We start from the raw sequence: 144179 nt of genomic DNA, 5'->3' as shown, positions 1-144179 counted from the left end.
ACATAGTTGTTCTATATTGCCAATATGGAAAAACTTCGTAAGATTAGTGCCAAAATTAAATGTTACTGTAAAACAATTTATTTTTCACAATTTTAATGTTTTGAGCATATTCACTTTTTTTCATTATTTTGTTAAAGAAATGATAATTTTTATTGTTATTTTACATGTTCACGTTAATTTAGCGGATTTAACTTATCAGCGAAAATGGCGAATAATTAATGCATTTACAGTATACTACTTTTGTCGCTAAAAAGATATTTCATTCATCTTTATAAATATTTTAAATTTCATAATCACCATTAATGCTTATCAATATTTATAAAGCTGAAGGAATGCCTTTGTTAGGCAAATTAAACTTCCAGTGCATTTTCATTAAAGGATCAATCGAGAACGTGCGTCAAAAGAAACTGTAACGATGTTGATGACACAAGATGTTGAATTGTTCGAGTTGCCAACCAACCACAATTCAGCATGTCGGATGGCATCCGCAAGTTATCAACAAATAAACATTCCCTCAACATGAAGTATTCGTTGGCGAATGAAATACACGATTTATTAAAAAGTTCTTCAGAATTGTACATGTTTAGATGAAAACTTGATTTCCAGTGCTGTTTTGAAGTATCAGTCACAGTTTACTGTTTCCATTTAAAAAAATATATATGACATATGTACTTTCCAAATGGATTTTAAAGATGTTATTGGCTTATTGATTTGACATTATTGTTTTCTAATATTTTTTTCCAATGAAATTTAACGGGTTTTCTTGCATTTAACCATTTATATTTTACATTATTGGACATTTTTTTCTAGGTAAGTCTGCTTTGCCTGTTAATAGCTGGCAGTTTTGTTATCATACTTCCCCGATCACAAGTTCAGGGGCCTCAATATGTAGAATTGGGAAAAGTAAGGGGTGGGCTTATAAAATTACTTGTGATAACAGATCTGACTTGCAGACCTGCATCAGAATAAATTTCTGATATTTTTAAAGATAAGCTCAAATGTGTGTACCATATGAAGTGGGAAAACAATTGTAAGCTTAACTTTTACAGGTGTTATGAATTTGAACATTACTTAGATATAATTAAAAATAAAAATCATAAAATAGCTTATACTAAATTTTAGAACTTCCGCACAATCTCTTACCAATGAATCCGGTAGACATAAAGGCATTTTGAAGGAAAACAGGCTATGTAATCTCCATGAATGCAATGCAGTAGGGGATGAGAAACATTACATTTTATATTGTAATAATTGTCAATTCAAAATACATAGATCTAGATTCCTTGCAGCTCTATGCAGCTATGCCCAAAAATTGGAAGATTTTAGCATGGATTAATCATTTACATTCTTGATATGTTTTCGTTTTGTAAGTTTTGCTGTCCTGATTGCCGTCTGTTGTTATTATTATTATTGGACATTACTTAATATTTCTTTAGTACCATCCAAATACAATTCTATCATTCATCATCATTCATTCATACTCATCTCAAAAAAGATTTTTTTTAGTTAACACTGTAACTATCTTACAAGTTGTTAAATTAAGAGAATAAATGTGTTGACAAATATTCAATACTCTTTTTGGTGTAAACAACTTTCAATCAATTATTTTCCGCCATTACAGGTTGTTAAATTGAGAGAATAGATGTGTGAACAAATATTGGCCATGTATTTGTGACTAAATACATAAATGAAAATAATTTTCACCTCTATGAGGTGTGGAAAAATATTTGATACTTATTTATTTGTAAAGAACTGTTTGGTTAAAATAATGAAATAAATATACTGGTATCATTCGATATTTAATTTGATTGTGAAACTTTTTAACAAAATGTTAACTGCTGATTTCGAACCCTCAATCAACAATTCCACAGACAGTATAAATACCACAGACATTCATTGTGACATTCTGTTGCCTAAATTGTTTTTTGTAATACAGGGAACGCCATCTTGACACTTAATATCTAGCAACACAAAACAAAAGTTATTTTATTATTTATTCATTCTTTTTTGCATGGTGGAGTTTCGTGAAGTTTATTATATGCTCGCCACGTTCTTTTGTTTACCTGTTTCGGTTTGAGGAATTTCAGTTTATTTGATTTACGTTTTTTACGGTAGCTCTGAGCGGGACTCGAACCCACTGTCTTTTCAAGCTAATTTTGTTTTTATCTGGATGGCACGCTTGTGTACCACGCCACGACGTTGGTCGTTCAGTGGTGTTCATTTTTTTGCTTTTAGTTGAACAACGGGAAAGCCAAAACGATTGCTTCGGTTCCGGTGAGTGTGTATCTGGTAGGATTCGAAGCCTTGTCGTTTATATTGGGCGGTTTTTCATTTCCCATGTTTGCTACGCCGTAATATGCGACCACTTCCCCGTGTTATTGTGATTTCGTGAATGTTTAATGATGTCTTCCTCGCCCGTCACGCCGTGACCTAGTTTCAACCACACGGCCGTGTTGCAACGAAGTGCGTGACCCCACTGACTAAATGATCGTTCTGTTCAACTGTTAAGGTCATGTATATTGTGACGTCGCCAATTTATGTGTAGGTACGGCTTCTGGAGTTGTGCTTCTATGACTATGCAGTTACCAAAACACTCTCTACGCCTATGAAGTCGACAAACACCGACTTCTCTCTACGACTATTGAGTCACCAAACACTGAACACATCTACGACTATATGGAGTCACCGATCACTTACCTACGACCGTGAATTTTCCAAACACTGAATACTTCTCTACGACTACGAAGCTTGAAAAACACTTTCCTAGATCACAGACTCTATCACGTGATAAAGGGACTGACCCAAGATGGTCACGTGCAAGATGGTCTTCTAGTATCATCACGTGACAGTTGCATTGTAGAAGACTGAGGCTTATTCGTTTACTTATGCAAGAGTCAAGAGGTTCATTGTTTAGTGTTTTGTCAAAGCTGCCCTGGCATGGCGCCAAGATTTGCATACAGTCTCCTGTTTGTGTATAACTGGCTAAAGCTGAGTAGAACGCGAAACAAACGAGCCGGAAAGTTCAATAATATATTCGGCAACCCTGAATTTTTCCTTCGGCATAACCAGTCTATATTTCTCCGCCCACCGAATCGTGTGATATGTAAATTACGCCGATGCGTGGTGTCATTGAAATGCTCTGTAATATTAAAAGCAAGGGAACCCTTACACGGGACACAATACTCTTGTTGTTTTTTTCGCGGTAACCCGGCTTTCGCCATTTATATTGATACACTCACATATTATATTTATTTTATTTTTTGAAGAAATAAACGCATAAAAAACAAGCAAAAACAATGTGCAATACTACCCTCCACTCAACTGTATTGTTAAAACGACTAAACATATGACTTTACTGTTAAATACTCTAATTAAACCACCTTCCCGATGAATAATGGTTAATTTCCTTTTGTGTGCCTTGCCTGTTTGTAACCGTACAATGATACATCATTTTAATACATAATTTTTCGTTTTGTAGGTCACCATGCGAGCATACCGACCACATTACACGACAAACAAAGTAGACCCCAAGAACATAGAATCAGTTACTGTGATAGTCATAGTGATTATATTATAAACAAAAACATATGAAGTGAGCATTTTAGAAAGTCCTGAAATATATGAAAAATACGTTCCGGCAGTTTATTTGTGTTTTACTTAGTACTGCAGTTTCAGTAGGTCAATGACCTATAACATTCGTAAATTATACTGATACTGTCAGTATGTACTGACACATGTTATGTAAATCATTCATTATTTATCACGTGTAAATTGAGAGGTCTCCGATTATACCTCAGCCATGAATTTGTTATTCCCTAAGTGAAAATTAATGGAAATGAAGCGCATCCAGTGTTTGTAGTGTGGAGTTAATGATGTTCATAGATAGATTACAATTATTGTGAACATTCATATACACACACACATATATGATTTGGAATGTTGTCAACGTTTTGATTTTGCATCTACTCACTCGAGTAATTGCAGCTGTGTTGACTGGTCTGGTGTAAGTGATGATTCGATTACTGAATACGCACAGGTGTTTGGCTTCAATTGATATTTCTGCCGATGCTCTTGTTTGTAGGAACACTGATTGTAAGAACACCACACATTTAAATACCATTGATAATTTATACAATGATATCACAGAAATTCTATGTAAGGCGGCCAAGGACTGCATTCCCCTCAATGCAAAAAAAGACAGGAAGGCGTGTGCCTGGTTGGAATGATAACGTAAGTATCATGATATAGCACGCGATGCATTTATTTTATCCCGTGAAAATAGAAGTCCTCGTCATGGTCCGTTTTTTGAGTTGATGAAAAAAACATGAGCAAAATTTAAACATGCCTTAAGACTTTGAACTGATTATTTTGTCTCGATGTGAAACTTTTCTCACAACTAGTGATCATCAGTTTGGTTTCAAACAGAGTCACTCTACTGATATGTGTATTTTTGTATTGAAAGAGATTGGAAATTTTTATAAAACTCATAACAGTCCAGTTTTCTTCTGCTTTTTAAATGCTTCTAAAGCGTTCGATATGATTAATCAATGGACCCTGTTTCGTAAGCTCCTTGGCAGGAATATGCCTTTGAAGCTATTCGCAGAAAGGAAATGGCGAACTTTTTTTCGTATGCTGTAAACTGTCGGCGAAGAAAAAAATGGAAGAAAAACTGTCAAGGTATTTATTTATTATTTTTCAGGGAGATAATTTTTCCATCCGAAGTAGATATTTTTATGTTTAGACTTTTCCTTTAACTTGGATCATTCATTTGTTTCCCAGAGGCTGATAAACAGAAGAAGTGCTGTATGTTTGGTGCAGCTGTAGGTACTGTTTTGCAAAATCCTATGCATTCATTGAGATGTTTTTCAAAAGATTTATGTCTTTTAACAATATTTTTTTCACCAAGTGAGATTGTCATAAGAACTTTGCAATATATTTCAAAATTTCAATGACAAATCGTATAATTTCCGATAGTGCGTTGTCTTTTAGTCTAATGTTTGAATTTACAACACTTTTACTGCAAGCAAGATATAGGGAAGTAAATCACCAGACTCTACATATTGAAAATGAAGCAAAACTCTCACAAAGTGAGGAGCAGGTGTTGAGATACGTTGCTGGATTCGTACCACACAAGCTGATCAAATTTTATCAGCGATATCCTCAAAATTCATTTGCTCATTCCTGTTTAGAGGTACTCCTTTCATGGAAGAATGCTGGTAGAGATGACAGCAGCAGTTTCTTAGTTACTATAGAGAATGGATACGGAAAGGTGGCTTATTCCATGTGAATGATGAAGTTTATTTTTTTAAACGTTTAGGAAATGTTGCGCGTTTTTTACATACAAGAAATGCTTGCATGTACAGAGATCAGAGTTTAAAGGAGGTTCTGTTGACCAACTTGCAGAAATCATCTTCAGTTGTAAGTGGTTGGTAAATACTTGCCCAGTCAATTGAAAATCACTGGCATCATCTCTTTTTATGAGGTTTTTAGAATGCTAAGTAGATATACGTTGTACATCTTTCGGCAGTATATGTATTTGAAAAGGTAAAATAAAATAAAGCTGTCCAAAAAGGGGTGAGAAATTCCTAAGAAACAGTCCAGCAACTGTCCAGTTTCGTTGTTATCTGGGAACAGTTTAAAATTAAGTAATCCCATATTACCTCATATTGACCAACCACAGGACAGAATGTGGAGATAACATGTGTTATAATGTCCATTTTCTCATGGGATTATTTTTTTCTCTGAGATTCAAGGCAAATTGTAAATGTAGTATATGCATGTCTTATCAGAATAGAAATGCAAACATTCGGGAGACAAGTTTAAACAAAATATTTAATACAGCATAATTGTGAATATTATCTGAACATGTGACATCACATGGCTTGTATAGGCATTGACCTACTTAAGCACATTTTCTTTTTCTCAACCCCGGTCATATTAGGAGTTTGGAGGCCCTCGCCCTCCCATTTATTGAGAAAACCTAGAAATTCTTTTCAAGACACTGTGGACAAAATATTGTGTATCTTAGAAAGACATCATATGACGTGAAAACAGACTGCTTTCAAAATGTATTACATTGTAGTAAATTAGCTACCATGTTACCATGCAACACTAATCCATGTATACAACATTTATAATTTTGAATGCATATTGTCAATTTTACTCACTTTCAACCTCCAATCATCAGCACAACGATGAACTTCAAGTTCTGGTTATCTACTTCTAATACGTTTTCCTTTTCTAGAGACATTTAAACAGTCAACAATTTTGTCAACCATGGTCACATATTTTTCTGTTGTCATGTCTGCACTGTGCCACTAAGAACTTGAAATACAAATGAGAAAGCATTGAACATCATAATCAATCCAATTTGCATGACAGATACATGAACTCACCACATTTAGAAAACAATTCAACAAGACATAATCGCCATATATATTGATAAAACTATACAATTGTAAAATACTCGCTTGTGCTGCTAGTTTGACCTTCATCCCTAATGATGGAGAGGTGCTGGGGCTCCTGTGTGATTCTTGGCAAACCATTACTTCCATGAATATTAATGTCACCCTCTCCCAAGTTGAGTCGTTTTAAAGTGTTTTTTGTCCCTCACCGGGCCCTCTATTGTACTTATATTTTTTATCTATTTTTCTGATTTTATATATAGTTTAATTCTGGTCAAAATTGATGAAAAATAATGTTTTATTTGTGAAATATGTGACAAAGGTTTACTTTGGCACTCAAGTGTTCTATGGAACATTTTTTGTTTAATGACAAAAAGTCTTTCATAGTCTTTCACTGTCACGTGTAGCATGATCCCATGAATGATATCATATACATTGAGCTGCAGCTAAACACAATTTTCTTTTTTCTCTTTTAGGGTTTATTATGGATTTCCACGTCCACAACCCAAACAAGATATGCCGATTATATGGTCAGTGGCAGGCAGCCTACCCATAAAACAAGTTGCAGCAACAAAATATCAAGAAGGCTGAATATTGATATCATCTATTTGTCTGTCTCCCATGTGTAAAGAAGCTTGATTGATGGAAAAAGAAGCAGAACTGTAAAATATTAAAGAATCATTTAATATCAATATACCAACTTTCACAGAACATTCTGACTAGTGCAGCGTGTGTTTTCATCCAGTGCCAGAATCCATTACTCATAACGACGTGTTGCCCTCTGCATGTAGTGTCATCGAAGAGTATGGTTTTTATTCTTTGATTGAAAATGACACCGCTATGTGCATCAAGACAACACGTGGCAGGAGATATGTATTGCAGCGAGTGTCAATAAGCAGCAAAGGTACATGGACAGTGGAAGCACATTGATGCCCTGTTACATCTGGTCCAGTCATTTCAGAAATACCAACTCTCATTGACCGTCATGATCTGTCACAAAGCCATTATTTCATCAAGCAATATTTGTTCTGGAAATGAAGATTTTGAATCTCTTTGTTGCTGAAATCATCTTTAAGCCACCCTGCCGTATTTTTGAATAAGAAAGGGGATATTGAGGAGTATGACAAACGGCAGGCATCTATTCCATCAGACATACACAGTGTCATTTACTGTTAAAATCCAGAATATGACAGAAGATAGAATATGCTGTGTATACAGTATGTACCGGACAAATCTTGCTGCACCAAAAAGTAAACGACTTATTTATCCCGTGAACAAATGGATAAGAAATCAAGATGGCTAAGGCAAAAACAATAAAGAACTGAAGAGAAAAAACACGACTCTGCAGTACAAATTATTAAAGAAGGTTATTTGGGTAAAGGGACACGTTCTGGATGATGACATTTCTTTCTTTTTTTATTATCATGAAGGTGAAAGAACAAAAAATTGCTAGTCTATATGACAGTGACAGCCCACAGTATCTGTTTTAGAAGCTGCATCAGGAAGTAATTAGAGGTCCTAGAACCCTCAGACGATGGCACCCGACAATGATTAAGTAGTGCATCTCCTTCTGAATACTGGATGATAAGAGGTTCGCTGTACCTAATCTTAGCCCATGAGCAAACTTTGTCAGACAATAGACATTTCCCAACATCATCACATGGTTTCAACCCTGCTTTGATGAAAAGATCAAGAAATACATTAATAATGCAAATTGCCAGATTTCCAAACCAATGTAATCAATATTTTGATGAAATGTAAATAAAGTCTGATTTGGTTAACAGTAAATCGTCAGGAAAGTTTGTAGGATTCACCAATATCGATAAAAATAATGAATTCTATCAGTATGTGCTGAATCTGAAAATGGACGATAAAGAACCAGAGGAACCTATCATTGCCACTCATGTATTGGCGTTGATGGTTAGAGGTATTTTTTCTTCTTCGCATGAAGTATTTGCCTGGTTGCCGTGCATTGGCTTTAACAGTTACCAGTTGTTCTGGATTGTTTGGCAAGCAACCATGTTTCTTGAACACTCTGGTTTCAAAGCTTTTGTGAACAAACACTTTTACCGTCTACATCATGTCCCAGAAAATGGTAATGGAGTCACTTAAATCCCGAAGCCAAGACCAGAAGAATTTCCACGTCGTGTGAAAAAGACTCGCAACAACTGGGAGAATTCAAGCTAGCATAACAAGACCAGAAACCTACATGTAAGATTTATTATTTTTTTCTTGGTTTTATTTACATTTATTGCATCTGAATTTTTAGCCCTGAATTTGTTTTGATTTCTTTATCTCTATGTTTCAACATTAGAATGAGTATACTGAGAATTGTCATGAAAATCCTCCTTTTTTTTAATTGCAGGTAGTACCAGAAATAAGATATATCATAGAAACACCTCCTGGACTTTGTAGAGTGTGACATTAATATTCATGAAAGTAATGGTATTGCTCGTCTTAGACGTTTGCCAAGAATCACACAGAGGCACCTGTACCTCTCTTCATCATTAAGGATGAAGGTTAAACTCCCAGTATTTTACCATTGTATAGTTATATCAATATATATGGCGATTATGATTTTTTTCTAAATGTAGTGAGTTCATGTATCGGTCATACAGGGTGGATTGATTATGATCAATGCTTTCTTTTTTGTATTTCAAGTTCTTAGTGGCACAGTGGCAAAATCTGTTGCTACAGAAAACAGACATGACACCAAGTCAACAGAAACATTTGTAACCATGATTGACATATTATTTTGTTTAAATTACTCTAGAAAAGGGCAACATATTAGAAGTAGAAAACCCGAACTTGATGTTTATCGTAGTGCCGATGATTGGATGTTGAAAATGAGTATGCATATTTCTGGCATACAGTGAAATACAGCATTAAAAGGCCAAAAATGAAAGCCGCCAAAAGCAAATGTTCAAAGTGTCAGATCGACTTGGCCAGACTTGATAGCAGCGCGAATGCATGATGCCGTCCTGAGGCGACGACCGAATGAAGATTCCATGTGGAGCAGGTAAGCTTGTGAGCGCCAGTCGCCTTGCGCTTTAATTGCTTCAGGGTCTGCACCCGACTGAAATACGAAGGAGGCACCTGCGCGACGAAAGATGTGACCGAAGTAGCTGTTTGGGTCCAACCCTGTGGAGTTGAGCAATGATCGCAGATGTCGAACAAAAGACTGGTAGGTCAAAGGATGCAGTCTGCTTGTAGGTTGATACTGGGCAGAAGGCGGAGCCAGGGATAGCCAGGATGGGAATGTGCAGAACCCGTTCGCCGAACTGTATGGTTTTGGACCATGTGATACAAATGATCAAACCTGTGGTGTTGTATCCAACGCTGCCCCGCGAGAGATGAATGCGGACGTCATAAGCTGTATCTGAAGGGGGCACCAGGTTGGACTTACGCAGGAACGAAACAAATGCCATGAGGAAAGCGGACCACAGCGTAACGTGCAGCGGGCGTGTAAAGTTCAAGAGACGATGAATTCGAAGAAGGATATCCGGTGTGATAGGCAACTTGCGGCGAGGCTGGTGCGCTGTTATACGCTGTATTCCCCGGAGGACAAGGCGCAGTTCGAATGAGTCGAGTGAAGGTGGGGTCTCGGTGACGAAAAGATGCAGCAGCCGAACACTGTTGAGGTAGTTGTGGATAGATGCCGTGCTTGAAAACGAGTGGGCGAGGAACTGTGTGTAGCGAATAATCGTTCGTGTTGTGGCCGGAACTGGCTGGATGCAAAAGAAACGGCAGAAGAGGAAGAATGCACGCCATTGAGTTGTAATGTTGCGCAATGAATCAGAAGCAAAAGCTGAGTGGAGTGAGTGGGACGCCTGGTGGTCCAGATCGGCGAGCGGAGCTTGACTACCTGCAGAAGCGAAAAAGAAAATGCTACAAGTTACCAAGGATGAATAAACTGGAACGTTTCCTGAGGTACAATGACTTCTGAGATCCCAAAGTTTGACTGTAACTCTTCCACACGAGACTTGTAAATGCCGCATAAATGTGAACGGCTTGGAGCGTCCGCAACATTGCTCCGACCAGGGATGTGTACAGCCCAGAGATTGAATTCGAAATGTGCTTGGAAGTATGCGATCTCCCGCAAACAGCTGAGTTCGAAATCTGAATGGGTACGATGAGAGTATCAATGCAACCGTTGTAGTGTTGTCAGGTTATTTGCAAGCGAAGCCCGCGCCAAGTATGGGACCAGAGCTTGAGTGCAACCACGACTGCAAGCAATTCCAATGCATTAATAGACAAACCCATGTTGATGATGTGTTGTGGGAAAGGAGAGCAGAAGAACTGGGTAACTGAGACGCCGCCGCAGCCTGAAAGGCATGCGTCTGTACACAGGACAGTGTCTGGCGGGGACCAAGGTTGGGTGTGTATGATAGAAACGCCGTTATAGTCCTGTAAAAACGTCTTCCACCATAAGAGGTCTTTGCGAAACTCTGCGTCGATACGGGTGCGGGAATGTTTAGCAGTGAATGTGCGAAGCGTGGACAGCATGCGGGAAATAAACAAGCGACCCGGGCGAACGCAATTCTGTGCGGGAACAAGAGGAGCGATTGTCCCAGTTGGATAGCTCTTCATGAATTTGAGTGAGTTTCGTGGCGGGTACGGCAATGGTCATGTTGACTGTGTCAAATTCAGAACCGAGAAAAGTCATACTAGTAGCAGGAGCACATGCTTTAGCCACGGATTCTTGAAGGCCGAGCTTGTTTAGCAGATTCCCTAGACTCTCAAAAGCCGCAGTAGCATTGATTGGTGACTTGGCACCGCCAAAATTGTCGATATAATTGATCACCTCGTGCCCTTGGTTGCGTAGGATGTGACGCACTGCGTTGGTTGACCGTTGACACATTAAGGCCGCTGTGCGTAACCCGAAAGGTGGTGAAACGTCAAAGTAGTATTTCCCTTTCCAAGAATAGCCGAGAAGGTGGTAGTCTCTCGGATCCACGCGAAGTTGACGGTATGCCCTGCTGAAGTCTCGTTTGTAAAGGAGGCAACCGGAACCAAGTGTACGGATGCGATCTAACATGGAGTCAACTGTAGGATATCTGAGCTTGTAATCATCCCCGATGTAACTGGGATGCCGTCGTTGACCGAGTAGCATTCTGGAAAACTTAAGTCCACGACCAGGCGACGGGAAGATGAGCCTTTCTTAGAACCGGTCATTAATGGTGAGGTAATGAGCGGGTGTGACAATGGCGGAGTGTCGAACAGTCCAACAGATGCGCCGAGTGGTAGCTCTGATTCCAGAAAACTGTCCACGTGCTCAGCAAAATGTAAAGCCGAGGTGTGATTTGTTGCGTGCGAAGTAGGAAGAAAGTTGCGCGAGTAGTTGATGGGCCAACCAAATTCTAAGAAGTCGCAGATGTCATCGTCGTAATTGCGTAGAAGATGGCGCCAAGACTGAATGTTCAGACCGGAAGAGACCGGGATGTGACAACCTTGAAAGTTATAAAGGCCTGAAGTGGAGATTCTGAGATGTAAATCAATGTAATGTTGTGCAATACTGCCATCAATGTTAGAAATAATGTGATCTGGCGGCACAGAGTTTCTGGGGGATGGTGACGAATGATCAGCTGATGATGGAGAAGTTGTTGTTGTTGTTGTAGTTGATGATGATGTCAATGATGAGTGTGTAGCCCTCGACCTGCTTGTGTTGTGATGAGGTGTGGGGTCGAAGTTGATGTCGCTGAGGACCGCCTGCGATGTTGGCGCTTTGATCATGCTTGATGTCAGTGTGGTTGTTGACTGACCGGCGAGAGTGAGGGATTCGAACTTGTTATTATTGATGAAGACTGTGGTGCTGAGCTTGGGTAATGCCGTGTGCGTAAGTGACAATGGTGATGTAGCTGCTGGTGGCGTAGGTGTGGAGCCCCCTGACACACTTGTGATGACTGAAAGTGTTGGGTCAGATCCGGTGATGTTGTTGCTAACCGAATAGAGCGAGATAACACTATCGTCCGGAGATACGTGTATAGGCGTTGATTAAACAGGGAGGTCACAGGTCGTTGACGTGATGTCTGAGGGCTGCGCATGGAGTCACGATGAGATTGGTTTGTCGCAGTGCAGAGGTGACATGGACGTGCCTGACTTCTGTTTGCAGTCCTTTTCGCTGTGATTATTAAAACGATTGCGGGTGACATAGCAATGATTGCAAATGTGTTTAAATTTGCATGGATCAAATGAGCAAGAACCTTTCTCGTTGAAAGCTGTGCACACTGTGCGAATCGTCCAGGTTGGAGGTATTTCTGTTGCCGTTGTTTGTCGTCCGTTTCTGGGTGACTGATTTCAACTTGTCGGCTGAGAAATCGAAAAACAGTTCTTTCACGTCTGAGTAATCGCTGTCCCATGTACGTCTGTTATCATCGATTAAACGAGCCACTGCCGCGTGATAGCTCCGGACAATGGGCCATTTGTACAATGGTAGTTTAACAAACAAATCGTGCAGGAGACGTAACCGGCCCTTTTGTTCTGCTTTGGCCATGGATGGGTCCTGCAGTAAGAGCGTGTAGCCCTGTAGAAATTGTTCAAGTGATAAGTCGTTGTATTTCAGTTCATGTGAAGAAAACAATGATGGAACAAACTGTTCTGGAGATTTCAAACCAGGCAACTTTTTCCCGGCGTGGCTGTCACGAATAATGTACTCACCGGCTGGTCCTTTGTTCTCAGCCTCGTGTCCTTTGTTCGCTCCAATGGCGTCGAAGTATGGTGACAAATTGTGATCAACCTGCGTTCGGAGATTCGTCATTTTGCGAAGTTACGCTAGTGAAATGTCAGAGATTTGGTGATCAGAAGGCGATGTGCTCTGTTGGCGCATGGTTGATAGGCCTGTGGTTGGTGGATGTGCATTCAAGGAACAACTTTTGAATTCCATTTCTAGCTGGGAGATTTCTGCCTGTAATTTTTGCTTCGCGATTCTCGCCAACAAGGATTGTTTCCGGCGCTGCAAAATAGCTAACTCGGCTTGGTCGTCTTCATCCCCGTCTGAAAACTCGTCAAAATATCCATGTGGTTCCGCGTGTGGGACTGTGGGCGAGTGACGTCGCTGCTTCGAGGTGGAAGGAGACGACTTAGGGATGGCAGTTGAGCTGTTCGGTGAACGGCAATTCTCTTCCTCCGGCGGTGGACTGGTGCAGAATTTTCCGTGCATGCCCCAGGTGTGAGCTTCCACATCGAGTTTGCAGCCAAAGCATGTTGAGCGCCGCTTACTTCTTGGCATAGCGAGAAAGTAAATTGAAAATAACCCGAACAGAAATGACTGGGCACGAACAGCGTGCGATGTAAACAGTGCATGTAAACAGAACGAAGCGAATTGGCAACAAGAATCATGCGCAGTGGAGAAATTAAACAAACAAACGAAGCTATGCAAATGAAAAGTATGCAAATGAATAATTAACAATTTTCAACTGCCTACAAAATACAACCATTACATTTTCTCAGGAACACTTCCAGTGCGAAGTGATTCATTTATGATATCTGTTATAGGTGAAACCAGGATAGAAAGGATCTTTCCTCTTTTAATATATTAGGGGGTAAACAGTTCAAATCACATGAAGCCAACGACGATTTTTTTATAATTTTAATTATTTCATCCTCCGTGGCTGGTTCAAAACATTCCATTTCATCACCAGAGAACTTGTGCAGTTCGTTAAAACGGTTTCCATTCAATAAATTTAGATTTAGTCCTTGATTGATTTTCTTAATCTTATCCACGAAAAACATGCTAAAACGATTTGCTAAATTTATTTTGTTATCAGGAATCGGCAACGCATTCAAATTATTTGTCGAGCCTAGAAGACCATTTACGATGGAAAACAGTTTCTTTTGGTCACCATTACAATCCGCGATCTTATCAGCGAAATAACTCCTACGTGATACTTCAATAAGATCATTAACTTTATTTCATTTAGATTTGTAGATTTGGCGATGGAAAGTTAAACCAGTTCGCCGCCACGTCCATTCAGCTTTACGGCGTTCAGTGCGGGCGTGGTAACTATCAGCATTTATCCACGGCTCGGCCACACGAACGTGAACAGTCTTCACCTTCATGGGGGCATGTTTGTCAAGCGTTTCCGAACTAGCAATGTTGAAAATACGTAACTTAGCTGTAGAATCTACCTGTTCAACTGTTCTCGTACACCCAGATTCGTATAGATCAGATGCGAAATTATCCCTATCAAAGTTCTTGAAGCTGCGATAAGTAATTTTGGTGCGATTTGATGTATTATCATGATGATTTGACAAACTGAAGAAAATAGGATAGTGATCAGAGATTGCTGCGGCCTGGTTCACTTCCAATGATAACACAATATTCTCACGGGTAATAATTAAATCCAAAATGTTACCAGAACGATGGGTAGGTTTGTCTACTAGCTGCACTAAATCATGCATTTTTAAAAGTTCCAGAAATCTGCAGGTGTCACGATTGTCTGGCTTATTAAAATGAATGTTAAAACCTCCAAGGTAGACGATTGGTGTAGTATCCAAAACGTAAATCTCTAAAAGATCAGAGAAATCCGATAAAAATCCATTAAATGTCAGTTTATTAAAAAAACTGGGAGGCGGGCGGTACATGAGAATGTACCTAATACGTCCATGTTTTGAATCAACAGTGATCTCTAACCACTCAAACGATGAAAATGTTTGCAAGCACGATGTATTTACTTTTGCGGTAGTTTTATGAACGATGGCTATACCACCTCCAGCACCTGTAAGACGAGGAAACTGTCTACACTTAAAGCCACTTGGAGTCAACTCAACGACGACGGGTCCGTCACTGACATCACCTTTCAACCATGTTTCCGTGAGAAATAAATAATCCAAATCATGATATAAGATCATCTCATTTAATGCACACGATTTATTCCTAACTGAACGAGAATTTAATAATCCACATTTTAACTCTGACATAAACTTCAATCGGGATGTCATCTCCCCATCCAGCAACGTATCTTAACAGATACGTTTTGCGTCATTATTAATATGTATAGTCTGGTGATTCACTTCCCTACATCTTGCTTGCAGTAAAAGTGTTATGAATTCAAACATAAGACAGGGCACTATCGAAAAAAATTAAATGTTGATGGTAATCGCAGTTGGTGAAAATACAAGGAAATACAAATATTGTCATAAGACTGGGAGTAATATCCTTTACCCAAATCTTTGGAAAAAGAATGTTCATTGAAGTTCATTGCTGACCTCTTCATTTAATGAAAGCATAGGATTTTGCAAAACAGAACTCACAGCTGCACCAAATATACGGCACTTGTGCACCAGTCTCTGTGAAACTTGATTGACAAACCACTGAAAGAAATGAATGATCCAAGTTAGAGGAAAAGTCTAAACATAAAAATATATATTTTTAGGATGGAAAAATCATCTCCCTAAATAATAATACATACACTGTTTTTCTTAAATTTTTTCGCCGACAGTTTACAACATACGATTTTTCGTTTACTGTCAAAGTAACAATGTTTTAGAGTGGAATATGTATGGCGTTGAGATTTCATCAAAATTGACTTTCAGCAAGTGTGTAGCACATTATCAAATAATACCTAAAAATATTTTCGTGTTTATCGAATTCCATGCCATGTTTTTTGATAACAGTACGACCTTTGATTTTACGTTCGAGTTTTACTATTTTCGATTTTATTGTCACCCAAAATAGAAGAAACATTCGAACACGAAGACTTCTAACATTTTACAATCTTACCTTGTTTTACTTTTTTTTTTTCTTAGCGAACCTACTTTGACTATCAACACTGTCAACGTCACCGTAATTTCCATTTCCTGCTTCAAAAAATGCAAAAAACTTTTAATAAAAAATCGAAAGCAGTAAATAACAACGAGCAGTTTACATAACTTCGGGTTAGGAGGATTATACTGTCAAATTTACCTGAACAAATTCTGCATAACATTCGCATTAATGCATCTGTAATAGTACCACACAATTGTACAATTCTCGCCGTCGCGTGATATCATTTCCAGTGTTTCCTCGCCTTTGCAGTTACAATATTCATCGTCCTCTAAACTGCGCTTTCAGTGGTCACAATGCTATTAACAAAGTTGCGACGGCAGAAGTAATGGTAACAAAGGGAGTTCAGCCTTCTTTTTTTAGCTTCATTGCTCAAGCCAGTTTGTATATTAGATTTCTTCATTTGCTGGTGGGGACATAATTTCAGTAAGTATAAATGCTTTTAATGTAAAATCTTTCAATGTAAAATGGTGTACATCTATACAGTCAGTCTTTAAAGTGACCAAAATATTTTAATGCAATCGCATTCATAAAATAATGTGCACAAAGCCGATTCTGTTTTCTCCATTTTAATTAAACTATAGATTGTAACTAGAATGATTTTATATTGAAAGATAATGCCAATCTAATGCAAAGACAATATAAAAATGCAAAGACAATGCCAATCTAATGCAAAGACAACATAAAATTCTGACGACAATGCCAACCTAATACAAAGACAATACAAAATGTCAAGCCGATGCTAACCTAATGCAAATACAATATAAAAATGTCAAGACAATGTTTTTGTTCTTGTTAGCAACTTACGCGCTACTTCAGATACGCCGAACACATTATATTCATTTCAAATATGCTCAACTACTGTACATAATTGAAGAAAACATACAAATTCAAACTAGAGTTTTTTAAATTAAAGGCAGTTCTAATGCAGTTCTACATGTGCTTATTCATGAAAAGCGTATCTTGTGAGCTGTCATCTATGTGGAGCATGTCGTCCGGGTACTCCAGTGGGTGGTCTACAACAATAGATATGGCATTGTTGATGCACCGCAGCAAATATAAAGGAATTCAGAGAAAGAGTCACCATGTGGTAGTTGTACTCACTTCGCTTTGAAGTACTCCTATACATCAGTTTGAAGGAGTTCATCTAATTAATTTTGGTCACATGGATAGCTGCTTTTATGATGGTGATAATAAAGCATAAGAGGCGATTACTTGGTGGATCAGTACCAGGATAGTATTTTGTTAATGTCCAGTAATCTGTGAATGACTGTCGATTTGTCGAGCAGATCTTGTCATATGAATGATTTTCCGTTGTCAACTTTTTCGACTTCTTTTTGAAAACTACAAGTCTGATTGCTTTGATACTTGGTGTATATGCACCTCGGGTGGACCTTACTTAGATTTGTTTATTTCATGATGATATCTTTAATTCGCAAATTTTGATGGATATTTTTGGTGAACCGATCTCAGATTTGTTTATTTTGTGATGATGTAGTCAATTCTCTAATTGAAATGTGCATTTCTAACAGCGGAGCTTTCTAAGCCGAGGCTGCTTGTTTTAAAAGGGTAAGTTGGAAAATTGGTGCCAATCTTGGGCACTCTGTGAACCAGTTTATTGGTTGCATCAGTGTTACGTAATTTATTACGCAAAAACTGCTATGCCGTCTTGCTCTGTGATTGGGGCGAGGTAGCATTCCTCATTCTCATGTCTAGCTCTCCTGGTTTTACGCAGAAGTGGTTCCATTGCAATAGTTTGAAGCTGACCGGAGAGTGAGTGAACATCCTTTGCGTATACCACGTGAGAACAGTATAGGAATTGTAAGAGTAATATTTATACGTACAAGACTCTGTGTGCCAGTATCCATCAGTTATATATAGCATCAAGAGTTTTTAAAGTGATTCAATCGGTCAAAGGCTTTCTTTTGTCCTAATACGTCATTACAGAGCTGAATATTATTGTACTTAGAATACGTAATTACATAGCACTATGGTTTATGTTTTTAAAAAATTGCCTTTCAGGTATAGAGTAGGTTTAATTAACATAAATGATGCTACCAATTGCAGTGATTATTTGTTGGTGGTCAGGACCCAGAACAGACCTAAAATGTCTGTAAAATTAACCAGATAATCAATCAATGCCTGGAGATCTACACTTGGACAACATTTTATCAGCAACAGAATGCTCATCACATAGCAAGAAAGGATCACAATTTTCGTTTTCACGTTGAGAGAGATCATCTAAAATATTTTTTTTGAGACAAAAGAGAAGAGGTTGCTATAAAGTTGTTTAGTTTATAGGCGTATTTTGGTCTGAGAGCCAGTATTTTTACCGTCTGACTTTTGTAGATAATAGTCAGAAAATTTGTGATTAAGTGCAAGAGATTTAGATAAAAATATTTATTTTGATTTCTTGTTCATGTGCATTCCCCTGATGTGGTATTGAAATGTTTGAAGAGCCTGACAGTATTTGAAAGAATACATAACATGGTTTGCATTGCAGATATAATCTCCTACTATATTGACTGGATCTTGATCAAGATGGTTTAAAAAAGCAAACCAGTCCACACCATCACCTGGAGCAAAAACGTTAATTAGATGGAAAGGAGAGCTCTCCAAAGTTAGATGGATATGTAACAACCGGCTAGGAACTACAACGCTATGGCTCATGCTGATTGACTTGTGGCGATACCAGTGGAATATGTAGTCCCATGAGAGAAGAACATGGGTGGGTGCACAATGAGTAACAATGGAAGTCATTTGCATACTTCCCATGAGACTTAGCATTGGTCAGTAACATCATTGGACTCGTCTGATCATGATTCTCATGAGAAGCACTGAATCATTCAGTACAAAGTTGTTTTGCGGATATTTTAGTCCAGCTCGTTTCAACTTACTGTGTTTAACACGCTAGTACAGTTTGTGTCATTTACAAGCCAGACTGTGTTGTATTTTGCTAGATTTGGCCAACTGACAGGGTATGTATATTTTTGCTATCAAGCCAAGCAAGCAAGAAATTCGCGAGTAGAAGTAATTTTTAACTTGAATTTTAGAGCTGTGCTATTTGGCAGTGTTCTATTTTAACAGTAGTGTTTTTGACTTTAAGTATATTACACGTTGCCATTTTTAGAGATGTATTAATACATATTAAAATAAATTATGTATTTTCTATACAATTCCGTGTTATGTAGGATCCTATAAAATACTAAATGTGATTTTTTTCTTCCTTTGTATGATATTTTAAAGATGTATTTACACAAGCCCATACCTGTGTGGTTATACTGATACATTATTATGAGATCCTCAAACTTTTCCTTTGTAAATGTTCCTATTTATAAACCAAGACTGTAATATTGTACTGCGAATATTTTGCTATATAGATAATTGCATTTGTCAAATCTAGAGATTTTTCGAATTTGTTCTAGAACTTAGTACCTGTTGATATGAAACTGTTTTTGGGGTCTTTAAATTTTAAGAATTAAGTTGTGGCTGTGGTTTGCTCTTTGTTTGTTGCTGGATGCTGATTGATACAGATTGCTGAATATAAAAGCAATTGTCTAAGCAGTATCAAGAAGGAGATTTTGAGAATAGACTTCATATTATTTAATTTGGATAGGGAGTCAGTCAAAGGTTAGTCAATTTACTCAAGAATTAGAATCTAGTAATTTAGCTAGTGGTCAGGCAAGTGCAGGCTGGTCTAGTTATGAAGATCCCAGGTTACATTTATCTGGGAGAAAACGAACGGTGTACATGACTAAATACACAAAGGTAACCATATTGAATAGGAGGCCTTGTAAGGATGTATACCCTGAATTATAGAAACGGATATTGCATGGTTACTCAAATTCTCGTTCCTTGGTAGGCAGTGAAGTACATCATGGATCATATGCAGAGTTCAGCTAAAAGTGAGATAAAATAATGATCTAAGGAAGATAGGCCAGACCCACTGTTGTGTTGAACCTGATCCAGTGACACATTTGATGGAGTTGTTTTAACCATCAAAACCAACAGTATGAAGAATGCCTCCATGAATATTTATTGGCACTTATGCATATACTTGACAAGGTGGTCAGAAAGATGAGTAGCAAAGGCGTCTTAATGTTGAATTGCCTGATCACCCGTTTTGGGAATTCCTGGTTAAAGCAATCCATTGGTTGGGTGAAGGTTCTACAACTCAAGGGTAAGTTGATATGCGAGACAAGATTCAACAGTACCTGCTCCAGTGCAAGCGACTGAAGAACTTAAATTGAACTGAAAGCCACACAGGAAAACAATAACAATTCTTCTCCTCTGGGTTCTCCACACGTGACAGGGGGGAATCTCGTCTTGTCTCTATACACGTCTGCTTGAGGTACGGGATCTTGATCAAGATGGTTTAAAAAGCTTTTACAGTCAAATAGACACACACAACGAAATACGTTTCAACTCTCGTATTTAGTCAGTCAGTCGAGTACTCTATAAGACACAGCGCCCTGGGGAAAAGTCTCCAAGACCATCACAAGGCTGACCCAAGACTCTCCTAGACTCTCCCTACTCTCCAAGACTGCCTCAAGACTCTTTCCTTGTGTACTTGCCAAGACCAACTAAAACAACCTTAACCAATTACAAAGAAGTATTAAGACTCTAAGGCGTGGCCTTCACACATTCAACTAATCACACTAAGTACTGGACACGTCATATCTTTTGATTAATCGTTCACTATATTAATAACTGCGAATACCAACTGTCAGAAATAGTAGTCCGGATAGCGACGGTTATATCGTAATTAGTTCCAAATCACTGAGTCGAGTTCGTCCAGAACCTCCCATGGGCCTAAACGATGACAGACATAACACAGGCATTCGCTAGTAATCACCTAAATAAGTCGATCAACAGATACGTGCAAACAATTTCATTATACATCCCTTCACTCAAACTGAGCTTATGCCTCCCGGCATTGCACGTTCATAAATCAAAGATACCGTCATCTACTCATCGTCATATGGGTTAAATACAATACTAATAAAAAGGTATAAATCAAAAGAGTAAACACAGTGATTAAATACAATGATTATAAAGTCACAAATATCAACGGTTATAAATCTAAAAACAAGGGAAAGTCTATCAATCGACTCGCTTTTCTCAAACAGTTCGCTGAGGTAACCCTTCGCTGCACTGTCTTTCGTTACTAAGGTTACAAACTCTATATCAAAAGGTCAAAAAACTAAGGCGTGGCGGTGTAACCAAGCGAACAGCCAATCGCTGCAGTCGACATCATGATTCCGTGATTACCAGGGATGCGTCTCTCGGTTAAAGCATTGCAAGCGGTAACTAATAAACAATCTATTAATCAAACTCCTGTCATGTACGCTAATGAACTTCAACTGAACTCACAAGTCGTTAATCTAAACAAAAGTCATACGGCGTGGAAACGGAATGGAAGGACAAAGTCGTTTTTATAATACATTACTCCTCTGGCAAAAAGACGGGAAAAGGCTAAAACGATAGACACTACTAAGTTACATATAAACCTGTCAATCATAAACAAAAGCTTGCGTTATCAAACAATACGTATATGGGCGCATCACACTCTCATTTCAAAAAGACATTAAAAAACGTTACAAAAGTGCTCTCAACTCAAATCAACTCAAAAAGCATCAGAAGTATTCCGAAAACAACACGTAAACAAAAATAACTCTTAAAGCGTCGATATCTCTGTACATCGACAAATCTCAAAACTCTTAAAAACTGGTGGGGGCATCATTCCTCCCATCATATTCCGTACTCATAAACTCATTAAAACACCATAAAACTTCACAAAACTCATAACACTGTGTTGCAAATACTTGTCCACTGAAACGCGCTTAAATCGTTATAAAGGACCTCGAACGTCACTAAATATCAGTTCAAAACAAAGATCTGGACGCTCACATAACATACAATTCAATATCTGCGCTTGGCCAGAGAGATGTAACGTTTACACAGCTATATTTTCTGATTCGGATAATTTGCTTGCACACACAGCCAGTAATATTTTGATCATATGACAAATTTTCATCAAGATACATGTACATAATTTTCTGCATTCAAATTTTTGTTAACTCTCTGTTGGTGTTTTTTCTTCAATATCGAGCCTCTTATAATATAGTTGAAATAGTTCTAGAGCATTTGTGTCTACACTTAGTCTATCTGAAGTGTCACTTTAAAAGCTGTAGTTTGAATGTCAAAGAAGTTAATTTCCAGGTTGCTGTTGATAAACTTATTGTTCATTTTTATTTTTTTTTTCAATACAACACAGTAAGTTTTTCTTTATTATTGAGTTGATGTGTATGCCTTTGGCAAAGCTAACATCTACCTTATCCTCTTGCCTTTTCAAATTCAAAGGTACCTGTGACTGCAATACAGTACGAGATGTGTACATCAACACGTGCCTCCTACAAATAAAGACTTGTTGTTGTTTTTTTGATACACTGTGGTTCAATTCGTAATAACAGCTCCGTAGTCCTGTGGTTTTAGCAGCATTTTTTGTTTGGCAGGATTTTGTTTTCGCCCTCTCGCATTAGTTTTGGGGTCTTCAGAGGGTGTTCATCCATAAAATTAAATCAGTCTGGCCTAAGCAAGAAGCGGGACTAGTTAAGAGTTGGTGGGTCATTTTGTGACGAATCAATATGGTTTTCATGTAGTAGTAGTGATTTTTAATTAGCAGTTTGACAAGGACAAATAACGTAAAAGAAAACGAAATAACGTACAACGTTAAGCTTTGGGACCCTGCAAGTAGGCCAGTCTCACTGGTTCTCACCACAACGGGTTACGACCCCCCCTACCAGTCCCAAAACAGAAGTAAAACACACAACAAAGTTTAAAAACTACGTGATAATACTACCAGTTGATTTATTCGTGATGAAAAGTGGACATGATTTAAAATGACAGTAGATGGGTTCAGTGTGTGAAAAAACAATACTTTATTTGAGATTTAACAGTCACCCACACGACGTGGCGGAGCGTACTCAGGCCACCCAGCGTAGCTAACTGGAAGCTTGGTATTTATAGCACCATACCAGCAGAATGTGTGGAGAAAGAAAAAAACACTGAGAAAACTATCATTGCCACATAATGGTGTGAACTAATCACGTGGCATTAGAACAACGAAAGGAGACGACCAGCCTTAGGATATCGAGATATCCGACCATACATTCATGTTTGTCAAACAATTCACCCTTGCTTCATGTATAATTACCCTGTTACAAATGATCAGAAAGGGTTTGGTCATTTATTTGACACAATACATTATGCGTTGCCCAAGTGAGATCAAACACGTGTAGTTGATTGGTTAACCGGAAAAATTCAAATTCGGTTTTTAACCTGCAGTGTACACGATTTGTGAATATTTCTAGTGGGTCCGTGGCATACATGTTTTGTCGTTTGTTGCGACGGCTTAGATGGATTGCCAGTTTTGCAATAGAAATTATGTACAAAAACAGATTTGCAGCTTTGCGAGACAGAAAGTCTGAAGCGTTATGTGGTGGCAACACCACGAACCACCAGTGCGGAATGGGCGTTTGACTTTTAGTGAGACTGGCAGCCAATTGATTGACTCTATGAAGGAGGTTGTTGTTGTTTGGACACTCATAAAATATATGTTGGAGTGAATCCTGATTGCCACAGAGTGGGCATTTATTGTTTGTGCATTGTTTTATATTGAGCAGAAATATCCCAGTTGTGTATGCACCATGTATGATGCGCCATTGTAGGTCCCCTTCCTGTTTCGAAATAAGGGGAATATAACAGTCTTTAAAGTTCGGTTTAATTTCTTGTGGGAGGCTAAGAATATCACGCCATACGGTATCAATCGTGTCATTCCGAGCATGATTAACACCGATCATGTATTTATAGACACTGCCTTTATCAAATTTATAAAGTGGCAGGTTCAGGTCATCAGAAAAGTGTAAATCAAGAGTGTAGTGTCTAGTGACATGCGCAGTATCTCGGCTGTTAATAGTATGCGCGTTTAAAGTTTGTTTCCACTTTTCAGGTATAGCATCACAAAGCTCGTTTATATGTTGTTGTAGAACACGCACAGATCGGGTTTTAACGGAACTGTGCAAATCAGACGCAGATAACCAGACTTTGTCGTTTTCATTAAACAAATGTTTTATTTTGGTGATACCAGCAGTTACAAACTGGTTAAACGGATGTGTGTCGTGTTTAATGTAATTGAGTGTGTGTGGATTGTTGAATAACGGTTCTTCTAAAAGGTGCGCAGCATTAGTGTCATCAATTTTGCGGATCTTGTCAAGACAATTCCAGCACCGCAATAACTCAGTGTAGAATGGTGGTACATTTGAAAGTGAATAGTCAATTTTCGTAACAAAAAGTTGTTTCGTGTATGCCAGATTACCTACTTTGCATAGAAAAAAATCTGTGAATCTGAAACACGGGTGATCATTGTCGTCGTATAAATATCTCTGTATGTAATTCACTCGCATGGCTTTGGTGCTTGAAGCAATATCAACAACATTTTGACCTCCTTTATCAAGTGCGAGATGAAGTTTCTCAGCAGGAATCCAATGACGGCATTGCCACAAAAAATTCACGAGTAAACATTATATGTTACAAACGGTGTTAGTGGGTGGAGACAATGAGTTGAGCCGGTACAGCAACTGAGATGCAATAATGTGGTTTATAATAAGTGTGTGCCCCCTATACGACATTCCAAAAGCAAAGTGCGACCGTGCGACCAGAATTCAATTTTGTTTTCCACTTTTTGAACCAACTCAACCCAATTTTTGTCTGTATAGTTCCTGTCATTCCCCAAGTATACACCTAGTAATTTAAGACCAGTATTGTTCCATTTGATATTTAGTGGTGTGTCTGTGCGGCCACGCCACTCACCAACCCATAACCCTTCAGTCTTTTTCAAATGAATTTTTGCATTTGATGCGCGCCCATAAATTTGCAACCAGTAGTTCAGTCTGTTGAAATCTTGATTTCGAGTGATTAAAAGCTCTACGTCATCCGCATAAGCTGCAAATTTACAGTGTTTACCATCAGTTTCCGGTATCACAATACCCTGAATTTGACTATCATTTCTGATTTTGTTCAGAAGCGGCTCAATGGCAAGAACACACAACTGGGTAGAAAGGGGACAGCCTTGTCTAATCCCCCTTGTCAGGGATAGTGGTGAGATCAGGGAGTCATTGCAGCAAATTAATGCCTTTGCATTGTGGTATAAAAGCTGAATATATGAAATGAAAATGTTGCCAAACCCAAAAGCTTGCAGGGTGTTTATTAAGTACGACTGGTTGACTCTGTCGAAAGCTTTTTCTTGGTCTAGCGCCACAATGCCAAGAGGGATGTTAGACATGTTAGACAGATCAATGCTATCGCGCAGTACGTTAATATTGTCATGAATATGACGACCAGGGATACTACTACTAGTAGTAGTAGTAGTAGCATTAGTGTTTTTGACCGAACTCTGCCTCAATATGGAAGGACCCCATGTCATATTAATTGTTTGCGCTCACTAGAACAAAAGGGATGCAAATATTAACATAACGAGTGGTGGCGAATAAACATTCAATTTTGTGTTGAGTTAATATTTAAAACGTATAGGCACACAGATTAAACCTGTGTTGTTGATTTTGGCAAACACTACCGATGCTGCATTGCTCCTCTTCTTCAGAAAATCAACATTTTAACCAACTTACATGACATTCTATGTTATGTTGACTTTATTTAAAGTTTATAGTGCATTTCTTCAATTGATTAATAAATGTGAAAATCGTAATTTTCAACACAAATAATAGTCTTGCTACCTTAATTTGTAAAAAACACCACACACCAGATTAATGAGTAAGACAATTTATTAAAACAAGCCAGCAATAAAGAAATAAAATACATGCATTGACATAACTACTAGTGGGAAAAATACACAATAAAAATACACCCTAAAAAATTGGGCAAGGGGTCACCCTTCAAAACTCCCACTGGTGAGCATTGGGCGAAGGTGTTCATAAATTGCCATGAAAATATGCAATGTTTGATTTAGTTAGTGATATTCATTTGAGTATTTAATATTATTGATACATGAGTAGAAAGTTTTTTCGTATTGCACTGTATACTCAAGTATTCGAAGACGTATCTATACAGACTCGTAGTCATAAGTAAAAGTACTCTATTCAAGAAGAAATTATGTTTAATCAATGTAAGACTAATTAACATACTCACGTCAGAGATATAATTCCGAGTTGTTATTCACAGAGAATAATATCAGAGTTACATAATATTGATATACAAACGTCTGTTATATTACCTTGTACTGGCACTAACCTAGGGGGTCATACTAACCTATGGAATGGTACTTTACATAATCAAAAACATGCATAAATTAAATGTGTTCTTTATCGTATTTAACCTTCAGCTCATCTTCTTCTTTCTTGAAACAAATGTTACTTTTAGGTTAATAGCCATATTCACTATAGAACAGATTTAAATTCCCACTAGTAACAGTCTTCAAGTGGAATATAGTTCAATATTGGAAAATTGTAATTTTTATACATATTAAAAAAAACTTGCGTAAAATTATTTTGCTCACTGTGACGTCACTTCACTCAATACCTCCATTGTAAATATTATACCAGCCTTTCAAATTCCCGATTACGTCGTTCTGATTGGTTGAGGGCGTGTTTTTAATTATGTTAGCCGTGGTATAATGAATAGCTTTTAATGTATAAAAGTAGGCCTCAATACACAAGTGGGGTAAACCGGCTGTCAACTAAAATCGGGAAAATTCAAAGAATTTTTCTTACGCAAACGACACCAAAAAATGAATGTCGCGTTGCCAGTAGAAGATTTCATAGAACGTGGGCATAGTTTAATGCGTTTAAGTTGTTTCCATGCCTCAGAAATACATTTGAAATTAGTTTGGTATAATATAATGGCAATAAACCACCTCTGAAATCAGGTATCCTACTCGATTTTGCACAATCCATGACATGCGTTCTTTATGGATTTATTCGATACACTTATGATAGCAAATTCTGTAAAGCTGCTTGTACTATAATCGAGAATGAACTTATTCCACCGAAGTAGGGAGAACCAACAATGTCGCAAAGAATAGGGCACATTTACCCAGATGAACTCTTGATAGGACAGCATTTAAAATGTCATTCAAAAAGATAATAATGACAAGTACCTGAAATAAATGAATGAATGAATGAATGAATGAATAAATAAATAAATAAATAAATAAATAAATATGAAAAATTAAAAGTAAAGAAATAAAGAGAGAAATACGGAAAGAATGTACGTACCAGCATTTGAGTTGGAAAAGACACGCTGAAGTAATGTCTTCCGACGATATCACTCAATTTGAACCAGCGACGTTCTAGTTGTATGCTGTCTTCTCGTTGGTACTGAATCTCCACCATAGGGTCAATGTCCGTGACACTGTGAATGTAAAACAATTATTAGAAAGCCATAACATTCCACACATTCAATGCGTGCAATTGCATTTCTAAACACAGGCAGCTGAACACTTTGTTTATCTGTACTCAGTATTATTAATATCATATAATGAAGGGATTATGTGGGTAATTCACAAATCACGAACGTCTTTTCAAAATGATTGTTACCTTGGCTGATATATGTCTGTTACTTTTTGGATGTAATAGTCATAATATTTTCTGGTATCTTTCACTGTAACAATGTCACCGATGTCCAAGTGCGAGTGCTGACCAATAGGTGTCATGAAAATCAGATCACCAGTACTTACAACAGAATGCTGGCCACTAAAAATAAGAAATGAAAATAATTCTTTCTTGGATAATGAAATTAATTCAAATTTGATTTCTAGCACATTACAATACAATGTTGTATGCGAACGTTAATGTATCGATTGCACATTCGAACAGGATTATAAGCAAATTAACACTACTATTATATTTGTCTATATCAAATAATCGTATGGAAATGGTCATCTTACCTGGTGCCTACTGCATAGATGAATGGAACATAGTCCCCCCTTACTCTACATATGAACACGTATACAGCAAACAGGTAGAACACACTTGTAAACAAACGTTCGACAAACTCAACAAATTTATCTGCATAGTTCTTGATAAAACATAACATGAAAATATAAATTGTCACTTATGGTGCAACACATTGATTATACTGGGCACGCACAGGACAGCTGCATTACAAAGGTAATGTGCAATAATAGTAACTCGTATTCTGAATGATGTCGTAATTGTTTAACTACCCGTGATCTCAAATGTTTTTATGTGTCTACGATGTTAGCAACATTGCTGAATGGAATTCGGTACATTGCTGTGACGTTGATTAGTAGCCTAATTCACAGACATGATTATTTACGCATTTAATTTGGAAAGATGTAACCACGAATTCCCCGAACCAAGCATAGACTCCAGTATTTCCTAAGGTGAATCAGTCACGTAAAATAAATTCGAATTTGTTGGTGGCAGAGGCTCTCTTCTCCATCTCCCTGTGCCACTTATTACCGAATTCGCCCATGAAACAATTAATTATCCTATGTGCAATTCATGTATTTGTGGTTTGTTTAATCTATACTCACTACAGTACTGGGCGTCACCGCGATTCCATCCATGGTATTAGCTCTGAGTTTAACGTCGTCGGATACACGAGCCTGGAGATCACAGGAACGTATGTAGCTGTAGCTCGCGACTGACTGATACCCAATTTCTGCAACACCGCAATAAGAACGGGGATTTTTCTGACTCATGTTTCTAATAGTACTCAATCTTATTATGTTTTGTACAATTTGCAGGAGGACTATCGTGGCCAAATTCTATTGGTTTATTTTTGTTTACGTGCACAGTGCTATCAGTGTGATTGGTTGTACATTTAATAGACGAGGGGAATCCCCAACGAGTTCATGGAATATACATCTCACTGTGGCTATTTATATGAGCTACGAATGACGTTTATTGACGTCCTTAGAACGACCTTGGAGAATGAATTTTGAGGACCAGGATTGAGACGGTAGAGTACGTGCCTTTGCTAAAAACGTATACAAATACAATTGTAGCGTCTGAAATAATTCTCAGGAAAAACAGTCGACGGTTTAAAGCGGGGAGCGTGTCATTGTTTACAAACAAGCGTCTACCCGTGAGCCTTGGCGTTTTAGCGTGTGTTCTTACATAATGAAATGCTTTTCTTTTTGCATTTTCAAAACTCTTACAATTGTTTGCAAACTTGAGAACCAGGCAACTAGAGGTCAACACGGAGTTAATCGGGTTTCTATTGTTTATCTCATTTTAATTATGCAGACCGAGTGGGTTACTAACTGCGCAGTGTGATTGACGAATCGAATATTTGAATGTGGGGAATACCCTGGAAGTTCGTCGAATTTTGACCTCCCGCGTAACGGGAAGTGATTTTAATTGTCGCAGTTAAGAGGACCCTGGGCAAAATGTCTGGGGCTCAGGTTAAGAAGAATGTGCAGTGAGTGTTGATTCGAATCGGATTAGGGTGGTGGCAGATGAAGTATTCGATTGAGAACTACGAGGGCAAAAGTCTAGTTCAGAGGTCATTCAGACTATGGATATATAAAATAGATTTGATAGAATAATGACTAATAAAGATGTAATTAATGTAATGAATGTGCACTTACACTTCAGTTGTATTGGTTAATTAAAGAAACTTGAAAGTAAAGGCAAGAATTCCGCAGAGAAAGAGATGATGTGGCGTACTGGAGTGCTTGTCATGTTATTCCAAACCAACTCACAACCCCAAGATGTCACTCGCATGATTCTCAAGTAAAAATTATACGTGTGCATGATTTCACTTTATTGGGTTCACGTGTGGTTTATTATCAGATCAATATACCACCGCAATATAATATAATGAAGTCCAGCTCAAAGGGATACCGCCACTGACGACACCTTAGACATTATCTATACTATCACTAAATTTCAACAGCTATGTGTCGATCAGTTGACCTTGGTGTACTCCATTGTTCTTCGTAGTCGTAAATACGTTCGTGATTGACGTACTTTAAACTCGTCCATGCACCCCGGCCATGCACGATCTTAATTTTGCCCTTCTACTTCCGTGCCTCTCGATGTAAGTTTGTCAAGTAAGTAAATTTTCAAGTCGAGGCGTGTAAGTTCCACACTGTCTGCCTTCACTTAACATGGGTAAGTGTGTACAATGGTTATTGGAGCTGTGTGAACTCTAGCTGGGCGCGTCTACCGAAACAACAGCATCATCGTGCTTGTAGTCTCCTAGAATATTTGAAATTACATGGTTAGCATCTTGTTGTCATAATGTTAATAATGATGTCATAGGAACAGAGTGAGTCATTAAAATGTGATTGACTAATATTACTTAAATTGGCGGGATACAAAAACATCCGACCATACAGATTTACTAGTCAATGAACTGTCACTTCAAATCTTTGACGTTTCCTTCAGTGACATCTATAGTCAAATATTGTACCTTTGATTGTATTTTACAATGTATGGCACAGTCAAGATGTATAGTCACGCTCTCGCATGTATTCCATCAAATCAATTATTTATCACGTGACTCCAACGCACACACTTCAACTGTGTTAACAAACAAGCACTGCAACTACGGTCACTAATAAAGCTTTGGCCAGCCCTGGACAGCAGAACTGTCAGACATTGAAAAGCGAAAGATCGCTTCAGCTTTTACGATTACCCTTATTACTCTTGCATCGTCTTTTGAACACAATTGAACATGACAATGCCATACTTGTCATATATTTGACGTATAAGAAATTGAATTACTGCATCCAATTAGAAGATGAACCGCATTTGTTCACAGAATGCAAATTATACATAAAAATAAGAAAGAAACATCTATTCTATTCAAAGAAATTTGCGACAAACTTATTTACATCATGAATGCAAATTGTAGGGAAACATTAAAAGAAGTCATTTATATCATTAAAACTGTACTTTAGAGAAAAAAGTAGCCACTAAACTGAGTCTTTTTTAAATTCTTCATTGTCTCTACATTATTTTATTTACATGTTTACGCTCAAATACGAATGCATCTTTACTATCTTATTTACATCATTTTACGATCACATCATGTGTACTACCAACGTTATTGCAACTATAAAATATGTTTTTCCTTCTGTAAGAAGTTAGTTACGATAGTTTTCAAATATTTCACCCCAGCCTCAACATACTCAAATTACTGCCAGATTTCATCTGAGTTATTATCATTGTACGTAATGCAAATACACATATCCCAAACTCAAAAGCCGTTTTTCGAAATGAAGCTTTCCCATGGTTGTTTCCCAATATCAGGTGGAGTCCACCCATACCTATTTACACTTATTATCGGTATAAATGTTTGCCTATACAAATCGTGCCAAAAGATATTGAGCAGCAAACCCGTGTACCGTCTATACTCATTGATCCTAGAAATGTCTTCGGAATCCACACTACCTCGTGTTTGTTTTGTAGTTCATTTATTACCCACAAAAATTGCATTTTCTCTCATCAACAGTATGTGCATTCCATTAGAAAAACAAACCAAAATGTATATGACATTGGTATATTTTTTCTAATAATATATATATTTCGTTTATATTTTCTCTTGCAATACTAGTCTACAAACTCTACATGGATGGCGAGTGTTCCCGGTGATTCGCTAGTAATTGCAAATATCTCAGCATTGGTTCGGGCGAGGGTAAACAGTGATCGACGAATACTTTCGAGATTTCATGTTACCGGTTTGACGGAGAGTGATCAGAAGCGAACAACGCTTCAGAGCGTAGGAATACATGGCAAATCATTTCATTTTGTGACGAATCAATATGGTTTTTGATGTCATTGATATGTATGTTAAATAAAAGTGGGCTCAGCCCATCACCCTATGTCGGACCTTTCATGCCGTTAGGCAGCGAGAACAATTAATCATGAATCACGAAGGTAATATTTGTGTTTTCGACTGAACTCAATATGGAAGAACCCCATGTGTTATTAATTGTTGCACTCACTGGAACAAAAGATATGCAAATATCAACATGACCAGTGGTCGCGAATAAACATTGTCTTGAGTTAATATTTGAAACTTATAGGCACACAGATTAAACCTGTGTTGTTAATTTTGGCAAACACCACTGAGGCTGTCTTGCTTCCCTGCAGGACATTTTAACCAACTTACATGACATTCTATGTTATGTTGACTTTATTTAAAGTTTATAGTGCATTTCATCAATTAATAAATAATGTGAAACTCGTAATTTTCAACACAAATAATAGTCTCGCTACCTTAATTTGTAAAGACACTACATACCAGATTAATAAGTAAGACAATTTATTAAAACAAGCCAGCAATAAAGAAATAAAATACATGCATTGACATAACTACTAGTGGGGAAAATACACAATAAAAATACACCCTAAAAAATTGGGCAAGGGGCCACCCTTCAAAACTCCCACTGGTGAGCATTGGGCGAAGGTGTTCATAAATTGCCATGAAAATATGCAATGTTTGATTTAGTTAGTGATATTCATTTGAGTATTTAATATTATTGATACATGAGTAGAAAGTTTTTTCGTATTGCACTGTATACTCAAGTATTCGAAGACGTATCTATACAGACTCGTAGTCATAAGTAAAAGTACTCTATTCGAGAAGAAATTATGTTTAATCAATGTAAGACTAATTAACATACTCACGTCAGAGATATAATTCCGAGTTGTTATTCAGAGAATAATATCAGAGTTACATAATATTGATATACAAACGTCTGTTATATTCCCTTGTATTGGAACTAACCTAGGGTGTCATACTAACCTATGGAATTGTACTTTACATAATCAAAAACAGGAATAAATTAAATGTGTTCTCTATCGTATTTAACTTTCAGCTCATCTTCTTCTTTCTTGAAACAAATGTTAATTTTAGGTTAATAGCCATATTCACTATAGAACAGATTTAAATTCCCACTAGTAACAGTCTTCAAGTGGAATATAGTTCAATATTGGAAAATTGTAATTTTTATACATATTAAAAAAACTTGCGTAGAATTATTTTGCTCACTGTGACGTCACTTCACTCAATACCTCCATAGTAAATATTATACCAGCCTTTCAAATTCCCGATTACGTCGTTCTGATTGGTTGAGGGCGTGTTTTTAAATTATGTTAGCCGTGGTATAATGAATAGCTTTTAATGTATAAAAGTAGGCCTCAATACACAAGAGGATGTCAACTAAAATCGGGAAAATTCAAAGAATTTTTTCTTACGCAGACGACACCAAAAAATGAATGTCGCGTTGCCAGTAGAACGTTTAGGATGCTTCATCTCATTTGGCCATAGTTTTGATGCGTTTAAGTTGTTTCCATGCCTCGGGAATACATTTGAAATTAGGTTGGTACATGTATAATATAATGGCAATAAACCACCTCTGAAATCAGGTATCCTACTCGATTTTGCACAATCCATGACATGCGTTCTTTATGGATTTATTCGATACACTTATGATAGCAAATTCTGTAAAGCTGCTTGTACTATAATCGAGAATGAACTTATTCCACCGAAGTAGGGAGAACCAACAATGTCGCAAAGAATAGGGCACATTTACCCAGATGAACTCTTGATAGGACAGCATTTAAAATGTCATTCAAAAAGATAATAATGACAAGTACCTGAAATAAATGAATGAATGAATGAATGAATGAATGAATGAATGAATGAATGAATGAATGAATGAGTGAATGAATGAATAAATAAATAAATAAATAAATAAATAAATAAATAAATAAATATGAAAAATTAAAAGTAAAGAAATAAAGAGAGAAATACGGAAAGAATGTACGTACCAGCATTTGAGTTGGAAAAGACACGCTGAAGTAAAGTCTTCCAACGATATCACTCAATTTGAACCAACGACGTTCTAGCTGTATGCTGTCTTCTCGTTGGTACTGAATCTCCACCATAGGGTCAATGTCCGTGACACTGTATATGTAAAACAATTATTAGAAAGGCATAACATTCCACACATTCAATGCGTGCAATTGCATTTCTAAACACAGGCAGCTGAACACTTTGTTTATCTGTACTCAGTATTATTAATATCATATAATGAAGGGATTATGTGGGTAATTCACAAATCACGAACGTCTTTTCAAAATGATTGTTACCTTGGCTGATATATGTCTGTTACTTTTTGGATGTAATAGTCATAATATTTTCTGGTATCTTTCACTGTAACAATGTCACCGATGTCCAAGTGCGAGTGCTGACCAATAGGTGTCATGAAAATCAGATCACCAGTACTTACAACAGAATGCTGGCCACTAAAAATAATAAATGAAAATTCTTTCCTTGGATAATGAAATTAATTCAAATTTGATTTCTAGCACATTACAATACAATGTTGTATGCGAACGTTAATGTATCGATTGCACATTCGAACAGGATTATAAGCAAATTAACACTACTATTATATTGTCTATATCGTATAATCGTATGGAAATGGTCATGGTCATCTTACCTGGTGCCTACCGCACAGATTGGAACATAGTCTCCCGTTACTCTACATATGAACACATATACAACAAACAGGTAGAACATCCGTTCGACAAACTCAGCAAATTTATCTGCATAGTCCTTGATAAAATATAACATCAAAATATAAATTGTCACTTATGGGGCAACACATTGATTATACTGGGCACGCACAGGACAGCTGCATTACGAAGGTAATGTGTAATAATAGTAACTCGTATTCTGAATGATGTCGTAATTGTTTAACTACCCGTGTTCTAAAATGTTTGTATGTGTCTACGATGTTAGCAACATTGCTGAATAGAATTCGGTACATTGCTGTGACGTTGATTAGTAGCCTAATTCACAGACTTGATTATTTACGCATTTAACCACCAATGCCCTGAACCAAGCATAGACTCCTGTATTTCCTAAGGTGAATCAGTCACGTAAAATAAATTCGAATTTGTTGGTGGCAGAGGCTCTCTTCTCCATCTCTCTGTGCCACTTATTACCGAATTCGCCCATGAAACAATAAATTATCCTATGTGCAATTCATGTATTTGTAGTTTGTTTAATCTATACTCACTACAGTACTGGGCGTCACCGCGATTCCATCCATGGTATTAGCTCTGAGTTTAACGTCGTCGGATACACGAGCCTTGAGATCACAGGAACGTATGTACCTGTAGCTCGCGACTGACTGATACCCAATTTCTGCAACACCGCAATAAGAACGGGGATTTTTCTGACTCATGTTTCTAATTGCGTTCAATCTTATTATGTTTTGTACAGGAGGACTATCGTGGCCAAATTCTATTGGTTTATTTTTGTTTACGTGCACAGTGCTATCAGTGTGATTGTTTGTACATTTAATAGACGAGGGGAATCCCCAACGAGTTCATGGAATATACAACTCAGTGTTGCTATTTATATGAGCTACGAATGACGTTTATTAACGTCCTTAGAACGACCTTGGAGAACGAATTATGAGGACCAGGATTGAGACGGTAGAGTAAGCCTTTGCAAAACACGTATACAAATACAATTGTAGTGTTTGCAATAATTCCCAGGAAAAGCAGTGTCATTGTTTACAAACAAGCGTCTACCAATGAGCGTTTTTATCGTGTGTTTTTATCGTCGCTTGGGACTCAATTCCCCGCGCGTGCGCAGGTGAAGACTCTCCTGCTTTAAATGAGTTGGTGTAAACATGGATATGCGTTGCTTTGCAAAGTAAACATCACATTTGATTCACATGGGTATACGTTGCTTTGCAAAGTAAACAACACATTTGATTCACATGGGTATACGTTGCTATGCAAAGTAAACAACACATTTGATCACATGGGTATACGTTGCTATGCAAAGTAAACAACACATTTGATCACATGGGTATACGTTGCAATGCAAAGTAAACAACACATTTGATCACATGGGTATACGTTGCTATGCAAAGTAAACAACACATTTGATCACATGGGTATACGTTGCTTTGCAAAGTAAACAACACATTTGATTCACATGGGTATACGTTGCTATGCAAAGTAAACAACACATTTGATCACATGGGTATACGTTGCAATGCAAAGTAAACAACACATTTGATCACATGGGTATACGTTGCAATGCAAAGTAAACAACACATGTGATCACATGGGTATACGTTGCAATGCAAAGTAAACAACACAAATACCTGTCACGAATTATAGCGGTGTCACTTTGTCTGACGTTTTGGAGTTGCCAAAGGATTTAATTACCATATGTCTGCCTATGTAAACATTGGATATATGCATAATGAGTTGTTACATTGTTGTAACACTGGAAGATTATGACTAACTATTCAGTTCCAAAGTTATTAGGAAATGCATAACATCAACATTTTTGGTGAAAAATAAATACTTCAAAAGCGGAAACGAGGAATATTAATATGTTTTTGTTTGAATTACAACAAATATATTCCATAATCATTTTCACAGGCATTTGAATACGAAGCAGAATTTGCAATGTGATTTTGTATGCTTCGAATAAAAATTAAATATGAACTATTCGTCCAGGAGGTAACTGCTTGGGACAAATTAAAAAATAAATAAGATATTAAAATCTGTAAACAATAATAAATATAAGATATTAGAATCTGTAAACAATAATAAATATAAGATATTAGAATCTGTAAACAATAATAAGTATGAGTTTGTTTTGTCTTATATGCTGCAAACAAATCAAAAAGACATTACAAAAATAATCTGTGAAGTCATAAAAAATTATACTGCTACGAAAACAGTTGTAAAGTTACCTAACCTATTGCATACATCATATCATTAATATGGTGTGACGCAATCAATCTGTCCATACTAAATTATGCCTAATAATTTAAAAGCAAATGTACACATTTTTGTGTGGCCACAGTGTCAACTTCACCCAGCAGCAGCAGTAGTCGTAGCCGAGTAATCAATATATCACTGTACAAAATGCATATCTTTTCATCAAGTACTGGGATTATTCTGACTCATGTCTGTTGCACTATTGTAGTCGGACAATATACCATTGTAAGGAAGCAGTAATTGCAAACACCATTGGTTCTTTACTCCCTTGTTGCACAATGCAATTTACAATGTCTTATATAAATTCTATTAACAGGAAGTGACGTGTATGAATGACGCTCGTGAAAAGTCATCTCGCTTTGACCCCCTACCAGCCACGAATAACAACAGGAGGTTAAATACGGCGCGAGAGTTATCTAAAGACCTCATATCCATGACACGTATTTATTATAAGTTTAGAACAATAGTACACGATACTTGTCGAAACCTTGAGTATTGACTTCTTGTTGAGGTTTGTCATTGGGATAAACTCATATTAATTACGCACGCACATATACGTCTTACCATCGTTTTGACGTCACGCATTGAATTAATTTTCAATATACTTGAATTAACTTTTAATCTAATTACGTTATGTTTGTAAATATGAAAATGTAATGTTTCGACCTGGTTTCCAGGTGAAAAGCGTAGAGTGTCATTGTTTATAAACAAACGTCTACCCATGAGCCTTTGCTTTTTTAGCGTGTGTTGTTATCGTAGCTTGAGACTCAATTCCCGCGCGTGCGCAGGTGACGACCCTCACGCTTTAAACTTAGTAAAGTGTTAAACTTTGATTTGGTTTTTGATTTATTAAACAGAAATAATGTTCACCCAGAATCGCATTCACGCATATTGATGAGTACATGACTTAATTGTAGATTCATATGAATATTTAATTACCATTTGTGCCCCAAAGCACTTATGTACAATGTATTGTCATCATGGCAAATGTACAACATAGAATAATGTATAGTAATTCAACATAGTTTACAAAAAAATATTTGAAGGCTAACACGTGATATGCAGGCGTATTACGTCACAAAAAGATTATATTCAACCCAGTCACATGGATGTGCATATTTATGACATCATGTAATGTTTTCTTGTTAATGTATTGTCATCATGGCAAATGTACAACATAGAGTAATGTATAGTAATTCAACATAGTTTACAAAAAATATTTGAAGGCTAACACGTGATATGCAGGCGTATTACGTCACAAAAAGATTATATTCAACCCAGTCACATGGATGTGCATATTTATGACATCATGTAATGTTTTCTTGTTAATATTAATGAAGTTGATTAATTTGTTAAGATGTTCAAAGGATGCCATGACTGAACTTTGGAGTTCCCACGTAAGGCGTTGCAGTGATATAATTATAAATCAAGTAAAACGTGATATAAAAAACAGTAATAGGGTAAATTATAATTACAACATAACAGATATGACAGATTAAAAAATTTACACACACATATATATATATTTAAATTGAGCATAATAGTACCTATTCAACAAGGCCCAGAAGAAACATACTACATGTGAATGGTGTTGTTGTAACCTACTTTGCGGGACAGAATCGGTTATTTAGTACCAAATTTCACACCGCGTTTCAGTCAATGAGATGATTCAAACTCATGATATTATAATGTAAACAAAAACGTTATTCAAATTTTACACAACTGCGCGTGCGTTTTGAATTACTTGTACGTATCACTGATTAATTAAATGGAAAAAAAATACAATTTTGCTTCAACCCGATAGCTAAAGGTGTATATATATATTGACGAATGTCGCTTCTAATAATATGACAATATAACCAGTCAGATCACACTAGTCTTCATATTGGTAGCAGAATTTGCTAAACACATTCCACAGAAAATAGATGAAAACAAGGTAACCCTGAAATAAATAAATAAATAAATAAATAAATAAATAAATAAATAAATAAATAAATAAATAAATAAATAAATAAATAAATAAATAAATAAATAAATAAATAAATAAATAAATAAATAAATAAATAAATAAATAAATAAATAAAATTTAAATGAAAAAGAACGAATGAAAGTAGAATAGATACAAACAGACAAACAAACATACTTACTGGATATCTTTGAACCAACACTAACGGTAATCCAATATAGGGTATACTGAAGACACGTTTTCCATGTAGTTCATTTCGGCTGAACGATTTGTGCTGTAATTTATCATCACCTTCTGCTTGGTATTGGATTTCTACTAAAGGACTGCCTATCTCACTGTTAATAAATCATAGTACAAATATATCCGTATTTTATCTTATATATTACCTGATTTTTTGAGGGGTACATTAACAGACGCGTATATTTAGAACTACAAATGATATTTCTATTTGAAACACCGTCCCCACATTTCGCAAATGTGGAAAGCATTTATTGCAATTAATGAATAATCTAAAGTTCTGAGAAAACTCTGGCTAATTTTACCAGTAATTAAAGTATTGCACTTTAGTGCATAACATGGTCAATATCAAATAACAATAAACTGCTAGCGAAGGGTTTGTTACCTTGGCCGATAGATTTTGGTTACTTTTTGCATGTAATATTTGTAACCCCTTTCCTTATCTATCACACATACAATATCGCCGACTTTCAGATGTTCTTGCTGACCAATGCGTGACATGTACACCAGATCACCAGTGTTTAAAACAGAATGTGTACCGCTATAAATAAATAAATCGGTGAACAATGTTATAAAGTGCAAACGTCCATTGTTATGTCACACATTGAAACATTTATGTGATAATGAAAAGAATCGATCACTGTATTTGACAGACATACACAACATGTTGCAGTCATCTCATAGTGGTTAGTTTTTTATGCATTGCGTATTATATAAATAAAAACTAAAAATATGAATATTTGATAGATGTAATGATTTAATACCTGGATCCTATGATCGTCAAAGTTTTGAAGTTGCTTGTCATGTGGCAAACGAGACAGTATCCGCAATACACGTAGAACGCATTGGTTATCATCCATCCCATGAATTCAGCAAATTTACCACTGAGATTGTCATTCGAATATCCCTTGAAAGAGGCGATATAAACAAAATTTTAGAGACAGGTCATTTTATCTTGGAATGCTCAAATTGAAAAAAAAATCATTGGGACTGACTTACATGGAAATAATCATACATGTATATACGCAAAATCAGTGATTTACACAAAACGCACCTTATACGTTTCTAAAACCATATTATTGACAATTTGGTGTTACCCCAAATCAATGAAGTGTTACTGTATTTGATCATATTTTGTGATATCGTTTTAAGGTAGCGATGCAGTTTATTTGTGAATTTTAATCAAAAATATTTTTTTTTCGTTTTTTATATAGATTGTTATCTATTTGACCAATGAATTCATATTGGAACACCGTTAAAATTGCTGGTTATTTTCTGGTTAAAAATAAAAAAACACTCACACGTGGCAATGTTTATGTCCAATTGCCTAATTTTCATGAGTGGGCATATAACAGGACCTTTGATTGACAATATGCAAATCAAGATTGTACGGGTCATAGTTCATTCAATCACGCGCATGTGCAATTATTATTAAATCAGTTCTCACTCGCTAGCAAACCAAACATTATATTTCCTCGGCGTTTTTCCTATTTTTATCATTACATTTTGCGTGATGTGAAAAGAATGAGAGGTAGAAAGAAGATTCGAATGATATATGTCAGAAGAGGCAAAAGCTACACTGAAGACATCAGACCGCCGAACGAAAAACAAAATCGATGTGAGCGTCTAAACGTGACTTTCCCTGAAGGCGTGAATCCGAGATTCTGATTGACTGAGAGATTTTATTTTTAAATAATTGTTCTCAAAAAATAAACTGAGCATGTGAAGAATAATTTAACATTGTTTGCAGTGATAACAGCTCATTGTCGAAACGAAGAATGCGTTCAAAATGCGTCCGAACAGTATATTACGGCAAGTGGAACAAAAATAACAAGTCCGCAATTAATATAGATATATAAATTATGCAAAAATAGAAAAGAATGAACTTTGAGGTCATGCTGTGCGACTTTGAAAGTCGTTAGAGAGATGAGTGGACGCATTTGAATTAGTAGTATAGCAAGGTATCCAGTGATGTAATTTCACCCACAAACCACTTTTGCCCAAAAAAAAACATATTTTTGACCCAAAATCAAAAACGCATTCTGGATATTTAAAATAAAGACAAGTTGTACAAAGTTTGTATAATAAGCTTTCAGAAAATATATAACATGTTAGATATATAATACCATCTTCATTGTCTAATTACTCAATTAAAAAACAAGCCAAATAAACTGCATCTCTACCTTAACCTCATATCCCGCCTGAAATACTCACCCTACTGAGGGAAAACTGTCTGTCCATGTTGAGCAATAACCTAAACGTTAGGAATATTACACCGGCTCTAGTGGTCACAGCAAAACTTCACCCAGTCACCCAGTAGAAACTTTCGAGGCTGAGTGACAAATATACACACAGTATCTGCAGCTTGGCAGCAAAGACGGGGATGTTTCTGACTCATGTTTCTATTTTTATATCGTCATAATATGTGATACGCCAATGTGATTGTGCAAGATTTAATCAGTTTACTTTTACGATGTGATTGGCTACTGCATTAAATTTTATTAAGGAAAATTCCCTAAGAGTCCAAAAAGAGATTAGTGACTCAGACCTTCCAAGAACACTTACACGTTCAATAGAATGAATGACGTTCGAAAACCCTTTTGGTTATCTAGGATTGACCATTGATTCACGTCAATGGCAGCAATAGCACCAGTGTCCGTTTTTTCACGATCTCCGGTGAAATGGACTGTGCGAAGTTAGACGGCCAGGTTAACATGGGCCGTAATATTTTGCTACACAACTGCTGTTCGCAGTTTTTATTACTCAATCGCTCAAACGCTGGTTCGAAAAAGTCGAAATGGAAGGCAAACTATTGTAAATCGAGACAAGTTTCATTCAACTACAGACGAAACGGGTCGGTAAAAAATAAACGAACCCTGACCTCTAGAAATCCCTCATTCTTAGAGTACCAGAAGTCACCGAGCACGGCCGTACAACGTACTTTGCGACATCGCTACATATGTATGCTAGCTGACAAGGGGGTTTCCGAATAAGGTAACCAAGCTGGCATCGCCGAGTGCGTGATTTTCCGCGATGTTTAAAAAAAGCATCTCGTTGCCGATTTCTTTTCAATTAACCGAGCATTTTACGTTAGTTAGTTAGTGAAAGGTTGCATATAACATCAACAGTGACTTGTCAATCAACAAGCAATGTGAACAAACTTTCGGGACTTTTAATCACATACGCGTGCTTCGGTTCCCTATATTTTAAAATCGATTTTTGAGTACTGTATGTTCGAGCACTATCTAGCCAACCTGACTGGGTAAGAAAAAGCAAAAAAAAAAAAAAAAAACACTCCGAGTGCCCACGAGCCTGCATCTATATCTTAAAAGCATGAACACTCATAATTTCACTTCGGTCAATCCTAGATAACCAAAAGGGTTTTCGAACGTCATTCATTCTATTGAACGTGTAAGTGTTCTTGGAAGGTCTGAGTCACTAATCTCTTTTTGGACTCTTAGGGAATGTCCCTTAATAAAATTTAATGCAGTAGCCAATCACATCGTAAAAGTAAACTGATTAAATCTTGCACAATCACATTGGCGTATCACATATTATGACGATATAAAAATAGAAATATGAGTCAGAAACATCCCCGTCTTTGCTGCCTAGCTGCAGATACTGTGTGTATATTTGTCACTCAGCCTCGAGAGTTTCTACTGGGTGACTGGGTGAAGTTTTGCTGTGACCACTAGAGCCGGTGTAATATTCCTAACGTTTAGATTATTGCTCAACATGGACAGACAGTTTTCCCTCAGTAGGGTGAGTATTTCAGGCGGGATATGTGGTTAAGGTAGAGATGCAGTTTATTTGGCTTGCTTTTTAATTGAGTAATTAGACAATGAAGATGGTATTATATATCTAACATGTTATATATTTTCTGAAAGCTTATTATACAAACTTTGTACAACTTGTCTTTATTTTAAATATCCAGAATGCGTTTTTGATTTTGGGTCAAAAATATGTTTTTTTGGGCAAAAGTGGTTTGTGGGTGAAATTACATCACTGGATACCTTGGTATACTACTAATTCAAATGCGTCCACTCATCTCTCTAACGGCTTTCAAAGTCGCACAGCATGACCTCAAAGTTCACTCTTTTCTATTTTTGCATAATTTATATATCTATATTAATTGCGGACTTGTTATTTTTGTTCCACTTGCCGTAATATACTGTTCGGACGCATTTTGAAGGGGGAATGGAATTCACAAATAAACTGCATCTCTACCTTAAAACGATATCACAAAATATGATCGAATACAGTATGATGAAATTATTTGCACGTATCTGTTAATCGACTTAAGTAGCTGATTACTAGTGAATGGCTGTGTTATGTCTGTCATTGTTTCGGCCCATTTGAGGTTCTGGACGGAACTTGGTTCAGTGATTTGGAACTAATTACGAGATAACCGTCGCTATTCGGACTACTATTTCTGATAGTTGGTATTCGCAGTTAATGTAGTGAACGATTAATCAAAAGATATGACGTGTTCAGTTCTTAGTGTGATTGGCTTTATGATTGAAGGTTACGCCCTAGAGTCTTTTTACTGCTTTGTAATTGGTTAAGGTTTTGAAAGTGACTAAAGTTGTTTTAGTTGGTCTTGGCGAGTACACCACGACAGACGCAGTAGAGTCTTAGAGAGTCTTGGGGCGAGTCTTGACGCAGTCTAGAGAGAGTCTTGGGTCAGCTATGCGATAGTCTTGGGGACTTTTCCCCAGGGCGCTGTTTTATAGAGTGCTCGACTGACCGACTAAGACGAGAGTTGAAACGTATTTCGTTGTGTGTGTGTCTATTTGACTGTAAAGTTTAAGTGACTTTCCCGATCCCGCACCTCAAGGGGACGCGATAGAGAGACGAGACGATATTCCCCCTGACACATGTGGGGAAACCCAGAGGAGAAGAATATTTCTCCGTGATAACAGTAACACTTCATTGATTTGGGGTAACACCAAATTGTCAATAATATGGTTTTAGAAACGTGTAAGGTGCGTTTTGTCACTGATTTTGCGTATATACATGTATGATTATTTCCATGTAAGTCAGTCCCAATGTTTTTTTTTCAATTTGAGCATTCCAAGTTAAAATGACCTGTCTCTAAAATTTTGTTTATATCGCCTCTTTCAAGGGATATTCGAATGACAATCTCAGTGGTAAATTTGCTGAATTCATGGGATGGATGATAACCAATGCGTTCTACGTGTATTGCGGATACTGTCTCGTTTGCCACATGACAAGCAACTTCAAAACTTTGACGATCATAGGATCCAGGTATTAAATCATTACATCTATCAAATATTCATATTTTTAGTTTTTATTTATATAATACGCAATGCATAAAAACTAACCACTACGACATGACTGCAATGCATCGTGTCTGTTAGATGCAGTTATAGATTCTATTCATAATCACGAAATCAAATAAACGTTTCAATGCGTGACATAATTATGAATGTTTGCACTTTATAATCACATTGTTCACCGATTTATTTACTAGTATTTTTATTTACAGCAGTACACATTCTGTTTTAAATACTGGTGATCTGGTGTTATATGTCACGCATTGGTCAGCAAGAACATCTGAAAGTCGGCGATATTGTATGTGTGATAGATAAGGAAAGGGGTTACGAATATTACATGCAAAAAGTAACCAAAATCTATCGGCCAAGGTAACAAACCTTTTGCTAGCAGTTTATTGTTATTTAATAATGATTATGTTATGCAGTAAAGTGCAATACATTAATTACTGGTAAAATTAGCCAGATACGAACACAATTTTCTTAGATTATTTATTAATTGCAATAAATGCTTTCCACATTTGCGAAATGTGGGACGGTGTTTCAAATAGAATATCGTTTGTAATTCTAATTATACACTCTGTGAATGTACTCCCCAAGACATCGGGTAATATATAAGCCGTAATATGGATATATTTGTACTATGATTTATTAACAGTGAGACAGGCAGTCCTTTAGTAGAAATCCAATACCAAGCAGAAAAAGATGATAAATTACAGCACAAATCGTTCAGCCGAAATGAACTACATGGAAAACGTGTCTTCAGTATACCCTATATTGGATTACCGTACGTGTTGGTTCAAAGATATCCAGTAAGTGTGTTTGTTTGTATCTATTCTTCTTTTATTCGTTCTTTTTCATTTAAATGTTATTTATTTATTTATTTATTTATTTATTTATTTATTTATTTATTTATTTATTTATTTATTTATTTATTTATTTATTTATTTATTTATTTATTTATTTATTTATTTATTTATTTATTTATTTATTTATTTATTTCAGGGTTATCTTGTTTTCATCTATTTTCTGTGGAATGTGTTTAGCAAATTCTGTTACCAATATGAATACTGGTGTGATCTGACTGGTTATATTGTATTATCATTAGAAGCGACATTCGTCAATATACATATATACCTTTAGCTATTAGGTTGAAGCAAAATTGTATTTTTTTTCATTTATTTAATTTAATTAGTGATACGTAATTCAAAACACATGCGCAATTGTGTAAATTTTGAAAAACATTTTCTGTTTACATTATAATATCACGAGTCTGAATCTAACCATCTCATTGACTGAATCCCGGTGTGAAATCTGGTACTAAATAACCGATTCTGTCCCGCCATTTTTTCCCAATTAGGTTACAACAACGTAATTCATATGTAGTATGTTTTTTTTTCTTGGCCCTGTAGAATAGGTACTATTATGTTAAATACTCATTTACACACATATATTTTTTAATCTGTCATATCTGTTATGTTGTCATTATAATTTACCCTATTACTGTTTATTATATCACGTTTTACTTGTTTTATAATTATATCACTGCAACGTCATACGTGGGAACTCCAAAGTTAAGTCATGGAATCCTTTGAACATCTTAACAAATTAATTTCATTAATATTAACAAGAAAACATTACATGATGTCATAAATATGCACATCCATGTAACTGGGTTGAATATAATATTTTTGTGACGCAATATACTATGTTGAATTACTATACATTACTCTATGTTGTACATTTGTCATAATGGCAAAACATTGTACATACGTGCTTTTGGGGCACAAATTGTAATTAAATATTCAGATGAATCTACAATTAAGTGATATACTCATCAATATGCGTGAATGCGATTCTGGGTGAACATTATTTCTGTTTAATAAATCCAAAACCAAATCAAAGTTTAACACTTTACTAAGTTTGAAGCGGGAGGGTTGTCATCTGCGCACGCGCGGGAATTGAGTCTCAAGCGACGATAACAACACACGCTAAAAAAGCAAAGGCTCATGGGTAGACGTTTGTTTATAAACAATGACACGCTATGGCCATCTCACGCATGCGCGGGTCACGACTCCCCCGCTTTAAAATTACGCTTTTCACCTGGAAACTAGGTTGAAACATTACATTTTCATATTTCCAAACATAACGTTATTAAAGGTTAATTCAAGTATATTGAAAATTAATTCAATGCGTGACGTCAAAACGATAAAAGACGTATATGTGCGTGCGTAATTAATATGAGTTTATCCCAATGACAAACCTCAACAAGAAGTCAACACTCAAGGTTTCGACAAATATCGGGTACCATTGTCTTAAACTTATAATAAATACGTGTCATGGATATGAGGTCTTTAGATAACTCTCGCGCCGTATTTAACCTCCTGTTGTTATTCATGGATGGTAGGGGGTCAAAACTAGATGACCTTTCTCGAGCGTCATTCATACACGTCAATAAACGTCACTTTCTGACAATAGAATTTATATACGACATTGTACATTGCACTGTGCAACAAGGGAGTAAAGAACCAATGGGGTTTGCAATTACTGCTTCCTTACAATGGTATATTGTCCGACTACAATAGTGCAACAGACATGAGTCAGAATAATCCCAGTACTTGATGAAAAGATATGCATTTTGTACAGTGATATATTGATTACTCGGCTACGACTACTGCTGCTGCTGGGTGAAGTTGACACTGTGGCCACACAAAAATGTGTACATTTGCTTTTAAATTATTATGCATAATTTAGTATGGACAGATTGATTGCGTCACACCATATTAATGATATGATGTATCAATAGGTTAGGTAACTTTACTACTGTTTTCGTAGCAGTATAATTTTTTTATGACTTCACAGATTATTTTTGTAATGTCTTTTTGATTTGTTTGCAGCATATAAGACAAAACAAACTCATACTTATTATTGTTTACAGATTTTAAGAACTTATTTATTTTTTAATTTCTCCTAATCAGTTACCTCCTGGACGAATAGTTATATTTAATTTTTATTCGAAGCATACAAAATCACATTGCAAATCCTGGTCCGTATTCAAATGCCTGTGAAGAAGATTATGAAATATATATGTTGCAATTCGAACAAAAAATATTAGTATCCCTCGTTTCCGCTTTTGAAGTATTTTTTTTTACCAAAATGTTGATGTTATGTATTTCCTAATAATTTTTTGTTGACTTTCGAACTAAATAGTTAGCCATAATCTCCCAGTGTTACAACATTAATTGTATCAATGTAACAACTCATTATGCATGTACTCAATGTATACATAGTCAGACATCTACTAATTAGATTCTTTGTATGTTCGTAATTTTGTATTTTCTCTCCTATTTTATTTTGTGTCTAAATGTTACTGTAATAGTCACTGATTGCAGAAGATATTATTAATTAAAAGTACTTTGCTTAGTTCCATTTCACAGACTAATTTGCTTGCTATATATACACACTCACTGGTGCGATGTGATGTGATTGGTTGAACCAACTATGCATATTTAATGCTGAATGTACCATTCAGACTGAAAGGTGTTCAGGATAAGATTTGTTCCAGTTATTTGTAATTATTAATTCACAAATGTGTTTACAAATGCGCCTAGATTGGCTATATTTATTCCATTTAATGAACAGAATGTTTCAAATCAAAATTTTAGAAACAGTGTGCAAAAATCTTCGCAGAAGAAGAACACTCATCACCTTGCAAGCAAATATCGCCAGTCCTATGAGTCACTGCATCCAAGAAATAACACGGACACTGACTGTGGCTGTTTTCAGTTATTAATTAATGATAAAATAATCCAATAGTTAATAGATCTTTTGTTTTTCGTTGAAATATGAGTTTTAAAGGTTCGTTAGATCTATATACTATGTTTTAGTAAAGTGCATTGGGTCCCATGCGACATACACAACTTGTGTAAAATACATTGTTTGTTTACATAAAAATTCTAATAAGCAGTGCGACGACTATAACGCTTTGATAGCACAATGAATGTTGTATGAAAGTTTGTTGTGTTGTGTTGTCTAGTAACCTAACTCATTAAATATAAATGAAGACATTATGGAAAAGTGGTGATAGTAATAATTGTATAACCTTATTAATAGACATATCAAATACCTCTATCTCCCAGTATACTAGTATTAAGATCAGTCTAAGTACCAAATAGCAAGACTTACTGACTTAAAGATTATTTGAATTATTGTGAGCGCAATTATTTGAAATTATATTACAAAATTGATACACAATGCTTTGAGAACATTTTCTTGTTATTATAAAGGTGGCACACAATGTTTCATTAGCTCAAAGAGAGCTATTTACTATGTTCCTATTTACTATGATTTTCTCTGAATGTTGTACTTGTATTACCGTACTTCCCCGAGTATAAGCCCAGGGGCCTGAAACTGTAAAATCGGGAAAATTAGGGGGTGGGCTTATAGACGAGGACCACCTCAAAAAAGATATTTTTTGGTGGGTTTGAAATTGTAACCATCTTCCCAACCTCGAAAAATTATCCAAATTACATTTTTCGTTCACAGCGCCGATCTCGGAGAAATATTACGTCTTTTTGAAGAAAAAAATGGGAAATTTAGTATGTTCAATTTAGTTGTTCATTATAGAAATAAATAAATAAACAAACAAACATCTAAATATGTAATCCCCTGCGCCAACTTAGCCGGTTTGTCTCTGCTACATTTGCTCAACCCACAGCTTACTTTCACGCCCATATGTTGATATAGATTTATTAACAAATTTTTTAGAGTACACTAGTAAAACCTGGTCAAGGCGGGGATAAGCACGGTCTTGCGATATTTTGCCAGAAAAACAAACAAATTACGACATAAAGATTAAGATTAGATAAGCTGGCGAGGACTACAAAAAAAAGTCGTAGAACCACACAGTACTAGTATTTTATTTCACTTCCTTTAAAATCTGTTCATTGGTTGGTGTTTTGGGTCACTTATTAAATTTTTAAAAAACGTGGAAACTATCACTATCACCTTGAAGTATTTCATTGGGACTATGTGTATGTGACAGCGCCCTCACAGTTTAGAATCAGTTTAACAACAACAACCAAGCATATAACTTCTTTCTTCAACGCCCTTGGCCAAGCTATCAAAGTCTTCGAGGCGGAGCTAAGTCAGCTAAACGCTCCACGTTGCTATTTGAGACGCGCACCACTCTACCATGTATTTCTATGGACTCTGCTCGAGCTGTTGTGCACTGATCAAAAAGCCGGTGAAAATAGCTAAAATCGATAAAACAGCACAAACTTAACTTCGAAGAAATCCAACCAAATTTAAATATGTTGCATATGTAGGGGGTGACAACAACCATTCCAAAATACCGTTTTCTGAGAATTGATTGGCCTTTGTTTCACCATGATGGTTGCCACGTGGTGAAAATGCCTGACCCGAGAATAAATGTCGCTGAGCACAGCTAAAGCTGTGTTGGCTTGGATGTCGAGGCAATACAGCGACAATATCCATACATCATGCAACTCACTGATATTCAGACCAAAGCTATTCAAGCTTTACTTAAAGGGGCACCTTCCAGTTAAGCTTAATTTCACAACAAATTTAATTTCTGGATTAAAATAACAATGGATAACAAAAGATAGATTAACATTGTAAACAACATAAACAATAGTGTCCCATGATTCTTTGGTGCAATCCATGGGATTGAGCGGTTCCCCTTTAATAATAGTGGTAATAGTGTTGTCACCACTGTTGACTATTATAGAAGAGTAGGTGTTATACCCCAAAGCTCGTGATATCACAGCAACACATATCGGCAGTAATGAAGCCGAAAACATCAGAAATGCAGAGCTCCGAGCGCTTTCTGGCAGTCTTTGTAACAAAGCTTTCTATTGGTCGGTAAACTTTCTATCGCGCAACCACGTGACATACACGGTTATGAATGGTATTACCGCACGGTGTTGTAGAGGGAGGAATGCCCGAACGGAACAACACCGTGCAGGCGGACGATGGGAAACTATATACTTTGCACAAAAAACTCGACAGAACCACGCAGTATTTTAGTTCACTTCCTTTAAAATCTGTTCATTGGTTGGTATTTTGGTCACTTATTAAATTTTTCAAAAACATGGAAACTATATACGTTGCACAAAAAACTTGAAGTCGACAAAACCACGCAGTATTTTAGTTCACTTCCTTTAAAATCTGTTCATTGGTTGGTATTTTGGTCACTTATTAAATTTTTCAAAAACATGGAAACTATATACGTTGCACAAAAAAGTCGACAGAACCACGCAGTATTTTAGTTCACTTCCTTTAAAATCTGTTCATTGGTTGGTATTTTGGTCACTTATAAAAATTTTCAAAAACATGGAAACTATATACGTTGCACAAAAAAGTCGACAGAACCACGCAGTATTTTAGTTCACTTCCTTTAAAATCTGTTCATTGGTTGGTATTTTGGTCACTTATAAAATTTTTCAAAAACATGGAAACTATATACGTTGCACAAAAAAGTCGACAGAACCACGCAGTATTTTAATTCACTTCCTTTAAAATCTGTTCATTGGTTTGTGCAATACACAAATTGGTATTAGTTTCGTTTCTGACACGATAGGACGGAATGGCCTGGAAATGATACACGATACCAAGAAGTTCGTATCATCGATAACATAACTTTATTTTCGAGTACAATATATAGATAAAACATGAATATTGATTAGCACTGACAGTTGACGTGCACCAATAGGAACTAAGAAGGAATAGCCAATGGGATTCAGTGTAACAAAACGGATTATTATATGGGTGGAGCCATAAGTTGGTCCACGTGACTCCGAACATCCTCCCGCCCACACAGATATAAGCCTTCTTGATCATTAAAATCACATGTCAGAATGGATCAAAGGAAATAACAAACTCAAGGTTCTTACAAAGATAAATAAAGGCTCAATAAGAATGATAAGAAACACATCTGTGCTGAGTAAATAAAACAAGAGAAATCTGGAAAAGAATAAACTACTTAATCCCACTAAAGCATTAAACTTGTTTTCTTTAAATTAAAAAAAAGGATTAGCGCAACCAGGTGTGGAAATGATGCATGAAGAATGTTAATCTGTCATGCACATTTCAATTCTAGGACCTACATGTCCATGGCAACACAAGTTGTCTAAATAAAGTACATACTATTATAATAAGATAATGGTACAAAATATAAATGTGATGGAAAAAACAAGAAGATAAACGTTATATCGTTACAGCAAATTTGACCATTCTCTAAGACGTAGACGAGCCATTTCAGCGGCAGCCCGCCTCGGTCTAGTATTACCAAACTCATTAACACCGGGATGAGTGTCGATGTTTGTGTCAGGATCCAAATTATTATATTCTGAATTAATTTCTAATGGGTACAACTTAGTAATGGGTCTGTTAGTTCTGCCATTGCGTGTTTTGATACAAGCTGAGCGTACCAAACCATCATTTCCTGTATTTAGTTTTTCAATCAAGGCAAGTGCCCATTTCACTCGTGGAACAGATTTGTCTTCAACAAGAACAACATCGCCCACGCGAATCTGATTATGTGTGGACCCCTTGCCCGAAATTCTGTCATTCTCACGTAATGCGTTGAGATATTCTTGAGACCATCTTTTCCAAAAATGACTGTGAATTTTCGCCAAATATTGAGATCTCCTTTGAAGATTTTCGTGATTGCCAAATGTTGGATCTTTCAACTCGTCTTCATCAATCGTGTAGTACGGTACAGTCGTGATTAGACGACCATGTAACAAATGTGAAGGGGTTAGTGGGTGTAAGTCACTGGGATCGGCAGAAATATAGGTCAGTGGTCGGTCATTCAAAGAAGCCTCAATTTCTGCCAGGATGGTTTGCAATTCATCGGCGGACACGAAAGCGCGGCGAAGTACCTTTTTGAGTGAATTTTTGGTCAGACCAATTAATCTTTCCCAAAACCCCCCGAACCAGGGAGCGCGTTTTGGTATGAATGACCATTCTACGCGATGGTTGGCAAAATAGTTTTGTACTGGTACTGATTCAAGTAATCCTTTCATCTCGCCAGAAGCCGATAAATATGTCGAGCCGTTATCGGAAATAATTCGGCGAGGCAGCGAGCGTCTAGCTGCGAACCTTCTAAAGGCACGTAAAAACGTTTCGGTAGTAAGATCCATCACTAATTCTAAGTGTACTGCTCGAGTTACAGCACAGGTGAAAAGGCAAATATATACCTTTCGTTCCTTACTCTCAGTTGAGACATAAAGCGCACCAGAAAAATCCACGCCTGTGATTGTAAAGGGTGGAGCTTCATGAAGTCTGCAACTTTGCAGTGGTGCGGGAATAGGTTTTCTGTATGGTTTACCGCAAACTATTTTACACTCGACGCATTTCCGTAGCACGGCTCTTACGAACGGTCGAATTTGTGGAATCCAAAATTTCTGCCTAATATGCGTGAGAGTTGTTATAACGCTTTCATATAGGCGTTGATTATACGCTGTGGTTTGCCATATCGCTCGGTTAGTAATCGCATGGACATAGTTGCCGTTTGTCAATGGCAACCCCTGAATGGATCTTGCCGCCTTATGTGCAGTACACAAATTGGTAAGTAAGTAAGTAAGTAAGTAATTCTTTATTGCTATCGTATCCCATTTGAGATCTTGACATAAAATACAATAAAGTCAAAAACATGTAGTAATAATAAAAAAAAAATGAAAATAAAAGGAAATACTAAAAGTACTGTAAATGAATGAAATATATACATATCTCACAATAAGAGATAAATGAATAATTGTAATATAATGTAAATAAATGTGAATCTGTGTTTTGTGAGTTTTTTTTTGAGGCAGCTGGTACTGAAGTTTATTGTTTGATTTTTTGCTCCCTAAGCATAAAGCAAGTATAAATGTGTTTTGAAACGTCTTTAATTATGTGATCGTTTTTATTATTTAATATGTTTATTAATGTCTCTCCATACATTTTATGTTTAGTAAAAAGGCTGGTTCTTTCTTTATCATATAGCTGGCACGTGAAAAGGAAATGTTTCTCATCTTCAATTTCTCCAAGATCACAGACAGGGCATATTCTATCAGAGATGGAGATGTTTTTGTATCTGCCTGATTCAATCTGTAAACGGTGGGCACTTATTCTAAATTTGGTCATTGCAGCACGATATAGTGGATTTTTAATTATTTGGAGGTATTTCTCAAAAGAAAAATCAGTTTTTATTTCTCTGTATGTTCTCAATTTGTTTTTGTGATGCACGCCCTTATCATCATCAAACATGCATTCTTTACTTTTTTTCTGCATTTTAAGTTTTTCTGTAATGTCTTCAATAGTAGCATTGCTGTATTTAATTTGCCCATCTTTCCAGATATTACTTAAATTTAGGTTTTCCAGAATCTTTTTCACACCAGATACCCAGTTTTTAGTACTAGAATCATGCATCTTAATACCAAGCTTGTATGCTTCACATACTAATGTATTTTCAGGCATTTCCTGAACCCTCATTGGTATTAGTTTCGTTTCTGACACGATAGGACGGAATGGCCTGGAAATGATACACGATACCAAGAAGTTCGTATCATCGATAACATAACTTTATTTTCGAGTACAATATATAGATAAAACATGAATATTGATTAGCACTGACAGTTGACGTGCACCAATAGGAACTAAGAAGGAATAGCCAATGGGATTCAGTGTAACAAAACGGATTATTATATGGGTGGAGCCATAAGTTGGTCCACGTGACTCCGAACATGGTTGGTGTTTTGGTCACTTATTAAATTTTTCAAAAACATGGAAACTATATACGTTGCACAAAAAAAGTCGACAGAACCACGCAGTATTTTAGTTCACTTCCTTTAAAATCTGTTCATTGGTTGGTATTTTGGTCACTTATTAAATTTTTCAAAAACATGGAAACTACATACGTTGCACAAAAAACTTGAAGTCGACAAAACCACGCAGTATTTTAGTTCACTTCCTTTAAAATCTGTTCATTGGGTGGTGTTTTGGTCACTTATTAAATTTACAAAAACATGGAAAATATATACGTTGCACAAAAAAAGTCGACAGAACCACGCAGTATTTTAGTTCACTTCCTTTAAAATCTGTTCATTGGGTGGTGTTTTGGTCACTTATTAAATTTTTCAAAAACATGGAAAATATATACTTTACACAGAGCTCACAATTCGCAACCTAATTTGTCCATTGTAGACACGCGCAACTGATTTTAGAAAAACGCAAACTTCCTAAATCTACCACTGATGGCGCAAATTATGGGGAGTCAGAGCTCTACGAACAAACACATGCTCGTAAAACTAAATGACTGGCTCGGCACTCTTATCTTATCACTCTTATCCGGTATTATAACATTTTAAACATTGTTGCTAAACGACAGACCGACAGAGAACACCAAGGTGAGAGTATTTTTATGTTGTGAAGTGAAGACAAATATTCGCGGCGTGTGTGATTTAACACGGGGGATTAAACCAGGACATATTTCCATTATTTAGTACTTGAAGATGTAGCAGGAACAGAACTGATTGCCACACAATCTATGCAAAACACAAATACCATCACTATGATGACCGCCATTTTGAAATACATTCCCACACAGTCGCAGAAGATTTTATTGTCAAACATTACGTCATTAAACTACACGTAATAGAAAGGTTTTTGCACATGCGCAGCATGTTTAATGACGTAATGTTTGACAATACAATCTTCTGCTACTTTTGTGATTTTCCTGAATTGCCAAAACAAAACTAGTTACACCAAATTTCTTATTTGTTCATTGAGATGATTTTTACTAGTTTTGTTAACCAGGTTTTCATTGCACTGGTTTTTGAAAGAAAAAATACAAAATATTCAATCATCTATGACTAACTGTACATGTTGCCTGGAGTTGAGCACATTGAAGTTATTAGAGAGTTTAAGATTTGCATACGTAACCAGAACATAACGTGTTGTTCTAATTTCGTTTGCGTTACGTTCTCGGGTGTCAGAAAACGATCAAGTACAAGCGCCCACAACGGGAACGTAACTGAAACAGAATTATGTCAATCCGTCTCTCATTGGGCAGCTATAATATAACTATCCAATAAAATTTGGTATGTCATTTCACGTTCGCTCTTGCTATTTCCATCCACTCTGCTGAGGTCCCAGGCCTGTTAGCTGAATCGTCTTTCAGCAGATCAATGCCATGCGTTTTCAGTGGCTATAAATATCAGCTAAAATGCATCTAATATTTCTTATTTCATCATAAATATACAAAATCACTCCAATATAAAACGTTTTATCAATTAATCAAAATTGACAGCGAGAAAAGCTCTACGAGTCAGTCACCTTGATCACGTTCAAAACGACTGCCGTACGACCAGGCAACCGATGACGTCATTGGTTCGCACAGAGGTCATGCACAAAGCAGTGACGTATCCGTTCTCGTACCATTCTCGTATGCACTTCTTAATGTCTCTATTAGCAATAGCATAAGTAAAATCATGACTAGTTAAAGCCTTTGCAAGGCGCCATAATTCCTGTTTTGCGTTCCGTGCACTTTTGGTTTAAAACATTGAAATCATGAACATATATTTATTGTATTAAATCTGGCGGTTGTGGTTGGCCATTACTGTTGTCATAAAAAAGAATGGAATGACAACATTCATTTCCCAGTAATGTGGGGTAATTCCATTATTCAAATTGGTCTGTTTCTGCAATGTGTGTAATTGCTAGTCGATGTAATCTTCACCAGTATCCATTCTTGAGAAGCAGTACTGCAATATTGCTATCAAAGTAGTGTTGTACGTTACAATGAATGTTTCATTCTTTCTTGTGGCAAAAGTAAGCCTTTAATAAATATTTTATGATATTACTAGTAGCTTTGCGATAAGTGGCTTTTGTGGTAAGTGGATTTTGTAGCGGGTAGCTTTGTTGAAAATAAAAGTTCTATGTATCTTTAACAACTTGCGCTATTCTGGGAATACCATCATTAGGAGCTGTTAATTTGTCTTTATGATTTGTGCAGTTCTGGCAGGAGTTCCTAAATAAGACCCATGCTCTGATAATGCCCCTAGTTTTTTAGACCAAGAAACATTTGACCATTTGTAGAATAGGCTTTGCATCATGCATTCTTTTTATACTGATACTGATACTGATCTTATTGGTGTTGCAAAGGATAGTTGAATATTGTTAATTGAAATTAATAATTCCCAGAACAATTTTCCAATATAGATAAGAAATTATAAACAAATGTATAACGAAACAAATGTATAACTCACTTTCAGAAATGAAATAAAGAAATGTATATATATATTTTAATTATTACTAATGTACTGTAAAACAACTAATTAAAATTGAAAAAAAATTGCAATATATAAAATATTCCATCAGTGTTAATTGTTCACAATTTTATAAATGGGCTTGTCAATTCCACTACCAATTAGATATAATGTGTACATATTTTAATACACACAGGTACACTAACAATAATTGTAAAATTTCGAAGTACAGGAGAATTCCCAATAAGGAATTGTTATGCATATTAAAATCCATTATTGGAACAGAACATATTCACCAAAAAACAACGTTGCCATGTTTCTAGGCATACAATGAACTCGAAACAAAAGAAACAGTCTGATTCAAACGACCTGCGTTCTTGAAAATCAAGTCTTTGCCTTTACGAGTTGAAAAGGGTTGGGGCCAAAAATAGGATTGCTAATTTATTAGAGATACCTGGGAAACCAAAATTTGGGATGTGAATCACTTCAGAGACAAAAAATCAGTGATAATATTTATAACTAGAGACTATTTATCTCAGCTATAGCTACGATAATTCTGACGCAATCAATACTTGCAAGATTCCTGGAAATACGGTGACCAGTGACGACCAAAATGACACAAACCGTTGCCAATTTTTATGGAGGACATGGATTCATTTTTATTCCAGACTTCCGGGGAAGGATAATTAAAAATGGCGACAAAGGTCAAAAATATTGTTATGTTAATTACTTTTCTTGTCAGGAAACAACATTTTTTGAATTTCCTCACTGATAGGTACATAAATTTGGACCAAAATGTTATCAGCAAGATTTTAGGGATGGCAGTGACAACCAAAAAACGTAATACTAGCATAAAGTATGGGGTTGAACCATTGTTTTCTCTTGAGGGAAATAGAAATTACGGGTAGTCGCTTTATATACTTTAGTACTGTTTTTATTTAATTGTCTAACAATTTTAGGTTCATGTGCTGCAAGTTAGATACCTAAGCGGTCGTCGCTCAGCAAATAATTTAGCCCAGGCATTTTCCATGTCAAAATCGCAAAACTACGAAGCTGAAATATCCAAGAACCAACACATACCAAAATATATCTCAAAAGTGAATATTTGTGGTATATTTTTAATCTAATTATACATTATTGAGGTTTGACGTAATTAAGAAAATCATTTATATATATACAATGAATTTATTTACTGTTTATAACATACATTTTACAAATAATAGGTATATTTTATCTCACTCTATTCTCAGGTCCATCACTGTTAATATTATATAGCCTTTGAACTTGAATGACAATGGGACAGACCTCATCATCTTCTGTTGATATGAACTCCAAGGAAGCAAAGTACATAAGAGAAATGATACATGATCACTGTGTTGTAGTTTTCTCAAAGCAATATTGCCCGTACTGTAAAATGGCTAAAGATGTATTCAATGATCTACAAGCTAAATATGAAGTGGTGGAACTCGATCAAAGAGATGATGGAGCTCAATTACAGAACATACTTAGTCACATGACTGGTGCAAGAACTGTATGTATGGATGCTGGATTAGCATTTCTGTATTATTTTTATACTCCAGCAAATAATTCAGGATATTAAAATACACTGTGTATACATTATTGATACAAATGAAAGCCAGTCATTGCATCCCATCATCATTGTTATTAGTCTCGGGAGATGTATACCGTAAAATCTACATTAAAAGCCGCATCCCTAATAGAATTCACACCTATTCTTTTTTAATAATTGAGAACAAAAAATTCATCATTTCTCATTTGTGTAGATGCTCTAATAGAAGCCACATCCCCTCTGTTGCATTGTACCATTTTAATAGAAGCCGCAGTTTCTAATACAGATTTTACAGTACTGTTTATAGACAATGCTAAAAATGTTCATGATTCCATAATTTTATGGCATTTCTGAGACAAAATTGTGTTAAAGTCAATGACAAGCCATGTCATAAGTATCCGAGATATTGTTACTGCTACAAAATTTTGCAATTTTCACAAACTTGCGAAAATCTGTTGTGAAAAAATTAAAGTAGTTTGCTTGTTTGTAGAACTGTTTACATGCAATTTAACCTGCACCCTGTTAGACAATGACATGACGCAAATCATTATTTTTTTCAATTACAAAATACATCTAAGTATACAATGTGTAAGCCTTGGATGAATTTACTTGGAAAGTGGCAACATTTTCATTATATTCATACATGTACTGGGAGTATATTAAACATTTATTGTTGATTTCATTTACCCGGGCAATGAACATTTTCATCATATCTAAAGATTATTTTATTTGGCTTGGTAACATGGTCTGAAAACATTGTACATTGTTAATGATATAAATATTATGTATTGTTATATTTTGCAATATTTTAACTAATCAGTGAGAATTGTAGGATTTGAGTATGAAAGAAATGCAACCAGACGACACTGATTACCGGTGTAGAACTACTTTATTTCACCTATGACCCTGTAACATGATATTCAATTTAAGTACATTTGAACTATAGAGGGCGCTATGTCATTATGACATTATGCTGAGTATATGAACATTACAGGAATTGCTCTGGATTGTATACTGGCCAGAACATTGAATTTGCTACCAACTGTTGGGCAAAAGCAATCAATTTTATGGGAAGATTTAATAAAATAGGAAAATTAGTAAATATTCTAGACTTAACATATTGATTCATAATTGCAGAATTTTAATTTCGCTATTTTTATCGATAAATGAAATCTGCTAATTTTAATCCATGTGAACATGCAGAAAATTGTGATATGAGAAAATAGTCATTGTGTCATTTTCGATATGCGACAAAAACAGAATGCATAAATAATGTTTAGTTACACATAATTCAGGGACAATATTTTATTAATTGTAAATTGTTATTTTGTTACAGGTGCCCAGAGTATTTGTGAGAGGGAAGTGTATAGGAGGTGGAACAGAAACAAAATCATTACAAAAATCTGGAAAATTGGAGCCTATGCTAAGAGAGTGCGGAGCACTCTAATTATGACATATTCTGTTGGCATGGCAACTCACAGCCTTATAAATACACTGTAAATATTCATAAAGACTTGTGCTTGGATCAATATTTGTTGAAATTTGAAGCATTATATTGAGTATTGACCACAATGCATCATGGACATTACTTTAAACTTGTAAATAGTTGTGTGAATTATATATTTTAATTGAGATGTTTTTATACATTTTAGTCAATTACTTTATGAATTACAATTACAACAAGTTTCTGACATGTTTTTATGACCTAACAGTAGTGTAACTGTATTTTATAATCACAGCCAATACTTGCCGGGCAAGATTTTTAGACTTTATTTACATTTCTTTCTTCTTTATAATTGATATGCAAACGTGAGAAATGGACATTATTGTGTTTATGTAAGAGTTATATATGCCCACACTTTTGTTGTTGTTTTGTTGTATTTAAAACAGGCTGCCATTGCTCAGTATTTTGGCACTGGACAGAAATGTTAAATTACAACACTGAAACAGTCAGACATTGGTAGTACAACAGTCCCTCTATCAATATGATAGAAACACTGTGGTAGTACACTACCAATTTAAGAGAGAGATGGTCTTTTCACAGACTATCATGTAATCAATCGTGTAATATTTATTGTTCTTAAATGAAAATAAATTATCACAATTTTAAACCAAACTGAGTATTTGTGAATAATTAAAGCGGGGAATCGTCACCTGCGCATGCGACATCTGGCCATAGCATGTCATTGTCAAGCGTTTTTACCGTGTATTATCGTCGTTTGGGACTCCACGTGCATGCGTAGGTGACGACCCTCCCTCTTTAAGTCATTTTAAGATAAACTGTCTTTGTTGCTAAGCAGGGATAATAGTAACAAAATAACCAAATCATAACATTTTTCTTAATTTTTACAAATTGGGAACTCATTTCAGCGGGGAAAAGAAGGGATTTCAGTCCTCCCCGATTCCCTTTTTTGTTGTGCTCTAAATCAGTGACCATCATTGAAAAACTGGGGCTAATCTGCACTGGCTCGGAAGGTTGTAAATGATTAGCTAGTTTGAATTTGCATAACAATACTGACAATGAACGTGCATTCAACGCCGCAAGTTTTTTGTTTTTTTAGCCAATCAGAATTCATCTTCCGAGCCAGTGCAGATCAGCCGAAAAACTGGGGATTGGGTGTGATACAGCTTTAAACAGTGTGACATGTCTGCTGTTCACGCGACAAATTCCTGAAATGTCTACGCGTGTCTTACTTTCATCATTTTGTAGTATCTAGGAGAGATGCAGATTATAAGAACCTATACATGTGTACATGTTGAGGCTGAAGGTTCTTGCAAAGTAAGGGTATACAACTCAAATATCATTGTATGGAGTTCTATGATTGCATCAAATTGATAGTGAAAATGAATGCGACATGAAAGTTTGTCTTATTAAAAAATGAAAAATAAAGCATGCTCTTGCAAATATGCCATACTGAAAACAGCCAGCAATGAACACTAATTTCACAGACTTACTAATTTGCATTTAGGATTGAAATGCATGTTTTTCGCTATCAATTACATACTTTTATTTTGTACATCCTTGGTTTAGGAATATCTTGACCTTGTGTCCTGCACTGCAATTTTAAAATTATCTAAAAACAAATCGCAAAAAGTAAATTATATTAAAATTGGTTAAGACAGTCTACTATGCCATTTAGTATTCACAATACACTGATACATTGCATTGCACCAGGCATAGGGGGATAATAATCAAACACAAAAACAGGAACTTTGCTGACTGACTGAAATTGCTGACTGCTTTACTATGCATATCCCAAGATTTGAATGATTTTGGGCAAACTGGATTATCGGGGGAGATTAATTTCCCTTTCAATGTATTTAATCATTTGACAAAGAAAAATAAACTAAATGTCTGTATTAATACAATCTTAAATATCAGGACAGAGTTGACAGTACATAGAGTTGTTACTCTGCTCAACCTGTTTTATTCCTAATATGTTTGTTCTATTTCTGATACCGGGTACTAGCTTATAATCAGTTTAAGTTCCTCATAAAAATATCAAGCGATCTTCTTGTTCATTCTCAAGAGAGAGAGCCTTTTCAAGTCTTCTATCAACAAATGACCTGACGGTCTGTCGCATACGACTTGTTTACCACTTCCGTGTGACTGAGAATGTTCTAGAACCGTACTGTGTCTGGGTGGAATTTTTTAGATGTTGATTGAATAGGTAATAGGACACTGTAGAAGGCAATAGGATGTAATGGAACATTCTAGAAATTTGTAGTATGTTCCAGGCTCATTATGTATGCTGATGTAATGGTCTATTTATAGACAGTGTGGGTATATATAGGGGAGTTGTTCAGCACTGAGATCAGATCGGAGATCTCGTTGAATTGTGGTGGAGTTTAAGTATCTAGTTATTGGAGGTTTGGAGTTTTACCGAGTTATTGTACTTGATGTTTGCAGAGTATAATAATACCAGTACCAGTTGAAACCTCATCTGTTGACTCCGTGTTCGTATGTTATCATCGCCGCCAGGGAAGTCTTTATGTTACTGTTGCCATTTTGGTATTTGAACCATCACACCTGTACTATACCAATTACGGTAATATTACGTTGCGTGTGACACGGTCAAAATAGCTCTGCTGTCCCACAAGAATATTGTGTTAGTCAAGTCAAGTAATGCACACTCATAAAACAAAATGTGGTTACCGGTAACCCACTAAAAATAGTTTGGTTCTAGATGTTGAGAACATGTCAACTTTATCAAACAAATTATTCACAAAAAATAAGTACACCTCAAATATCAAAGCAACCGGGTTGATAGTGTACAAGAGGAATTCAAAAATATAATTTTTCACCAAAAATTACAAAAATATTTGCCAAAAATAGAGAATTGATGATATCGGCATGAAATGAACTAATTTGATAGAGGTCAACACAAGGTACTTAAATATAACATATCAAAGCAATTGGGTAGGTAGTTTTCAAGAAGAAGACAAAAATATAATATTTACCAAAAATTGCATATTTTCACAACTGGATTTCAGTCATGTGTGGACAGATTTGGTTTATTCCTAGTAAATACTTTGCTCACAATGGGAACTTGATGCACGTCAGTACTTTCTAGTAAATGATAACAAAAGATGCCAAATGAAAACTGCCAACTATAGAAAGTATTACTACTTTTTTACCCATCTCTATTGTTCCCCAACCAACAGTGGACAGTTTTCATTCAGCATTTACTAGGAAAGTACTCTTTCTTAATTACAAATCCCGGTAGTACCAGTTTACTAGTTTCTTTGTTTTCAACAATACGTGTTTACTAGGAGAGGAATGTTTTCAGAACAATTTCCTCCTTGCATTACTCAAGTGGAGTGTACAAGTTTCCCCTCACTATTTAAAAATGAGACATTTCCTTAGAATAGCAACACCCTGGTTTTGAATCAACGATTTCAAGATTGACAAGCTGTATAGATGAATGAGCTGAGCCCGTTATTTGTAGTAAAATGCAACATGTAGTTCACTCTGATATGTTAATGAATTAAGTGAGATTTCTACAGGTCATTGCAAATTGGCTGGTTCTTCACAAAAGGAGTTGTGACTACACACGACCAATGATGGGGCTACAGAAAAAAGTATTACTTTTGTAAGCATGGCAACTTGAAAACTGTTAGTTATTGGCTTGAGATCTGGGTCCTAGTAAACACACAATTAGTATCTGAGTTGTCGTAGTTTACTACCAGTAAGCATCATACTTAGAACAATGGGCACAAGACAAAGAGTAGTATAACTATACAAAATAGTCACATTTTGCTACTTTTAACAACATAAGATTTAGGGTTGACCTCAAGAACTAGGTAGTTTAATTTACTGAATGCATTCAAAAGCGATAAAAACACATATTAAACTAGAATTCTAAAGATATGAGAGTAACATTATAGTTCAGTTCAGTTCAGTTCACACTGATGCAAAATAACTTGTACTCCAATAAAAAAATGAATTAAAATTATGCACCTAATTTGAAAATATACTTCATAAATTCATGTATACATGTAAGACTTATATGTATCTGTTTGGAAAAATAAAACCACATAATGTTATATTATCTATGATGTTTACTGTGTCTATCATGATGAGTATATCTGTCAGTTTCATGTTTGTTTCTCTTTCTAACATCCTCATATTTCTCGTTTTCCCATCTGCGTGGACCTCCATATTCTCCAGAGTCTCTTCTTTGGTGATATTCTTTCTTTTCATGACTTTTATACCCTTCTGAATCTCTTCTGTGGTGAAGTTCTTTCACGTCTAGTGTTCCTTTTTCATCAGAAATTCGTCTGTGATGATGATCTTTCATGTCTCTAGGTCTGTCACTTTCAGCATCATGTCTGTGACGCCGATCTTTTACATCATCTTCTGAATCTCTTCCCCTCTTTCTATGGGAGAATTCTTTACCCGATTTGCCTGCATGCGAATGTTGCCCTTGATCCCTTCTATGCGAATACTCTCTGTCTTGATTTCTCATAAAATTGTCACCTCTAATATGCCGATGTTCTTTCTTATCCTGACAGCTCTCGCCCTCAGAATGTTTCTTCTGTTTTTTATCTCTGTCCCCATCATCACTGTCCAAATCTGATGACTGTCTTCTCCTTTTGTACTTTGATTTCATTTTTTTCTCATTCTCAGAGCCAGACTCTGAATCATTGTCCCTGTGCTTGTGTTTCTTTTTGTTCTTGTGTTTTTTGTCCTGAATTGAAAATGAGGAAAGATATGCATTATTGATTGTCAGTTAGTAAATAGATGAGTTGATATGTTCAATCATTTTATTTATTTGATGACTGTGTAGTGTAGTTGTATCACATATATCTATAGATTGAGATGTTAAGTCTATAAGTACTGCCATCATTATGTTGTACATTTAGGTCCATTTCAGTGTAAAAGACAATAATTATGATATGTGTACCTAATAAAATTTTGTGTTGTCATGCTCACAGATTTGGTAAGTTACAAATAGATTGAATACAATTATTCACAGTGAAGACAGTTCAGGTGACTACAACAATTAAAACATAAAAAGAGATTATGTGACAAAATTGTACCTTTTTCTTTTTCTTCTTGTGACTACTTTTATCTGAAGGAGTGGGCTGGGAAAGTGCTGTCAAGAAACTGTCATCTTCTGGCAGCAATTCATAGGATTTTCCACCAGGTATCTTAAAACAATCCTGAGCCAGATGACCTGGAAGACAAAGACAATACCAATACAAAACCTAGTGAAATATACATAATTTTTTCTATTAAATTAAAATATTCTGCATATCTCATCTAATAAAAGCTTATGAAGAAAAAAATCTAAATTTTAAACCAAAAGTTGACAATCTAGTCACAATGCACTATGCGGTGATAGAACATAAGGTATTTTGGATGAGAAATTTGTTTGGAATTATTGTCTTGGCAACTTACATTTCCACGGAAATTAAAGCAAAGATAAATTTTCACAGATAATATTATAATTAGGATTATGACATCACCACATGATGGATTGATACAAGCTCAGGAAATCACTGATACACTATAAACAACAGACTGTATGGTCCCGTATCCTTTCTGAGTACACAATATGTTGCCTTGTTGGTTTATGACACGCATGGTCACTGATTTGTGCATACAAAAAAACATGTACAAACTCTTCATGATGTTTCAAATCAAACATTTATCTACTATGTAGTGGTGTAATATATAAATTTATTATACGTCTGTCACTGTAATGTCATAAGTTACAGCATGCCGTAATTTTGCGGTATTTTACGGGGTATTTTCATCCTACCATATTAGGAAATGCAAATTCCAAATATGGAATGATTACACGCATAATAATGAGAAGTATTTCAGTGATTATCACCTGACTGAATAAATTCAACGACATAGTCGGACAAAGATATCATAAAGGCATACCTTTGCATCCACATTTCCGACATGTTGTATTTAACACAACTCCAAGTTCTATCTTCTCTGGTATGTAAGTACCACTTTTCTTTCTCCTTTTCTCATCCTGTCTGAAAATATAAAACACCATCTTATTATAGCATTAGAGCTTGACAATGATAAATTCGTCAGCTAAACTTGTCACATTTTCAGAACAGTAAAGTTGATACTTACACCAACTGTACTTGGTTTGGATCGAGATCTGTACCATCATCTTGGTTTATGTTTTTCATGGATAACGAGATCTTGACTTTGTCATCACCTTCATCCTGTAATGATTAACGACCATATTAGTTATTTTATGGAAGTTTATGGAAATCACTACGTACCCTGTCAATTGTCCATTCACATACAGTATATCTTGAGAATGGATCACCAGTTTTTTTATTGGAATTCTTTTATTACATGCTTTATGGCGATCCACAGACCTGATTTGTATTATCACATTGTTTTCTTTGGGTGGGAGGGGTGGTGTTACCTTTCAATACTTGTATTTTGATGAAAGATTTCACAGGAATGGTGCAAATTTGTGTTCATAAATACATGTACATGTATGTTACTGTTATTTTTTTAAATATTTCTGAATGATTTGGCTTAATGTGCTCAAATTTGAATAAAACAATATTTATGTTCATTTCTGAAGAATGTTGATGCATTGTAAAATGTTTGGTTGTCCGTACTGCTTTGCATATTGTTAGTGTTTCAGTAATGGTATAAACAATCATGAACAGATGGTATTAAACATGACACAGTGACCCATCGCTAAGTCATGGGTGTCGGAATCCAAGCAAAAACCGTGACTTATCAAGGGTTGCGACTTACCGAGGGGCCTGCATTAAAAATAGAGAAAAAACACATACACACACGTGGGTTTATTAATAGTGCATTTTCTTTATTGAAAAACATCACAGCTTTATCATCATTTTCTGATAATTTTTGGGAGCCATCCAGCTACCCGCAACTTAGTCGAAATCGCAACTTACGGAGGCGTGACATAGCGAAGGATCACTTAGTTGAATGAATGATGAAACTGGAATATTTACCCCAAGTGATATGACTTTACAGTAGACTTTGTCACCCAATGCTAGTACATCAGAGACATCTTCCACTCTGGAGTTAGAAATGTGACTCTTATGGACCAAACCTACAATGTATAGCAGAATTTGTTGCATAAGTATATACCAGTACATGTATAAACATCATGGACGAACAAAACTAACTAAACCATAAATAAAGCAATCATAGCTCACTTTTATGATGAATCTTTCTCATACTTACCATTTTTTTTACATCTTGGTATTTTAATAAATGCTCCATACTGTTGAATTGAAGTTACCTGTAAAGCAAAGGTACAAAAATGTAAAATAAACCGTGATCAAATTCAAGCTTATAATTTATTGTGTAAGCATGTTTTTTTATTTTGAAATCCGTTCATCGACAAACAGGATTAATATTTTGTTAGATATTGTATGTGTCTGATATCTCAACTTTATCTTGCATGTCAAACATTAATCAAAGAAAGCTTAGAAAAAACTCTGAAGTGAATTATTATGCAAATTAATCAATTATTAGGCATAGATTTAGGTCTGTGTATTGTTCCAGGGTACACATGTACCATGTTTCATTGAAATGGCTCATGGCTGTTCATCATAGAACTTGACATGCAATATTTTCTATAAGTGGTAAGTATATTTAGACAGTTTTTGTTATGAACTATTTTCAATGTCATAATAATGCAATGTTTCATGGGAATATTAATCACACGACCTGAGAGTACTTCAAGGCCCAAGATTTCTTAAAGTACTTTCAGATAGGGATGGGATAGAAGTATTGTATTGGGATAAATATGAATGTGTTGGAAACAAATGTGAATTTGGGCGAATTGGCTGTGAATCCTGCAAATATGCTACCATTCACTACCAATGTAAAATTCAATAAAAAGTCTTCACAACAACATGAAGGTGCCATATTTGGCTCTTTCAGCAGCAGTACGTGACCATACACATATATAGTACATACCTCTCCAGCAAATACACTGTACAATTCAGGCACCGTGCCTTGATCCCCACGGTCGTGATATCTGGCCATGTCATGTCAGCTCCGTGATCTCCTGATACTACAAGTACCATGCATTCATGAATAGGTTGGGAAGGAAGTAAAATATGGGCAACTGTGGCAACTTCTTATTCTATCGTCATTTTGCTATTGAGAAATGACTAAAAATATTTAAAACTTAAAAATATGTAAAGAAGAACGATTGAATTGTACCCCATTGCTTTGTATAAACTGCCAACTTTACGTTCACTTGATTACTACACCCCCCATACTTTAATGGTATCTGCTACGTGGGAATATCCCCTGTGAGCGCCCTCCCACGACAACGCTTTGGCGGGCGATAACATCCAAAATGGCGGAGCCCAGTAGTTACATCGAAGTTCCGCTAAGTAACTTGGAATTGTTGCGATGGAAGGAACTTACTGTGCATACAGGTGAGGGAAACACTTATTAAGATTTGGTAGTTGTCAGTATGTCAGCAAAGCTTTTCAAAACCACCGTATTTGTCGCTACTGCTTGGAGCAATTTGTGGGTCACCTGATTTCACTTGTCACATGTCATGGCAAAACAAAAGTTCTCGTCCATTTTGCATACAACACTAATTTTGGTGAAAAGAATTTTTCTTTATTTTTGACCTATTACTTGTAATATTTAAAATTTCAATGATTGTTGAAACACGGAATCGTTAATATTAACTTAAATAAGCCAAACAAATGTTCTTCCAATTGCGTCGGCATCGCTTGTGATAATATACCGGTATTTAATAACCCTGGGTCTACAGCGTGTCAGAGTGGGTATATTTACATTCAGTCGTCGGATGGCATATCTACCCAAGCACAAACATGATAAACAATCAAACTTCTAATTTGGCGCAGTTTGGTTAAATTCACGACTACGTACAGGGAATTAAAGTTAGCATGGTTTTATGCCCATCCCATTTTGCTACATGTCGGTGTTGAGTAGACAGGCAATGTTCGTATGTGAGTATCGCCCTCTTTGACGCATCGTTTTATACATGTATACACAGTCCCTCAACAACTGGTTGGGGAACGCTAATACCTCTTTTGTCTCCATGTGTGTTTTATATTTATGAAATTGTTAATTCATTAATTCGTCTACTGCAAGTCTACTTTGCTATTAACATAAAATTAGCATATGGTATGACATAATTTTTAACAAGAGCCTTCTTGATTCACATGTACGCATGCGTATACTCTTTGTTTTGATTTTTACTACAAAGTGAGAGACGGTACTTTATTTACCAAAATGTGGGAAAACGCTGAGGATTTTGTTGATTTTGATGACAGGGATATCGATAGGAATGATATATTAGAAGAGGGACCAGAGTACGTTGCTGCTGAATGCATGAAAGAAGGCGACAACTTTAAGATGGAGACTTTGACTCAGCCATCCATTCTGTCAGGGGCGCAAAAAGCCTATCGAGCATAGTTTATGTGTTTATAAGTTTGATAAAAGAAAAAAAAAGAAAAAAAAATGAACACAGCAGCCATAAAAACAGCATTGGACACTTTTTTGAACTTCCACTTTAAAATTAATTTTAATAAAATAATAGTTCAAGTCAGGAAAAGAGTGTTTGGAGGGTTGTTAAGATCAGTTATTCTCAGTATAACATCGACTAAGGTCGTTTGAATCTTGCTTCGTGGGTAAATACGAGTATCTAAAGTATCTAATGGGGCAAAACTAACAGTAAAATAGTCAACTGAAATTAACCCATTAATTCTGCTTCTACAAAATTTAATATAAATTGGGGAACAACTTAAATATTGAACTACAAAAGTATGATGGCTGTGATCGTTTTAGATATAGAAACACTATAATGAGTTATAGACCCCAAGATGCTATGACGTCATCGATTTCACTCTACTGCAACACGCACTGTTACCAGTGATTGGGGGATTAACACCTTAAAACAAACCGGTTTCCTAACCGGTTGTTGAGGGACTGTGATGTATACTACAAACCTGATAGCTGAAAAAAATTCTTCTCTTAATAGGGCTCAATGTTAACTTTTAAATTCACTGAAATGTATGTTGCCTATATATTTAGTCTGTTAAACCATGTGAGTCACAATTGAGTTGTCCAAATATAAATTTTACTTATGCTATATTACTACCCTAACCAAGTAGCTCGAAAAACATTGTACAACTTGGTACTGATATCAGTCTGCAGGTGTATTTTGTTGTTTCTGCTTGTGAATATATTGCCTTGGAAATCTGGTTAAATTATTGTTTTAGTAGTAGAACATTAATAACTAATTAATATTTAATTAAAAACATTTTTTTTATTAATTTAATACTCATTAAATTTTATTTTTTGAAAGTAGTTCGCCAGTCAGGTTGCTTAGTATTAAAATATAGTCCAGGTACATGTACATGTAATATTTATGACGAAATTTGCATAGATGTCATAGTACTGTATCTTCTCATTTATTTCACAGAAGCTCCACAGAGTGTGCTAAAAGACATCAAAGTAGTGGAAAGTGCTGGTGGCTATGGTTACAAAGACAGTGCCAAAATAAATACGCCATCTAGTAACCGTTTCATTTACTGGTAAGTAACATCTTATTAACACATCCTTTCTTGTGTCCAGTTGAAAGTGCAAATTGTGCAAAAACTATAACACTAAAAAAACAATTCTTGTATTGTGCTATAGATATTTTGGGATAAAATTAAGCTGATTCATTCTGAAGAACATTCTCAGTATAGTATGACGAGATGATTTAATCTTTATAGAGAAAAAAAAAATTCAATCTTCTTGATTGATAATCAGTTTGTGAATGTATTGTACTAAAATGTTTAAATTAGCATGTACATTTACATTTATAACCGGTATTGTGTTGTTGGTTACTTTTTATTAAATTTGAATATGCGGTTTTTATTAAAGTTTTTTTTTTTATTTGTACATGTATATATATGTAGGCATAACAACCAAGATGTAATAGAGCTTATAGAATTATCTCTGGATCACAATCTATCTGGCAATGCTGTGCGTCTACAGTTTCCTGACTCACAAGTTTTGCCTGGAATCACAGTACATGAGAGCCGTACCAATGTGATCATCTTAGTAGCTACTGTTTGCAGCGTACATCGATTGGTATTCCCACATCCCAATAAATTGCAACGATCAGTGAGTAATTTGTTCTTCAAAACCCTCTCATTAACTCTCAGTATCTTCCTTCAGTGATGTATTCCAGAACTTTGTTAATGTTTTTACCTACTGTGCTACCTGGCATTTTGGTTATGTTTGACCCAGGCGTACAAATCTCAACTTTGTATACGTTTCATCTTTTTCATAGCAGCATTCAAGTCAATGTAACTGAGTTTTATTGTATGTCAGATTTCAGAAATAGATCTTGCTTTCCGTTTGTCTTTCTTGTCCTAATTTGATAATGTACATGATTCTGTCAACAGCTGCCTCTCAGTACTCCTGTATCAATGCCCTCCATCTTTGCTGATGTGTCGGTTGCTATGATACAGGATCCTAGCAACACACAGTTCCTGTCTCAAGGAGGTAGTCAGGTGCATGAACCACACACCAGTGCATCATTTTTGACTAATGAAGGCGAAGCAGTATTCAGTCTAGCCACCAATGTGGGCAATATCTTGGTTGTTAAACTTCCACCATTGGGCATACAAGGTTAGTATACCACAAGTACTCATCATTGGAATGCTATTTTGAATTGATAATTGAAGTGGGGAAGTTTACTTCTGTGCATGCATGCATTGTATGTTTGCATCAATATCTTGGACATACAATGCAAGATACATAATTATGCATGTATATTTATTTTGGGATCTGAGTCATGATGGCTGAAAATTTATCAAAATCAAACATATCTGTCATTCTTGAACCAGACCTCAGTCACTCAGATAGATTATATTCGAATATACATTTGACATAATGTCATCTCGATGTACACAATGGCATTCCAGAACCGAATCTTTGTCGTTTATGGATGGATTTTGTGCAATCTTGGTACATACGTTAGATGTTATTGGTTCTTGGTGCACGTCATTTTGTTTTTCAGAATGGATTCAAAATGGCTGACTTGTGTCCATTTTTCAATGAATGCCATCCTGCATCTATATCTTAGACATGCCTGATCTAATCAGTGTCAAACATCACACATATGTCATACTTCCTAGGATACATATGCATTTGTATTCATTCTGTAGTCTAATTCTAGACAACTGAATGGCAGCTATTTTAGTCTAGAAATTCATTAAAATCAAGTCTTATTATCATTATTATAAATTAGACTTTGACGGCAAATGCTTTCACTGCGTAAAACCCATATTCATGCTGTAATACAAGTCTCTCAATTTCTATTTTATATCATGTATGAAAAGAAAATATTTGGTGGTAACCTGAAATTTGATTTTCAGAAGTCAGAATGCTCTTTGCTCTTACTTATATTAAATCATTACTGTAGGATTTTGTAAATTTCAGGTATTGCAACCCAGCATGAATTGAGACTTGCCAGCATGATGCAACGATTATGGACAGGATTAGTGCCTTCTATGATCAGGTACATGAATTTTATTCTCTCTTCATTCATTGTACACTTATTGTATCTATCTGGTGGAAGAGAATATGTGAAATTAGAAAAGCATGTTAGCAGACATTCTACACGAGTTAAAGTTTCTATTTCCATTCTGTATGACCTGCTGTAAAAAACCTCCTGATGATCGACCACTGTAATTACCATAAGGATGACCTGTTTTGTACATTTCATGAGAAATTTTATAAAACAAAATCCTGAAATCAAATTAGAAAATCTTCATAATATTATAAGTAATACTAAGTGTTTACAACAATGAAAGGAATGTTTGATTAAAATCTTTTACTTCCAATGCAGTTAGCGGTGTTCTAATATTTAATGATTTGTTGCAATAGTAACTGGTTTTATCATTGTTTTATGGTGATCACAACCAATTGGAGGTATCTGCATATAATACAATGTGGGAATGCAAGTTTTAAAAAACTACGGGGTTAGTACTCTTCTTGCATGGTTCTCGCAGTATCACTGTGTATCATCAGAAGGAATAGGTGACTTCCTGTCACATAACACAACTGTTGCCATTAAATTATAAATGATTCCTCTGCTTTTACATTGTACATGTATGTTTTAAACAGTAGACACAACTGTCATTTAAAGTGCAGTACTTGCTTGAGCCTGTGACATGTACTCAGTCATAATATGACTAGAGCATTGTAGTTCTCTTTATTTATGTCATATCAAATAGTAATATCTGAAAATTTGTTTGTTTATTTCTATAGAGGTGGACATGAGGCTTCCGATGCATCTCTGAGTTTATGCATTCATCCCATGCAGAATGATTTACTTATATTCTCTATCTGTCGAGATCATAAAATCAGAGTCTGGTCCTGTGTGGTATGTGTATACATTATTATCATGTTCATTCTCATGTTGCACTTTACACCTGTCTATCTTTTCTACTCTAGTTAAATATTTTCTTGGACATAACAATGTTTCCACTAGAGTAAAATGCTACTCAAAAAAAAAATATTGTTGTTTTCTTTAAATTTACAGGATGGAAAAAATGAAAAGACAAGTAGGGAATAAAATATTATAATAAATTTACAAAAGTGATAATAATTTTTGAAAATAGCATGTTTTGTCAGTCTTAGGTCATGTTTCCTATCTCAATATATCTAAATTTTGGTTGAGGACATACAGTAAAACCTGTCAAAACCGACCCCTGGATAAACCGACCTACTGTCAGAACCGACCGATTTATGTAGCCCCGAAATTTCTCCATAGACGCCTATGTTAAAACAACCTGTGAAATCCGATCACTGTTTACTCCGAACACCGACCGCATTGATCGGTCCCAAGTCCAATATTCACACTGAATACATCGACCATCCGACCAGTTGCACCACATCCGCTGTCTAGTAATTCGGTCTGCCCGACCTAAAAAGTGTGCTTTGTGTCCAAATTCCGCAAACGTCACAGAAACAATACCAAATCTCACACTACAAGTAACGTCCCGTGTAAAACAATGGCAACTGATTACATTTTTCACACGCCCACGCATCGCGTGGTGTCTGGACAGTATAATGACCCCGGATATAAACAAATGATCGGGGTCATCACCTTCAATTGCGGTGAAGCACACTGCATTATCACTTCTTCAACGCTCAAAAGACATTGAGTTTTCTTCTTTCCATAACGATTCTGATCGACAATTTTGTGCTTTCGAATGTTTCCGTAAAGGGGGCTTCAAGATTGAAATTTATGATGACAAAGAAGCAGACAACAAAGAATTCGGAAACCTTATTTAGCAAGTTGCAGACCCGCAAACAGTGTAGCGTTGTAGAATACCTCCCCTTTGATGAACGTATACTGACTGAAGCAATGTATGATGGCGAGTGGGAGCAACAGATTGTTGAGAATTTTATTGCAGACAAAGAAAACCATGAATCTATAGACAACAATGACATAAATTGCAACGACAGTCAAATTATTGACCCCCACAACGACAGTGACTTGACGCATGGCGATGTGCTAGACATGTTGACAAGATTACAGAACAAAGACTCCAGTTACTTGACAGATATCCAAAATTTCATAATTCGAACGGAAAACAAAATCGTTGAAAAAAAAGATGTTCTTTAAAGTAGTCAAAACTTGATGATTTTTTACATCATAATTTGATTCATTGACTCACAGTTGAGGGACTGTGATTGACTTAACAGCAAAATCGACTGTCTGCATAAATTATGATAATTACATGTAGCTCACGTGAACTTACGTAGTGATGTCATCCAAAATAGACGCCTTCAGTTACGATACGCAATACTTACCCGGTCTGTTCGGATAGTTATTTTAATGTTAATTGATGTCATGTACATACCATAATATTTTTGTCTTGTTTGGTAAATTATTTTATTGAAACAATACAATAAATGCACATTGTAAATACATGTAGAATCACCGGAGGCAAACTCCGATGTCTTTCATTTGTCCCGTGTTTACAGCACATGTAATTGTTGTTTCAATCAAAGTCACGCCCACCCTGAATAAACCGACTCCCTCTGAAAACCGACCATAGATCCCAGTCCCAGTCATGGTCGGTTTTGACAGGTTTTACTGTATATTGTAAAAATTATAAAATAAAGCTTCATTTTGAAAGCATTACAAAATTAAATATATTTTTTTTTATGATTACATGTGTTTTCGTTGTGGTCTATGCCATTTTATGCATGTTATTTGTCAGTTTTTATCAACATACAGATTGACAGTGAATTAAACAATTCAATATACTGTTGGCTAATGTTTAAAATCATTAATTGTAGACAAATTTTGACCTGAAATATTGTCTCTGCCATATGCACTAAAATGAAAACATGCAAAAAACAGTAGCATTATACACATTGCCTGCTGAAAGCCTCCAAAGAGAGATGTACCAATATCAGTGGGGAAAAATAAGAGTGTGCTGGCAATGTGTTAACTTGTTGTAATTAGTGTATTTACATAAAATAATATCTCTTTAAATAGGCTTTGGCAAAACTTCAATTCAGACTATTTGCCTACTGGTTCTGAATTGCTTTTAGAAAAATTATTTTCACAATAACTGTTGTCTACAAGTACATGTATACAGTATAATGTATGAGATCCCAAAACACAATAAAATCTGTTTATGTTGAGTTTTGTTGTTTTGTATCATTATCTGTATCCATGCATTGCTGTATTGATTGTATATCTAGAGCTATGAATGCATTATGGTGAGTGATGTCTTAGAGCATGTACCAGACAGTACAGACCTTCAGAGTGTACCAGCAAGAAATCACATGATTCGTAAGTCTCTGACAGGTAATGATGCCAATACGTTATTACTAGCAGTCTATCTTGGATTTGAAGACAGATCACAGGTAAGTCAATTTTAAGTAAAGCTATAACATAAATTATGAGTTAGAAAAATTCCTCTTTTTTTTCCTTCATCAGGAATACTGCCACATGCTACAATTTTTACTTACAAATTAAATGCTTTTGTAGTGTTATATTTGATTCTAAGCAATGATATAGCTGATGTAAACAGCTCCTATTTCTGGTCAGTTTTCATCAGCTTTTTGCATCGTCTGGATACTTGTGATGTCACTGAGCCCCAAAACATGTTGCATGCGATTGTTGTATTTTGTCTGCCAAAATGGCCGCCAAATATGGAGATATAATGATTTTATAGTAATTAGACCATATTATAGTTGTTTTGTTGGAAACCTTTTACAGTTAAATACCTGCCTATTTAGCCAGGTACCATGATACTATGTCAGAAAAAAAAATAAACAAAAGTTTGGTGCTGTAGTTTCATGCTTTAAAAAAAACACACTTTTCTTAAATTAATTTGTAAATATTTGCCTGCCATGTTAATGCATGGAATACCATATAGTCTGTACACATGTTCACTGCGTTTTCATCAGCAATGTGTTACTCGCCACAAAATTAGATTTTTATGGATTAATAGCTACAACTGATAGTAATTAGCAAAAATGCAGGATGACTTAGACCTTTGTGAAGTAGCATTCTAACTGAAAAATCTCCCTTAAATTAGGACAAGGTAGTAATGTGGATGTCAGAAATTGTGTTAATTATTGGAATACATGTAACGCAGAAAAGTATGTACCTGCATCATAAACATGCACACAGAATCACTCTAATACATCTATTATAAATAACATGAACGTTTGACATGCTAAATCAGTAGTATGTTAGGTAACATAAGGAACAACAAATAAAGTTACATTTTTAGGACCAAATGATAACAAAATAAGTGACACCAATTACCTTTGCTTTATATTTAAAAAACACTTGTTTCCTTATTTATAACACATGTATATGTTTACTGTAGAAGGTGGAATACTCTGAATTTTGAATTTACTGGTTTGAGGAGGAAACAATACTATCTATTGTTCGCTTTGCATGTGTTCCATATGTTTTAATTTTAGAGGGCATTTAGCTATCAATAATTTGAATGTGAATTATTTTGACAGTACAATGTTTTGTCAAAATGGTGACCTCATGGTACCAAAATAAAGCATTTTTGTCTGACGTTTACATCAGAATGATGTGAAGAACCATGGACCATGTACATTTCAGGTCATTTTGTTAGTCTATTATAGTCTTTGTTTACGAATCATGTCTACTTATTTCTACTATAATCTACATGTCTATGTATTATTTTAAATTTAGTTGTTTATTTTATTCGCAGTTTTGTGTGTTTCAACCCGTACTACAAGATGGACAGTACAGTCTCTTATCAGTTGCCTCTGTCTTCATACACAATGTAAGAATTTCATATCGAATGTATGTGACAACAAAAATCGTAATGAACAATATGTTTCCAGATGTAATGGCACTTTTTAATGGCGACCATTTTCTCAGAATTATGTATGATTTATGACGAAATACATGTTATAGTTATTTGCCTTTCGCCACTGTCGAAGGGTTAGTGAAGGCCCAGTTATAGTTACAAGTATATAGAGGTGGTGATGTAAGAGCAATTATTATGTAACAGAAACGCTTAGCCTTTAGGATAAAAGTTGAGTGATGTATGTAATTACCAATTATTCTTTGGATGATACATGTTTATATCAGTGATACCAATTGACTTGTTGCCTCCATCGATTACCCAGCACTACTACATTTTGTTTTTTACTTCTATCGCAGGATAACTTGGTAGACTTCAGTCTAACTAACACACAGATCTGGGCTGTCTTCACAACCACACAAGGAGAAACAGTAGTCAAGTACACATCGTTTGAAGAGTGAGTACAAAGTTGTCTATTTCATTATCTTCTTTCTTCAAAAAATGTTTTTTGGGTAAATATGTTGGCCAGAGATTATTATGCTTGTAGATTTTATTTTTAACTGGTTAGAAGTTGACATTTGTCGCCTTGCACAATATAAACCAGCATACTATTTTCCATGTTTGTTCAACCATTTTGTTGCCTACTTGTAGCCATTAGTAAAATTTGGTCCAAAATTGATTAAAAACTAAATTATAGAAACATACATACATGTACAAAAAGAATTATTGCTGGGAAAATTACATCTTTCAACAGCTCAACTTTGATGTTGTTGAAATAAGTATTTGATTTTATACTGGTATTACTCATTTGTAAACACAACCACAAATGTTTGTTTTGATATACAGTGTTAGTATTCTTCCTGGAATTCTAAAAATCACATTTGGCTTTTCTTTTCTAGCATTTGTTCAGATGAAATATCTCCAAAGAGATTGTGTTAATTCTTGGAAATTGTTGATTTATGTGAAACTTGAATGAGCATTCCCTTTGCACTTATTAATAAATCACGACTAAGGTAGTCTAGAATCCTATCACTATTGGCCTAGAATGGTCTTGAATTATATTTCCTTTGATGTGTGTAAACCCTGATGTCTTTGTTGATGTGTCTTTCACAACTCCTTGTTGCATCATTTGCTTGATATCCATATTAGGCAGTCGTACATTTGTCAAAACATCCAGTCTGTGAAAGTCATATCATTGTTAAATTACAGTTTTTACCACAATATTCACCGATTGAGATACAGATTCATAATAATTTATAATAAGACTATTCTGATTCATATACAATATTGTGTAATTGTAGTAGTGACGCAGGATGGAAACCAGTTGTGTTGTCGTCTCTCAATACATCAGATGTACCAATACCACCATACCAAGATCCTGCAGTGAGTCAAATTATATTCTGTGCTCCTTCTGTCAACAGTTAGTCCACATTTAGTAATGCAAACTTTAATTTCCAATTAACTGTTCTTCAAGTTACAGGCAACACAGGTTTTGTTGTTTAATAATTAAATTCCACAAACACCTCCTGCAACTAAATCTAAATAAGCTTATTTTTTGTTATGTGGGAATACCACCACTAAGGCTCTCACTCTTCCCTGATGCCTAAATTATAGTCTTTACGGTACTTATTGAGTTCAGCAGCAGCCAGTACCATGAATTATCAAATCATAGTGTCTTATGGATCAAAAGCCAAATTTTTCCTAAATAATGGTAATCAGTTTTTAAGTATTCTCCTGAAAATTTAACCCAATATTGTTCTCAAAGTCAATTTGTGGCATAAATTTACTGACACATTGTTGTCTGATTTGAGTTTCCTTTTAGTTCAGTGACAATGTTTGCTCTCATTACTCAGGAAGCCTACGTGCAGTTTTTGTTCCATGAGAGTGGTTTCTCTCTACAAGCAATATCCAAGACTCTTAATGTAAGTATAACTTGTGTGTATCAACTTTATAAAGGGCTGTTGAAATCCTAAATCAACTATTGTTGATTAATCATAGATATTACTAATGTCAACTTGAAATTCATACATGCTATAGAGGCAAGTGCCTGTGAAATGCCTACTGTCAACTTTTGTTTTAAAGTCCTGGTTTGCCCATAATGAGAACTAATGCCACTTTCACTTTTATAACACTAAGGCTTCTATAAACAAATTTGCTTTGGATTTGTGTGTATTTTTAATGTAGGTGTTGAATGATTTCATTTAGATTTATCAGCAATCTGTGGACAGTAGATTGGGATCCAATGTCTTACAACAAGCAGTTATTTGTGCCATGGAAAATGAAGTACAAAAAGAAGTAGGCGGATATGAATTACCTTTGGAGGAGTATTATCAACTCCAGCTGAAATGTTGGAAGAAGTTTTGTTCCAATTGTAGTCAGTATCAAGAGGTAAGACAGATCATACTGGTAGTGTAGTGGTTCCTGAATCTAACTCTGTGAATGTGCTACAGACTGGGGGGCCAAATTTGCTGTGTGAAATTCATTAACTTATTCAAAGTCTACAGTTTCTTGTGGGCGTGGTTAACACCGAGATAGCACATTAAATTGTCATAATGCCATTATAATAGAAAGATGGGCACACCACTCTGACTAGTCCTGAAACTTTAATGTTGTTTCTGTGGCAAAATGCACTATATGTCTGCACTTGCAATTTCATCCAAAAAAATATCAGAAAAGAAAAGAGTGATTGAATGTCCAGAGCTGTAGCCTGACACAAATATAGTTACAAAATATGTTTTTAAATTTATATTTAATGCTGAAAAATGCGCCATTGAACGAATTTTTTACAATTTCACCTTGAATGGGTATAATCGTAGTATGTAATAAGTACCAGAATGAGTTTGACCTATTGTTGTTGATTATTAGATATTTGTACATGTATTATCATTCTCTATCGCAGGTTATTTCTAAGCCAGCTGGTATCCTAGTTGATTCTAACACAGGGTTGGTTGGTCTTGTAAAAAGGGTAAGGCAATACAGATACAATCTTGCATCTAGCAATCCAATCAGTGTTTTCTGCATTACCACTGTGTACACATGGCCAAGCTGGGCACCAGTTACAACAAAGAAAATTTTAATGAATCAGATTGACGTTTTTGATTGTACATGTATATCTGAAGACAGGCAAAGAAAAACTGACCAATTTGCTATAAAAAATGTAATAATCTGTTGCATATGGTCTTAAATTTGCTGTGTCGAAACAAGCAATATTAACACAAGAGGAATTATTAATTACATTTTTAATCACTTTTATACTCTGTATTTGACAAAAAAACCTGACACAAATAAGACTGAAGTCATCTCAATGGTGAAGTAATGGGTAATTTTCCAGTCATAGGTCAATATCGAAATGCCCGTTTTTGAAAAGGAATCTTGCATTGAGATAATGGTACCTTTACTTTGTCAAAATTGACTATCATCAAATGTCAAATATAGCACATACCCCCAAAATACATTTGCGTTTGTTAGTATCCGTTCGAACGCAGTCCGAAAACGGGGACTTATGTTTTGACCTCCGTGTGTTCGTGCGTGCGTCCAAACCTGCATCTTAGAAATGCCTGGACCAATCACAATCAAACTTCACACATACATCATACATGATATTATACATATGCACATTAATTTGTTTCACGATCTGATTCAAGATGGCCGAATGGCGGCCATTTTTGTGCTAAAAATCATCAAAATCAAGCATTTCTCAGCTGTTTACAGATGGATTTTGTTCAAACTTGGTATATACATTAGACATTATAGGACCTTGATGCACATCATTTTGTTTTACGATTTGATTCAAGATGGTCGAATGGTGGCCATTTTTGTGCTAAAAAATCCTAAAAATCAAGCATTTCTCGGCTGTTTGCAGATGGATTTTGTTCAAACTTGGTATATACATTAAACATTATGGGACCTTGCTGCAAATAATTTTGTTTTTCAGGTAAGATTCAAAATGGCCGACTGGCGGCCATTTTGTTTTAATGAATGGGCTTCTAGACCCATATCTCCGACTTGTTTTGACTGATTATATTCAAATTTTAAATATTCATTATACATCATGTCATAGATAAACAGATATATTGGTTTGACGATCCTATTCAAAAATGGCCGAATTGGTGGTCATTTTTGTGCTAAAAAAATCATCAAATATCAAGCATTTCTGGCATTTATGGATGGATTTCGTTCAAACTTGGTACATACATTAGACATTACGGGTGATGCACGTCATTTTATTTTTCAGATTGGATTCAAAATGGCTGACTGGCGGCCATTTTGTTTTAATGATTGAGCCATATCTCTTAAATGTTTTGACTGATTATACATGTATTCAAATTTTATATATTGGTTATACATCATGTTATATATATACATGTATTGAATATGGCTGATTTTGAATGCTGTTCCAGAGCAATATCTCTCAATATGGACAAGTACTTGTTTGACGATCAGATACAAATGTCAATCATTTTAATGTTAAAAAATCATATTCCTGACATGGCTATATTCCAGCTATATTACTACATGTATAAACAAAACTAAAATTTGATAACTAACTGGGACTGTGCCATGCATGGCTTGTTTATCTTGTTTTGACAATTGATTCAACCATAGATCCTCTACTGGAGGGTCTATGATTTAACACATTACACAAGATTTCACTATGAGCCGAAAATGGTCTATTGAGCCTAGAGAATATTTTTGTTTTTATTGCAGTCTAATTTATCATTACTAAGACCCAGTGATGCTATAGAACATTTATATTTATCACCTGGTAATGGTTGTACAGCTGTGGATCTAAGTGGTGCACCCCTCTATTCTGATGGTAAGTTTCATACATGTATTTCATGTGCATCAGAACACTCATGGCATCAATATATGGTAGTGATGAACTTTCAACTTTTCAACAACATGGCACCATCATTTAAGCTGTCAGAGTGATGATTTCTGCTTCTATTCATTTTGACTAAAGAAATATTCCAATCTACATGTACATGCATTGCTTTAAACACTTTTTTTCCTTGCCACATACTGATAGTTATGATTCATATCATGAGTAAAAAAGATTAAAATTTATGTATCGTTACAATCTCTGGTTGGGATCACCAGAGATGTAAGGTGACACACACATCAAGGGATGTCACCTTTTACAATACATTTTTTTTTTAAATTCTCTTGACGATATCAATTTCCAAGCAATGTTTTACATGAAAATTAGAATGTAAAGTAATAAGATAAAAATTACATTTTTTTTTTTAATGCCATGAATTAATATTTCCGTACCAAGAGTTGACTCAGGGCGTGGTTGTGAAAACTGTTGCTTATACAAATAATGTTCAGAAAAAAAATGACAAAACATTGCTCCCCTAAAATATAATCCATTATTCAAAGCATTGACCATGGAGACATTTCAGATAAATAAGGTACTACATGTGTATTTAAAAATGTGTAATTTGGTAAAATGAAATTCATGTTTTATAAACAAAACTAGTGTATAAAAACATATTACATATTTCTGTATATTTATTTATTTCACCATCTTAAATTGTTGAAATAAAGGATAATATATAGGCCATGAGAAAATACACAGTGACAAATTGGATAAAAAACAGAATAAGAATAATTAAAAGTACTCAATAAATAAATATTTTCAACTGTATGAGCAAATAGCAACCAAAATTGTCATAATAACCAGTGTTCTCCCCAGGATGTAAACAGCGTGGCGGTCCCGCCACAGTGCTACGATTTGCCGCCACACTGGTCTGACACCGCCACGGTGATTAGCAAGACCGCCACAGTGCTTTTTTCATTAGGGATCTCGTCACGCTTGTCGGCCCGACCAGCACTCAAAATTAGCGACCACCACGGAAACGCTTCCGACCAGAACTATTGCCATATTGTTATTATACTTACGTACCGACCGACATGCATCCTGCCAGTCGTGGATTAATAGACATAGTCCCGCGATTGAACAATACAAGTCAATTTTGTAAAATTAGCACCTCTTTGTTTGTAAGTAAATACTTTCTGACAATAGACGCAGTCTTTAAATTGAAAGCTAAAATTCTTTCAAAATCAATTCCACCCGATGCAACATGGGCAAAGCGGAGTTCACAATCAGTTTACACTACTCAAGAAAAAACAACGAATAGAATAGAATAGAATAATGCTTTATTAATACCGTAAAGAAAGATTTAACATTTCTTTTTAGGTTTTCAGATTAATAAAGTAAATAATAAAAGTACATGAAATGTAAAAATTGATTTAAAAAGAACGTGTTTATTGCGTGATTGGGTAAAATACATTTGAATTGTTACATCGTGAATCATGTAAAAACTCTTCCTTCAAGACTTCTTTTACCTTTTAAAAATTTCTAATCACCTCTTTCGAAAACCATCATGCAGTTTTCATCTGAAATTCATACCAACACATCGTGCTACGACATCGCTTTACTTCCACAATGTAATTTTTATGATCACGATCATTCGGAAAACTTCGGGTTCTACCGGCATTACCATGCGGCATTCTGATTCGTTAATGGCGTTTTTGACCCACCGGGTCAAAGGACACATGCCGGTCAACTAATGTGTCATAACTATCATGGCGGGTCTGTGTTTTTCATCGAAGTGATCGAGTGATCAAAAATAACTTCTCCCGATAAAACTCGTTCAAATTTTATGTTTTTCTCATATAAAAAAAAAGTATTTAATTTTTGCATGGCATCATGACTGAGTAAGAGGAATTATTGGTATAACCTGTGTATAACATCGCGAAGTAAGTTATGTCACGTCGTAATTTTGATGATCGTTTGGAAGTGTTATTTGTTCATTGTAGAAGCTGATGATCGGAATAATAACCAGGAATCCGCCAAATAATTACGTGGTCGATTTTTTGAAGGAGAATTTTGTAGTAATTAGTCCCCGTTCGGACGCAGTCCGAAAACGGGGACTTATGTTTTGCCCTGTGTGCGTCCGTGCGTCCGTGATCACCTGTATCTTGAACATGCATGGACCGATTAAGTTCAAACTTCACTCATACATCACACCTTATATGGGACATATGCACATGCATTTTTTTCATGATCCGATTAACGATAGCCGAATAGCGGCCATTTTAAGGCCGAAAATGCATCAAAATCGCACATTTTCACCATTCCGGACCCGGATCTCAGTTATGCATGGACGGATTTTGTTCAAATTTGGTACATACATTAAACATAATAGGACCTTGATGCACGTCATTTTTTTTTTTGGATCGGGTTCGAAATGGCCGACTGGCGGCCATTTTGTTTTAAAGAATTCAGTTCTGGATCCGTATCCGAGACATGTCTGGATTGATCAAGTTCAAACTTCACACACACAAGGTACATCATGTCACAAATATGTATGTGCATTTGTTTCATGATCCGATTAACGATAGCCGAATAGCGGCCATTTTAAGGTCGAAAATGCATCAAAATTGCACATTTTCACCATTCCGGACCCGGATCTCAGTTATGCATGGACGGATTTTGTTCAAATTTGGTACATACATTAAACATAATAGGACCTTGATGCACGTCATTTTTTTTTTTGGATCGGGTTCGAAATGGCCGACTGGCGGCCATTTTGTTTTAAAGAATTCAGTTCTGGATCCGTATCTGAGACATGCTTGGATTGATCGAGTTCAAACTTCACACACACAAGGTACATCATGTCACAAATATGTATGTGCATTTGTTTCATGATCTCATTAACGATAGCCAAATGGCGGTCGCTTTAAGGCCGAAAATGCATTGAAATCGCACATTTTCACCATTCCGGACCCGGATCTCAGTTATGCATGGACGGATTTCATTCAAATTTGGTACATACATTAAACATAATAGGACCTTGATGCACGTCATTTTTTTTTCGGATCAAGTTCGAAATAGCCGACTGGCGGCCATTTTGTTTTAAAGAATTCAGTTCTGGATCCGTATCCGAGACGTGTCTGGATTGATCAAGTTCAAACTTCACACACACAAGGTACATCATGTCACAAATATGTATGTGCATTTGTTTCATGATCTCATTAACGATAGCCAAATGGGGGCCGCTTTAAGGCCGAAAATGCATTGAAATCGCACATTTTCACCATTCCGGACCCGTATCTCAGTTATGCATGGATGGATTTTGTTCAAATTTGGTACATACATTAAACATAATAGGACCTTGATGCACGTCTTTTTTCTTTTTCGGATCAAATTCGAAATGGCCGACTGGCGGCCATTTTGTTAAAGAATTCAGTTCTGGATCCGTATCCGAGACATGTCTGGATTGATCAAGTTCAAACTTCACACACACATGGTACATCATGTCACAAATAGATATGTGCATTTGTTTCATGATCTGCTTAACAATAGCGGAATGATGGCCATTTTAAGGCCGAAAATGCATCAAAATCACATATTTTCACAATTCCAGAACCGGATCTCAGTCATGCATGGATGGATTTTGTTCAGATTTAGCACAATGTGTTGTACATATGCAGGTGCATTTCGGTCATGATCTGCTTTGAATGTATATGTCACTCAAATATGAACGGAACGGGGACGTGTCATTGACAATGACTTGTTAAGATCATGAAAGTCGTGAACAATATCCTGGCTCAAACGTTTTAAATTAGTTGCATTTAACCTTTTACAATTTATTTGTTTCTTTTTAGTCTGCAGCATTTACATTTCGAGAATGTAAAATTTTTAAATTCAAACTCTTCTATATTGTGGAACGTAATATTTTGACTCCAAAAAAAAAATATATTTGCACTGTGACGGAGCTCATTAATATTACAAAAATGCCCAAAATAAAAGTGTTTATAACACTGTGTGAAGCAAATAAATATCTGCCACTTTGTTTTTTAAATATATGTTGTTTATTGTGTGGGTGTGAATGTGCTTTGGTCAATTTCTATTATTATGTAAATGATATGCACATTATATGCAAATTAGGCTGCCACAGTGGTAAAAATTCCTGGGGAGAACACTGATAACAAACAATAAAAAGAAAAGGTATTGCAAGCAGATATTGCAAATGTTTAAGTTAGTATAATCATTGTGTAAAATAAAAACTGGTGAAGGCCATAACATTCTTGTTCATGCCTCAAGTCACTCAATATATACAGTCACATACCAAGCAGTCCAATTTGACTTTAAAATCAGTTCTGTTGAAGAGCACACTGTATGTGATATATATATGATCTTCAGCTTTAATATAATCATGCATTTCTATGATTTCATGGGTTTCCTAGTCGACCATTCTCAGAGAGAATCTTTGACACATTCTCATTTATATATGCCAATCGTATTATACATAATTCATATTATTATTGGAGCATATGACAGCTATGTTACCCGTATTGTAATGATTGTCTATTTTCCCCTAGATCCCCTCATAAGTAAAGATATACTAACCATTGGTGAGTGTGTACGGTTAGTGCGTCAGAATATCAGTGCTGATATGAAAAGTGGATTTCAGTATGATATATTCCAGTCTGAGTCACCTGAGAATATAGCACTTCAGATTGCTGGTGGTTTGTTTGTAGAGTCAAGGTAAGCACTGTCTGCTAATCAGTTGTTCCAAATAAAAAGTGAGTGAAAGGGTACTGTAAAAATCGGATAATTTATGGGGATTGCAAAAATAGTCTGGGTGTAGTAGGATAGTGAGTACATATGGTTAGTTCAAACTTTCACACAAGAAAAAAAAACTACAATTCAAAATCAGAATACAGTTTAAGTATCAATAAATTCACTTTGGATACAAAAGTTACTGTCAACTCATCCTGGAATCATTTTTTCTATTCAACATGCCATGCAATGTTGTTTCTCTTTGGTATCTCAGGTCACTCTTTTCAGAGACAATGTGGCCGACGCTAATGTCATTATCTATTTTGTGTTTTATTTTGACAAAATAATGGGAGAATCATGTTTTTTGACAGGTGACCAATACAATAAAAGTGCCAACTTGATTCAGTAGATTGATAAATGAATAATTAATAATCACTCATTTAGAGTTTTATACCTTGTCATTACATTAATGCTGATCCGCACAGTGTGTAGGAGTAGTTAACAATCATGAAATATACAGTTTCAGATTTTGTCAGAGATGGGGGTGTGTAGAATCAGGATATAATTAATGTGGTACACATTATTAAAAACTTAAAACATAATGGTGCGGATTTTCATATTGAACCATCATTTGAGCACTAGCTCTTCCAAAAGGGGAAGGTAGTGTTTTTGATTGTTTCTTGACTATTTTATATTTTACGGTCATGTGTGTCAATGTCATTCAAACTTATTACATGGACAGTGCTGGTCACTTTGTATTTTTGTATACAGTACTATTAAAAGTGCATCTCGTATTAGAGCACATGTAAGTTAATAGTTGCATTTATTGTATACCAAATTACCATATACATGTACAAGCACACACACTCCTGAATATGTAATCGTGTTTATAGGACTATGTCAGTAAATTCATATTTCTAAATGAATTCATATGTCTAATGCATCATATTGTTGGTTTTCACAGTGCAGACACATCACAATCTACACAAACTGCTTCTCAGTTTATCCAAGATTTACAGAATCGCATCCAAGGTCTGATGGAACCAGTGAGAGTTTTATCTTCATTGCTGGGCTGTATTGATGTTTCAGAAGGCCAACCAGAAGCCCTATCAATGGAAGAACCTTGTAAGTTGCTTATCTCATCAGACAAAACAAAGGCTTATGTTTTGAGTTTCATTTTAAAATTTGTACATGTATATATAGCTCTCCGAAATTTGTATTTTATATTTACATTAATAGAAATAGTTGTTAAATGTCATTGTTCATGTTTTTCAGTTTTAGATGCCGGCCGTCATTTGACATGTAGTCATCTTTTTGCTAGCGAGAATTCAGCAGTTATTTTATCTGAGATTTTAAAACAGTCAAGTTTATTGAGATACCAATTTTGCCGGGATCTATTGGTCTTGCTTTATCTCATGCAGAAGATGGGCCAAAGGGTATGTGTCTGTTTTATAACATTTTGGGTTGACCTGGAGTAAGTCTGCTTTATAACAATTTGGGTTAACCTGGAGTAAGTCTGTTTTATAACATTTTGAGTTGACCTGGAGTAAGTCTGTTTTATAACATTTTCGGTTGACCTGGAGTAAGTCTGTTTTATAACATTTTGGGTTGACCTGGAGTAAGTCTGTTTTATAACATTTTGGGTTGACCTGGAGTAAGTCTGTTTTATAACATTTTCGGTTGACCTGGAGTAAGTCTGTTTTATAACATTTTGAGTTGACCTGGAGTAAGTCTGCTTTATAACAATTTGGGTTAACCTGGAGTAAGTCTGTTTTATAACATTTTGAGTTGACCTGGAGTAAGTCTGTTTTATAACATTTTCGGTTGACCTGGAGTAAGTCTGTTTTATAACATTTTGGGTTGACCTGGAGTAAGTCTGTTTTATAACATTTTGGGTTGACCTGGAGTAAGTCTGCTTTATAACAATTTGGGTTAACCTGTAGTAGTCTGCTTGGATAAATGATATGTTTGATAACTGATAATTTGGATAATTGATATGTTTGATAACTGATAATTTGGATGAATGATATGTTTGATACTGATAGTTTGAATAATTGATATGTTTGATAACTGATAATTTGGATAATTGATATGTTTGATACTGATAATTTGGATAATTGATATGTTTGATAACTGATAATTTGGATGAATGATATGTTTGATACTGATAATTTGGATGAATGATATGTTTGATACTGATATTTTGGATAATTGATATGTTTGATAACTGATAATTTGAATAATTGATATGTTTGATAACTGATAATTTGGATGAATGATATGTTTGATACTGATAATTTGGATGAATGATATGTTTGATACTGATAATTTGGATGAATGATATGTTTGATACTGATAGTTTGGATAATTGATATGTTTGATAACTGATAATTTGGATGAATGATATGTTTGATACTGATAGTTTGGATAATTGATATGTTTGATAACTGATAATTTGGATAATTGATATGTTTGATATCTGATAATTTGGATAATTTGTATGTTTGATAACTGATAATTTGGATAAATGATATGTTTGATACTGATAGTTTGGATAATTGATATGTTTGATAACTGATAATTTGGATAATTGATATGTTTGATATCTGATAATTTGGATAATTTGTATGTTTGATAACTGATAATTTGGATAAATGATATGTTTGATACTGATAGTTTGGATAATTGATATGTTTGATAACTGATAATTTGGATAATTGATATGTTTGATAACTGATAATTTGGATAATTGATATGTTTGATAACTGATAATTCGGATGAATGATATGTTTGATATCTGATATTTTGGATAATTGATATGTTTGATAACTGATAATTTGGATGAATGATATGTTTGATACTGATAGTTTGGATAATTGATATGTTTGATAACTGATAATTTGGATAATTGATATGTTTGATATCTGATAATTTGGATAATTTGTATGTTTGATAACTGATAATTTGGATAAATGATATGTTTGATACTGATAGTTTGGATAATTGATATGTTTGATAACTGATAATTTGGATAATTGATATGTTTGATAACTGATAATTTGGATAATTCATATGTTTGATAACTGATAATTTGGATAAATGATATGTTTGATACTGATAGATTGGATAATTGATATGTTTGATAATTGTCTCATTCTATCTATTTCAGATTTCTCTGAATAAGGAATGTATTAGTAGTCTACAAACTGATTTGATTCCCAAGACATCCACATATTTATTAGCTTATCATAGTATGTATTGGACATGTTGTTGCCAAGCATCACAACCAGAAACTAACACCATGTAAGTAGACTTTATCTGTTTCTTGCTGATATGAAGTTATTTCAGGAATAATTATGGTCAAAAAGTCACTAACTATACATCAAAATGTTGAGGTATTCAATAATTCCACATTTCAAGACATTTGTGACATGGATGTTTGAATCCAAGGTTTGGTGTTCAATTTGATGGTAAATCTTTTTGGCCAAACATTCTGTTTGATTCTGACATTTTTAATGCCGTGATCAGGGATATCCGGTTTTGAATCTCCTTTTACTTACACTATTATATCATTTTTGTATATAGTGAATCAAGTTTACGTCAGTTTACGGCCTTGGAGATCACCGAATCATCAGCCATCAGTGGAGCTCAGTACTCAGATTCATCTAGTGGTTCATTGGTGGAGTTATTTTTACATGGAATTGGTGGTACACAGTTACGGTGTGCTTTAGCTACGTCTGGACATATTGGTCAAGAAAGCAATGAGACATGGAATGGCGTTATACTGCCCTCTATTGGTGTATTAGCCAGACTTGTGTATCCTTATAATGATGTGTTTGTGCTTGAAATTTGTATTCATGAAATTAAAAAAATTATATATTTATTACTAATGCAGTGTTTCAAATTGGTGGTATTACAATGATATTACAAGTATGTAGGTAATCAAAAAATTACCTACTTCAAATAAAATACCGGAGAAAAAAGTAATGTATATAAATGTAGTTTAAAAATTGTTTTCTAGTGTTTTGGGGGATCACCTACATTTTTTCTTACAATGCTACATATTGTTACATTGTTCCTGTGTATATTTATTCTTAATTTTGTCAATAGCTGGCCAATCAGTAGCAGTTTTCTATTCTGTGAGTTCTTACTTGGAAAATGTCAATTTCCACAATTGCAGGTAAGAACTGTAGTGATTATCAATTCATAACTTATTTTCCCAATGAGTCCCTTCTTTCTAGTCACTATGATATTGTACTTCTTATGTGTTACTTACCATGTATCATATGTACTGATCTTTGTATCACTGAGCAATTTTGTTTACAATGTACAATATAGATGACACATGAATCATATAATTCCCAACCATAATGCCTTCTAACATAGAGTAGTTTGTGATTTTTGTGAGTTAAAAAAGAAAGATAGATATTTCACTGAGTCAACACATTTTCAAGCAACGTTTTGCATTTGCCTTGTCAAGCATCGGGGAGAGTTCAATAGTTGGGTGTCCCCCTTTAGTCAGTTTAAGATTTTTAATAAGACTAATGTATGTATAGTTTAAATCAATAAATTGCTTTATTTTCTTAATTTGATATATTTTAATAGTCAATTAGACATTGCAATAACACACTAGTAAAATCCTGATGAAATGTGATATTATAGCCACCATGGGTGGAAGTATTTGATCTTTAGTAGAAGCACCCACTTACTTATCACTGACATTCATTACCAGGAATATATCCGGTTGTTGAATGGTTGGTGTGATTGGAATGCTTCATCACGGCAGTTTATTCTGGGGCAGTGTTATTTGAACAGTGATGAACCCTACAAAGCTGTTGATTGTTTCCAACTTGCTGCACATGGTGTAGCAAATGAGGAATTTCTTCTGGATAAACTGATCCAAACAGATGATGGTGACACCAGGGCTTTGCAGATCATTTACTATTTAAAGGTAGGTTTATTATTGGATAATATGTATAACAGGGGTTGTGTTAAAACTCTGTATTCTGCTTCTCAGGCCCCAAACAGCTGTTATGTTTCAGTGTAAGACCCACTCTTACTGTCAGCATCTTGTACATTTTATGTGGCTATGCATGACTAAAACTTTTAAAAAATTACACACTATTTTGCTTTATCAATGTTAGTGGAATGGTATTTATTTACATAATCATAAAGGATTCTATTCAGGTGTATGAATCCAGACATTAACACATGACATTGAAATGTTGGCTTTAGTGATCTCCTATATTAGGATACTTATTCTGACTGTAGTGAAATAACTGAATTGTCTATACCTGTTTGGCATAATTCTACCCATGTTTATGCAGTACAGTTAATTTCAATTACCATTACAGGTGTTACGATTGTTGGAGCAGTTCAATGTGCCTAATTTGGTGATCTCATTGGCTAAGACCGCTCTCAGTATGGCTGACAGTAAAAACCGTAATATTGTAAGTATCAAGCATTCAATTGTAACATCAATTATAGCTACATTCTGATTTCTTGTCTACCCATGACAACTGAATAATAACATTTTGAATTACTTTGAAAGAATTGTTGAAAAAAAAAAGAGTTTTTTGATGAAAGTAAGTATTGAGAGTGATCACTCTGCACATCATTTTCATTATGTTCAAGTTTCATTTATTACCCATAGACATAAAAACTGTATTTCTTGTTTGTTTGGGGACATATGTGAGAAGTTCTGTTCAGGTCAATTTTATGAAATTGTTCCCTACCATTCTTGCCTATTACATGTGTCATATTTGTTCTGTTAGATGAACTTCTATAATGTATTATAAACCCAAAATTGTATTTGTTGTATACTGAATTATTAAATATCATTAAAATTATGATGTAGTTCAATCATAGAAACACCTCTATATTGTACATGTATTAGTCCATCTGTTACTAATAAAACAAATACAGTATATGATTTACAAAAATGAATTACTTTCAGAAGTTACCAACAAATGAATCGCCAATTAAACCATTGCATCGCTCAATTTTCAATATCATTGATGTCAGGTTCCAAATGTCACTCTAATGCTAACCAATCTTTGCCCTAACTGATTCTAAATTCTTTAGCAATGTTTTATAATTCAATCCACATGTAACCTTCCAAAATCTGTAATTCCAAATATAAACACAGCAGATCAACAAACAAGTTCACACTTCTTTTATATTGAATTAAAGTCAATGCGTGAAATCCACACATAGCTTTCATTTTATTTGACCATGGAACTATAAACCCCAGGAAGAACAACGAAACTAAGAGGATTAAAAAAACCTTTGTCTTAGTTTATCTTACAGTGCTTTCGCTTTTGTTTCCACGACATTAGTCATACTCCATGTTAGTTGCCGCCGATACGCCCGTTTCAACCGCTTTGCTGGAAACGGAAAACTTGAAAAAAAAATTTCATATCTGCGCAGTAAAATATTTCGTTCACTACGCATGCGCAAACAAGTCGGTCCGCAGGGTGACCTTCAGTGTACCGGAAATCATGCAACGGGTCGGAGTTTTAGCGAGTTTTCATAATTTTTAATGTCGTTTTTAGATTACTTCTTGTTTTTTTCAACCCTCGAAAAAATAAGGTTGCGAAAGTTTGCGAAACATGGGGTTTGGTGAGCTGTTTGTTGTTGAGATATCCCGACTAATTCCGTGTTTCCCTTCGATCGCCAGAAGTGGCAATGTGTTTTTTTTTCCCGTTGAATGTCGATCATTTATCAGTGTTTTTGTCTTGGCGCCATTGTTTTTTTATGCTATAACCGGAACAACTCGGTCACGTGATCTCCCGGAGTCGTCCGATTGACTCCGAAAATGACCGATAGTCGGAGATAAACGTTCATTTGCGTAAATCGGCTTATTTTTTAATGTGACAAAATAAACAGTCAAAATAAACATTCGACATCGCGGCAACTATCATAGTTCAAAGGAAACGAAGTGGTTGTTCTTCCTGGGGTTTATAGTTCCATGATTTGACAGACAGCGTACAGATATCATATTTGCTTTATTAGAAGTACATCTTCAGTACACAGTCCCTCTATCCTATGTCATCTGTATAAGTGCATGTGCTTATAGAAATAATATGCTATTTAAAATGAAGTTTAACTAACAATTTGTAAGCATTATATACATTTTTGTGAACTAGGTTACTTATGATGTAATAATTGTAGATTACAGAGTGATATATTTTAATTGTAACAAATACTCAAAGTACTAATTGTTCATTTCAGCCAACGCTGTGGTCCAAAATTTTCAAGCACCATCTGGAATTAGGACACAATCAAGAAGCATATGTTGCCATGACAGCCAATCCTGACCCAGTCAGGTAAGATTTGGTTATGTATAAAACAATTTTAGAATCTTTTGTTTTAATGTCATGACCATTTAATGTTATATTATATAATCATCCAATTGTAAAATTTGTCTTTCTCTGCCTGGTTTAATAGTTTCTTGATAATTTTTTTCAGACGAAAAGATTGTCTTCGTCAGTTTATAGTTGTATTATTTGAAAGATGTCAGCTTCAACAGCTGTGTGAATTCCCTTATATAGACCTTGAAGATGAGGTGAGGCTCTTTCAGTTAGTTTTACTACAACATTACAAATAAAATATTGGTGCTAGGGAGCAATGCACAAGACCTTATTGGTTTGGGGTTGTAATCTGTACAATTAAAATGTATTCTTTTTGTTTTAATTAAAGAAATTCCTGTGAGTATTTTAAAACTAAATACTGTGGATCACATTGTGCCTTTCAGATGGCAGATTATATTAGTCTGCAGGCTTCTTAAATTTTGAATTAATTTTAAATATTTCCTATTTTTACTTCATGTGCCTCCAATGCTCTCAGTACACAGGAGTGGAGTTCTTTCTAAGCTTTCTTTGATTATTTTTAGGTTGTAAGCATTGTTGAATCCAGAGCTAGATCAGTAGATCTAATGTTACAGAATTATTATGAATTTCTATATGCATTCCATGTGTACAGGGGCAACTATAGGAAAGGTAATATAAACAATTATGTGTGTATTTGAGGATTATCTTATGAATCAACAGTCAAGTCAATTCAAGGGCTGCAAAACCATCACACAATTCAAATGTTGGAAAACCATCACTCAATTCAAAGGTTGGAAAACCATCACTCAATTCAAAGGTTGGGAAACCATTTCTGACATGGGTTATTGCATGGATAGATTTCTGATTTTTGTATTTGTATGCCAGCTGGCAGTGTGATGTACGAGTATGGTCTACGTGCTGGACGAGAGGTGCCAGGAATACAAGGATTACAAAAACAAGCCAAGTGTTATTTATCAGCCATCAATTCATTGCACCTGGTGGATCCTAATTATGCGTGGATTGTTAAACCAATCAGCTTAGAGCAGGTAAGTTCAAAACCATTGCATTGTGGGAGTTGTTAAACCAATCATCATAGAACAGGTTCAATTAAACACTGCATTGTGGGATTTGTTAAACTAGTTAGATCAGTCTGAAAGCAGACATCAGGCATTCTTAAACATACAGTCAATGCAATTCAATTGATCTTTTCACCGACATACAAGAATTTCTCATTTTTTTATTTTTATTTATGGATAAAATCAAGGGTCAATGTGATTAGAGGGCCAAAAGTTGTTATCACAAACCCAATTCTAATGTGCCTTGTATGCATAATTAACTTATAATTTGGTCTCTGTCGGTCCGTGCGTCCGTCCGGAGTCATATCTCAGAATCCCTTGGGCCGATTCCGTTCATTCTTTGCATGTGCCTAGTACTTTATGTGGGACATATGCACATGCAGTGGTTTAGCGATTCGATTCAAAATGGCCGACTGGCTGCCATCTTGTTTTTTGAAAATGTCGTATTTTGGACATGCTTTGTCAGTTTTCATTCAAATTTAGTACATAGATCATACATGTTAGGATACATGTCCCCGACCGTCCGTGAGTTCCTGAGGAAGTCTGTCCGACCGTTCGTGTGTCCGTCTGTTCGTGCGTCAGTCTATCCAACGTCATATTTCAGAATCCTGTGGACCGATTCCGTTCATTCTTTGCATGTGCCTAGTACCTTATGTGGGACATATGCACATGCAGTGATTTAGCGATTCGATTCAAAATGGCCGACTGGCAGCCATCTTGTTTTTTGAAAATGTTGTATTTTGGACATGCTTTGTCAGTTGTCATTCAAACTTGGTACATAGATTATACATGTTAGGATACATGTCCATGACGATATATTTCGCAATTGGATCAAAGATGGTCGACTGGCAGGCATCTTGTTTTTGTTTTTTTATGCGGCATCTTGGATGTGCTCTGTCAGTTTTCATTCAAATTTGGCACATACATGTACTTTATACATGTTAGGATGCATGTCCATGACAATTTGTTTCAAAATCTGGTCAAGGATGGCCAGCCATCTGACTTTTTGGCCTTACTACTATATTTCCACAATTTATGTACCATTTTCATTCTTATTTGGCACATACATCATACATATCTCTGTGTTTCATAATCAGATCAAAGATGGCTGAATAACGGCTGTTTTTATTTTGGCCATATTACTATGACACGAAACATGTGTTTTCATGTAAATAAACAATCTGTTATATACGCCACTTGGAACTCAAGTTTCAAGGACACGCTTGCGACAACCCCTCCGCTTTAATATGACAAGCACAAAGAGAACTTAACGGGGACTGTGTCATTTTCAATGACTTGTTTATTGAGATATTAAGCATGGGACGAATTACAATATTTTTGTTATTGCTAAAAATTGATGCAGTTGTAGTATATATTATGTACAATAAAACATCAGTTGTAATATTGTCAGAGCACAGTGTTCTGGGTATTGTCTGTCAATTGTATCGTGATCGTTATCATATCTGTCATGTCTAAAACTTGGTACTATCCTAATTACAGCATTTATATTGTTTTCTATTTAGGACCCAGTAGATATCGCTGGCATGTCACCTAAGAGGAGCTATGATGGTGAACCAATAGAATATTCAAAGTGTAAGTTGTTGTACATGATTCTAATAATGTAAATATGTATGTCATTATTTTAGAACACCTAAGGTATAGAGTAGACCGAAGGTCATAGTGCTGCAGTGACGTTGAAATGTAACATGGGATTCAACAAATTAAAAAGTATTTAGGCAGTATTTCCACGCTTAATAATGTGGTATATGCATTTAATGATGATTAATTTTGGTGAAAGAACGACTTTCCTCTCTGAAATACCAGCATTTCGACATTGAGCTATAAAATTCAATTTCTAAATCAAATCACACAATACACATGATCTTGCAGTAAACATACAATTTGACATCGCCTTCACTTCGCATAGCTTCTTCTTTTACTTCTTACTACGCTTTACAAAAAGTCACGATAATATATTTAATTCATATAAAATTAGTACAATTATCCCAATCATGTAACAAGGGGACACAGTTATGTTCTCAAACGATCCAATTTCAACAGCATTCGAAATTGATTTAAACTAGTTTTTTTAAACACCATTCTAATCAAACAAATTTCAGTGTATAATGCTGTAGCAACAGTAAAGTTAAGCTACGTGAACACAAACAGAAATGTCGCTGATGCTACATTGTACCGATGTCAGACTTTTGTTTATGCAAAATTGAAGCAAAGCAGGTCAAATAAGCCAAAGTCTATGCGACAACGGTACTGTATGTCATTCCATGTTAAACATGTATTTCTGTTTTCATACAGTTAAAAAACAAGTGAAAGTTGTTGAGCTGAAAGATTTACAGAAAGAATACATGTTAGTATCGGCTAGATTAAAACTATTTCAGTTTGATCATACTACTGGATTAATGACAGGTAAGTAATAGACCATTTTCCGTACACTGCGAGAATCACGCGTTATGCGTGAAATCGAACGTAAAAACAGGACAAACAAAGGTCATAGTGTCGTAGTCGCGCCAAACATCGCGTGGGATTCGACAAACGCGAAAGTATTTCGGGGACATTTCCATGCTTAATAATGTGCTGTCCACATTTGATGATAGGCAATTTCGATTAAGTGAGGGTATTCGGAAGCAATATTCCTCTGTCGAAGATCGGCCGGTCAATGTAAGCTGCGAAATAAAGAAATTCTAGTTCAAAATCAAATCGTTTGATTTTTGCAGCAGACGTTCGACGCGCGTCTTTCATGCATCTCGCGAGATCTCGCAATTGTTCAGAAAATCACCTATTGATACATTCATGGAATTTATTACATGGCCGCATGATAAGTCAGTTTTAGATGTGGTGCTTTTAAGATAATATGACAACCAATATTTTTTTTTCTTTTTTCCTGGACATACATGTATTTGATTTCTATTGTAGTCACATTAATTCGACCTCACCTTATACCTTGATAAAATTCAAATCCAGCAGCCTTTGGTGCGTTCCATGGTAAATGGGACACAAAGTCAAGACACATTTCTATGTGAAATCAAACCTGAAGTTGTGTCTTTTTTTTTGTCAGTTGAGTTACATCTACATTGTATGATGTGATATAACAACAAGATCTATTGATTTAAATTGGAAATTGAGTTGCAAGTTGTTACAGTAATGCTAATTGATGTATCCAGCTTTTTTGCACTGCCAATCAAATCGTTCAATTTAACAGGGGTCAAATACACCTTTTCCTAACACAATCAGGCATGGGTTTGTAGGGATGGCCAAGGATGGTTGGCTTCAGGAAAATCGTGTGAATCGGATAAATTGAAAGCTAGGAGAGTTACTGAAAGTGTGTAGGTGAAATTCTACCATAGTTTAAGCGTAAGCGTTTAAGTGTGAAATAAAATAAGTGCTGGATTTACCACTATTTATTATATGGGGGCTGCCATCTTGAAATAGGCGTGTTACAAAGCATCTTTTCAGGATTTTTACAAAACAGAGTAAAAATACTAAACTTTCACAGACAAACTATCTGTTGGGGGTAACATTACACCAATAGGTAACACATTTCCATTTTATTTTATCTATTATTTGAAGAGAATGTATAATAAAATTAAATACATTTTTACTTGACCTCATTAATAGTTGCCAAGGAGCCTGTCACAATTGGAAAGCATATTAAATAAAACAATATTCCAATTGAGGAAGCAATGCTCAGATTAAGTACAAGACAAATCACTTTGGTTTTCAAGTCCACAGTTGATATTCATGTGTACCTTTTGGAAGACCACACAGTCACAATAGTATAAGTGTTACAAGTGACTGTTATAAAATCTCTCGCATTTTCTAAGTCAACCAAAATTTATCTGAAATTTAAATTCAAGTCATCAAACATGACATTGGCTCGAGAAGATTAATACAATAAAAACTGTTATCATTTTCAGTTTTACATTTGATTGTCAGTCTTTGCAATGATTGATCATTATTATTTCATTACTGTTACTGCTTTGTGATAAAATATGGCGACAGAAGCAACATCTTCATTATCATTCCTAGGTCCTTCATTGTCAGCTGATGAGACTGTTTCGTTACTAGTACAAGCTGGTCTATTTGACACTGCTATATCTATATGCGGTACATTTCATTTGTCATACAACAATGTTTTTGATGCGCTATCTTCCAAGTGAGTATTTTTTTATACCTTTTGGAAATTTAAAATTTATTTAACTATTCAATGTAGATTGCCTTTAAAATTCACTTTACCAGTCAAGCCATAAGTACATATTGATTTGAACATCATGATTCATATAAAATAGCTGTTATCAATAAGTATTGTGTTTATTTGTTCATATTCTTAGGTGTATTAGGATTTCCCCTATAAGCAGTGATAGTGACGCCTGGAACTGGCTGAGTGCTAATGACACAAGTCACCTACATGCCACTACAGAAATCAGGTACAAATGATAACTTGAATGATGCACCCTCATAAATGAAGATAAAATTTAAATCTCTGATATTTGGTATTTGAAAATTTCAAAGTTTGAAATGGTGACTTAAGGTTTAGGGAGATGATCAAAATCAAACCAGTGGTTACTGATATTCGTGGAACTGCTTTGTCCCCCAGGGAGCTCTGCGCGATATGCAAATTTATGCAAGAATATTCATGAGCTGAAAATTCAGTGTTGCACCTTGTTTTTGCCTTGATATATCACCATTTAAATTTGACAGGTTTCAATTTGTGTATGTAAAAACGAATACTGTAGTTGTTAGAGTATTAACCCCTGCTTGAATATAAGCCCCCTCCCCTCCAAATTCACAGCATTTTACAACAAGCCATTTATCCGATGCTAATCGATGAAGAAACTCTAGTATTGTACACATTACGATTTGTTTATGAATAAATCAGCAAAAATTATCGCTCATGAGAAGTTTTAGCTTTTACCCGTTTATAAGCGCCCCCGCCCCCATTTTTCGTCAATTTCCTGTTTTCCTGGAGGGGTTTATACTCTGACAACTACGGTAAGAACGAATTCGTACATTAATTACAATGTCATAATCATTTCAGGGCACGTGAATTAGCATGGAGATTATTAGAGTCCTACTTAGAGAAATTAGACAGCAGTGGCAAAGATGGGTATCACAAAGTCGTGGTTAATAAACTACTGTCATTAGGTGTACCATTACCAGCATGGATTGTACATTCATATAAGGTAAACCATAATGTTTACGAGAATACTCTGATCACTAAATAATTTATCCCAGTCATTTATCTTTGTTGATGCAGCTTATAAATGTTTCTCTCTACATATAGGTTCATATATTTTTGATTTTGCATAATTGATGACAAACTGTTCATATTTCTTGTAATTTTCTCAGAATTATTTGAAGACATGGTGTAATAACAAAACTGTGCCCCTCAGACCTGAAGTTGAAATCAATGACCTTCAGTTTATAATGTGGTATAATAAATAATAATAATCATAATCATAATAATGATAATAATAATAATCAGTCGAAAGTAATACATGATTTGTTTATTTTGTTCAACAGAGGGTAAATGCAGCTGAGTTACTGAGATTGTATATAAATTATGATTTATTAGAAGAAGCTACTTATCTCTCAGTGGAATACATTGATGCTGTGCTCGGAAAAGGAAAGGAATATTTTGGTCTCAGGGTAAGTCCTTAACAATTGGAAAGACTGAAATGAGTGGTTTATGGATTTAGTAGACTTTAAATCTATTTGTTTGTAACCCTCACAAAATTCTATCCATGTCCCGAGATTACATTGGTGTCAATGTGAAAAATGTCACATAATAACAAAGTGATTATAATTGTTTTTCAACTTTTGATGTATGTCCCTGCAGACTGGATTACAGGCAGCATCTACCAGTGTATGGTTACCGTATACAGCCATGGACCAGTTACTAAATGCACTCAGAGAATCAGAAACAGATTCACACTTTCAAAATGTAAGTCATTTGAAAACAAAATCCTATACAGCTACCATGGTAATATGACTACAAAATATGAAGATCATAATTAACAAACTAAGTATAATATTTAATAGTCAATTTTGTAACCAATCTTTTCTCTGAATTTAATGTTGAACCAAACCGATCCACTTAGATAGCAAAAATTCTTTTTGATTGTTGATCAATCTATTTTTGCGAATTTGATTTTGAAAAGATACATTTTGTAGGAGGTACCAAAAGTTAACAATGACGGTCAAAAGATGCTAATTACCTATAGCAATTATTATTCATAGACAGCATTTTGTGGAAGATTACAAAAGTTAACAATGGTGGTGAAAGTATTATTAATATGCAGACTACCTAATTAATATGCACAGACTTACAAACAACTATTTTGTTGAAAGTGACAAACATTTATAGTGGTAGTGATAGGGAACTATTTTGTTGAAAGTGACAAACATTTATAGTGGTAGTGATAGGGAACTATTTTGTGGAAGGTGACAAACATTTATAGTGATAGTGACAGGGAACTATTTTGTGGAAGGTGACAAACATTTATAGTGGTAGTGATAGGAAACTATTTTGTGGAAGGTGACAAACATTTATAGTGGTAGTGATAGGGAACTGTTTTGTGGAAAGTGACAAACATTTATAGTGGTAGTGATAGGGAACTATTTTGTGGAAGGTGACAAACATTTATAGTGATAGTGATAGGGAACTATTTTGTGGAAGGTGACAAACATTTATAGTGGTAGTGATAGGGAACTATTTTGCGGAAAGTGACAAACATTTATAGTGGTAGTGATAGGGAACTATTTTGTGGAAGGTGACAAACATTTATAGTGGTAGTGATAGGGAACTATTTTGTGGAAGGTGACAAATATTTATAGTGGTAGTGATAGGGAACTATTTTGTGGAAGGTGACAAATATTTATAGTGGTAGTAATAGGGAACTATTTTGTGGAAGGTGACGTTGTTGAAATAATGATAAAAATAGTTACTGCAGATCAAAGATGACACTTGTTTGATGTTTGCTGACTCATTTATATACTTCTGTATTCTCTAATTTTATAGTTATACCACAAACTGAATGATAAACTGAAGGCATACATCAACACAGTTGAAATAGTATCAAAGGATATGGAGGATACAGCAAGGCGTCGTGCTAAGCATGCTATTATGCAGTAGAAAATCTAGTTTGTGATGCCCAAAGAACAGTTCTGCATAATACAGTGATGATGCCCAAAATGTAGTTGGATACAGCAAGATGTCATTTTTATTTGGAAGACTATTGTGATAGTATTCAATTTACTGATATGAACATTGTTAAATGTATATTATATTTCATTCAATATAGTGAATGATACTATTCATAATGAAGGCACATCCTTCTACTTTGAATCAGTTTTGGGGATCTTTACGATTAGGCTGTTGCATCATGCAGCAATTCAACGATTACTCCAGTACAACATTCTGCAGATCAACCATATTATTTTGACATCACTCTTTAGAAGACATGACATTTATTATCTTTATATATATGTACATCCATGTCATAAGAAGCTTTGATCTTTTTCTCACCTTGCTATATAATAAATACTTAAATATCTGTATTTGAATGCTCGTCTTGGGTGCATGTAGAATTTTCTGATTTTGCAACAAATATACGGTATAAATGAAAAATATATTGGGTCTTCTTTTTGAAAACTACCACATCAAGTACTTTGATACTATTTTGACATCATAGTTTAATGCCAGTTTCACCTGATGGCTGATACAAAAAGCCCCCTGCTGGATCTGGGATCCGGAAGGGGGCTTATAAATTGAGTCGTGTCCGTGTGTTCATATATGCTTTATCAGGTTTTTATCACACCTGTCATTTAATTCAGTTGGTACAGAGACAGATATAGGTGTACTTCAATTTATTTTTTGATTGAATGAATCTTTACTGCTAGGCGGCTATTTTTGGCCTCAAAAATCTATAAAAAAAAAAACAAGCTTTTTCTAGCAATTCTGAAAATTCATAACAGAACTTTAGTACAGCTCATAATGGATATATTCACTCTGACACAAACCCAGTTCAATATCAGTTTTAAATTGCTTTCTGAGCGAGGGCTATGATGTGACATGTCATATAAAACGATAAATTAAAACTATCTGTTTTGTGTTAGTTTTTATAAGTGCTTCATTGGAATCGTCAATGCAGGAATACCATTCAATACATCTACATTTTGTTGAAGGTTCATCTATATGTCATAAAAACCTTGTCAAATGCTTGGTCAATATTTATTAAATCTTGTCTATGCTTCGTCTACATGTAGTCTAAACCCTGCATGTCAAATCAGAAAGTCAGAACATAATTTTACAATTTAGAAAGAATGTAAGATACTAAAAAAGTATGTGAATAGCTTTTATTATCATCTATCGTAATTAGCTGATAAATGTTGAAGTTGATTATACAAACTTGGTTTATGAGATTACAATACTACCAAGTATAACTGTTGTACAAAACATTGTCCAAGTTATCTTTGGTATCTCTTAGATATTAAAAATTAATAAGACATATGGGGCTAAAGAATTTTAACCTTTGTCTCCCGGCCCGACTGCCAGAGGGTGTTTCGGTTCTATCAATAATTCTCTTTTTAGCGCCTTAGTAATCAGTGTGTTCATTCCAAGTGAACTCAGTGAGCTCACTCTCAGGGTTGAATTGTCATTCAAAGAGTTTTTGACTAAAGGATCAATGTCTGGGAAGGTCACAATGCAGCAAAGGCAAACAGAAAACTTGTTAGAAGGTTATAAACGGCAAGCAAGTGTGATTGGTGGCAGACCCGGAGAAATATAATTTTAAATAGCTATTAATTAAAAAATGGCAATCAAGTTAATGTACATCTATTACATTAATTGATGTAAAGCTTTTCTCTGCTATAAAGAGTGCAAGCATAACAAGCCTACACAGACAGTAGCTAGCAAGATGGTTGGTTGGAGCTATAAAATATATACATTGAGGTGCTGCTGCTTCTCTGCATAACATCTAGAGGATGGCTAAGTTTTTTTATTGCACCATGTCTTACTCTACGTATAGCTAATCCAGACCGTATCTATTTAAGGGCTCATGGTTACCTTTCTCCCATTAGCCGGACCTATTTAATCCCGTCCGGAACTTAATACACTGACTTAAATAAGTAACTAAATCGAGATCACACAACTGAGTACTGTTCATAGTGATTGCAGGCCTCTAAACAGGTAAACCGGGTACAAGTACTAATACAAATTATTATTGCCAAAAATTATATGTGGATTTTACACACAAAAAAAATCCTGGGAGTGCTTTGCAGCCAGTTGAAAACTTGATTAAAAAAGATCGACATTGAGATTGCTTTGGCCAAGTAATGACCTAAATTTTGCTAAAATGGTCTAAAATCATAAAATTGGAGGGTCTAATACTATGGGAGTACTGGGGAAGACCCTCCAAGAGGAACTTGTGCCTTCATTTCAGTCTACCGTTCAAATCGAAGAAGTTATTTTATCGATATGTCAGCCCCTTTTACTCGGCAGGCCTGTCGTATGTTTTGTAATGCAAAGAATCAAGACTTAAAACATTTTACCCTTTTCGCTTGTTATCGTTTATTTTTGTGAAATAGTGTATTATGAAGGCTTAATTTATCGTGTTCTTAAACCGATTCTGCGGTACCAGGGTTCGGGGAATTCGCCACCTTTTCACTGAACAAAACACACAGAGAATACGTGTCAACTTCTAAGTCTTAGTCGCTCGCCAAGAACTCACCAAGACAGAATGCCTCAGGGAAAGGTCCCCCCCCCGAGACTGCGTCTGTCTCAAGACTGACTCTCTCGTGGTGAGCTTGTAAAGACTAACTACAGATCAGTTTTATTCACTTCTCAACTCTTAGCCAATCACAAGGAAGTATAAAGACTATAAGGCGTAGCCTTCAATCATACAGCCAATCACACGAAGTGTTTAACACACCATAATATATGTGATTAATTGCCCCTTATGTCGGGACATATCTTCTACATTGAAACCGCTAGTTTATACTTATAGGCGGCACTAGAATTAGAACAACATTTCATAGTTGACATTTATATCCGCCAGTTGTTCCACCCACTAATCTCCTAACATACGAATGAACCTGATCATGACAAGTTATGAGCAGGTGTGGGTTATCCAGGGGTCATCAGTGAATATCGCTACAATTGCCAAAAGCGGGCTCACATCCAAATACATGGAAATATAAATCATGACAGTATGGTCGGTATTACCGCCGGTTCAATGAAATATACAAGAATTGTTTTTCGAATTTGCCACCCCTCCCCCATATGAGTATATTCTATTTTTAGTGCGTTTTAGTCCTGGAATTAGAATACGAAATCTACACAGCAGGTAAATGTTAACCCTTATAAGTATAATGTCACACAAATAAAACCAAAAATCCACTTAAAATAATCACAATTTTAAAATCATAAAATTCACTATTCCAGGGCCAGCATTACACATACAGACTTTTTAAAGACATTTTCTCATCGAGGAAATTAAAATAAGGGTTTTGTGACAATTAACCAGACGAGTAATATATGGCGTGCGCAACAGGTGACGTAGGTGATCACTATTTTTGTAACGCCTCATTTTAACATTTACTAGTTAGAATCATGGGTAATGTAGCTATATTGAGAGAAAGAGCATGGGTAATTATAGCCATACGGAATTATGTAAATAGTCCTATTGAATGAGGAATCATGATTAATTGTGTCCATACTGAATGATGCATCATGGGAAACTGTAGTCATAACAGAATCATACCTTATAGTGGGTGAGCTAAAACGATGCACAAATGCTTGTTATATTCAAATGAATTATTATGAGTCATAGCTATATTTATATGGTGAGTGATATGATCTATACACAGCTATTGGTCTACAATATATCACAGAAGAAAATTGTCTACTTCATTGATATTTGACTGTGTAATTTATAGTTATCGTGTTTAAGGTGAAGCAATCTCAAGCAACATAATACTTTTTACAAAAGTCTGCAATGCGGGTACAAGCTTCTGTTATGTCAGACTGTGGAACAGTCAACACCACTCGAAAGAAGTTAGGATACTTGAAACACTGCAACAAATCAAATTGAATTATCATTTAGAATAGAAGATAAGAAATACTATCATTCTTACAAGATATTAATTTGAGATGTTCAAGATCTTTGTACCCACAAATGTCAATTTATCATCATATTGTGAAAATCAATGGCAATAAACCTTTGATGACAATATGTGCTGCAATATTGTTGAAAAAGAGAGAACCCTAGACTGTCGACAGTCCTCGTGCCGAATTTGTTAGTATACTAAAACGGCAAATACCGCCTTCGCTGAAATGCATTCGGCGTTTGCTGATTTAGTAAAATAACAAATTAACAAATCCAGCCTAAGTTTTTTAGAAACTTGTAACTTCGTTTTTGTTCATTTGGGAGTCAAATACTTACAATATCGTGTATATAATATAATGTATATATTGTGTTTAAAGGTGAACAATGGAACAACAAGAATAATTTGTTTTTGACATAGTTCATTTATTTTATATACTCCAATGGAGGATACATGAATTCGTATGTAAGTTATTTAGTTAGAGCCCGTTAGAGCAAGCACACTACCGACAGTCACTCTACTAGGAGAGTGACTGTGGACTACCGAAATGTAATTTTACTCAATGATTTGATGCCACACACAAAGCAGAGAAGCAGCTACAGCAGTTGCATTAAAACCATACAAGAAGTTACTCGTATTTAAAATTTGGAGTAGCCTGAAATTGCTGAATCATAAAGCAGAAGCTAAGCTGCTGAAATGTGTTGTTTAAGAAGAAGTTGATGCTGAGATTAACACGATATAGGGAACTAGAAGAACAAAGGGTGTGCTCCACAATGAAAAAAGTCAAACTTGCAGTTATGTTAGAGAAGAGTTTAGAAAAGTGATTACATTTGGACAGATAAATCCACTGATACAACCTCCTAAGAAAACAGAAACCTAAACATAACCTCCAAACCAATCCACATAGAATACCAGCCTGCTGTGAAAGATAAGTTCAAGATATCTTGCAGCTTTCATGGAACTGAATTAGCAATATTTGCAGAACACTGTTTGGTTTATCCCGATTAGATTACTAGAGGCATAACTCTGACTGAGAAATTTCACTATTTGGAAATACATTTAGACGGTCCAGTCCAGGTCTAGCAGGGTGTTTTCTCCTTAGAAATGAAAACACTTAGGAACCCAAGGCAGTAATGGAGGAAATATACGGAAATCCATTTGCAATGCAGTATTCAGACATATAAACTCACCAGTCCCGGAAGACACACAACACACTAACATACCTGTCCCGGCAGACACAAAACAGACTGGTCACTGATCATCTTCTTTATAAATTCTATATCGTCTTTGAAATCAGGAAACTTATCTATTTCAATACCGATCTGTAAGAGAAAAAAATCACAAGATTTCAAATGCTTTACAACAATCTTTATTCAATGCTCAGACATTGGTATTTGGGATGATGCTAGTACTATGTCACGTGGCGGAAGATGCTGCACCACTACAGCGTTTCAAAATTCACAGATTTGATATTAAAACAATTAGTTTCATGATTTTACAAGTTTACTCGGATTTAATTTAAAGTCATTTATCGGTGAAAACTGAAAACGAATTCAAAACCCAGACGAGTGAGTAATATATGCATATTAGTAAAGTAAACCAATAAACCACATCTGAATACGCGTATGTAATTAGCTACGCACTCTAGGGGCAACTCCCTTTGTTTCGTATAAAAGTGTGAATAAGTTGATCATAAAAACAACAACATGCTGTCAACATTATTTGACCACTGTATTGCCTTGCACCCATGTCTCAGCACTCTCTCGCTAGAGGGCACAACCTAATGGGAAATCGAATGGAGGTTTATCTCACCATCATGTACATTGCTGCACGTGGCATCACAGGCTGAAGACCAGGAATCTTGCACATCTCCCTGTACATATGATGTGCATTTTTCTTGAATGAAAAGATACATTTTATATATTATTTTTTGCAACAATACAAGAAATAATGTTACCATGTCAGTAATGTCTGTTTGTGCAATAAGGAAAATACAAAATACATCAGGACATTTGCTGTAGAAATAAAACAATATCTTGGAACAACCGCACATAGTATTTACGTAATATATAGTTCAGTTTAATGTTAGTAATAATGTAATGATCCAAAATACAATACATACAATTATTGGGCTATTTTATTAGATATAATCATATCATAACAATATAATAATCAAAACTTCGCATGATGCTGAAAAATCCATTCTTGGCATACAGTAAAACACAGAATATGTTGCACGCCATCGTTTTCCCGTCATAATGCTATTGTAACAGTTTTACATGTTACTGTATTTATGATTCATTTGTTAATTTCGAACCAAACGGTCACATTTTCCATTAGCTTTGTATTGTGGTCGTTTTGGGGGTGGAGGGGGTAAGGGTTAAAACTAGATGGTGTTTATATGGTGAACTTGCTGGTTGACACGCAATAGAATGAACAATATATTGATAAATGCCATTTGAGTTATTTGTCTACTCACCGCCACCGCTTCAATGATGCTGGCAAGAAAATCTTGCGGCGTATCTTCAAGAATGCTCTTTATCGCTGACTGGATTAAAGAGTTTGTTCGAACAACACGCTGTGATAATCTCACCAAGGCACCGCGGACCTGGAAAAAACATGGATGGAAAAAGCCATAAAAGCTTGATAACACGTAAGCAAACCTAAACGTAAAATGGAGAAACACACATACATCACATTGAAGCTATGACTGCCTGCATTTGCCTGACTGGCAGTGTTCATTTCATATACTCGATTGCCACAACACTTGTTTATATGTCATTTTTATTGGTCTCAGTTAGATTCAGCGGGGATTATATGACCTTTATTAACAAAAAGCCGAAGTTGACAATGTTAATGATGAAATCGTCTTTATCGCAGCAAATGCCCAGGGGTGGTACTCCAAGTCAGACCCGGCACCCATGCTGAAATAAACAAAAAGCCTCTAAACACGTACTTATTTTTGTGAAATTATACCCCTTTTCAAGTGCAGAAACTTAAAATTATACTTTATATACATACAAAAATCATACTGTTTCCCTCCAGTTGAGGTAACATAAATTAACACCCCTAGCTTATCGTCTATCAATCATTGGGCGGGGTGTCTACAATATCTACCGTACATACTTTCATTTCTTCACTAACTGTTTGTTTTAATCAGCATATAGAAGTCTCAATATGATATAACACGGTGTCTGATTTGCCTGTGATGGAGGCAGGTACACATGGTGCAGTCTTCATCAATAACAGTCATCAATAACATTTTTGGAATTAATGTGTGCTTGAAGAATGTTTACTTCTTTAATGGTCTGATGCTGCACGCCATCTATGGCTCGGTCTACAAAAAACTATCTTAAGATACATCAGCTAGAAGAAATTGCTTCGATCCAGCTTGTACTGGGACCATTTTACAATCAATTCACGAAGAAGGTTAACATTGAAAGCGTTTTGTCATCCACAATTACTCGTTGACCAATCAGAAAGCTCCCTTTGTTGATATTGAAGTAAACTCTTACCGTTATTTATGCTTACAGTAGAGATGTTACGAAACACCTAAAACTTATTTTAATTGATAACATGGGTTCTCGAACGTGATGTCCGTAAAGCCAGTGCAGCCTTGTCAATCTTTTGCAAATTATAAAAATTCATGAAGATATTACTTGATAGCGTATGATAGTGTATCCTGTGGCGAGATTTCAATGTGTGTCAAAGAAACTCATAACAAACAAGAGGGAAATACTGACTTACCTCCTTCTCAAATACATTATTTCGGTCATGTATTATAATCCAACCAAAACGCCATCCAGGACAAAAATACCTGTAAGCAAATAAAATGTACATTTCTTATGACACTGTGTGCCTCTTAAACGGGATCACCATGACAAATGGAATAAATATATGCATGAAATTGAGCTCATTATCATAAGGTATTCCCCACCTTTTAGAAATACTGCTGCAGGATAAGATCGGTACTTCCGATGTGAGCCCTGCTAGATTGTAATACCTTTCACCAGGGAACACAAAGCTTGCATATATTTCATCTGACACTATTGGAAGCTTATGTTTCTCAGCAACTGAAATTGACACAACGATGATGGTTGAAATTACGGACAGACAACTGAAAGTGGCTAAGGGGTAGCATATTCAAACTTGGCACACATGTGACATGTGCATCAAAAAATGCCAAAGGTCAAGACCACAGTATATGTGTATGTATTATCGCAATCATACTCTCGAAAGACAAAATGGAATTGCTTTCAAATTCAAATTCAGACAACAGGGTCGTAGTATGCGTAAATATAGAATAGAACGCAAACAAATTCTTAATGATTAAAAACTTTATATTTAACTTTATATATACTGGCTAGATTTTGAGGTCAAGGGTCAATGCCACAGGGTTACACACTTTTGGTTTATGTAGCCATAAAAGTACTATGGCTCTGAGTTTTCTTGGTTTCCACACATGACTCTATTTACTGTATAAATATATCTGTATCTAGCATAAGTCACTCTCTGATCTTCTGCTTCTCGTAGAAAAACCCACACTTATCTCATTTTAATTTTGATAATAATATTCCATATTTGCTATATTAATATGACGTACGTTTACATAAACGACAAAGGTATGACAATGTACAAATTAGTCATATTTTACAATTTAATAAAATGCATGTGCACTTTTATTTAGAGATGTGATTCCAATAGAGTGTATACAGTATATATCTGTTAAATTCACCTTTTAGTATTTGTAGCAGATGTTCTCTAGAATATACTGAACCACAAGGATTTGACGGGTCATTAACAATAATGAATGTTGTGTTGTCATCAATCTGCGATTCCATGTGTTCAATATTTACTTCCCAGTCTTTATTGGGCTGTAAGAAACAAAACAAATAGTAAAAATATTATTGTATTTGTGCATAGTACACCCCATGCATTATTTAATGGGAAGCATTCGACATAAATCATATTCGGGATAAGACATTGTATGCATTGATGGTGATTATGTATACCAGAGACACTATACTGCACCCACGGCATCACCTATCAGTGAATACAAACCAAGAGATGTATCATCCAAAGTGCGGTAAGAAATGTGACAAGGAACACATGCCCAGGAGTACTATAAATGAGTACTAGAAATCAAATAAAAGTTCTCGTTCCTGACTGATTGGGCATTCTTTTTTTAGCCAGATACAAAAAGTATCACAATATATACCAATGAATGGAGTAATAAATTCGGTTCCGATGACGGTTCGAACATCATTACAAGTCTGCTCTGCTAAATTGATCCAGCACCCACCCCAAACATCAGACATGACAGCCAGATAGAGCAAGACACCCTTCATCATAATAAAAAAGAATCAATCCTGTAATTTTGAACACCTTCAATCACAGAGCACGGATATGGGATTTCATTGCCTTCTCGCCTTTTTGACAATAAAAGCCATGTAATAAAAAAAATGTAATAACAATTCATGGACTCAGTCCGAACACGGTGACTTATGGATTGACCTCTGTGTGTGCGTTCATGCGTCCGTGCATCTGGACCTATATCTTAGACATGCCTGGACCTCATACATAACATTTACATATGCACACCAATTCGTTCTGATCTGATCTGAATCAAGTTGGCTGAATCAAGCATTTCTCGGCTGTTTGCAGATGAATGAATTCACTTGTCAAAATCAATTGTTTTGATTTTTTGGCCAAAAAACGAAAGAATTTATGGTTTTTAATCAATACCAAAGAGACTGGGTTAGAACTAACATAATGTCTGGTTCTGCACTGATCTGATCTGAATCAAGTTGGCTGAATCAATCATTTCTCGGCTGTTTGCAGATGGATGGGGGAATGTTACTACAAAATACGAATTGCACTGCACACCTAGCTGTACAGTCATCCACAGCACTATGAGAATTAATGAACATGGTGGAAATGTTTACATATGTGAAGACTGATGTCACACGATGGTCCAGACCCATACAGCGTCTTCTAATAGATCTAGAATCTTCCTTTATGAAAGAATAGTCGTAAGGAGGATTGAATAACATACACAAAGACACTTCAGACCCATCAGTTGGAAAGAACTGAATGAGATTCACAAAATTCACAAAATAAAGGCTCTACTGAGATGCAACAATGACACAAACTTAGTATATCCCACAAGAGATGGTCCCAGTTACCACTTCTCCGTTTTGCCAAAGAAAAACACCTGGTATGTGCAGAACGACATACACCTCAATTATTAACACACACATCCCTGACTCAGTAACAGTTCAATGTCACTGAATGGCAGATCCGGCGACTGAACCAAAAATGGGTCGTTTGCCAATTAGGTTTGACAGCATTGATGTATTATTCCTTCAAAACGCCGGCCGAATATACCAGATATACTAAGGGTTTACTGAACTTGCTTAATGTAGAATATTCCTAGTTGACCTAATTTCAGTACAGTCACCTTGTGGACTAACATTATTATAGGTCTAAAAACCAAAGGTACATGTACAATAAACCAGCTGATTCATCTAGCGAGATGCAGTCTTTGGGTCCTGCCCCCGAATTTTGCCATTACTGCTGGTATATGCTCGGGGGAAAAACAACCAGAAATATACACATATGCAAATTGTACTAATCCACAGATGCAATACACTACACATGAAAGCTACAGTAACTAACTGGCGCCATTTTATCAGCTGATGGCTGAAATCACAACACACGTTCTTATCTTTGTTATCTCAAAATTCTCGTCGCAGATTGGTTCCCATCGAGGCTATGCTAGACAGAAAATTACGAGCACATACTCGTATATTATTTTGTTTATTCATGTTAGTGATATTTGTATTATATTGTAGATAGAATGTTATTTGTTCAATCATGTCACATTACAGTAGCCGAGTATTTCCAAAAGTGTAGTACACTGCATACACTTGTAAATTTAATAATTTTAAGTAATAAAGCTACTATATCGACATCTTTATTATAGGATTGTCTGTTTTATTGATTCTAACATGCAGTGTTTTATTACAAAGGTTCAATATATCGAATTAGGCATAGGTAATTAAACAAATGTACTGCAATATTTGGCGGGAATGTCACATACCATTATGTGGTCCATTAGTCTTGTTGTTAATCACTCCCGCCAAATTCATACTATTGTTTGGCATAGTTTACATGTTTCATTGATGGTCGGCTCAAATGCATTCTAAGATAAATAAATAAACACGACATGTCCTACGCACGTGTGTGGCTACGCGTAGTCTCGGACACATATTGAACGCACACAATCGCGACTACTGTTAAATACATGCCAAGCTAACTGAAATTGTCTGATCACACATAGATTGTCATACATACCAATAATTCGTATCGTTTAACATCAACACCAATTGAGCGAGCAACGGTTTCATAGAGGGAGAACCCAGGTTTGGGTATGAGACAGTTCTGTCCTGGGTTCGCTAGCACGGATATAATTTGATGTAAGGCATCTGAGCAACCACTAGTCAAAACTACATCCTATGAAAGAAACATACTAGGCAGCTTTCACATACTAATATGAGTGTTGTATACATGCAGTACATTATGAAGTGTAGACTTTACACATACTAATATGAGTGTTGTATACATGCAGTACATTGTGAAGTGTAGACTCTACACATACTAATATGAGTGTTGTATACATGCAGTACATTGTGAAGTGTAGACTCTACACATACTAATATGAGTGTTGTATACATGCAGTACATTGTGAAGTGTAGACTCTACACATACTAATATGAGTGTTGTATACATGCAGTACATTGTGAAGTGTAGACTCTACACATATTAATATGAGTGTTGCATGCATGCAGTACATTGTGAAGTGTAGACTCTACACATACTAATATGAGTGTTGTATACATGCAGTACATTGTGAAGTGTAGACTCTACACATACTAATATGAGTGTTGTATACATGCAGTACATTGTGAAGTGTAGACTTTACACATACTAATATGAGTGTTGTATACATGCAGTACATTGTGAAGTGTAGACTCTACACATACTAATATGAGTGTTGTATACATGCAGTACATTGTGAAGTGTAGACTCTACACATACTAATATGAGTGTTGTATACATGTAGTACATTGTGAAGTGTAGACTCTACACATACTAATATGAGTGTTGTATACATGTAGTACATTGTGAAGTGTAGACTCTACACATACTAATATGAGTGTTGTATACATGCAGTACATTGTGAAGTGTAGACTCTACACATACTAATATGAGTGTTGTATACATGTAGTACATTGTGAAGTGTAGACTATACACATACTAATATGAGTGTTGTATACATGCAGTACATTGTGAAGTGTGGAATCTACACATACTAATATGAGTGTTGTATACATGCAGTACATTGTGAAGTGTAGACTCTACACATACTAATATGAGTGTTGTATGCATGCAGTACATTGTGAAGTGTAGACTTTACACATACTAATATGAGTGTTGTATACATGTAGTACATTGTGAAGTGTAGACTTTACACATACTAATATGAGTGTTGTATACATGCAGTACATTGTGAAGTGTGGAATCTACACATACTAATATGAGTGTTGTATACATGCAGTACATTGTGAAGTGTAGACTCTACACATACTAATATGAGTGTTGTATACATGCAGTACATTGTGAAGTGTAGACTCTACACATACTAATATGAGTGTTGTATGCATGCAGTACATTGTGAAGTGTAGACTCTACACATACTAATATGAGTGCGGTATACATGCAGTACATTGTGAAGTGTGGAATCTACACATACTAATATGAGTGTTGTATACATGCAGTACATTGTGAAGTGTAGACTCTACACATACTAATATGAGTGTTGTATACATGCAGTACATTGTGAAGTGTAGACTCTACACATACTAATATGAGTGTTGTATACATGCAGTACATTGTGAAGTGTAGACTCTACACATACTAATATGAGTGTTGTATACATGCAGTACATTGTGAAGTGTAGACTCTAAACATACTAATATGAGTGTTGTATACATGCAGTACATTGTGAAGTGTAGACTCTACACATACTAATATGAGTGTTGTATACATGTAGTACATTGTGAAGTGTAGACTCTACACATACTAATATGAGTGTTGTATACATGTAGTACATTGTGAAGTGTAGACTCTACACATACTAATATGAGTGTTGTATACATGCAGTACATTGTGAAGTGTGGAATCTACACATACTAATATGAGTGTTGTATACATGCAGTACATTGTGAAGTGTAGACTCTACACATACTAATATGAGTGTTGTATGCATGCAGTACATTGTGAAGTGTAGACTTTACACATACTAATATGAGTGTTGTATACATGCAGTACATTGTGAAGTGTAGACTTTACACATACTAATATGGGTGTTGTATACATGTAGTACATTGTGGAGTGTAGACTCTACACATACTAATATGAGTGTTGTATACATGCAGTACATTGTGAAGTGTAGACTTTACACATACTGATATGAGTGTTGTATACATGCAGTACATTGTGAAGTGTAGACTTTACACATACTAATATGAGTGTTGTATACATGCAGTACATTGTGAAGTGTGGAATCTACACATACTAATATGAGTGTTGTATACATGCAGTACATTGTGAAGTGTAGACTCTACACATACTAATATGAGTGTGGTATACATGCAGTACATTGTGAAGTGTGGAATCTACACATACTAATATGAGTGTTGTATACATGCAGTACATTGTGAAGTGTAGACTCTACACATACTAATATGAGTGTTGTATACATGCAGTACATTGTGAAGTGTAGACTCTACACATACAAATATGAGTGTTGTATACATGCAGTACATTGTGAAGTGTAGACTCTACACATACTAATATGAGTGTTGTATACATGTAGTACATTGTGAAGTGTAGACTCTACACATACTAATATGAGTGTTGTATACATGTAGTACATTGTGAAGTGTAGACTCTACACATACTAATATGAGTGTTGTATACATGTAGTACATTGTGAAGTGTAGACTCTACACATACTAATATGAGTGTTGTATACATGCAGTACATTGCGAAGTGTAGACTCTACACATACTAATATGAGTGTTGTATGCATGCAGTACATTGTGAAGTGTAGACTTTACACATACTAATATGAGTGTTGTATGCATGCAGTACATTGTGAAGTGTAGACTTTACACATACTAATATGAGTGTTGTATACATGCAGTACATTGTGAAGTGTAGACTCTACACATACTAATATGAGTGTTGTATACATGCAGTACATTGTGAAGTGTAGACTCTACACATACTAATATGAGTGTTGTATACATGCAGTACATTGTGAAGTGTAGACTCTACACATACTAATATGAGTGTTGTATGCATGCAGTACATTGTGAAGTGTAGACTCTACACATACTAATATGAGTGTTGTATACATGCAGTACATTGTGAAGTGTAGACTCTACACATACTAATATGAGTGTTGTATACATGCAGTACATTGTGAAGTGTAGACTCTACACATATTAATATGAGTGTTGCATACATGCAGTACATTGTGAAGTGTAGACTCTACACATACTAATATGAGTGTTGTATACATGCAGTACATTGTGAAGTGTAGACTCTACACATACTAATATGAGTGTTGTATACATGCAGTACATTGTGAAGTGTAGACTCTACACATACTAATATGAGTGTTGTATACATGCAGTACATTGTGAAGTGTAGACTCTACACATATTAATATGAGTGTTGCATACATGCAGTACATTGTGAAGTGTAGACTCTACACATACTAATATGAGTGTTGTATACATGCAGTACATTGTGAAGTGTGGAATCTACACATACTAATATGAGTGTTGTATACATGCAGTACATTGTGAAGTGTAGACTCTACACATACTAATATGAGTGCTGTATACATGCAGTACATTGTGAAGTGTGGAATCTACACATACTAATATGAGTGTTGTATACATGCAGTACATTGTGAAGTGTAGACTCTACACATACTAATATGAGTGTTGTATACATGCAGTACATTGTGAAGTGTAGACTCTACACATACTAATATGAGTGTTGTATACATGCAGTACATTGTGAAGTGTAGACTCTACACATACTAATATGAGTGTTGTATACATGCAGTACATTGTGAAGTGTAGACTCTACACATACTAATATGAGTGTTGTATACATGCAGTACATTGTGAAGTGTAGACTCTACACATACTAATATGAGTGTTGTATACATGCAGTACATTGTGAAGTGTAGACTCCACACATACTAATATGAGTGTTGTATACATGTAGTACATTGTGAAGTGTAGACTCTACACATACTAATATGAGTGTTGTATACATGTAGTACATTGTGAAATGTAGACTCTACACATACTAATATGAGTGTTGTATACATGCAGTACATTGTGAAGTGTGGAATCCACACATACTAATATGAGTGTTGTATACATGCAGTACATTGTGAAGTGTAGACTCTACACATACTAATATGAGTGTTGTATGCATGCAGTACATTGTGAAGTGTAGACTTTACACATACTAATATGAGTGTTGTATACATGCAGTACATTGTGAAGTGTAGACTTTACACATACTAATATGAGTGTTGTATACATGTAGTACATTGTGAAGTGTAGACTTTACACATACTAATATGAGTGTTGTATACATGCAGTACATTGTGAAGTGTAGACTCTACACATACTAATATGAGTGTTGTATACATGCAGTACATTGTGAAGTGTAGACTCTACACATACTAATATGAGTGTTGTATACATGCAGTACATTGTGAAGTGTAGACTCTACACATACTAATATGAGTGTTGTATACATGCAGTACATTGTGAAGTGTAGACTCTACACATACTAATATGAGTGTTGTATACATGCAGTACATTGCGAAGTGTAGACTCTACACATACTAATATGAGTGTTGTATGCATGCAGTACATTGTGAAGTGTAGACTTTACACATACTAATATGAGTGTTGTATGCATGCAGTACATTGTGAAGTGTAGACTTTACACATACTAATATGAGTGTTGTATACATGCAGTACATTGTGAAGTGTAGACTCTACACATACTAATATGAGTGTTGTATACATGCAGTACATTGTGAAGTGTAGACTCTACACATACTAATATGAGTGTTGTATACATGCAGTACATTGTGAAGTGTAGACTCTACACATACTAATATGAGTGTTGTATACATGCAGTACATTGTGAAGTGTAGACTCTACACATACTAATATGAGTGTTGTATACATGCAGTACATTGTGAAGTGTGGATTCTACACATACTAATATGAGTGTTGTATACATGCAGTACATTGTGAAGTGTAGACTCTACACATACTAATATGAGTGTTGTATACATGCAGTACATTGTGAAGTGTAGACTCTACACATACTAATATGAGTGTTGTATGCATGCAGTACATTGTGAAGTGTAGACTCTACACATACTAATATGAGTGTTGTATACATGCAGTACATTGTGAAGTGTAGACTCTACACATACTAATATGAGTGTTGTATACATGCAGTACATTGTGAAGTGTAGACTCTACACATACTAATATGAGTGTTGTATACATGCAGTACATTGTGAAGTGTAGACTCTACACATACTAATATGAGTGTTGTATACATGCAGTACATTGTGAAGTGTAGACTCTACACATACTAATATGAGTGTTGTATACATGCAGTACATTGTGAAGTGTAGACTCCACACATACTAATATGAGTGTTGTATACATGTAGTACATTGTGAAGTGTAGACTCTACACATACTAATATGAGTGTTGTATACATGTAGTACATTGTGAAATGTAGACTCTACACATACTAATATGAGTGTTGTATACATGCAGTACATTGTGAAGTGTGGAATCCACACATACTAATATGAGTGTTGTATACATGCAGTACATTGTGAAGTGTAGACTCTACACATACTAATATGAGTGTTGTATGCATGCAGTACATTGTGAAGTGTAGACTTTACACATACTAATATGAGTGTTGTATACATGCAGTACATTGTGAAGTGTAGACTTTACACATACTAATATGAGTGTTGTATACATGTAGTACATTGTGAAGTGTAGACTTTACACATACTAATATGAGTGTTGTATACATGCAGTACATTGTGAAGTGTAGACTCTACACATACTAATATGAGTGTTGTATACATGCAGTACATTGTGAAGTGTAGACTCTACACATACTAATATGAGTGTTGTATACATGCAGTACATTGTGAAGTGTAGACTCTACACATACTAATATGAGTGTTGTATACATGCAGTACATTGTGAAGTGTAGACTCTACACATACTAATATGAGTGTTGTATACATGCAGTACATTGCGAAGTGTAGACTCTACACATACTAATATGAGTGTTGTATGCATGCAGTACATTGTGAAGTGTAGACTTTACACATACTAATATGAGTGTTGTATGCATGCAGTACATTGTGAAGTGTAGACTTTACACATACTAATATGAGTGTTGTATACATGCAGTACATTGTGAAGTGTAGACTCTACACATACTAATATGAGTGTTGTATACATGCAGTACATTGTGAAGTGTAGACTCTACACATACTAATATGAGTGTTGTATACATGCAGTACATTGTGAAGTGTAGACTCTACACATACTAATATGAGTGTTGTATACATGCAGTACATTGTGAAGTGTAGACTCTACACATACTAATATGAGTGTTGTATACATGCAGTACATTGTGAAGTGTGGATTCTACACATACTAATATGAGTGTTGTATACATGCAGTACATTGTGAAGTGTAGACTCTACACATACTAATATGAGTGTTGTATACATGCAGTACATTGTGAAGTGTAGACTCTACACATACTAATATGAGTGTTGTATGCATGCAGTACATTGTGAAGTGTAGACTCTACACATACTAATATGAATGTTGTATACATGCAGTACATTGTGAAGTGTAGACTCTACACATACTAATATGAGTGTTGTATACATGCAGTACATTGTGAAGTGTAGACTCTACACATATTAATATGAGTGTTGCATACATGCAGTACATTGTGAAGTGTAGACTCTACACATACTAATATGAGTGTTGTATACATGCAGTACATTGTGAAGTGTGGAATCTACACATACTAATATGAGTGTTGTATACATGCAGTACATTGTGAAGTGTAGACTCTACACATACTAATATGAGTGCGGTATACATGCAGTACATTGTGAAGTTTGGAATCTACACATACTAATATGAGTGTTGTATACATGCAGTACATTGTGAAGTGTAGACTCTGCACATACTAATATGAGTGTTGTATACATGCAGTACATTGTGAAGTGTAGACTCTACACATACTAATATGAGTGTTGTATACATGCAGTACATTGTGAAGTGTAGACTCTACACATACTAATATGAGTGTTGTATACATGCAGTACATTGTGAAGTGTAGACTCTACACATACTAATATGAGTGTTGTATACATGCAGTACATTGTGAAGTGTAGACTCTACACATACTAATATGAGTGTTGTATACATGTAGTACATTGTGAAGTGTAGACTCTACACATACTAATATGAGTGTTGTATACATGTAGTACATTGTGAAGTGTGGACTCTACACATACAAATATGAGTGTTGTATACATGCAGTACATTGTGAAGTGTGGAATCTACACATACTAATATGAGTGTTGTATACATGCAGTACATTGTGAAGTGTAGACTCTACACATACTAATATGAGTGTTGTATGCATGCAGTACATTGTGAAGTGTAGACTTTACACATACTAATATGAGTGTTGTATACATGCAGTACATTGTGAAGTGTAGACTTTACACATACTAATATGAGTGTTGTATACATGTAGTACATTGTGAAGTGTAGACTTTACACATACTAATATGAGTGTTGTATACATGTAGTACATTGTGAAGTGTAGACTCTACACATACTAATATGAGTGTTGTATACATGCAGTACATTGTGAAGTGTAGACTCTACACATACTAATATGAGTGTTGTATACATGCAGTACATTGTGAAGTGTAGACTCTACACATACTAATATGAGTGTTGTATACATGCAGTACATTGTGAAGTGTAGACTCTACACATACTAATATGAGTGTTGTATACATGCAGTACATTGCGAAGTGTAGACTCTACACATACTAATATGAGTGTTGTATGCATGCAGTACATTGTGAAGTGTAGACTTTACACATACTAATATGAGTGTTGTATGCATGCAGTACATTGTGAAGTGTAGACTTTACACATACTAATATGAGTGTTGTATACATGCAGTACATTGTGAAGTGTAGACTCTACACATACTAATATGAGTGTTGTATACATGCAGTACATTGTGAAGTGTAGACTCTACACATACTAATATGAGTGTTGTATACATGCAGTACATTGTGAAGTGTAGACTCTACACATACTAATATGAGTGTTGTATGCATGCAGTACATTGTGAAGTGTAGACTCTACACATACTAATATGAGTGTTGTATACATGCAGTACATTGTGAAGTGTAGACTCTACACATATTAATATGAGTGTTGCATACATGCAGTACATTGTGAAGTGTAGACTCTACACATACTAATATGAGTGTTGTATACATGCAGTACATTGTGAAGTGTAGACTCTACACATACTAATATGAGTGTTGTATGCATGCAGTACATTGTGAAGTGTAGACTCTACACATACTAATATGAGTGTTGTATACATGTAGTACATTGTGAAGTGTAGACTCTACACATACTAATATGAGTGTTGTATACATGCAGTACATTGTGAAGTGTAGACTCTACACATACTAATATGAGTGTTGTATACATGCAGTACATTGTGAAGTGTAGACTCTACACATACTAATATGAGTGTTGTATACATGTAGTACATTGTGAAGTGTAGACTCTACACATACTAATATGAGTGTTGTATACATGCAGTACATTGTGAAGTGTAGACTCTACACATACTAATATGAGTGTTGTATACATGCAGTACATTGTGAAGTGTAGACTCTACACATACTAATATGAGTGTTGTATGCATGCAGTACATTGTGAAGTGTAGACTTTACACATACTAATATGAGTGTTGTATACATGCAGTACATTGTGAAGTGTAGACTTTACACATACTAATATGAGTGTTGTATACATGTAGTACATTGTGAAGTGTAGACTTTACACATACTAATATGAGTGTTGTATACATGCAGTACATTGTGAAGTGTAGACTCTACACATACTAATATGAGTGTTGTATACATGCAGTACATTGTGAAGTGTAGACTCTACACATACTAATATGAGTGTTGTATACATGCAGTACATTGTGAAGTGTAGACTCTACACATACTAATATGAGTGTTGTATACATGCAGTACATTGTGAAGTGTAGACTCTACACATACTAATATGAGTGTTGTATACATGCAGTACATTGCGAAGTGTAGACTCTACACATACTAATATGAGTGTTGTATGCATGCAGTACATTGTGAAGTGTAGACTTTACACATACTAATATGAGTGTTGTATGCATGCAGTACATTGTGAAGTGTAGACTTTACACATACTAATATGAGTGTTGTATACATGCAGTACATTGTGAAGTGTAGACTCTACACATACTAATATGAGTGTTGTATACATGCAGTACATTGTGAAGTGTAGACTCTACACATACTAATATGAGTGTTGTATACATGCAGTACATTGTGAAGTGTAGACTCTACACATACTAATATGAGTGTTGTATGCATGCAGTACATTGTGAAGTGTAGACTCTACACATACTAATATGAGTGTTGTATACATGCAGTACATTGTGAAGTGTAGACTCTACACATACTAATATGAGTGTTGTATACATGCAGTACATTGTGAAGTGTAGACTCTACACATATTAATATGAGTGTTGCATACATGCAGTACATTGTGAAGTGTAGACTCTACACATACTAATATGAGTGTTGTATACATGCAGTACATTGTGAAGTGTGGAATCTACACATACTAATATGAGTGTTGTATACATGCAGTACATTGTGAAGTGTAGACTCTACACATACTAATATGAGTGCTGTATACATGCAGTACATTGTGAAGTGTGGAATCTACACATACTAATATGAGTGTTGTATACATGCAGTACATTGTGAAGTGTAGACTCTACACATACTAATATGAGTGTTGTATACATGCAGTACATTGTGAAGTGTAGACTCTACACATACTAATATGAGTGTTGTATACATGCAGTACATTGTGAAGTGTGGATTCTACACATACTAATATGAGTGTTGTATACATGCAGTACATTGTGAAGTGTAGACTCTACACATACTAATATGAGTGTTGTATACATGCAGTACATTGTGAAGTGTAGACTCTACACATACTAATATGAGTGTTGCATACATGCAGTACATTGTGAAGTGTAGACTCTACACATACTAATATGAGTGTTGTATACATGCAGTACATTGTGAAGTGTGGAATCTACACATACTAATATGAGTGTTGTATACATGCAGTACATTGTGAAGTGTAGACTCTACACATACTAATATGAGTGCTGTGTACATGCAGTACATTGTGAAGTGTGGAATCTACACATACTAATATGAGTGTTGTATACATGCAGTACATTGTGAAGTGTAGACTCTACACATACTAATATGAGTGTTGTATACATGCAGTACATTGTGAAGTGTAGACTCTACACATACTAATATGAGTGTTGTATACATGCAGTACATTGTGAAGTGTAGACTCTACACATACTAATATGAGTGTTGTATACATGCAGTACATTGTGAAGTGTAGACTCTACACATACTAATATGAGTGTTGTATACATGCAGTACATTGTGAAGTGTAGACTCTACACATACTAATATGAGTGTTGTATACATGTAGTACATTGTGAAGTGTAGACTCTACACATACTAATATGAGTGTTGTATACATGTAGTACATTGTGAAGTGTAGACTCTACACATACTAATATGAGTGTTGTATACATGCAGTACATTGTGAAGTGTGGAATCTACACATACTAATATGAGTGTTGTATACATGCAGTACATTGTGAAGTGTAGACTCTACACATACTAATATGAGTGTTGTATGCATGCAGTACATTGTGAAGTGTAGACTTTACACATACTAATATGAGTGTTGTATACATGCAGTACATTGTGAAGTGTAGACTCTACACATACTAATATGAGTGTTGTATACATGCAGTACATTGTGAAGTGTAGACTCTACACATACTAATATGAGTGTTGTATACTTGCAGTACATTGTGAAGTGTAGACTCTACACATACTAATATGAGTGTTGTATACATGTAGTACATTGTGAAGTGTAGACTCTACACATACTAATATGAGTGTTGTATACATGTAGTACATTGTGAAGTGTAGACTCTACACATACTAATATGAGTGTTGTATACATGCAGTACATTGTGAAGTGTGGAATCTACACATACTAATATGAGTGTTGTATACATGCAGTACATTGTGAAGTGTAGACTCTACACATACTAATATGAGTGTTGTATACATGCAGTACATTGTGAAGTGTAGACTCTACACATACTAATATGAGTGTTGTATACATGCAGTACATTGTGAAGTGTAGACTCTACACATACTAATATGAGTGTTGTATGCATGCAGTACATTGTGAAGTGTAGACTTTACACATACTAATATGAGTGTTGTATACATGCAGTACATTGTGAAGTGTAGACTTTACACATACTAATATGAGTGTTGTATACATGTAGTACATTGTGAAGTGTAGACTTTACACATACTAATATGAGTGTTGTATACATGCAGTACATTGTGAAGTGTAGACTCTACACATACTAATATGAGTGTTGTATACATGCAGTACATTGTGAAGTGTAGACTCTACACATACTAATATGAGTGTTGTATACATGCAGTACATTGTGAAGTGTAGACTCTACACATACTAATATGAGTGTTGTATACATGCAGTACATTGTGAAGTGTAGACTCTACACATACTAATATGAGTGTTGTATACATGCAGTACATTGCGAAGTGTAGACTCTACACATACTAATATGAGTGTTGTATGCATGCAGTACATTGTGAAGTGTAGACTTTACACATACTAATATGAGTGTTGTATGCATGCAGTACATTGTGAAGTGTAGACTTTACACATACTAATATGAGTGTTGTATACATGCAGTACATTGTGAAGTGTAGACTCTACACATACTAATATGAGTGTTGTATACATGCAGTACATTGTGAAGTGTAGACTCTACACATACTAATATGAGTGTTGTATACATGCAGTACATTGTGAAGTGTAGACTCTACACATACTAATATGAGTGTTGTATGCATGCAGTACATTGTGAAGTGTAGACTCTACACATACTAATATGAGTGTTGTATACATGCAGTACATTGTGAAGTGTAGACTCTACACATACTAATATGAGTGTTGTATACATGCAGTACATTGTGAAGTGTAGACTCTACACATATTAATATGAGTGTTGCATACATGCAGTACATTGTGAAGTGTAGACTCTACACATACTAATATGAGTGTTGTATACATGCAGTACATTGTGAAGTGTGGAATCTACACATACTAATATGAGTGTTGTATACATGCAGTACATTGTGAAGTGTAGACTCTACACATACTAATATGAGTGCTGTATACATGCAGTACATTGTGAAGTGTGGAATCTACACATACTAATATGAGTGTTGTATACATGCAGTACATTGTGAAGTGTAGACTCTACACATACTAATATGAGTGTTGTATACATGCAGTACATTGTGAAGTGTAGACTCTACACATACTAATATGAGTGTTGTATACATGCAGTACATTGTGAAGTGTGGATTCTACACATACTAATATGAGTGTTGTATACATGCAGTACATTGTGAAGTGTAGACTCTACACATACTAATATGAGTGTTGTATACATGCAGTACATTGTGAAGTGTAGACTCTACACATACTAATATGAGTGTTGTATACATGCAGTACATTGTGAAGTGTAGACTCTACACATACTAATATGAGTGTTGTATACATGCAGTACATTGTGAAGTGTAGACTCTACACATACTAATATGAGTGTTGTATGCATGCAGTACATTGTGAAGTGTAGACTTTACACATACTAATATGAGTGTTGTATGCATGCAGTACATTGTGAAGTGTAGACTTTACACATACTAATATGAGTGTTGTATACATGCAGTACATTGTGAAGTGTAGACTCTACACATACTAATATGAGTGTTGTATACATGCAGTACATTGTGAAGTGTGGATTCTACACATACTAATATGAGTGTTGTATACATGCAGTACATTGTGAAGTGTAGACTCTACACATACTAATATGAGTGTTGTATGCATGCAGTACATTGTGAAGTGTAGACTCTACACATACTAATATGAGTGTTGTATACATGCAGTACATTGTGAAGTGTAGACTCTACACATACTAATATGAGTGTTGTATACATGCAGTACATTGTGAAGTGTAGACTCTACACATACTAATATGAGTGTTGTATACATGCAGTACATTGTGAAGTGTAGACTCTACACATATTAATATGAGTGTTGTATACATGCTGTACATTGTGAAGTGTAGACTCTACACATACTAATATGAGTGTTGTATACATGCAGTACATTGTGAAGTGTGGAATCTACACATACTAATATGAGTGTTGTATACATGCAGTACATTGTGAAGTGTGGAATCTACACATACTAATATGAGTGTTGTATACATGCAGTACATTGTGGAGTGTAGACTCTACACATACTAATATGAGTGTTGTATACATGCAGTACATTGTGAAGTGTAGACTCTACACATACTAATATGAGTGCTGTATACATGCAGTACATTGTGAAGTGTAGACTCTACACATACTAATATGAGTGTTGTATACATGCAGTACATTGTGAAGTGTAGACTCTACACATACTAATATGAGTGTTGTATACATGCAGTACATTGTGAAGTGTAGACTCTACACATACTAATATGAGTGTTGTATACATGCAGTACATTGTGAAGTGTAGACTCTACACATACTAATATGAGTGTTGTATACATGCAGTACATTGTGAAGTGTAGACTCTACACATACTAATATGAGTGTTGTATACATGCAGTACATTGTGAAGTGTAGACTCTACACATACTAATACGAGTGTTGTATACATGCAGTACATTGTGAAGTGTAGACTCTACACATACTAATATGAGTGTTGTATACATGCAGTACATTGTGAAGTGTAGACTCTACACATACTAATATGAGTGTTGTATACATGCAGTACATTGTGAAGTGTAGACTCTACACATACTAATATGAGTGTTGTATACATGTAGTACATTGTGAAGTGTAGACTATACACATACTAATATGAGTGTTGTATACATGCAGTACATTGTGAAGTGTAGACTCTACACATACTAATATGAGTGTTGTATACATGTAGTACATTGTGAAGTGTTGATTATAACACTGATAGTATAGCACAATATATATTTATCCACCGCCACATGTGTTGTTACAAATTATACTGACCTGTGCATCCACTGGCGCTGTTGGTTTACTGAATTCCTTAGCAATCGAGTGTCTGGCCTCAAGGTGGCCTAATTTACATATAAAATGGTGATAAAATATGTTAAGTATTTAAAAGAATGCCTTGTTAAGTTTATCATTATCATAGTTATTACTACACACAATAACTCTTTTGTTCTCGTCCAAATTTTTCATTTTGATTTTTGTCGGAATCTCTTTTGCGTTTTGTCATAATACTGTAATAGAGTAAAACAAAACTAACCAATCGATGGTGCATAACCGTTGTTTTTGCCTTCTTTTACAGCCTTTAAAACTGCATCTACCATATTATCAGGTGGTTTTAAGTTACCAAACTTTTCTGGATCACCTGACGTTGGAAACAAACATATAGTGCATCATTTTAAATAATTTTAAACTTAATAATCTCGAACGAAATGTATTTATCTCATTTGTATGCCCTGGTATGACTGTATATTTTAATTGTTTAGAACAATTTATATTCTAAGCACGGACCATTATAAACCCTGGTACACCTGGTTTGTTAATATAAGCACAGACCATTATAAACCCTGGTACACCAGGTTTGTCATTATAAGCACAGACCATTATAAACCCTGGTACACCTGGTTTGTTATTATAAGTACAGACCATTACAAACCCTGGTACACCTGGTTTGTCATTATAAGCACAGAACATTATAAACCCTGGTACACCTGGTATGTATTATAAGCACAGGACATTATAAACCCTGGTACACCTAGTTTGTCATTATAAGCACAGACCATTATAAACCCTGGTACACCTGGTTTGTCATTATAAGCACAGAACATTATAAACCCTGGTACACCTGGTATGTATTATAAGCACAGGACATTACAAACCCTGGTACACCTAGTTTGTCATTATAAGCACAGACCATTATAAACCCTGGTACACCTGGTTTGTCATTATAAGCACAGAACATTATAAACCCTGGTACACCTGGTATGTATTATTAGCACCGAACATTATAAACCCTGGTACACCTAGTTTGTCATTATAAGCACAGACCATTATAAACCCTGGTACAACTGGTTTGTCATTATAAGCACAGAACATTATAAACCCTGGTACACCTGGTATGTATTATAAGCACCGAACATTATAAACCCTGGTACACCTAGTTTGTCATTATAAGCACAGACCATTATAAACCCTAGTACACCTGGTTTGTATTATCAGCACAGAACATTATAAACCCTGGTACACCTGGTTTGTCATTATAAGTACAGAACATTATAAACCCTGGTACACCTGGTATGTATTATAAGCACAGAACATTATAAACCCTGGTACACCTGGTTTGTCATTATAAGCACAGACCATTATAAACCCTGGTACACCTGGTATGTATTATAAGCACAGAACATTATAAACCCTGGTACACCTAGTTTGTCATTATAAGCACAGACCATTATAAACCCTGGTACACCTGGTTTGTCATTATAAGCACAGAACATTATAAACCCTGGTACACCTGGTATGTATTATTAGCACCGAACATTATAAACCCTGGTACACCTAGTTTGTCATTATAAGCACAGACCATTATAAACCCTGGTACAACTGGTTTGTCATTATAAGCACAGAACATTATAAACCCTGGTACACCTGGTATGTATTATAAGCACCGAACATTATAAACCCTGGTACCCCTAGTTTGTCATTATAAGCACAGACCATTATAAACCCTAGTACACCTGGTTTGTATTATCAGCACAGAACATTATAAACCCTGGTACACCTGGTTTGTCATTATAAGCACAGAACATTATAAACCCTGGTACACCTGGTATGTATTATAAGCACAGAACATTATAAACCCTGGTACACCTGGTTTGTCATTATAAGCACAGACCATTATAAACCCTGGTACACCTGGTATGTATTATAAACACAGAACATTATAAACCCTGGTACACCTAGTTTGTCATTATAAGCACAGACCATTATAAACCCTGGTACAACTGGTTTGTCAATATAAGCACAGACCATTATAAACCCTGGTACACCTGGTTTGTATTATCAGCACAGAACATTATAAACCCTAGTACACCTGGTTTGTATTATCAGCACAGAACATTATAAACCCTGGTTCACCTGGTTTGTCATTATAAGCACAGAACATTATAAACCCTGGTACACCTGGTATGTATTATAAGCACAGAACATTATAAACCCTGGTACACCTAGTTTGTCATTATAAGCACATACCATTATAAACCCTGGTACACCTGGTTTGTCATTATAAGCACAGACCATTATAAACTCTAGTACACCTGGTATGTATTATAAGCACAGAACATTATAAACCCTGGTACACCTGGTTTGTTATTATAAGCACAGAACATTATAAACCCTGTTACACCTGGTTTGTATTATAAGCACAGAACAATATAAACCCTGGTACACCTGGTATGTATTATAAGCACAGAACATTATAAACCCTGGTACACCTGGTTTGTGTTATAAGCACAGAACATTATACACCCTGGTACACCTGGTTTGTATTATACGCACAGAACATTATAAACCCTGGTACACCTGGTTTGTTATTATAAGCACAGAACATTATAAACCCTGGTACACCTGGTTTGTATTATAAGCACAGAACAATATAAACCCTGGTACACCTGGTATGTATTATAAGCACAGAACATTATAAACCCTGGTACACCTGGTTTGTATTATAAGCACAGAACATTATAAACCCTGGTACACCTGGTTTGTCATTATAAGCACAGAACATTATAAACCCTGGTACACCTGGTATGTATTATAAGCACAGGACATTATAAACCCTGGTACACCTAGTTTGTCATTATAAGCACAGACCATTATAAACCCTGGTACACCTGGTTTGTCATTATAAGCACAGAACATTATAAACCCTGGTACACCTGGTATGTATTATTAGCACCGAACATTATAAACCCTGGTACACCTAGTTTGTCATTATAAGCACAGACCATTATAAACCCTGGTACAACTGGTTTGTCATTATAAGCACAGAACATTATAAACCCTGGTACACCTGGTTTGTTATTATAAGCATAGACCATTTCAAACCCTGGTACACCTGGTTTGTTATTATAAGCACAGCACATTATAAACCCTAGTACACCTGGTATGTATTATAAGCACAGAACATTATAAACCCTGGTACACCTGGTATGTATTATAAGCACAGAACATTATAAACCCTGGTACACCTGGTATATATTATAAGCACGGACCATTATAAACCCTAGTACACCTGGATCGTTATTATACGCATAGAACATTATAAACCTTGGTACACCTGGTTTGTCATTATAAGCGCAGACCATTATAAACCCTGGTACACCTGGTATGTATTATAAGCACGGACCATTGTAAACCCTGGTACACCTTGTTTGTTAATATAAGCACAGACCATTATAAACCCTGGTACACCTGATATGTATTATAAGCACGGACCATTATAAACCCTGGTACACCTGGTATATATTATAAGCACGGACCATTATAAACCCTGGTACACTTGGTTTGTTTTTATTATAAGCACAGACCATTATCAACCCTGGTACACCTGGTATGTATTATAAGCACGGACAATTGTAAACCCTGGTACACCTGGTTTGTTAATATAAGCACAGACCATTATAAACCCTGGTACACCTGGTATATATTATAAGCACGGACCATTATAAACCCTGGTACACCTGGTTTGTCATTATAAGCACAGGCCATTATAAACCCTGGCACACCTGGTTTGTTATTATAAGTACGGACCATTGTAAACCCTGGTACACCTGGTTTGTTATTATAAGCACGGACCCTGGTACACCTGCTATGTATTATAAGCACGGGCCATTGTAAACCCTGGTACACCTAGTTTGTTAATATAAGCATAGACCATTATAAACCCTGGTACACCTGGTATGTATTATAAGCACAGACCATTATAAACCCTGGTACACCTGGTATGTATTATAAGTACAGACCATTATAAACCCTGGTACACCTGGTATGTATTATAAGTACGGACCATTGTAAACCCTGGTACACCTGGTATGTATTATAAGCACATACCATTATAAACCCTGGTACACCTGGTTTGTTATTATAAGCACAGACAATTATAAACCCTGGTACACCTGGTTTGTTATTATAAGCATAGATCATTATAAATCCTGGTACACTCAGTTTGTTATTATAAGCACAGACCATCATAAACCCTGGTACACCTGGTTTGTTATTATAAGCATAGACCATTATAAATCCTGGTACGCTCAGTTTGTTATTATAAGCTCAGAACATTATCAACCCTGGTACACCTGGTTTGTTATTATAAGCATAGAGCATTATAAATCCTGGTACACCTGGATCGTTATTGTAAGCACAAACATTATAAACCCTGGTACACTCAGTTTGTTATTATAAGCACAGACCATTATAAACCCTGGTACACCTGGTTTGTTATTATAAGCATAGACCATTATAAATCCTGGTACACTCAGTTTGTTATTATAAGCTCAGAACATTATCAACCCTGGTACACCTGGTTTGTTATTATAAGCATAGAGCATTATACATTCTGGTACACCTGGATCGTTATTGTAAGCACAGAACATTATAAACCCTGGTACTTTCAGTTTGTTATTATAAGCACAGACCATTATAAACCATGGTACACCTGGTTTGTTAATATAAGCACAGATCATTATCAACCCTGGTACACCTCGTTTGTTATTATAAGCACAGACCATTATAAACCCTGGTACACCTGGTTTGTTATTATAAGCACAGACCATTATAAACCCTGGTACACCTGGTTTGTCATTATAAGCACAGACCATTATAAACCCTGATACACCTGGTTTGCCATTATAAGCACAGACCATTATAAACCCTGGTACACCTGGTTTGTTATTATAAGCACAGACCATTATAAACCCTGGTACACCTGGTTTGTCATTTTAAGCACAGACCATTATAAACCCTGGTACACCTGGATCGTCATTATAAGCACAGAACATTATAAACCCTGGTACACGCAGTTTGTTATTATAAGCACAGACCTTTATAAACCACGGTACACCTGGATCGTTAGCATAAGCACAGAACATTATCAACCCTGGTACACCTGGTTTGTTATTATATGCACAGACCATTAAAAACCTGGTACACCTGGTTTGTTATTATAAGCTCAGAACATTATAAACCTTTGTACACCTGGTTTGTTATTATAAGCACAGACCATTATAAACTACGGTACACCTGGATCGTTATTATAAGCACAGAACATTATAAACCCTGGTACACCTGGTTTGTTATTATAAGCACAGGCCATTATAAACCTGGTACACCTGGTTTGTTATTATAAGCTCAGAACATTATAAACCTGGTACACCTGGATCGGTATTATAAGCACAGAACATTATAACTCTGATACACCCGGTATGTATTATAAGCACAGACCATTATAAACCCTGGTACACCTGGTTTGTTATTATAAGCACAGACCATTATAAACCTTGGAACACCTGGTTTGTTAATATAAGCACAGACCAATATAAACCCTGGTTTTGTATGCTGTTCATCTGTCTATGCGACGAGGACCATCGAGTCATCATGGGGTTGGGGAAGTCATGCTCTTTGGGTCCGCAGATGACTGGTAAGGCAAATCTGCGCTTGGAAGCGTCTCTGGCAGTACAGACAGAGAATGATGGCTGCTGTTGCAGAGTTGATGGCTCTGTTCTTCCTGGCTTGCCTGCAGTCTTCAGCAACAGCTATCCAGTCTTGTGATGACATAGTCGATGAAATGCCAGTGCTTTGAGCGGAGATACATCTATGACGTTCTGTTGTGGGTAGGGAGGTTAAAGATGGTGTTGGTGATCAGAAGACCATGCTCAGCGCAGGTCTGGACAAGTATTAGACCATTGCTGTTGCAGTTGCCGACTCCATGCTTTGGCACCCTTGTGTACAGCTGACCTCCATGCTCCTCTGTCTTGGGCTGCCTGCTCCCACGTGACCTGGCCGATGTTGAGAGCCTTCAGTGAGGCTTTCAGCATGTCCTTAAAACGCTTCTTCTGGTTACCTTGGGAGCGTTTACGTTTCTGTAGCTCTCCGAACAGTAGTTTCTTGAGGAGACACTCTTCTGACATGCTGGCTATGTGACCTGCTCAGTGAAACTGAGACTGCATCAGGATGGTGTGGATGCTAAGCAGGTCACCACGTGTCTGGAATCCTATCTTGCCACTTGATGTCGAGAAATTTTCTGAGGCAAGTAGTGTGGATGTGGTTCAGCTTCCTGGTGTGACGCTGAAGACTGTCCATGTTTCACAGCCATAGAGCAATGCAGTGAGAACAACAGCACGGTACACCTTGATCTTTGTCTCTGTGGTGATCCCTTTTTTGTTCCAGACGCTCTTGTGTAATCTGCCAAAAGTGAAGCTTGCTTTGGCGAGTCTGGCGCTGATTTTGTTATCAATGACTACATTCCTGGAGAGTGTGCTGCCAAGGTAGGTGAACTAACCAAGTTCAGTCGCTGCTCATTGATGGTGATGTTCGGTTCAATGTACGGTTTGCCTGGAGCTGGCTGATGCATTACCTCAGTCTTTTTTGTCCTCATGGTGAGACCAAAGTTGTTGCAGGCATCAGAGAACAGGTCAACGCTGTGTTGCATGCTTCAGTGGAAGCATTGGGGGCGCAGTCATCGGCAAACAGGAGGTCGTTGATGATTTCAGTCAAAACCTTGATTTTTGCTTGAAGCCTCCTCAGGTTGAACACTGAACCATCCGTCCGGTAGTTGATGCGGATGTCCACATCAGGGTCTCTGAAGGCATCTGTCAGCATGGCTAAGAACATGAGGCTGAACGAGGTGGAAGCAAGGACACAGCCTTGTTTCACTCCTTTGGAGATAGAGAATAGAGCAGTCGTCTCACTGTTGTCCTGGACTCTTGCTAGTATGCTGTGTAGTTGTCATACAATGACGATGAATTTTCTGGGGCATCCGTACTTTGCCATCATTCCCCAAATACCCTTTCTACTAACAGTGTCAAAGGCCTTGGTCAGATCGACATAGGTGGAATAGAGGTCGGCGTTCTGTTCCTGACACTTCTGCTGTAGCTGTCTGGCAGCAAACACCATGTCGATAGTCCCGCATTCTTTCTGGAAACGACACTGGCTCTCAGGTAGGAGGCCTAGCTCCAAGTGCGTGATGAGGCGGTTGAGCAGAACTCTAGCCAGGATCTTGCTAGCGATGGACAGCAGTGAGATTCCGCAATGATTGTCGCAGACTTGGTGGTTTCCTTTGTGCTTGTAGAGGTGGATGATGAAGGCGTCCCTGAAGTCCTGTGGCACTGTCTCGTGCTGCCAGATGAGCTGAAACAGCTGGTGAAGTTTCTCAACCAGGGCCGCGCCACTCTCCTTGTAGATTTCAGCTGGGATGGAATCCAAACCAGGTGCTTTGCTACTGTAAAGTAGTCGGACTGCTTTCTGAATCTCATCCAAGGTGAGCAGGGTGTCCATGGTCTCTTCAACAGGGACTTTGGATAGTCTGTCGATGGCATCATCGTTGATGGTGCAAAGCCTATTGATGACGCTGTTGGAGTGTTCCACCCATCTCTCCAAAACCTTCTCCTTGTCAGTGATAAGGGTTGACCCGTCAGCACTGAGGAGGGGAGACAGTGATCCTGAGTTGGTAGGGCTGTAGACTTCCTTCAAGATCTCGTAGAAGCGCTTCATGTCATTCCTGTCTGCCAAGCCCTGGATCTCATCCACTTTGCTGCTTAACCAGGAATCCTGCATCTGGCGCAACTTCACTTGAATGTTGCTCCGTACATTTCTCAGCATTTCTTTCATCGAAACTGACTTTGGATCGTCGGGACGAGCTTTGTGGGCACGTCGCTTTTCCTCTAGCAGCTGCTGGATCTCTGTGCAGTTCTCATCAAACCAGTCCTTGTGTTTTCTTGTAGTTGGCCCGTAAGTAACTTCTAAAACATTTTTGTTAAGGAATTTAGCTTAATCATTTGGAGTCCGTGCAAAGAATATACATGTTTTTCAAGCAGAATAAGTGCTAAACCTCTTCGACCCTGTGAAATTGTGCAAACATATTGTTTGTCCCTTTTATTTGTTCACAGAAGTGTTGCCAATATCTTTTATATACAAATGTGTTTATTCTAAAGTAAGGTTTTTTTATTGTTAGCACATTAAATGTTCAGCGTAGGTTTAGATGTAATCTTTAACTCGACGGTTTCTTGCCCAGAATCGGAATCGGAATCTTGCTATTAGACTAAATACCATTACTAAATAAACCATACATTAATATTACCTCATCATCAATGTGATATATCCATGCACCATCGTTCTTTTGCATGTTTTCCTACCCCCACGAACCTGTGCGGTAAGTCTATTCATAAGTTTGTATGTAGGAGCTTGTATCTGATTGGTCGCGATAACAAAGTTATCGACTAATCAGTTTCGTTGTTATAAATATTAACAATTTCAAAATAAAGTGATCTTTGTTAGAAGTTTGCTATGATGACACCTTTGTTTTTTTGTCTAATGTGTTTCCAGTAAAAATATTCACTATCATCGAGAGTGTAGTTTTTACGTGAAGATATGTAGTCTAAGTATTTCGTCGCTAACTGTGTTACCGTATTTGATCCACACCAACCAGGATCGCCGCTTCACAGGCATCGGTCGCAAACACCGGTGTTACGGCGATCGTAATTTGATTGTTCCTTGTGGTTGTCGCGCCAGACAGGTGATCAGTAGGCAAATCATATTTGCCGGAATCCGCAATTCTGCTATTTACAAGTACATGGATAACAATGGGCTGGCGTTTCGTCATGCAAAATCTTACGTGTGAAGATTAAAACTTTAAAAAGAGAATGCGGAGAGATTGGTGCAGATTTTTAAAAAGTTGATATCGGTCATTCAAATGTTCCGGAAGATGAAACACTACGATAAAAACTTTCCGTTTTCGACATTGTGAAATTCTTTCGTTTTTTCAGAGAATTAACCCCAAAAAACTGATAATTCAGAATTCTATATTAGGAATAATTCATAACGAAATATATTCCTGTGCACCCATAAGTAATTCTCATAATTACCGATTGCACAAGACAATTTGCTATATTCTGTATTGTTGCCTTTTATTTGTCTTGAATTATGACTGAAAGGAGCTGAATGAAATTACAAACTATGCAGTGTGTTCAACATCTCATGTATGAACAATAACTTTAATAAATATGATTTTACTGTATTTTTTTTGAAAAAAACGAAGGAATTTCGCAATGTCGAAAACGGAAGGTCTTTATCGCAGTGTTATGAATATACAGGCTATTACAATAATCAAATCTTGAGGTTTTACAAGCTTAAATTAATTAATTGTTTAGTTGTGGTACAGCCCCAGAGGAAATATCATGTACTATTTACGTTAGCGGAAGTCTATAAGATTGGTTTAATGTTCTAATAAGATGAGTCATTCACTTAAAGCGCGGTGATCGTCGCGCAGCGCGTGTTCGAATTTTATGTAAATAAAGAATGTATTTTACACGCGTTGTATACGTCGCTATGAGTCCCATATCGAACAGGACGCGTCACGACGACTGCCGCCCTTTAACATCTGACTGGTCAGTGCAAATTTAGAGGGCAGTGTTTATGTCAGACGTTTGGATAATGTTGGATAATGTCATATGCTTTTGCGATAGACTTGAATAAGTTTCCGGTGGTGGCTTCGATCACCGCTCTCCTAGCAACCACTATTAGCCAGAAGTATGTACTTATCGGAGTGAACGAGTTATATCGCCGAAAAAGATCCAAGTATTAGTAAGTTAGAAAATCCGACCCAGAGTACCAAGTTGACAGCAGGACAGAATGACTTAACTTTCACTGCTTAGGGCAGTAGAAATGTAACCAATAGGCACAAATAAATAATGTAAAATTCAGTCGAAAACACCCAGAGCACAATATATTATTTTGAGTTAAATTATGCCAAATTGTAAAAGAATTAAATTTGTATAGTTTACATTCGTTCGAAAATGGCCAACTATAGATTGTGGAATTACTGATTTCTTACAAACACGGTATATTAAATTAGTAAGTACTAGCATAACATTTTAAATTAAGTAACTTGCAAAATATCACACACAGTTATTATCAAAGATATTGTAACTCCACTCAGCGACTGCAATACGAAAACAATTCGAAAAGTTTTCTCAAATCTTAACTTTGTTCCTCTAATTAGTAAATTTCATTTTCAGCATTTCTTTAAAATTGATGAATCAGAATGGACATTTTTCTTTAATCTCCCTTTTGTTGCATGTTTGGATAGCAGATTTCAAGAATTCCAGTGGAAACTTTCGCATAACATCATCTATACAAACTGGACATTGTATCATATGACACCACCACGAGTACAGTCCAGTCGTTGTACCTTTTAGTGGAACAGCATAGGAAACCATTTTACATATATTTGTGAATTGTTATGTTTTTAAGTCTCCCTGGCGTGATTTTCTAAATAAACGGGCGCTCCCTCTGCCCTTACCGATAAGCAAATTTTGCTTGGTGACCAAGATTTCAACATTTTATTGAATCATTTGATAATGTTAACAAAAAAATCCATAAATGACAACAAGCTTCAAAAATATCCTCCAACACTGAACAGCCTACAAGTCAACATGACACATATTAAGCAGATTAAAAATACATGTACATTGCTAAAAAAAACTGTATAGAGAATTTCAACAAAAAATGGGGAATATTAAATATCTAATTAATATATTTAATCACCTCATTCATCTCTCCTCTTTTTCGGATAGGTCTTGCTTTTATTGTTTTGTCTGTAATTTTGTTTTTTGTCTGTGTTTTTCTCTGTGTATTGTGAATTTCTTTAGCATTGAAAATAAATAAAGGAAAAAAAAAATATCACACGCATTGTAACACCCACAAGATTGTTTCGCAACTCAAATCAAACTGGCGTCATTTCGGACGTTTTTTTATAAATAAAATCATTGGTTTCCTTCGTTAAATTACAGGCGACAAAAAAAGTAAGTAAGCTTAAAACAAGTTAATTAGTTAGTTAATTTTGTTCCTAATTTGGTATCACGGGAACGTACATTTCAGTAACATTTATCTACATATATTAACTTATTAACTAAATGTGTAGCGATATTGTTATTATGGCTTGACGGTGCTCGTGTCTTTCCTCTATAAATCTAAATACATGTGGTTTGCATTTGCTTTGTAATATTGTATTTGTTACGTTTTGTACATTCCACCACCAAAATTACGCATCCAATCAGATCTCTTTAAATACCATTTGTTACTATAGCAATTTTTCTGACACGCATTTATCACATGTGATATAATGTTTGATAAGAAAATTATGATTTGGGACATTAGTCATATTTATAGACATAGACTATTTCATTATGGTCACAACGACATTTCTATTTATAAAACTTCATTTTGCAATATTATAGTAAATTGATTCCCTAAATTAAATTAATTTAAAGTCAATGTATTCGTGATTATATCAAAATGACATATTCATTGGACATATTCATTGGACATATTCATTGGACATATTCATTCATTTGTTTTAAATTCCTACCTTGGTGTTTTGAATAGTGAGTGTTCTATTTATGATCATTTATACATAAATTAGCAATGATAAATGTAAAGGCACCGTTTCCAAAATTGTGGTACAGTTATTTATTGAAGTCTCTGTAAAACAACGAATGACAAAACTAGATACGAATTGCAATAAATATGACGCTACCTGTTATGATCATGACTGCTTAAAAGTGAAAACTAAAGACATAAGTTTACTGAATAAATGTAATATCGCCAACTACGAAAATGTGAAAAAAATGTAAAACATTTGGTCCATTTTAAAACCAAATAAAATAGAACCTTCCTGAATATTAGAGGTATTTAAATCATTATGCGAAGTACAGGGAGGTTTAATTTGTTACATCAACTATTATTTATTAATATTTTAAATTTCCGGGTTCATATGTTAGTTTGGTAAAAATATTTTACTGTTTGTTTGCGATGATTAGATTTTATCTGGCTCAAAACACAATAAATGTACAGAAGTCATTGTTAAACGTAAACTCAAATTAAGTACAACTAAAAACAAAATTATTTAGAAGGGATTTTATCTGAAACATTATGAGAAATGGTACTACAATGGAGACATATCAGAACATTGTACCTACCACTGAAAAAGGAAATGATTTTCTTATCTGGGTGAGGTTTAACTGTCAACCCTTCTACAAATTCGGCAATGGGATTGATTGTATTCTTTGACATTATTGACGCTGGAACTTCCCATTTCATTCGCTTGGACCGAGGCATGAATATTTCAGTTCCGTTGATACCTGCAAAACAAATAGTAACGTTCTATTTATTTTTAGATACATTTACATATTTTATTTTTTCAGTCGTTTTTGTTCTAGTAAATTTCCCAATACCGCATTTGTAGTTGATTCGCGGTTGTGTATGCATATTTCCAACTAATAATATATTCGATATATTTGATTATATACAAAAAAGAGGAGAATATAATCCTTCCCATACATATACAGCATAACATATTGTACTGTAAAATAGTAAAACTGAACCACAACCTCACAGATTTTCTATATATTTATTTCAATGTTATGTTTCCCGTCAACGAAATATAATGAGGATAAAACCAGCGTAATAATTAATGCATTTTATATTTACACATTGAACCCGCCATCTAGCCATTATTGTAATCATATACATATATTACCGAAAATATTATTTAAAAAAAATATTGTTTTAATGTGATGACGCCAAATAAATATACGTAATCTTGTTCTCATCAAAACATATACCGTCTAACTTCCGCAGGACAGGTGAAAAACACAGATTTCTCATCTTTCTTACCTTGAAGTCACAGAAAAAACAGCCAGTTTAAATTAGTATGGTCGAATCGACAGTTTCCCAGATTAGGTTGCCGTGATTGTCAGCAGATGTGAAGTATGCCCTCATACACCGCGTTTCAAAAAAAAATGTGGGTGGGGGATATACCTTCTGACTGTGTTGTAGAATCCAGGGTGGTTGGTTGAGGCGGTACCTGCTAAATTCACGATTTGGGAGCTACCTCTTTTTTTCTTTTGGTAATAGAGTGTCACGTGACAGGATTTGAAATTCTCACTACACCTTCATTTCATATTACCTGAAGGACCTCTTACGCCGACTACTATAGACTGGTAGCAGGACATAGGATAACACAAACTATTGGGTGTTTAAAAGTTACGGACTTATCACACATATAAAGACAATCTCAACATGGAACAATACATTACACTTATAAATAGTCGAGGTCATATAAGAGAATTAGCCAAATTTAGAACAAGTAATCATAGATTAGCAATAGAAACAGGTCGCTATACGAGACCTAAGACACCAATGGAAGAGAAACTATGCACACATTGTAACCAAATAGAAGATGAAATACACCACCTAATAGATTGTAATTTATACACAGAATATAGAAACACTTTGTACAGTGCCATAGGATTAATCAAGCAAGACTTCAGAAACAAAAGCAAAAGATAAAAATTTGACTATATAATGCAATCGAGAGATAAGACAATTATATATGCTCTAACTAAATATTTGTTTCAATGTAAAAACACTGACTAACGATGTCAAAACTTATTATCAAAGTATGTGTGAAAGGACTAATTTCACAACAAAAATACTAGTAGTATAGTCTAATGTTGCTATTTTTATTATATATTTTACTTATAATACTACTAATACATAATACTATGTTTTCAATTTACATTTCAATTTGTCATTTCAATTTTTCAACTAGATTGATGTACATAACCAAAAAAGAAATGAAATATTTTCTTTACGGTGTCAATACAGCACTATTCTATTCTATTCTTCTATTGCTCCTTTTAATACACTGCATTTTGCCAGATATATAAGAAATCTTGGGCAACCTTGTCATTGTGGGCTGTGTTTTGGGGCTTATCATCAAACAAATAATTTCACATTATGTTATTTCTATAATTTATATCAACATTACTATCGTACATCGCTATTGTTTCGGTATCAGTTATTTCTACAAGATGAATGAGTCCATCCATAGACCCTCCAGTAGATAATTTATTTAATTCAAATAGAGCCTTTATTGTTAGTATTTAAACTGTACTACTTGCATAGAAGTGCAATACGGGTATGTGTCGCCCGACTGGGGTGTCATTTCACGTTATTTTGTTTAAAAGTGGGTGATCATTTATCAATGGTTTGGTTTAGAAGTTTGTAGCATGTCTTTCACAGATCCTTATATTCAAAGCCAAATATACCGGAAAAGGCTGAATACAATGCATCGCCCGGATGCGCTCACTGGTTGCGGAAGTTGTGAGCTGGGTGTTGTTTTATTAACTGAAAACACTCGTGTTTAGAAGTGGGTATATAAATAGAAAAAATGGTTTAGAAGCGAGTATGGTTTACGAGGGGTGGGCTGCTTACCCTTGCCCACTAAATGTGGAAGTAGCCCCCCCCCCCGGGGGGGGGGTGATTGGCGCTCAATGGTTTACAAGGAGTACATGAGCATTCCAGCGACAGAGCGTTTTCACATCACTTTTGCCATGACTAGTTTTATGACTAGTTAATTCAGTGCCTAGTTCAGCTTTTCATTTTTGCCTTTAATTATTTTTTTTTCTTTGTTTTCTTGTCAGTGTTTGCTTTGTATTTTCACAATTTTACATTGTCCTTACATACCAATCACTTTCAAGTTGTTTGGCAGCTCCGCCTTGGTCTGGGGTACTTTTAAGCCTATGTTCAGGCCTAGTTTGTATGTGTTTGTGATTCAGTTATCTATTTTTCTAGCACATTGTATCAATTGTGTTAAATTTGTTTTCAGTATAAATTTGGTTAATTGCTGCACATATATAGATTTGCCTGTTCAGTTTTTCTCTGTTGCAGTGCAGCCACCAGTATATAGCGCCACCTAGTGGCAGCAAATTCTCAGTCTGCTTCAGTATTTTTGTTTTCCCGGCTGTCTTATATTTTTCAATCCTCCCACCACTTCCCCATTTTTTTGTAATTTTATTTTCCCACACCTCTTTTCTGAATTGTAAGGGACGACGTCAAAAGATCGATGTCAGATAAAAAAACTTAATTCCTTTAGTTTTTTTCCAAACCCCCCTACCCCCCACTGAAACTTAATTGATAAATATTGGTCATGGCGTCAGACTACATTCACTATTAAATACAAATTGATAATCGGACAGTAGTATTGCATAGCAGTTGGTTGTTGGGTGGGTGTAAAGAGAGTTTACAAATGCACATTTTTACACACAGATTTACACTCGAACCAAACCATTTTTCTGTTTTTTTTCCCTTTTCGGTTATTTCTGTCCAGGATTGGATAGAACTACAAATACTCCAAGATTTTTTGGACTTCATTAAAAAATAAAATCGTTTTTGTAGGATGGAAACTTTTTGAGGTCAAAACCCCCCACCCCCAAACTAAAGGAAATAAGTTTTTTATCAGACATCGATCTTTTGACGTCGTCCCGAACACTTTTTGTTTTGTAAATTTAGTCAATTTCAGTAATTACTTAATGCCCTCTGTAGTCTGGGGTACTTTTAAGCCTATGTTCTGACCGAGTTTTGTATTAAAGTACCTCCTTTCTGTCAAACAATTTGTGTGTGTGTGTGATTCAATATCTATTTTTCGAGCATATTGTAGCAACTGTAGTTTAATAATTGACTGACTGTTATTGTATAACCTACTGCTAGAAATAGGTGGACAACCGGGCGACAAAGTTACAAAACTTAATCTCACCAGACTGAAAAGCCAGTCAGCTAGTGTTCTGATCTGATGTATAATACGGTATATACACACCAGAGACATCTTTCTCTGTATGTAACTTGTACACAAGGGTAACTGTATGTTCAACCCATTGGCAAATCAGCGTTAGTGCACAGCTTTGTTTTGCTTCCCCTCGCATAATTGACAAACATCCGTTTTTTGCTTCTACAATAATAATAAAAACAAACGCACAACTCTGACCAAACTATGTAGTAATTCGACAT

General features: G+C 35.5%; 10 protein-coding genes across 11 annotated transcripts in view; 3 read left to right on the top strand and 7 right to left on the bottom strand.

Moving 5' to 3' along the window:
- The window catches only part of LOC146740236 (uncharacterized), a 13074-nt gene extending 10282 nt beyond the window's left edge, over positions 1-2792 (bottom strand). The window contains exon 1 of the mRNA XM_085501067.1: positions 2698-2792. The gene's annotated coding sequence lies outside the window, so the exon portion shown is untranslated. The remainder of the gene's footprint in view (positions 1-2697) is intronic.
- Positions 2793-25991: 23199 nt separating this feature from the next.
- On the bottom strand, positions 25992-28924 carry LOC102808508 (uncharacterized). Its single transcript, XM_085501070.1, has 5 exons — positions 28742-28924; positions 28130-28260; positions 27780-27935; positions 27459-27594; positions 25992-27340 (listed from the first exon to the last, which is right to left on the bottom strand). Exons 1-5 carry the CDS (start codon positions 28907-28909, stop codon positions 27221-27223), a joined length of 711 nt encoding a protein of 236 aa, XP_085357196.1. The 5' UTR covers positions 28910-28924; the 3' UTR covers positions 25992-27220.
- Positions 28925-32467: 3543 nt separating this feature from the next.
- LOC100375201 (uncharacterized) lies at positions 32468-35394 on the bottom strand. The gene is made up of 5 exons (XM_085501071.1): positions 35252-35394; positions 34670-34785; positions 34317-34472; positions 33996-34131; positions 32468-33821 (listed from the first exon to the last, which is right to left on the bottom strand). Exons 1-5 carry the CDS (start codon positions 35282-35284, stop codon positions 33702-33704), a joined length of 561 nt encoding a protein of 186 aa, XP_085357197.1. The 5' UTR covers positions 35285-35394; the 3' UTR covers positions 32468-33701.
- A 2496-nt stretch (positions 35395-37890) lies between these two features.
- Positions 37891-41530, bottom strand: LOC146740235 (uncharacterized). Its single transcript, XM_085501072.1, has 5 exons — positions 41401-41530; positions 39951-40093; positions 39572-39727; positions 39131-39284; positions 37891-38925 (listed from the first exon to the last, which is right to left on the bottom strand). Exons 1-5 carry the CDS (start codon positions 41425-41427, stop codon positions 38857-38859), a joined length of 549 nt encoding a protein of 182 aa, XP_085357198.1. The 5' UTR covers positions 41428-41530; the 3' UTR covers positions 37891-38856.
- Positions 41531-42830: 1300 nt separating this feature from the next.
- Positions 42831-46666, top strand: LOC102808988 (uncharacterized). The gene is made up of 5 exons (XM_085501073.1): positions 42831-42948; positions 44312-44454; positions 44696-44852; positions 45139-45292; positions 45486-46666. The coding sequence occupies exons 3-5, from the start codon at positions 44737-44739 to the stop codon at positions 45621-45623; spliced, it is 408 nt and encodes a 135-aa protein (XP_085357199.1). The 5' UTR covers positions 42831-42948; positions 44312-44454; positions 44696-44736; the 3' UTR covers positions 45624-46666.
- A 5049-nt stretch (positions 46667-51715) lies between these two features.
- Positions 51716-52645, bottom strand: LOC146740234 (uncharacterized). Its single transcript, XM_085501770.1, has one exon. It carries the CDS (start codon positions 52643-52645, stop codon positions 51716-51718), a length of 930 nt encoding a protein of 309 aa, XP_085357896.1.
- Positions 52646-54755: 2110 nt separating this feature from the next.
- On the top strand, positions 54756-60438 carry LOC100375351 (uncharacterized). Of its 2 annotated transcripts, XM_085501075.1 has the most exons (4): positions 54756-54892; positions 56208-56267; positions 58003-58283; positions 59659-60438. In XM_085501075.1, the coding sequence occupies exons 3-4, from the start codon at positions 58041-58043 to the stop codon at positions 59767-59769; spliced, it is 354 nt and encodes a 117-aa protein (XP_085357201.1). In that variant the 5' UTR covers positions 54756-54892; positions 56208-56267; positions 58003-58040; the 3' UTR covers positions 59770-60438. The 2 variants fall into 2 exon arrangements, with proteins under 2 accessions (XP_085357201.1, XP_002730955.3); XM_002730909.4 differs by lacking the exon at positions 56208-56267.
- Positions 60439-63486: 3048 nt separating this feature from the next.
- Positions 63487-67896, bottom strand: LOC102807986 (uncharacterized). Its single transcript, XM_006811721.3, has 7 exons — positions 67768-67896; positions 67027-67084; positions 66792-66892; positions 65923-66017; positions 65719-65819; positions 64866-65002; positions 63487-64513 (listed from the first exon to the last, which is right to left on the bottom strand). The coding sequence occupies exons 1-7, from the start codon at positions 67834-67836 to the stop codon at positions 63872-63874; spliced, it is 1203 nt and encodes a 400-aa protein (XP_006811784.2). The 5' UTR covers positions 67837-67896; the 3' UTR covers positions 63487-63871.
- Positions 67897-68134: 238 nt separating this feature from the next.
- Positions 68135-103252, top strand: LOC102808199 (nuclear pore complex protein Nup160-like). Its single transcript, XM_085501057.1, has 34 exons — positions 68135-68237; positions 70262-70373; positions 70743-70950; positions 71235-71460; positions 72274-72352; positions 73105-73219; positions 75559-75723; positions 77058-77132; positions 77516-77613; positions 78458-78539; positions 79010-79078; positions 79362-79544; positions 80056-80121; positions 81864-81972; positions 86550-86715; positions 87695-87855; positions 88006-88166; positions 89900-90033; positions 90316-90546; positions 90841-90910; positions 91463-91681; positions 92085-92180; positions 93964-94058; positions 94201-94297; positions 94625-94730; positions 94947-95107; positions 96661-96730; positions 97451-97561; positions 99182-99308; positions 99484-99579; positions 100191-100335; positions 100676-100801; positions 100992-101096; positions 102174-103252. The coding sequence occupies exons 1-34, from the start codon at positions 68156-68158 to the stop codon at positions 102285-102287; spliced, it is 4260 nt and encodes a 1419-aa protein (XP_085357183.1). The 5' UTR covers positions 68135-68155; the 3' UTR covers positions 102288-103252.
- Positions 103253-104846: 1594 nt separating this feature from the next.
- Positions 104847-141088, bottom strand: LOC102808732 (tyrosine aminotransferase-like). The gene is made up of 12 exons (XM_085501064.1): positions 141006-141088; positions 140309-140470; positions 128317-128421; positions 128058-128125; positions 113615-113773; positions 110994-111132; positions 110196-110331; positions 110006-110075; positions 108738-108866; positions 108071-108154; positions 107482-107580; positions 104847-106226 (listed from the first exon to the last, which is right to left on the bottom strand). The coding sequence occupies exons 2-12, from the start codon at positions 140445-140447 to the stop codon at positions 106116-106118; spliced, it is 1239 nt and encodes a 412-aa protein (XP_085357190.1). The 5' UTR covers positions 140448-140470; positions 141006-141088; the 3' UTR covers positions 104847-106115.
- Positions 141089-144179: the final 3091 nt, after the last annotated feature.

The sequence above is a fragment of the Saccoglossus kowalevskii genome, chromosome 7 (assembly GCF_978046115.1).
Source record: "Saccoglossus kowalevskii chromosome 7, keSacKowa6.1, whole genome shotgun sequence".
NCBI lineage: Eukaryota > Metazoa > Hemichordata > Enteropneusta > Harrimaniidae > Saccoglossus > Saccoglossus kowalevskii.
The sequence above is the reverse complement of the archived record's forward strand: the minus strand, read 5'-3'. Positions and strand labels throughout refer to the sequence as shown.

Excerpts from the sequence above, each read along its gene's own strand:
- LOC102808508 (XM_085501070.1), bottom strand. The coding sequence starts at position 28,909 with ATGAGTCAGAAAAATCCCCGTTCTTATTGCGGTGTTGCAGAAATTGGG. Across the intron at positions 27,936-28,129 it reads ATCTATGCAGTAGGCACCAG|TGGCCAGCATTCTGTTGTAA; the intron begins GTAAGATGACCA and ends TCTTATTTTTAG. Across the intron at positions 27,341-27,458 it reads CTTTTCCAACTCAAATGCTG|GTACTTGTCATTATTATCTT; the intron begins GTACGTACATTC and ends CATTTATTTCAG.
- LOC100375201 (XM_085501071.1), bottom strand. The coding sequence starts at position 35,284 with ATGGATGGAATCGCGGTGACGCCCAGTACTGTA. Across the intron at positions 34,473-34,669 it reads ATCTGTGCGGTAGGCACCAG|TGGCCAGCATTCTGTTGTAA; the intron begins GTAAGATGACCA and ends TATTATTTTTAG. Across the intron at positions 34,132-34,316 it reads ACAGACATATATCAGCCAAG|TGTCACGGACATTGACCCTA; the intron begins GTAACAATCATT and ends TTACATATACAG.
- LOC146740235 (XM_085501072.1), bottom strand. The coding sequence starts at position 41,427 with ATGGACAGACAGTTTTCCCTCAGTAGG. Across the intron at positions 39,728-39,950 it reads TTGACGATCATAGGATCCAG|CGGTACACATTCTGTTTTAA; the intron begins GTATTAAATCAT and ends ATTTATTTATAG. Across the intron at positions 38,926-39,130 it reads TGTTGGTTCAAAGATATCCA|GGTTACCTTGTTTTCATCTA; the intron begins GTAAGTATGTTT and ends TATTTATTTCAG.
- LOC102808988 (XM_085501073.1), top strand. The coding sequence starts at position 44,737 with ATGTCACGCATTGGTCAGCAAGAACATCTGAAAGTCGGCGATATTGTA. Across the intron at positions 44,853-45,138 it reads ACCAAAATCTATCGGCCAAG|TGAGACAGGCAGTCCTTTAG; the intron begins GTAACAAACCTT and ends ATTTATTAACAG. Across the intron at positions 45,293-45,485 it reads TGTTGGTTCAAAGATATCCA|GGTTATCTTGTTTTCATCTA; the intron begins GTAAGTGTGTTT and ends TATTTATTTCAG.
- LOC146740234 (XM_085501770.1), bottom strand. The coding sequence starts at position 52,645 with ATGGATCTTACTACCGAAACGTTTTTACGTGCCTTTAGAAGGTTCGCA.
- LOC100375351 (XM_002730909.4), top strand. The coding sequence starts at position 58,041 with ATGACAATGGGACAGACCTCATCATCTTCTGTTGATATGAACTCCAAG. Across the intron at positions 58,284-59,658 it reads ACATGACTGGTGCAAGAACT|GTGCCCAGAGTATTTGTGAG; the intron begins GTATGTATGGAT and ends ATTTTGTTACAG.
- LOC102807986 (XM_006811721.3), bottom strand. The coding sequence starts at position 67,836 with ATGGCCAGATATCACGACCGTGGGGATCAAGGCACGGTGCCTGAATTG. Across the intron at positions 65,820-65,922 it reads CCAAACCAAGTACAGTTGGT|ACAGGATGAGAAAAGGAGAA; the intron begins GTAAGTATCAAC and ends TTATATTTTCAG. Across the intron at positions 65,003-65,718 it reads TCGGAAATGTGGATGCAAAG|GTCATCTGGCTCAGGATTGT; the intron begins GTATGCCTTTAT and ends TTTGTCTTCCAG.
- LOC102808199 (XM_085501057.1), top strand. The coding sequence starts at position 68,156 with ATGGCGGAGCCCAGTAGTTACATCGAAGTTCCGCTAAGTAACTTGGAA. Across the intron at positions 92,181-93,963 it reads ACAGTAAAAACCGTAATATT|CCAACGCTGTGGTCCAAAAT; the intron begins GTAAGTATCAAG and ends TGTTCATTTCAG. Across the intron at positions 94,298-94,624 it reads ATATAGACCTTGAAGATGAG|GTTGTAAGCATTGTTGAATC; the intron begins GTGAGGCTCTTT and ends GATTATTTTTAG.
- LOC102808732 (XM_085501064.1), bottom strand. The coding sequence starts at position 140,447 with ATGCCTCGGTCCAAGCGAATGAAATGGGAAGTTCCAGCGTCAATAATG. Across the intron at positions 128,126-128,316 it reads CGGTTATGCACCATCGATTG|GCCACCTTGAGGCCAGACAC; the intron begins GTTAGTTTTGTT and ends TATGTAAATTAG. Across the intron at positions 108,867-110,005 it reads ATAATGTATTTGAGAAGGAG|GTCCGCGGTGCCTTGGTGAG; the intron begins GTAAGTCAGTAT and ends TGTTTTTTCCAG.